Source organism: Sorex fumeus, unplaced genomic scaffold (assembly GCF_029834395.1).
Source record: "Sorex fumeus unplaced genomic scaffold, SorFum_2.1 ptg000017l, whole genome shotgun sequence".
Lineage (NCBI taxonomy): Eukaryota > Metazoa > Chordata > Mammalia > Eulipotyphla > Soricidae > Sorex > Sorex fumeus.
The window spans coordinates 1818397-1956967 of record NW_026606074.1 but is presented as its reverse complement, the minus strand read 5'-3'; the positions used below and the strand labels follow the sequence as shown (position 1 = coordinate 1956967).

General features: G+C 64.4%; 1 protein-coding gene across 2 annotated transcripts; it reads right to left on the bottom strand.

Moving 5' to 3' along the window:
* Positions 1-29598: 29598 nt before the first annotated feature.
* On the bottom strand, positions 29599-108527 carry GRIA1 (glutamate ionotropic receptor AMPA type subunit 1). 2 transcript variants are annotated; one of them, XM_056112250.1, is made up of 16 exons: positions 108437-108527; positions 106627-106764; positions 69190-69429; positions 67099-67283; positions 65735-65788; positions 62965-63126; positions 61510-61677; positions 60827-60931; positions 57394-57504; positions 56363-56569; positions 53630-54000; positions 42268-42466; positions 40993-41240; positions 35240-35354; positions 31349-31483; positions 29599-29805 (listed from the first exon to the last, which is right to left on the bottom strand). In XM_056112250.1, the coding sequence occupies exons 1-16, from the start codon at positions 108513-108515 to the stop codon at positions 29614-29616; spliced, it is 2709 nt and encodes a 902-aa protein (XP_055968225.1). In that variant the 5' UTR covers positions 108516-108527; the 3' UTR covers positions 29599-29613. The 2 variants fall into 2 exon arrangements, with proteins under 2 accessions (XP_055968225.1, XP_055968227.1); XM_056112252.1 differs by lacking the exon at positions 35240-35354 and adding an exon at positions 34724-34838.
* Positions 108528-138571: the final 30044 nt, after the last annotated feature.

The following is a 138571-nucleotide window of genomic DNA, read 5'->3' as shown; positions in this document are numbered from 1 at the left end:
CCCTGAGGCTGGGCTGGGGAGTGGACACTGAGGGGAGGCTGGCCGCAGGCGGGGCTGCGTCTGTGGCCTCAGGCCTGCATGGCCGAGCAGCCCCTCAGCCCACTTGGCCCGGGACTCCTGGCCCTGAGGTCAGCACCTGCTCGGGACCTGCTCCTGTGGCTTCCCCAGGGCCCCCGCACACTGCAGCCCAGGGCTCCCACACCCCAGGGCCCCCGCATGCCCGCACCCAGCCCTCACCCCACCCCACCCCCTGCAGCCTCTCCCGTCCCTGTGACAGCAACCCCAGGCGGCTTCGTTGAGCTTGTCCCCCGCCCATGAGGCTCCGTCCTCTCAGCTTTGGGGCTCACCTTGGGTCGTTTCTCCTTCCGCCCGTGGGTGCCACCAGCCCTGACACATTCAGTGCCAAGTCCGAGTCTCTTTCCTTTCCAGCAGCCCGAGGCCTGGTTGAAGCTGGGAGCTCGCCCTGTCAGAGCTCAGAATTTGCAAGTGTAAATCTCCCGGCAGCCAGGTGTGCGCCCCGAGATAAGGGTGTTAGGGCGCCCCTGCCCACCCTGTTAGCGCCGCTGTCTCCGCCGGCTCTGCCGGCTCAGCCCGCCAACGGGAGGTCTTCAAACCAATTCTCGATTAAAAAATGGGAGAGAGAATTAAGCATTACCACGCCTAAATCACTCCTCAACAAAGAAATGGGACCCTCTGGGCAGCCCTTCCGGGAGATGAAAGGCCCCCGCAGGAGGGCGGGGAAACTGCAGGCAGGAGCTGCGGTTTCTAGAACGTTCTGAGGCTCTCCGGAAGGCGGTCAGAATAGGCCTGTCTGGGCCAGCTTTGATCTGTTTCCTCCGCTGATTTTCGCGAGGGCATTTGGTGCTGTCCAGGGGAGAATGGTTTGCAGGATGAGCCCAGAACATTCCAACCCTCACCTTCCCCTAATGATCAGATTAGCAGAACTGGAAGTGAAATTGTTTAGCGGGGATTACACCTGGCGATGCTCAGGGCTGCCTCCTGGCTCTGTGCTCAGGGAGCACTCTTGTTGCTTGGGGGACCCTTTGGGGTGCTGGGATGAGCCCGGGCGGGTCCGTGTAAGGCCAGCACCCTCCCCGCTGTGCTATCGCTTGGGCCCATTTCCTTAGGGGAAACGCACTCCCCTACGCCCAGACCTCAGGTCACAGCATCATAGGTGAGAAGTGGGCTTCAGGGTCCAGAAAGCGCCAGGGACTTGCCACCCTCCACCCTCCACGGAGACCCCTGAGCCGCGAGCGGTATCCGGAGACCAGTGGCCTGGAACATTCTGTGCAGTTTGGTGATTTCCAGCAAGATGGTCTCTCCCTCTGTGGCTTCCGAGCTGCCCACTGGCCAGGTCCACCATGCGGTCAGGGGTGCCGTGGCCATGGGGGCTGGGTGTAAGCACACGCCTCCCCTGGGGGGCCCAGCTGGCTCGGGCCATGCTGACCTCTGTCCTGCCCTGGGGGAACCACAGGAGCCCCAGGAGGCCTCGACCCCCGAGGGGTCGCCAGGTCACGCTGTGGGCGGCTCTCAGAGCGGGCACTGTCACCTTGGGCAGGAGGTCAGGCAGCTCGGACCCCCCAGGGCTTTGAAAGCCCCGGGTCTCCTGGTGAGAGGTACGAGAAGCATAGTGTCCCCTGCCCAGCCCTGAGCGCTGTCCTGGGCAGGAGGGCACAGCACAGGGTCAGCCCCATCACAGAGAAGGTGAGAAAATCCTGCTTCCTGGGCAGGCAGGAATATTAAATAGAAAAAACCCCAGACCCCTAGCAGGCCGCCCGTGTCCACGCTAATAAGAACAGAATTATAGTTCCTTAACTTGCTTCTGGGAAACGTTCATAATAAAACATCCTGTACTTGAATTATTAAAAACAATGTTGAGTAAAGAATTGCTTAATTTAGTAAATAATTTTAAAGCAAGCCGTTATTTTTTTCCCCTCCGAACTCCAGTTTGCTGAAAGCACTCCAAGAATTTTATTACCAGCTCGACTGCATAATGCAATTGTGTAATTAGTAATACATCTGACACTGTTGGGGAGATTTAGTTTTACTTAGAACAAGAACAAAATGTGGTGCTTTATTATGTGCTAAGGCTGCGTGAGGGACGCTGTCTTGTTTTGCTGGTTGGGGCCCCTTGTTGTCTCGGAAGAACATGGACGTTGCAGGCGAGAGGCGGCTGGCCGGGCCAGTGGGTGGCCGGGTCTGCGGTGGCCGGGCCTGCGGTGGCCAGGCCTGTGGTGGCCGGTGCCCCCAGTCTGCATCGTGGGTTCTGCTTTGTCATGGGGTCACGCCCAGGGATGCTCAGGTCACTCCTGGCCACGCTCAGGGGACTCCAGGGGTGCTGGAATCAGCCTGAGCCCAGCACGCGCAGCGTCTGCGTCCTCCTGCCGTCCGGTGGCTCTGGCCCCTCATCTGCCCTTGCTGTCCCCTCGTTGGTTTCCCTGCTGCTCCTGGACAGGGCCCAGGAACTTCGTCTGCCTCATGCTGGGCTCGGCGGTACAAGGGCCCAGGGGCCTGGCCAGGGCCGGGAGCAGCGCCTGGCCTTCACGCCTCATGCGAGAGCAATGTCTCTGGCTGGTCAGTGGGGAAGGGGAGGGCGAGACCCTCTTAGGGGCCAGAGTGGTGGCCCAGTGGGCAGGGCGTTGGCCTCGCCTGTGGCTGACCCGGGTTCGATTTCCGGCACTCCGTAAGGTCCTCGAGGCAGCAAGGAGTGACCCTGAGCACGTCAGGTGTAGCCCCCATGTCTCTGTCAGTCAGCGTGGGGCAGGGCCCTAAGTGGCCCTCACTTCCCCCCCCCACACCTGGCTGACCTGCCCTCAGGCAGGGCCAGGACCCCGGGTAATCAGGGCTGGTGCTCAGGGCCTCGCTGCAGGCCGTGGGCTCTGCAGGGGTGTGGCGGCCACTGGAAGGGGAGGCCTCCCCCAGCCGGACCCGAGGGAGAGAAGCCCCGAGCCAGTCAGCTGAACACGCGACCGGGCCCAGGGGTGGCTCTGAGCCCTGTGAGTCGGTGTGTTGGTGGGGCTGATTGCAGGGGTGCTCGGGGCTCCCCTGGCTCCGCGTGTCCCGTGGGTCTGTGGCGTGGGTCCTGGGGTCATGGGCGTGGGATGGGGTCCCAGGGGCCTGGAGCAGAGGGATGAGCTGCCGGGGGCCCTGGGTCCCACCGACACATTCTGTGGCAACATCCCCCCGGCTCTGGGCGGTGCCAATGGCCTGCCAGGCTGCGGCTGGGCTGAGAGAGACCCTGAGGGGGGTGGATGGGCATCTCTGTGGGCAATCGGGGAGCCCGTGCCGGCCGGTGGTGTGGGGTGACCACTTGGTGCTGTAACCATGGTGATGACGGTGACGGGGGCCTGGCTCAGTGCCTGTGTGTCACCTCTGCCACCCTGTGCCCACGCTCGCTCGCCCAGGGTCACCAGGACCCCTCGGTTTGGGTGAGGGTCCGAGTCCCCCGTTTCATAGGGTGGATCTGGGGGTCAGAGATCCTATCACGGCCCCCTCAGGCCATGCCCCGGCAGCTTGATCCTCTGGCCATCGGGTCTGCTGGGCCCATGTGCTAAGGCTGTTCACTGCGGGCCATGTGGGCTGTGCCCTGGCGGTGGCCGAGCTGGGCGGGGCAGGGACCCCCGTGGCCGGGGAGGAAGGACGGCTCAGGGACGCTCAGGCTGGCCACAGAGTGAGTGCCGGGGGGGCCGAGCCCCTGGGGAGAGGCGGGTGAAGGGGAGAGAGGAGACCCCAGGCGGACCTGCCCACCTGCTGGGGCGGAGGATGTTCTGTTGCCGGCGCTGTGACGGCTCTGGGCTCCCTGGCAGGGGGCGTGTGGGCATGGGCAGCACGTGCTCTGGGCCTGGGCACAGCCTGTGTCTGCTGGGCACCAGGCTCCCGTCAGCTTCTCTCCGCCAGGCGCATGTGCCAGCCTGCGGCCCTAGGGCCTGGCCCGCCGTGTCAGCCGCCTCTGCGGGGAGAAAGGCTCATCCTAACCCGCCGCACCCAGGCCGTGCACAGCGCCACGCGCTCGGCCGTGCCTGCTGTTCTGAGCGCCCCGGGCCAGGGGGCTGTTGGCAGAGCCGGCGCCAGACAGAGCCTGTTTGGGACACGGGGGTCAGCTCTCAGGAGGGACATGTGAGCTGAGATGTGCTGAGGAGAAGGAACCGGTGTGTGTGCATGTATTTATGTGTCCATGTATGTGTGCATGTGTGCATGCATGTACGTGTGCGCACATGTGTGTGCATGTATGTGTGCACGTGTGCATATGTGTGCATGCATGTGTGTGCTGTGTGAGCCTGTGTGTGCATGTGTGTGTGCGTGTGTGTCCACGCGTGTGTGGCTGTCTTGGCATGTTTGGTCACTGTTCCCATGTTTGTCCAGAGAGAAGCACTGAGCTGGGACCTGGCAGTCACCCCGGCGCTCGCCCCGCATCGGCTGCTGTGGTGTGCTGTTCCCTCTGTGCCGGCCGTGGAAGGAGGCGTGGTGAGGATGCAGTCAGGCCCGGGCTGTGGGCCTGGGGGGTTATGGGCTGGCGTGGTCCTCACGGGCACACAGCAGCGTGACCTTCTTTGGGACTTGGTGGTGGCAGGTGTCGTGAGGGTCAAGCGTGGTCCTGCCGGCTAGGGAGGCTTGCCGTCCAGCGGGGAGGCACACAGGAGAGGCCCTGGTGGCGCCCAGCGGAGATCAGCGTGGCGACGGCAGGCGGGGGCCGAGAAAGGTTCCCCACACACAGCGTGAGTGACCTGGAGGTGAAGCACAAACCTGCGATGTCCAGCTTGGAGAGCTGGTGGGCTTCCCTGCCCAGAGGCCCTGACAGTGGACAGCGACGCTTGGGTGCCAGTGGTGATGGCTGTGGCCGGGCCAGGTGGGGCTGCTGCAGGCGCCGACGCAGCCCAGGTGGTCTTGGCCAGTGCCCCCTGCTGGCCCCTCGGGAGCGGCGAGGCTGGGTGCCTCAGGATGCCAGGGGGCCACTCTGCAAGTCTGGCGGGGGCTGTCCTGGGGAGATGCAGCCGCCTGAGCTGCTGCTGCCCAGCTGGTGTCGGGTGCTGAGGGGCCGGGCCGTCCCCCGCTGCTTGGTGCACGGGGACGTGGCGGAGATGTCTCCAGCTGCCCACACTCCCACGCTGGTCTGTGGGGACGGGCCCAAATGGCACTCAGAGCTCTCACTTGGTTCTACCCACAGGGGCTGCGTGGAGCATCTCGGAGTTCTGGGCCAAGTCTTGTCTCTCTGCAGGCCTCAGTTTCCCCCAGGCCTCAGTTTCCCCAGCAGTGATGTTAGGGGGTGGGTCTAGGTCTGGGCTGTTACACGAGTCCAGGACCAGTGACACCAGCATCATTCAGAAACTTGGCGGATCCCCCAACCCTTGGATCCCTGGATCCCCAGATCCCTGATCCCCAGATCCCCGGATCCTCGGATCCCTGACCCCATCCCCAGACCCCCAGATCCCAACCCCTTGATCCCCCAATCCCCAGGCCCTGCCCCCTGATCCCTGATCCCTGGTTCCCTTGATTCCTCGATCCGCTGACCCCTGATCTCCGACCCCCAGACTTCCTCTGACCCCAGAGCAGAAGCTCCCGGCGGCTCTCGGAGGAGCCGTGCTCTGCAGTGGCGAGCCCCGCGGGTGTCGTGCATGACGTGCGGGCCGCCTGGGTGGGTGGGGATGCGCCTGCCCTCGTCTTTCCGGCTGCCCCCGCCTCTGCCCTCCTTTGTCCCCGTGTCCTCTGCTGACGGGAGCGGGTCGGACGGGGATTTTCCACGGGCCCGGCCGGTCCGGGAGGAGCTTTAATTACCAAGCTTCACACCGCGGCCTTCGCTCTCATTAGAGCCAGCGCCTCCGACTGCCTTTGAACAAGGCTGGGCTGGGCGCACGAGATAACGCGGCCGGGCTCCAGGCAGCTGTGAGGTGCCGCTGGGCTCTCTGCCCAGGCTCGCGGCCAGGCTGGGGGTGGCGGGGCAGAGCGGTGACACAGTGGTGACAGCTCAGGGAAGCCGGCCGGAGGGCCAGGCCGGGGCTGTCTCGCGGGGGCTCTCGCGCCTGGCCCCGCTTCCTAAGGGGCTCAGGGCGGGCGCAGGAGCCGAGAAGCCTGTGCCCCCGTGGTCCTGTCCTGCGCCAGGGTGAGGCGGACACCCCCGCCCTGCAGAGCCTGTGGCAGACAGGCGTGGGGTGGACACATGTGGACAGTGGCCCTCGCTGAGGCCCTCGCACCCCTTCTGACCAAGGTGCAGTGTGAAGGGCTAGCCCCACCCCAGTGCCCGCCTACCACAGGGAATTAATGCTCCCACATACACCCGCACCCGGGGTTCAACACAGCACACACACCCGGAGGATTAACACAGCAGACACACATCCAGAGGATCAACACAGCACACACACAGGGGATTAACTCAGCACACACACACCCAGGGGATCAACACAGCACACACACACACACAGGATTAACACAGCACCCCTCCTTCCCCCAGAGGATTAACACAGCACACACATCAGGGGATTAACACAGCACACACACACCCAGGGGATTAACAGCACACACACACCCAGAGGATTAACACAGCACACACACCCAGGGGATCAACACAGCACACACACACAGGGGATTAACACAGCACACACACAGGATTAACACAGCACACACACACAGGGGATTAACACAGCACCCCCCCCCAGAGGATTAACACAACACACACATCCAGGGGATTAACACAGCAACCCCCCCCAGAGGATCAACACAACACACACACACCCAGAGGATTAACACAGCACCCCCCCAGAGGATTAACACAACACACACACCCAGAGGATCAACACAGTACACACCTCAGGGGATTAACACATCACACACACAGGGGATTAACACAGCACACACACACAGGGGATTAACACAGCACACACACATCCAGGGGATTAACACAGCACACACACAGGGGATTAACACAGCACCCCCCCCAGAGGATTAACACAACACACACATCCAGGGGATTAACACAGCAACCCCCCCCCCCCCCGAGGATCAACACAACACACACACACCCAGAGGATTAACACAGCACACACACACAGGGGATTAACACAGCACCCCCCCAGAGGATTAACACAACACACACACCCAGAGGATCAACACAGTACACACCTCAGGGGATTAACACATCACACACACACAGAGGATTAACACAGCACACATACCCAGGGGATTAATAGCACACACAAACCCAGAGGATTAACACACACACAGAGGATTAACACAGCACACACACAGGGGATTAACACAACACACACATACACACATACACACACACACGCACACCCTTCCGAATGAGTAATGTGGTGAAGGCAGTGTCCACGCACATGCCCCCGACACTGCCCTGGGCCAGGACCACAAGGGAAGGCTCTGGTGGAGACGGTTTCTGGCTCAGCAGGAAAATTCATTTCAATTATTGATGGGGCTTGAATCTGCGCCTTGGATCCGTTTAGGCTCTCGAAAGCCTGAAGGGCCTTTTCCGTGGCGAGGCCCCTAATTTACCACTAGCAGAGGCTCCTGTGTCCAGCAATGCTGGAATCTCATCACCACCGTCCTCTGGAGAAATCAGCATCCTGAGTGCCGACCTGGGATAATCAGCCGGCGGGAGAGGGAGGAGGGGTGTGTGTGTGTGTGTGTGTGTGTGTGTGTGTATGTCTGCATGTGTCTGTCTGTGCCTGTATGTCTGTGTGTCTATGTGTGTCTCTGTGCGTGTCTGTGTGTGTCTGTGCGTGTCTGTGTGTATGTCTGTGTCTGTGTGTCTGTGTGTGTATGTCTGTGTCTGTGTGTCTATGTGTCTGCGTGTGTATGTCTGTGTCTGTGTGTGTATGTCTGTGTCTGTGTGTCTTTGCGTCTGTGTCTGTGCGTGTCTGTGTGTCTGCGTGTGTATGTCTGTGTCTGTGTGTGTCTGTGTGTCTGCGTGTGTATGTCTGTGTCTGCGTGTGTATGTCTGTGTCTGTGTGTGTCTGTGTGTCTGCGTGTGTATGTCTGTGTGTCTTTGCGTCTGTGTCTGTGTGTGTTCGTGTGTCTGTGTGTGTGGGGCCACACTCCCCTGTTCCCTTCCTTCCTGTGCCTGGCACAGGGTTGGGGTTTCCATCCATCCTGCTTGGTTTGGGCTAGAGCTGAAAGACCCGAACTCCCCTGGCGGCGGCTGGCTGGGCCGGGTGACAGGCAGCTCTTCGCGGCGGGTCAGGCCTGGTGTCGTTAGCGATTCCCCCACGCCCAGGTCTCTCTGCTGCCCCACCCGCCCAGCGTCTTGTGGCCAGGCCATTCTCCTGGACAGGCGCCTGTTCACGGGCATTTGTCGGGGGGCGCCTGCCCGGGGCCGTGCCCCTTGCTGTCCCTTGGCCTCGGCATTGGCCCAGCACGCCCAGCTGCCTCCTGGCCCGGCCGCCGTCTGCCCCCAGTGCCATCCGCTCCCCCTCGGCCCAGCCGGCCCCGCTTCGTAGCATTAGCCGCCCGCCGTGCGGCCAGGTGTCGCTCGGGGCTGTGCCGGGCAGGGCGGGCGCGGGAGGCGGGGCGGGGCAGGGAGCCGCGCGCTGCTTTCCCGGGCAGCGGTTTCCAGCTTGGGCTGTGACCCCGCGTGGGTCTGGACACGTGTCTGCTTCCCGGCAGTGCTTGTGCTTCGTGGGGGGCATGTGGGGCTCTGGGCCTCCCTCCTGGCCGAGCCCAGGGCTGTGCCGGCAGGTGGCGCCCACTCTCGACCTGGCCGCGCTTACAGGGGCGCTCCGGGTGTGGGGCTGCCACCCAGGCTGCCGGGGACAGGGATGCCTGTCCCGGGGGTGGACAGTGGTGTCTGAAGTGGGCGTGGTCAGAGGGGTGGGCCCGCTGACCGCTGGGCTCCTGCCCTCAGTTTCCGGGCGTGTGGGTGGCGGCCAGGCCTGGTGCTGGGCCTCTTCGTCAGGCTGTCTGACTGCACCCGCAGGCCTCGGAGGCCGGTTCTCTCCTGTTCAATTAAGCTCACGCTTCCTTGCCGCTTGCTAAATGAAGCCTTTGATCACAATTGAGAATTCACTGTTTCCATTGGTATTACGGCTCTAAATTTGCCCGCTTCCAGCCGCGGCTGATTGTAATTGAAATGGAAGGCTGTGGAGGTTTTCTTTGGGGCCTAATTGTGTCTTTCTCCGTGGGTTCTGCCGACTGCCGGCTCTTCCCAGGAGGACGAGGGAAGGGCCGGGCGCAGAGTGCCCGCCTCCCGTCCCGGGGAGCAGCCGGAGCACCGGATGTCCCCCGCCAGAGGGCTCACCCAGAATCAAGTCACATTTCTTTCTTTTCACTGGTAGGCGTCAGTGGGTTTGAATAGTGGGTCCGCTCGGCTGTGCTCGCTTTTGTTCCTGTGAAATCACAGCATGAGAGCCGGGCAGCGCGGGGGCTGGAGGGGCCACCTGCGGCCCTGTCCTCGGCTTCTGTGGGTGGCCCCGAGTGGCTCAGCGTCAGGAGTGTGTGGGCCGTGGGGCTCGCTGAGGACGAACTTGTGATTCTTTGCCGAGTTTGGGGTCTCCGGAGGCAAGCGTGCAAGCAGGTGTGCGTGGACGGGGCCAGCCATGAGCCGGCCATGTCGGGGCCCTGGACTCTGCCTGGCTGTCCTGCTCCGGTGTGCCCGCTTGCTTGCTGGGTGTCGGGAGCGGGCTGGCCGTCCTCCCCGTGGCCCTTGCCTTCAGTCCTGCCCTCAACCGGGGCTGGGGGCCTGCGCTGCTGTCCCAGGCTCCGGCTGACCTCCGCGGCCCCCAGTGACCGCCCCCCACCCCCAGTGTGTGTTCTCCAGGTCCCTGGCCCAGCCCTGGGAACTTCCTCCTGTAGGAAACAGGACAGGACTTGTTCCGCGCCAGTTTGAGGCTTTGCTAAAGCAAGATTCAGCCTCGTCCTGGGCTCCCGGCACTGCTGGACACAGGGTCTGCCGGCCAGCGGCTCGACCGTGCATGATATGGGGGCAGAGCTCAACCCTCCCACGGAGGCCCCGTGCGCACGCCTGTTTCCCTCCGCTGAGCCCGCGGGCGTGCGTGTGCGTGTCCCTCTCCCGAGTCAGCTCGCGGCCTTGTCCATCCCCTGCGTTAGTTGGCTGGTCCCTGCCTGGTGGCCCTTTTCACTTCCCTCCAGGTGAAGTTCTTGCCGTCCTCTTTCTCTCCTCCTGGGCAGGGGCTGCCTGGCTGGGCCGGTGCTGGGAGACAGCTGATTCCGGCTGAGCCGACCCCCTCTCTGGGCCCCGCCTAGCTCTCCAGGCCGACCTTGCCCCTGCCCATGCATCTCTCGCTCTCCGAGAGGGTCCTTCTCGGCTCCTCCCCAGGCCAAGACTCACCCCCCTGCCCTGCCAGCTGAGTTCGCTCCTGCTGCCAGGATGCCCAGCCCCCGGGTCTTGGCTGAACCTTCCCAAGGGGCTCGTGGTGGACACCAGCCCTTCACCGCACCCGGCTCTGACCAACGGTCCTTGTCTTGTGGACTCAGAGAAGCGGGACATCCGCAGGCGACTCCCTGCCCGCTGGATCGTTTCTGGGTGCTGGATTGGACCGTGACAGTCACGCCTCGGTCCCTGGGCGCGGTGGCCGGCGGGCGGCAGGGGCTGAGTTAGAGAAGTCCGACCTTTCTTCCCCTGCATTTCTTCCTTTTCTGTCCTTCTCTCGGCACTCTGGGGCCCGGGGAGATCTCAGCCCCCTTCACTACATCTCCCCACCCGTGACCCGTATTTCAGAGCCAAGGGGTCGCCCTGTGTCTGTCTTTCGGCCCCTGGCTGGCCCCTCCAGCTGCGGAGAACCTCACCGAGTATCGGGCAGTAACGGGCTGCAGCTGCCCCAGGGGTTCGGGGTGGGGGTCCGCAGTCATACCCCCGACACAGACAACAGAACTGGGACCAGGAGGCCTGGGCTGAAGCTGCTGCTACTTTGTGACATGCCTGTCCGGAAAATGGGAGGGAAGGCTCTGAGACGCTGCAGCCGAAAATTCAACTATGGTAACTCTGTAAATCATGACTCCAACAGAAATAAAGGGAGAAAGTTCACCCTCTGATCTCCGTTTCTGCAGCAGGTCCCAGGAAGGTTGGGCGGTCTGCAAACCGCCCTGCTCTGATGGCCAATAGTTTTACCGGCCCCGGGGAGGGGGGCGCTGGCCGCCACCCAGCAGCGGGGCTTGACCCGCCCCCCTCCCAACTCACAGCGCCCCCAGCCCTGCCAGGAGAGACCCCTGAGTGGTGCAGGGCCAGGAGTGAGCCCTGAGCACCTCCAGGTGTGGCCCCGACGTCACTGATAATAGTAATAAGAACAGCAATTGCACCTGCCTCGAGAGCCTGGCCGGGCCAGCCTGTGAGGGCTCCTGCCGGCTCGTGAGCCCTGCGGTCGGGCCCAGAGGAACCTTCTCGGCGGGAAGCTGAGGCCCAAGGCTCGACCTGCGTGGGGCCCGCGTGGTGGCTCCGTGTCCTGCGTCCCGAGTCGCGTCTAAATCTCCCTGTGTGTGGGGCTGGAGCGATAGCACAGTGGGGAGGGCGTTTGCCTTGCACGCGGCTGACCCGGGTTCGATTCCCAGCATCCCATATGGCCCCCTGAGCACTGCCAGGGGTAATTCCTGAGTGTGGAGCCAGGAGTAACCCCTGAGCATCGCCGGGTGTGACCCAAAAAGCAAAAAAAAAAAATCTCCCTGTGTGTGCTGTTTCTCTTCTGTCCTCTCGAGTCTTCTCAGAGCCCGTCTGCTTTCATTTATCTTCAGCTGCTCTCTAGAATCTAAGTGTTAATTATCCCCTTAACACCTCAGTGCCTCTGTGTCCCAGCTCTGCCCGGCTGCCTGCCAGCCGCTGTCGAGCTGTGTGTCGCCTCTCCTGGAGGGCACGCCCCGATGGCCTTCTCTCGATGGCCTTCTCCCGCGCTACTCCAGGCAGACCCCCCCCCATCAGAGTGATCCTCGGGGGAATGCGGGAAGCCCAGTTGTCCTGACCTGCTGCCGGACAGAGCCGGGACAGACGTGTCCGCTGTTCAGCCCTTTCTGTGAGCCTGCGGAGACGTTTCAGCCTTTGACCACACCGTGAGTTGGGGGTCGAGCTATAAATGACAGACGAGCCTCCTGGAGCTGCCTGTGGGGGAGGGGCTGGGAGGGCGGGAGGGGGTAGGACGAATCGCTTCTGGACGGCCCAGCCTGGAGCTGCTCTGTAGGCAGATGGCTTCTCCTTCAGGCAGGTGGCCACAAGGGTGGGCCCGGCGCCCCCTCCCCTGCCCACATAACCCGGATCTGTCCCCGCGCCCTGCCCTGCCATGTCCCAGTGCCCCGCCTCCCTGTACACTGTGAAAGGAGTCGAACCTCTGGGGAACGACAGTGTGTGGAGCCGGAGGCCCCCGCGGGCTCCGTCAGGTCGGGGCTGAGCTGAAAATGGGCCCGTGATGTCCCAGAGTGTCACGGGGTCTCCCTGCACCCACGAGGGTGGCAGAGCCCACAGGGAGCAGCCAGGCTCAGCCCACTCTCGTGAGGATGCTGCTCGGGTTCTGGGCCCAGCAGAGTCAGGCCACGCGGGCTGTCATCCGAGGTTCCTTCCCACCTCTAAGGGGAGAGAAGGCCACCCGCTTCTTTCTTTCTTTCTTTCTCTCTCTCTTTCTTTCTTTCTTTCTTTCTTTCTCTCTTTCTCTCTTTCTTTCCTTCTTTCTCTTTCTTTCTCTTCCCTTTCTTTCTTCCTTCCTTTCTTTCTTTCTTTCTTTCTTTCTTTCTTTCTTTCTTTCTTTCTTTCTTTCTTTCTGCATCACACCCGGCGATGCACAGGAGTTATTCCTGGTTCATGCACTCAGGAATTACTCCTGGCAGTGCTCGGGGGACCATATGGGATGCTGGGAATCGAACCCGGGTTGGTGCGTGCAAGGCAAACGCCCTCCCCGCTGTGCTATTGCTCCAGCCCCCCCCCCCCACTTCTTTAATGAGATGTTTTAAAAGGAAAGGGATGTGAGGGAAGAGAAAGCACAGTGGAGGGCGCTCTGCCTTTCATCCCTGGACCCCCGCCAGGAGTGACCCCTGAGCATAGTTGGGAGTAAGCCCTGAGCACTGCAGGGGAGAGTCCATCCATTTTTAAATACTAGAATGAAAGAAAAGCGATGCCATTTGGAAAGCAGCTAACACAGTCTGGCCGCTGAGAGGTGCTGTGACTCTAGTGGTACTTCAGTGGTCTCATGGTGCTGTGGTCTTGTGGCTCTTGTGGTCTTGTGGCTTCACGGTTTTGTGGTCTCAAGGCTCTTGTGGCTTCATGGTTTTGTGGTCTCATGGCTCTTGTGGTCTTGTGGCTTCACGGTTTTGTGGTCTCAAGGCTCTTGTGGCCTCGTGGTTTTGTGGTCTCATGGCTCTCGTGGTCTTGTGGTTTCAGGGTTTTGTGGTTCCATGGTCTCATGGCTCCTGTGGTCTTGTGGGTCCTGTGGCCTCCTGGGCTGGAACACGGCTGGTTTGGGAGTCAGGGGCCCAGGTTGAGAGTCAGGGACCCAGCTCTGACATTCACATGCTAGTTACCCCTTGAGCAATTTACCGACTTCCCTGGGCTTCTTCCATTCCTTCACTTAAAGCTGAGATGGAAGACTTCCAGGAGAGTCAACTCAGCCAGTTCCCTGCCAAGCACGGCTGGAGTTTTGTCCTTTGATGCCTGACACCATCAGGAACACCCGGCGTGGGGAGGAGAGGCCCAGACGGGCTGAGAGAGGGTCTGGACAGGACGGTTCATGCTGGACCTTTTCGAGTGCTGGTGAAAGGCCAGGGGAGGGAAGGGCAGCCTCCCTGGGCCGAGTGACCCCAGCAGACCGGGCAGAGACCCTAAGAGGAGCAGGAGCAAGCAGCGGTCTTGGGGTGCTGGCAGCAGACACTGTGGCTCAGGTCTGGTGCCGGTGCTGGCCCTGGGCCTCAGCCCAGGAGCCTCAGGCCCAAGGAGGCTGCGTGGCGCTGGCCAGCCTGGCAGAGCCCTCCACCGAGCCTGTGTACTGCCCGGGCCTGTGGGAGCTGGGAGAAATGGTCACTGCTTGTGGCAAAGGAACTTCGTCCAGAACATCTACAACCTTTTATCCATGTCCATCAGCCCAAAACACAGTTCCGAGGCTAAAAGAATGCGGTGGTGGGAGGGGCGCGTCGTACCATGTGGTGAGAAACCCACGGAGGACAGGGGGCTCGGAAAAACAGGCCCGGGGGAAGGCTTCCGATGTGAACCTTAAATTCAGACAGACAGAGGCTGCAGTGGAGAACAGTGCGGGGGCGCCAGGTTCTATACAGTATCCAGAGGGTCCCTAGGACTGTGCCGCCACCCATAGGGTCCCCGAGGACGAGGCCGGCATCCAGGGTCTCGAGGCTGCCCGCGGTGAGCCTGAGTGCAGAGGCGGGAGTCGCCCCGGCATCACTGGGTGTGGCTAAGATAGACCCTTAAAGTAACCACGAGGGATGCTTGAAACCCTGACTAGAATAATGAGTGCTCACAAAGGCCCGAGTCTATTTTTAAAAACACGTTTCAGAGCTAGGAACCGGTGATTGACGCGGAGAATGTGCTCGTAGAGACGGCGGAGGATCAGGGGGGCATGGGGCAGCAGGGGTGGGGGGATGGGTGACTTCCGGCCTGACAGAGGCAGCGTGGTCTCGGGGTGTTGGCAGGACTGCAGGGGGTGGGGAGGGGGCTGGGGGGGCTGCAGGCTCAGTGATCTGTGGAGACACCACGTAGCAATAACAAGGGTTAATTAAGGAGCTAATGAAGACAGTCAACAGACAATAAAACAATGTAGATTATAAGATCATAAGACAATGCCTAATTAGAATGTAACAGGAAGGTAAACATAATGAAAATAATTGATTAATCCAAACGTGAGGATGCATCGAACGGGAGCTGGGAAGATGGCTGGTCAGGCCCAGCGACCCCAGCGACCCCAGCGGTCAGCAGTGGGGCCGGCCCCAGTGCAAGGCCGGAGAGCAGCTCTGGTGAGGCCCGGAGGAGGACCAGGCTCGGGAGAGGCCGGAGAGCAGGGGGCAGCGGGCCTGGCTCGCGGGGGTCCCTCATGAGCTGGACGGGCTGGCCCAGCACAGGGCTGTGTGCGGCACCCGCAGGAAAGGCCAGGACGGTCCCCAGACAGATGCTGGCCCCTGGGCCCACACCCTCTCGCCTCCCAGCCCGCCAGGGCTAGAGAGGATCCCACTTCCTCCACGCCCGCCCCCCAGTCCCTCCCTCCCTCCCTCCTGGGCAGGAGAGGCACCATTCCCTTCCTGGGAGCCCCAGAGAAGCTTCCAGAACACTCTGTTCTGGGTTCTGTGGGATTTAGGGCTGCCCGCTCCTTGTCCTCTGCAGTGGGTCTGGCTGTGTGAGGGGGGTTGGGTCGGCCCAGAACTGGCCTCTCCTGGCCTGCTGAGTGGGCCCAGCCTGCTCCCCCGCCATGGCCTGAGTTTGCCCGGGGTCCTTTGGCGCCACAGGACACTTAGCACGTGACACTCGTAGCCCAGCAGGAGAGGCCAGTGGGGACCTGACCGTGTCCTGCTGCCCTGGGTAGGAAGGGGCGGCCCCAGCCCACCCCCATCTGGGCTCCCCAGGACGTCACAGGGGCCTCTCCGGGGGTTCTGGGGCATGGGGCGGGGAAGGGACTAAGACCACGCTCGGAGCAGAGGTAGATGAGGAAGTGGACAGGTCCCGGAATCCAGAGGAATCCAACAGAGACCGGGAGATCACGGAGAGGAACTAGCAGGCGGGAATCTTCTAGAAGCTTTTGAAATACTCTAGCTGGGGAAAGGGGAAGGCGGCGGGTGCCTGGGTGTTGCTCCTTCCTCCTGGCCCCAGAGGGACGTTCTTGAGACAAGAGGCACAGCAGGGAGGAGACGCCCAGAAGCCACAGTGACGCAGAGCCGGGGTGGGGGGATTGGGGGGGTTGGTGGGGAGCCCAAGCCAGGCCAAGGGGTGGCCACAGGGAACCAGGCCAGCCGCTGAGAGGGCGCTTGGGTCGGGTGGGCGGGGCCAGGGTCTGTGGCCTGGGACATGGGGTTCTGGCGTGTGTCCCGCAGTCTGGCACCCACACCAGGGGACCCTATTCCCTCCACCCCTGCCCCCCTCCTCCTCCAGCCCAGGTCTGAGACTACCCTCAGGTCTGGCTGCCTTCACACCGGCCCAGGCATCTCTGCAGGCTAACCGGACAGTGGGGACAGTGGGGCGGGGTGTCCGGAGGGTGCTGGCACTGCCAGGCTGCGCCACAGGCCGGGCCTCGTGCTGGGGACTCGCACCAAACCGCAGAGTGGCCGGAAGGGCCCTGCACCCATGGGTGCCTGGGCAGCGAGTCCCAGGAGTTTCCTCCCGAGCACGTTCCCCCCCACGGGCCACAAGGGAGAGAATAGGAACAAAAAACAGATAAATCAAAGGAGAAGCGAAGAATGCTGGCAGTTATATTAATATCACTTATTAAAAACAGATTTTTATTATGTAATGTTATAAGTAATACGAAAATTAAAATTGATCAGGGATAGAGAATTAATCACCCCATAATAAGTCAATTTGCCCAAAGATATAACAATGCAAGTGTAATACAATTATCTCCGGAAAAATTGGTGCAAAAATTGATTGTCCCTCAGAGAAAAATTGATGAATACACACCTCAGGAGATGTTAATCTCCCTCCCGGTTATTGGGGAGGATGGAGGAACAGCAGCCAGGACAGAGCGTCCGAGTGGCTCTGTCTGAGTTTACCATCGGCCGCGTGAGCAGCGGGTGAAGTAAGTGAGTTACAGCGATGGTGGCAGTGGAGACGAAACTTAAAATGCAATTTTAGCCATATCTAAAAGAGGATGTTACTCCGATGGTGGTCAGAACAGTCAAGATAAAACTAAGCACAAACTAACCCGGCATCTACGTGCTTGCTTGGGTGAAGGCGGAGAAGAGCTGACGGTGAAGGGGCAGGGGTCAGAATGGTGGCCCGCGGGAGGCGGTGACAGTCTGCGTCTGTGTCTGGGAGCTGCGCCCACGCCTGCGTCTCTCTGAGGTGAGATGGTGTTTGGTTGGGGGGCCCACTGGGCGGTGCTCAGGGCTCCCGGCTCTGCGTCCAGGGCTCACTCCTGGCAGGGCTCAGGGGACCCTCGGGGACGCCAGGGACCGAGCCAGGTGGGCCGGCCGCGTGCAAGGCAGACAGTCCCTGCCGTCCCTGTCCCCTGGAGGAGGGGAGGCTCCCCTGGGGCCTGGTGCAGAGATGTTGGTGAGCAGAGTGTTTGGCCCAGGGGGCGGCGACTCTCAGGGGGCCTGGCCCTGCCCCACTCAGAGACTCCGAGAGGCCTGGGCATCTTTCCTGGCGACCGTTGTGTGTGGGGGGCACCAGGGAAGGCAGTGTTTGGAGGCGGCCTCACTGCCCACGCTCACCCATGTGGCTCTGCCCAGCTGGGACACGTGTGTCCCCGCAGAGACCCGGTCTGTCCCAAAGGCTGTGGCCAGCTCACACCCCAGGGGGAGCCACCCGGAGAGCATGTCCAGATTGGCGTTGACACACGTGCGTTGCTCCGTAGACTAAGTTCTGCGTTTGTGTTGCTGTCACGTGTGACTGATGTCACCGTCCTCAGCAGACCCAAGACTCGCATTTCAAGGACGGTGACCCAGGGCTGCATCCTGGCTGTGTCCATCAGAGAAGTGGACAAACACCCGGCGACGAAATGAACTACAAGGCCCTGATGTTGACATAATAAACAGACGTTGCCATTTACAAAGAAAATAAGTGAATCAACTGATCACTTCTGGGTTCAATTTTAATGTTAGAAAATGAATCTTGAGCATGCAGGCGGGCGGGCCGGCTGGGCGGCTCTTCCAGAACCACCGCAGGGGCCCAGGCAGTGGCTCTGCAGAGCCCAGGGGCGGCCCAGGGCCAGCAGCTGTTCTGGTGGCGTCTGGTCTTCGGGATGTGAACAGAACACACAGGCAGGGGTGTGCTGGGCACGGGGAAGTGAGTGGGTGTCTGAGGACGGCCAGGACACCCACTGCTGCAGGGACATGGGTGTCCCCGGCTCCGGGCTGAGCCGAGCCCCAGGCGAGGTTTCTTGGCCAATTAGGGAGCTTGTTCAGCTGTTGGGACCACAGATGGGGGCAGCTCTGCCTGGGAGATTCCCACATCAGCCGCTGCTTCCTGCCCAGGGGGTAAGTTGCACGGGCAAACGCGGATGCACTTGCTCTGCTCCAAGGCTCCTTGGGGGCTCCAGGAGGCAGCACAGCGCCCCCTAGTGGTGTTCTGGGCCGGCCACCGGGGAAGGCCCTGATCTGAGCACTTGTAGAGAGAGGCTGGCCGTGAAACAGCACCAGGCCACGGGCTCCCGGGGCCGACACCAGTTCCATCCTGGCACCTCTAAAGCCCCCTGCACACCTCCAGGAGCGACTGCTGAGCACTGAGCCCAGAGTAAGCCCTGAGCACTGAGTCCTGAGTCTCGCGTGGCTCGAGGCGCCCTCCTCCCTCTCTTTGCCTGGTTTTGCCCAGCGACTCTGACCTGGCGCAGACCTTGGTCCCTGCGGCCTGCTGGGTGCAGAGGGTCTGGATGAGCAGGGGGACCCTACCTGGGGAGGCGCCTCTTCCTCCTCGTGACCCTCGGGCCAGACTGCCGGCTGAGGCGCAATGACCACGCAGCAGCCACCCAAGACCGTCCACAGGCTTGTCTCAGGGTCAGCCTGCAGGGGGGGGGGCGTCCGCGTACCCAGGCGCTTGCTCCAGAACCTGCCTCTCAAGGGGAAAGGCCCCGGGACGAGCCGTGGGGAGAGGCCCCGGGTGGTGCCTCCTCCCCTCCCACACAGGCTCGAAATCGGGCGGTCAGTAGCAGACACCACTGACCACGCAGGCGCTGGGAGCCGCGTCTGGGCGGTGGGAGCAGGGAGACAGCCAGGGGGACGCAGCAGGTGGCCTGGAGGGGAATGTTTAGGTGCAAACATACAGCCACGTGGGTCCTGTCTCATCCAGGCCACTCTTTCTGCCGGCCCCTGTCTCCCTGCTCCGGGTCCATCTCCTGACCCTGCCTGCGTCCACCTGTCCTCTGAGTCTGGGCCTGGACACTGGAGGACTCTGCCGCTTCCAGGACGCCTTTGTGGGCGGCTTCTCTTGCGCGATGCAGTGGTTCAAAACAATTTTAAATGGGAGGAAATGTGATGCAGAATACTAGAGGGGGAGGGGCTGGACCGATAGCACAGCGGGGAGGGCGCTGGCCTTGCATGCTGCTGACCAGGGTTCAATTCCCAGCATCCTATATGGTCCCCCAAGCACCACCAGGAGTGATTCCTGAGTGCAGAGCCAGGAAGAACCCCTGAGCATCGCCGGGTGTGACCCAGAAAGCAAAAATAAAACCAAACAAAAACCAAACTAGCAGGGTCGGGTCTCACAGAGCCCCAACTCCACCCCTCCTCCCCAGCACCCACTTCCGTCCACCGTGATCTCAGCACCCCCCGAGCCCCCCCCCCACAAACAGGGTTTGAGATCCTCATCTGTTAGTCCCTAAGGGGCTCCCTGCGGGCACCTGAGCTGGAAAGTGAGATCAACTCCGCTGCGTCTTCATGCCTGTCTGAGGGCCACTCCTGGCCGTGCCCCGGACTTGCTCCTCGCTCTGTGCTCAGGAGTCCCCGGGCAGGCTTGGGGGGACCATACGGGCATGGGAGTGCCACGGGTCGGACCTGGGTTGGCCGTGTGCAAGGCCACCCCTGCCGCCTCACTGCTTTGGAGCCAACCCTCACGCCTTCTCATCGCCCCCCCCCTGGCCTCGGGTGGCCTTCCTGTGGTCAGCTCTGCCGCAACCCTCCGGTTGCTCATGACCGTCATGACCGGGGCAGGGCCTTCTGCTTCCCACCCCTGCGCCTGGTGGGATTTAACCCCTGCCCTGACAGGGGCTGTGTCTGCCTCCCACCTCTGCTACCTCCCTCGTGCGCCGGGGCCTCCGCCGGGCCTCCCCGGCCACCAGAGTGGGCAGGTGCCACCGCGGGCCTGGGCCTCTCCCCGTCCACCACCAACACTCCCAGCGATGTGCACCGGTGGCATGGGGGTTTCTGTCTGCATTCTCTCCACCCAGACCCCGCACAAGAGCCAGAGAATTTCCTTGGGGAAAAGCACAGGTAATCGCCCTCCGAGCCTCACGGCTCTTCTCTCAGGCTCTGAATCCTCTCCAGCTCCTGTGCGCTCAGTCGCTCTCTTGAGTCTTCAAGCAGTTGTTCTAATATAATTTTCTGGAGTTTATAATTATTATGACTGTGGGTTCGTCTCATAAAACTCTTCTGCTATTACTGGGAACCGGAAGCCCCTGGACATCATTTCTGGCGGTGGAGACGTTGCGTGTAATCCCATTATATGAAGAGGCTCAATGAGGGAGTAGCTCCCAGAGCCGCGGGAGGGCTGTTGGTGCGGCAGCGGCGGAAGCGCGGGAGCTCGTGCGGGCTGAGTGGGAGGCTTTCGGGAAGCTCCTGTTTGACTTAGCGCTCGAAGGACGCGCGGCGGTTTCCACTGTGAGGAAGCCAGGCAGAGAGGAGAGCAGGAGTCGGGTCAGAGGCTGAAAAGCGTTGGGCAGATGGTTCCCGTGGCCTCGGATGGGGCGTGACGTGGGCTGTTAAGAGTCCTCTACACCCAAGGACCGTAGAAACAAGGACCAGGAGGCCTGCTCCACGGCTTGGACCCCGGCCTTGCATGCTGGGGGAAAAGGCAGCTCAGATAGGGAAGGGACCACCAAGCAAAGGGTGCTTTGAGGGCCCGCTTGGGATGGGAGATGCGGGCTGAAAGTAGACTATGGACCGAGCAAGATGGCCACTCAATACCTCTACTGCAAACGACAACACCCTAAAGGAGAGAGCAAAAGGGAATGCCCTGCCACAGAGGTGGGGTGGGGTGGGAGGATGGGTGGGGGTGGCGGGCGGGATGCTGGGAACATTGGTGGGGGAGAACGGGCACTGGTGGAGGGATGGGCACTCGACCATCGTATGACTGAAACGCAAGCACAAAAGTTTGTAAGTCTGGAACTGTGCCTCACAGTGATTCATTACAAAATAAAAAATTAAAAAAAAAAGTCCTTCATCCCCGAACGAAGGGAGTCCCGCCCCGGCCTGTCCCCAGCCACGCCTACTGCAGCCTCTGCCTGCGGCCACGTCTCATCCACACGCGCAGTGTGGGGACAGCATGGGCAGTGGGGACGACTGCGGCCTGTTTCCCGCACGCGTCAGCCACTGAAGGCCGTTTCCCCTGAGGGTCTCGTTCAATTGCATCAGCCCGTGGGGACAGTCATGGCCGTCGGGTTACAGTTGATGAGAAGCCCAGCTGCGTCCACCTGCAGCGACTTCACAGTCTGGGCACCGGGAGCGGCCCCACAAGCTCAGGGTATGGCCACCACCTCACAGAGAAGTGTGTGTGTGTATGTGTGCACGTGTGTTTGCGTACATGTGTATATGTGTGTGCGCACATGCATGCATGTGTGCGTATATGTGAGTGTACACGTATGCGCTTGTGTTTGTGTGCATGTGTGCATATATGTAGGATGACATTGCTTTGTCCTTTCTCCCTTTTCCCACAAGGAGCTTAGGTTTATCAGGTTACACCCATCACAGTGCTCCCGAGACGCTTCCATTCCATTGTGTTTATCTGGAAATTCTTCCCTATGCTCTCCTCCCCAACCAGTTAATCAGCTTTCCCCCTACTCAGACTCTGTTAACTTGTAAGGTTAGATTCCTCAGAAATATGATTTTATATGTATGAGTGAAATATTGCCTTTCTCCTCTTATGTCTTCTGAGCAGTTTATTTGATTTTTTTATTTTTGCTTTTTGGGTCACACCTGGCTGTGCACAGGGGTTACTCCTGGATCTGCACTCAGGAATTACTCCTGGCGGTGCTCAGGGGACCATATGGGATGCTGGGAATCGAACCCGGGTCGGCTGCGTGCAAGGCAAATGCCCTACCCGCTGTGCTATTGCTCCAGCCCCTGAACAGTTTACTTTAAAGCAATGCCCTTTTTGTATAGATACAGAAAGACCGTTAACATTATGCTTTGTAACTTCGTATTTAATTGGCTTTGAATATTATTCACTCCCAGGCATCTGCTTTCTCGACTTAAGCCTCAGTTGCCCTTAGTTCCTAACACCCCAAAAGCAGGGTCCCAACGAGGGACTGAGTGGACCCAGGGCAAGCGGTGAGCTACCCTGGCATCGAAATGGGCCAGGCCAAGGTGCCACGATTCTTAACTATAAGAGTTTGATCATAGACAAATGCTGTCATGATCCAAAGGTAACGACGAGACTAGGATCCTGGTAGGGGTGGGAAAGACTATCTGGCCTGAGCACTGTAGTCTGAGATTGAGATAGCCCTAGGAGAGCAATTCTATAAGCTTAAGATATTTCTTACTGTATCCATACAAAGTGGTTTATGTTATATATGCTTCTATGTTTGTTAGACAAGGAGAGGAGAAGCGCACCCAGGGAAATCCGCTCAGGGTGGATTGATCTGACAATGAGGATCTGTCCTAGGAGCGGCTTTCCCTGCGGGAAAGAATTCTACCCCTTTTGATTGTGGTTGCACCCATGTGTAACTGTTATCCCAACCCCTCATGCTTGGGGATTTAACTAGACTGTCAGAGTGGGCTGAGAGGATGAGAATCAGAATCCAGACTCCACAGGAGGAGGATGAAGTAGCCTGGGGGAGGAAGAGGCAGGAGGGAATCAGAGGAGAATGGAGATGGGGTGGAATCAACTGCAACTGACACACCAGCCTGGCCCTCGTGTCCTTCCTTCGCCTGCCCATCGCCATCCACCGGGCGGCGGGAGAGACAGAGCCACCGCCGCCGCAGCTGTGCCCTTTCTAGAGTTTACACACATATATGTGCGCACACACGTGTACATATGTGCATGTTGTCATGTGCATGCCTGTGCCTGTGTGTGCAGACGTGTGCGTGCATGTGCGTGTGCATGTGTGTGTTTAATAACCTCTCGGAGTGTCTCAGTTATGCACAGTGTTACCGAGTCGGTGCCCAGGGAAGCGTGTGCCTGGGCTGCCTTCTCTCGCCCTGCTGTCACCTTCCTGCTCTGTCTCTATGGTTGGACTTACAACGGGCCCCGTGGGGGTGGGGGGGCAGCGCTTGGTGGCCCCGTGGCAGGGTGGCTGCTGTTTCCAGGGTGACCTGCTGTGTTTGCATCTCTGCACCTTTCCCCCATCTCCTGCTGTGTGGATGTGAGCGATGGACTCCTGACCCTCCCTGTGGGGCAGGCAGGGTGGGGTCCGGGGCAGGGCTGCGCCGTGTCCCCTTGAGTCCTGTCCCTGCTCCTGTGCCTTCCATGTCAACTCCGCTGGGCGCCATGCTGTGGGAGGTGGTCACGGCACGCTGGCACATTCGGCCGTTTCTGTCCTGCGTGTGACGGGCACTGTGGCGCTCCCCTGGGTGGGTGGAGGGTCAGCGCATGGCCTGGACTTTCTGGCCTGTGGCTGAAAACCCCGCCACGCTGCAGCCCTAAAAGCACCTGTTTGTGAGATGGGTCAGCCCACATCCTCTGTTCATCTGCCAGTGGACACTGTTGACCATTTCCTTCCTCTGTGGGCAGTGGCCGGGTGGACACGGGCCGGGGCCTCCGTATGGCACACATTGTGACCAGTGTTTGTTGCTCAGGCCCTGCCCACAGCCCTCCAGGGACGCCCAGCCACGGGCAGGCCTTCCCACTCCACGTCCTGGTCAGCTGCGGTGGCTGCCTCCACCGAGAATGGTCAGCAGGAAGAGGGGCAGCCGGGCCTCCTGTCCAGCACTCCTGCATGACTAGCCCGGGACGGGGCTGGCGGGGGCAGCGGTGACAGGGACAGGGGAGGCTGGCTTTAACACGGAAGGACCAAGTGGGTTGGGCCTTATATAATTACGCGCCTGCAGCCGTGCTCCACCAGGCTGGTGCTGCCGGCATAATTAAGCGTAATGGGCTTTTAACGACATCTCTGAACTCACGCCTTCACACACTATTAGCCTCACACGGGGACGGGACGGGTGAGTGCGGGCCGGAGGCTGCTCTGGAAGGCCCAGGCAGGGGAGCGAGTGGGGCCGTCAGCTGGCAGAGGCTGCGTGGGGCAGACATGGTGGGGGGCATCAGACACCAGAACCGCGGCCTTCTCTGCTCTGGCCAGCGCCGGGCTGCAGAGTCTCTGGGCAGTTCCTCCGTGGATTGTTCTGCTTGGGGCTGTCCGGCCTTGTCTGTATTTTATTTTATTTTATTTTTTTGGCTTTTGGGGTCACACCTGGTGATGCACAGGGGTTCCTCCTGGCTCTGCACTCAGGAATTACCCCTGGCGGTCCTCAGGGGACCATATGGGATGCTGGGAATCAAACCCAGGTTGGCCGCGTGCAAGACAAATGCCCTACCCGCTGTGCTATCTCTCCAGCCCCTGTCCGCCTTGTCTTTAACAAGGAGGGGAGTCCCAGATGCTTGCCAGCGCCCCACCAACCTGCTTCTTGCTCTGGGCTGTGAGGGGTGGATCTGGGAGAATCTGGGTGGATCTGGGAGGATCTAGGTGGATCTGGAAGGGTTTGGGAGGATCTGGGTGGGTCTGGGTGGATCTGGGAGGATCTGGAAGTATCTGGGTGGATCTGGGTAGTTCTGGGAGGATCTGGGTGGATCTGGGAGGATCTAGGTGGATCTGGAAGGGTTTGGGAGGATCTGGGTGGGTCTGGGTGGATCTGGGAGGATCTGGGTGGATCTGGGTAGTTCTGGGAGGATCTGGGTGGATTTGGGAGGATCTAGGTGGATCTGGAAGGGTTTGGGAGGATCTGGGTGGGTCTGGGTGGATTTGGGAGGATCTGAGTGGATCTGGGAGGATCTGGGTTAATCTGGGAGGGTCTGGGAGGATCTGGGAGGATTTGGGTAGGTCTGAGAGGATCTGGGGGGGGGCTGGGAGGATCTAGGAGGGTCTGGAAGGGTCTGGAAGGGGGTATGGGGGGTCTGGGAGAGTCTGGGAGTCTCTGGGAGGGTCTGGGTGGCAGCTTCGATTCAGTATTCTGTGTTGCTTCTGCCATTGCTGACACTTGGCTCTTGTCCACCATGCTGACCCCCCAGCTCCCCTCGGCCCTCGTGTCCTGGCAGGACCCTCCTGAGGTGCTCGTTCCTGTCCCCTCGCCTGCCCCGTGGATCCTGGCACTAAACAGGCTCAGGGGAAAAGAGCGTCAGCCACACAGATGGACAGTGAGAGCAGAAGAGCAGACTTGGGCAGTCCTGGGTCCCTTCTGGAACATTCCTATTGCCTTTGCTCACCCAGCAGCCCTCACTGCAAGGCCCTGACACCTGCTGCCCTGTGGCCCCCTGCCCCGTGGCTGCCCCGCCCTCCCTTCCCTGCGCCCTCTGTCCCCCCTCCCCTGCGTCTTCCCGTCTGTGGCGAGCATGAGGGGGCTTTGCCGTGTGAGCTGCTGAGTGTGCCCACGACCCCGACAAGGAGCCTGTGGTGTGGACAGTGGTCATCGGGGCCTAAGCACTGACCGTGAGGTGGCAGGTATGGGCGGGGACTGTGGAGTCTCAGAGGGTCAGGGGTCAGGGGACAGGCTCTGCCCCATGGATGGCCCAGGGGCAGCTGGCTGCCATGCCCGGGCTCTGGTAGTGTCCATCCCCTCTACTCCCCGCCTCTGGGGGACCCTGGAGCTCCGGGCCTGCATCCCCCGGCCTGCCCAAGGAGGTGTCTCTGCCTGCTCCAGCCCGACCCCACGGCTCCCGCTGTCGGAGCGCGGGGGTCTCCTGTGGCTCCACGCGTGTGTTCTAGTGAGCCGGGCCCCGGGTGCTCCGTGCTCCAAAGCCTCCTCAGAGGGGCGTGAGCAACAGGGCTGCCGCAGGTGGGCAGGGGGCTGGCCGGGCAGCCGAGGCTACGTGCCGGGGGTCCTTGCCCAGCCAGTGCCCGGTGGGACTTTTCTGGGGGCAGCCGCGGGAGCTGAACTTCAGGGGGCTGGGGGACTCCAGGCTCTGGCCTGTTTCCTGGGGCTGATGCTTCCACTGGGCTCACCCAGCCCCACCTGACACCGCGCAGAATGTCACTCACTCCACGCTGTGTCCACGGTCATCAGACCCATGCTGTGTCCACGGTCATCAGGGACCCCACACTGTGTCCATGGTCATCAGACCCCATGCTGTGTCCATGGCTGGTCCTTCTTGGACAGTTTCACAACACTGAGAGAGGGATGGTGTGTGCGGTGCCACTGGGCACTGCTCAGGACTATGGCTGCCTCTGAGCTGCTGGGTGCCCTCGGTGCAGTGTCCTGTGTGCGTCCCCCTCTGAGCGGCCAGGCGCCCTCGGCGCAGAATCCTTTGCTCATCCCCCTTGGTGCAGTGTCCTGTGCACATCCCCCTCGGTGCAGCATCCTGTGCATCCCCCTCGTTAGCCTTTCCTTGTGTATGCATCCCAGCAAGGGCTGCCAGGAGAGCTCTGGGGGCCCTGGAACCTCTGTGTAGCCCCCCTGCCAACATTGGGCCTTGCTAGCCCCCATGTGCCAGGCACTGGGGCCACCAGGGACAGCCGTTAGGGCCCCACCCCGGCTGTGGGGCTTCAGGCCATGTTCCGGCTGCTCTCCCTGCTCAGGGGGACGTGCTCAGGGCCCCGTCCCCCGCCTCAGCCGTGCTGACTCCCCCCAGAGCGACTTGGACTCTGGCCACTGCCCAGAGGGGCTCCGGGGAGGACTGACCCCGTGTGCAGAGCTGGGCAGCGGCCAGGACCCGCGGGCTCATCTCGCGGCTGTGGGGAGCCTCCCTGGTTCCAGGGCTTCTGTGGTGCCAAGTCAGAGGGCGGGACACAGGCGGCGTCGAGCTGTCCCCGGGGAGGTTGGGGGGGGGGTGGACTCGAGCAGTCAGACCCTCCCTCACGGCTCTTTCCGCCACGGGCAAAGGAAACCAAATCCCAGGGCTGGTGGCCCCCAGAGGCCTCTCGCGGCGCCACCCGCTGAGCCTCGGACAGCGTACCTCGTGCCTGCCCAGTGCTCTGGCACAACCACCGTGAGGAGGGGTGGCACTGGGCGCCGGGCGCCGTCTGGGGAGGGTCGGATTTCACGGGCAGGCAGCTGAGTGCGGGTGGAGCAGTTTCTCAGCCGCAGGGACTCAGGACTCAGGACGGCCTGGGCTCCAGCACCTCGAGCCTCTCCGTGTGAAACTAGAAAGGACCCTTGGCCTCCGACAGGGGTGGCTCAGCCCCCCTCCCCGCAGGCCAGCCCCAAGCCCACAGCTGCTGCGGCCTGATTGCGCCCAACCTCCCCCGCCCCCCACTGTGGCTTTGCGGCTGAGGAATGAGCTTTCCTTTCACCGCTAAACGGTTTCTGAGCAGCTCATTACGCTGATTACTCAATCAAATTAGCAACTGCGCCTTCTTTCCCGCTAAATGAGCGGGTGTGTGGAGACAGGACCTCTAGGTCAGAACAGCTTTTTTTTTCCCTGAAACTAAAACCAAAATGATCTCACGCCCCCGGTGCCCCCCTTCCCGTCGTGGCCTCCAAGGCAGGATGAAGTGAATGAGTGATGAAGTTCTGTCTGAAATAACTAGCTGACCAAGTGGTTTCGGCTTCAACCACTCCCTCCTCGCCTCAGCTCTGCATCTCGGCTTCCCGGCGGGCCCTGGCCCTGCCTGTGGTCTCTCTCTCGTTCCACTCGTCCAGGCCTGCGTCCCCTCCCCTAGCTGTCCTCCCGGAAGCTCTGGCCAGGAGGTTGCTGGTGCCGGGCACTGGTGCCTTGTGTCTCTGCCAGGGGCTGAGATGTGCTGACAAGGAAACTCTGCCCAGGCAGACACCCACACTCGAGACAACTCTGCATTGCTTCGGGCTGCCTGCGTCCACGGCCTCCCCCAGGGCCCGGCCACTTGGATTGGGGGCTAGAAGGCAGGGCCGGGCCTGGTGGGGGTCCCTGCAGGTCCCTAAGGAGGAGCCAAGGTCTTCCTCACCCCAGGCTGTGTTTGGAAAGTGCCCGCCCAGAGGTGCCCTGGACACAGGGGCCCGGGAGCTCTGCATTGTCCCAGGGCTTGGTGGCCGGGTGTCCCCTGGGCCCCGCAGGGTGCCCTCTGCCTGTGTTCTACAGAGCCCCCGGCCCGGCCTGCACCTCGGGAGCTGGCGGCGACTGTGCCCACCTCAGGTGGCCCCTCTCTTGCTGCTCCTGCCTCTGTCCCCGGGACGGGCGGCAGGGCCCTCCTGGTGCCCTCTGGACCCCTGGATGAAAGATAGCTCAGCTGGGGGCACGCCCGGTGCCCTCCTGAGGGGGACGCTCAGAAAGGGTGGCCCCTCCCGAGCCCAGCGCCTCTGTGGGAGACATGGTGGGGTGTCGGGAGAGACGGTCACAGGGGCCATCTCCGGAAGTGCCCCGAGCCCTCAGCCGGGGCCCACAAGGTCCTTGCCTGGCCCTGGGGTCCCTGCTGGTGCCCGCCGAGTGGAGAGGGGTCTCTGTGTCTGTGCGGGGCCCCTAAGCCTCGAGCCTGCCCTGAGTGATGGCACGATGGGATGAACAGCAATGAAGAGAGATTATGGACCCACAGTGATTTAATTCTCGGTGACATTTTTGTTTTATGCAAATACCAAAAGGGGGGAAAAAAATAAACAGCTGGCTATCTGAAAGAGAAACAGGGACCGAAAATATATTTAGTGTTTGATCAAGCAAACTCCTTTCACACAGGTGCCGAGAGTCAGAACAAGTCAGGAGGCCAGAGAGAAGACGGGCACCGAGAGCAAGCGGCCGTCGCCCACTGCTCAGCGTTTAAGAAAAGTAGTAGAAATACAGAATCAAGTCAGCTTGTCTCTCGCGTGTGCCAGACCCTCCCGAGTCGGGGCGTCCGGCCGGGCATTGCGGCTCCCAGGGTGGGTCGCGGGGGGTGGCAGGGCTGGGCGGGCATTGGGGATGGTGGCCCCACGTGCCGCCTCCTCGGGTCGGGTCCCCGCCCGCTGTGAGGGTCTGGGCTCTGGCCTGGGACAGGGAGATTGACAGGGATGGTTCTCGAGGGGGGTGGGGGCAGGGGGAAGGAGAGAGGGAGGGAGAGGGAAGGAGAGGGGGAGAGAGAGAGAGGGAGGGGTGATGGGTGGTCGCCATGTCCAGCGCTGAGGGCCGGCAGGCTGCTCCTCGGTGGGTCCCCCTGACTGTGTGTGTCTACTGCCGCTGCTGCCCACCGAGGGCCAGGGGGCGTGAGGAGCCGTGGTCACTGGTCGGAGGCCTGGGGGAGGCGGGGTCCCTGCCCTGGCGGTCACTGCAGCCCTAGTGCCCCCTTCTGTCGCGGGTGACGGGGAGGCTCCGGGGGGTTGGGGTCAGTGGTGGGACCCCCGGCTGTGCCTGTGATTCTGGCGTCTACTTGGGGTGGGGGTTGTGGCCTCTCGCTTCCGGGAACCCCTTTCCATGGACATAAAACCCCGAGTTGTCCGTGCACGTGTGGCCGGGCAAGACCCTCTGGCCAGACCCGCGTCCTCTCCTTGGCCCCCGGCTGTGCCCGCGCGGCCCCCGGAGGCCGGCAGGAGTGGACGGTCCCCTGAGCCACGCGGGCTGGTGAGGGTGGGCCGGCGTGGGGGTGGGGCGGAGGACGCTGCACGCCTGGCGCAGGGGGAAGGACGGACGTACAAAGACAGTCAGAGAAAACAGTTTCTTCATGGCGCGGGGTTGGCCGCGGGGACGCGCTGCCCCTGCCGCCGGGCACCCCCGGCATCCCGGCAGCCGGCTTCCTTCCTGGTCGTTGTTTTTGGCACTGGCGGGTGTGGTGGGCTCGGCTACAGCCCCGTGGCCCCCAAGGGCATCCCTGAAGTGTGGCTCATGCAGGGCACGGAGGGCACGGACTTGGGGAAGTCGTGGCTGCCCACGCGGCCGTTCTCGCCGCCGCCGGCCCCTGAGCCGCTGTTCCGCGGGAGCGTGGACGTCCGGATGGTCTCGCTGAGGGGCTGCTGCGGGATCAAGCAGAAGCCCTTCAGGAGCACGGGGGCTCGCCCCGGGCCAGGGCTCGCCCCGTGCTCGATTCCCAGCTCTTCCCCAGTGCTCGCTGACCCGGCTCCTCCCCAGTGCTCCTCTAACCTGACTCCTCCCAGTGCTCCTCTAATCTGAACTCCTCCCCCAGTGTTCCTCTAACCCGGCTCCTCCCCAGTGCTCCTCTAACCCGGCTCCTCCCCAGTGCTCCAATAACCCGGACTCCTCCCCCAGTGCTCCTTTAACCTGGCTCCTCCCCAGTGCTCCTCTAACCCAGCTGCTCCCCCAGTGCTCACTGATCCTGCTCTCTTGCCCTGGGCCGTGCCTGCCTGACCGGCTCTTGGGGCTGTTCCCAGGCTGGGCTGAGCCCCTGCTCCAAGCTCCCCGGGCCTGATAATCTACAGGGGGCTGTGCGGGAAAGCACATGGGCAGGAAGGGAGGACCCGCCCGATTGGGAGCAGCTTGGTGCTCCTCTAGTCCTAGGGTGGTTCTGGCGTGGTCCACCTGGACGTGCCGCGAGGGCCTGCTGGGCCGAGGTCGTGGGCTTGGACGCTTGCCCTGGCCGCACCTGGGCTGGGCCCCGACTCCGGCTTCTCAGTGCTCCAGGCCTGGTGCTCCAGGCGCCCCCGAGCCTCCTCCCCCACCTGCCCTCGGGAGGCCGAAGTGGAGCCATGACAGGCCCCACCTTGAGCCTGAGACTCGGTTTCCCCATCAGAAAGTCCCAACTTCTCAGAAAACAGTGTTACCCTGGGCAGAGACCACCCCTGGGCACAGCCTCTCGGAGTAGGGGGCCTGGGCAGTGGGCCTAGCCAAGCTGAGGCAGGGAGGGAGGGGGTTGGCTCCATGTGCCAGAATTGGAAACATTGTGTCTGTCCAGGGAGTCTTGGGAAGAACCAGCCTGAATTGGAAACATTGTGTTTGTCCAGGGGGTCTTGGGAAGAACCAGCCTGAATTGGAAACATTGTGTCTGTCCAGGGAGTCTTAGGAATGACCAGCCTGAACTGGAAACATTGTGTCAGTTTCTAGGGAACTGCTGTCACTTGACCAACCCCGTGTAAGCTGCTTGGGGGGGTCGCTGTCGGGGTCCTTGCCGGGACTCCTCTGCGATGCATGAGACTTGGACCCCAGCTCCAGCTAAGCAGTCCAGGGTCCTTGCACTTAGAGCCTCGCGTCTGCTCTGACGCGCTTGGGGACTGGAGGGTCAGTGTGGGGCCCAACCCAGACCCGTACAGAAGGTCCGGGTGGCCCAGGTCCGCCCTCCTTCTTGCCCCGGCTGACCTGCTAGTCTGCCTGCCCTGCCCACCCTGCTCAGCCGGGTTTGTCAACCCCCACGATGCGGTGGCTCCCAGGGCAAGGGTGGAGATCTCCTCCCTACTTCAGGAACTAGACCTTAGTTTATGTGGTCACAGCAGCTGCCCTCTCCCCCTCCTGCCTGGCTCTGGGGGGCGTAGCCGTTCTCCCACACTCCCCTTTGAACTCCCTTCCGCCCTCCACCTGTCGCTCCCCCTGGGGCCGGCATGCAGGGCGGGCGGGGCACGACACCACCTTCATGCGCTTGGACTCGCTGCGGGATTTGTAGCAGAACTCCACCAGGGCGACCAGCATGGCCAGGCCGAGGCCCCCGATGAGGATGTAGAAGACGCCGGCCACGTTGCTGAGGCTCAGGGCGCTGGTCTTGTCCTGGCGGAGGAAGGGGGCATCAGCGGGTGCCGGGCGCTCGCGTCAGCACCCACACACAGACACTCACCCCTTCACCCGCTCCGCGCCGCCCAGAGGCAAGACTCAGGCGCACGTCCCCGGGAGTTGTGTGTGTGCGTGTGCGTGTGCGTGGTGTGTGTCTGTGTGTGCGAGACTCTCCCGCCTGAGTCCTGCCTCTCTTTCCCTCCCGCCGCTGCCTCGCCGGGCATGGAGACCCCGTCAGCACAGCGGCCCGCCCCCGCCTGGCCCTGGGCTCCCTGGCTCCTCCTGCCGTCCCCGAGAGCCGCGTCCCCCCTGCCCTGCCCTTCCCGGCAGGCTCTGGCCCAGCCAGGAGCTGGGACTGGCCATGACGTGCCCTAGATACAAACTTCATCCCAGGTTCCTAGAAGTTATTCTGTTTGCTTTGGGACTCCTGGCTCTGTGCTCACTCCTGGCGGGACTCGGGGACTCTGGGGGTGCCAGGGATGGAACCTGGGGTGGCCGCGTCCATCAGCCTGCTGTGCCCTCTGGCCCCCGAGAGAGTTCTCTCCGGACGGATGGTGAAGAGCACCCGACTCGCGGCCCTGAGTTCTGGGGGAGAAGTGGACGGGGACCGGGCGGTGGCAGAGCTGCGGGGAGAGGCTGGGGTGGGGTGGCCACCTCAGGACGTTGGGCAGTGGGGGCAGAGCTGGATCCCAGGCGCTTCCACACAGGGAGTGGACCCAGCGCCGGTGTCCTGGAAAGCCATCAGCTGGTGTGGCTGCGTCACCTGCGGGAGAAGCTGCCTTGGGTCAGGGCTGGGGTGGGGTCTGGCTGGGTGGCGGCCGCGGGCCGTGTGCTCCCGCAGGGCTGCTGCTGGCCTCGGCCATCAGAGTCGGGGTCCTGGGCTCTCCGTGCTCCCAGCCTGTGCTGGCTGTGCTCCCCGGGGCCAGGCAGCTTGTAGGGGGAGAGAACAGTTGCAGCATGCCTGGGGGGTGGGCGGGCAGTGCTGACAAGCTTCCTACGGCTGCCCGGCCCATGTGCCCATCACCACCTTCTGTTCGTGTTGGGAGGGGTCTTCCTTCCTTTCCATATTTCTCTTCCCACGCGCCAGGCAGGCTGGGGGGTCCCGCTCTGTCTTTGGACCAAGGTCCCTCCCAGGAATCAGGGTGGCTCCCGGCACCGGCGGCTTCTCTGTGGCACTAGAGGGGCTCTGGGGGGCGGGTGAGATGCCAGGACACAGGTGCTGGCCCCTCGTGGGATCGGCTCGGGTCCTGTCTTCTGGTGGCCTCTGGAACTGGACAAGCCAAGGCCGTTCGACTGTCCCTGGGGAGGTCTCTTCCGGGGGCCACGGGCGGCCGGGCTGGGCCTGTGCCAGTGCTTCCCTCCTGCTCCGGCACCCATGAGCCCCTCACTGCGCGTGGCCCCCGTCCTCTCCTGGGGACGTCTCTCGCTCCCTGTGTGTCCTGAGCTTTGGGCCCCAGGAGTGTTTTCTGAGGCAGCTGGTGTGTCTCAGGGAAGTGAGCGGCCAGGTGGGGGCCCTCGGGACGGGCGGCTGGGCAGGGTTGGGCGGAGAACGCTGGGGGGGGGGAGGGTCGGGCGGCCTGCACACCCTTGCCAGTAGCTGGGTCTTCAGGGATGGGGGAGGAGCCACTGCTCCGGGTCTGAGCGAGGCCAGCACTGGGCAGCGGGGCCCCTGGAGTGCTCTGGACGGGACGGACCCGCCGGGCAGAGCCGGGGACGCGGCAGGTGCGTGAGGCCTCAGGGCTGCCTGGGGGAGTTTTCCGAGGCCTGAGGGGGCAAGGGGCGCGTGGGGGCCAGTCCCTGGGTTCTGGCCTGGCTTGGGACACCCCTGTCCCCTGGTGCCATCCCTGGGCCCACCCGGCTGCCCCCACGTCGATCTCCTGACCCTGCCCAGGCTCGCAGCCCACGCACTGCCTGCCTCAGAGAAGTCTCCCCGTGTCGTGGCTTTCAAGATTGTGCAGGAAATAGTGAGTGTACCCTGCGGTGCTGCGGCCTCCGGTGTGGGCTGGTCTGAGCTTCAGCAGCCGTGGTGGGTCAAGGCCCGTGTACGCACGCCAGCACGAGGGAGTGTGTGAGTGTGTGTGTGACTGTGTGAACGTGCGTGAATGTGTGAATGTGTGTGAGCATATGCGAGTAAGAATGTGTGTGAGAATGTGAGTGTGAGCATGAGTGTGTGAGTGTATGTGTCTGAGTGTGAGCACAAGCATGTGTGTGAGTGTGTATGAATGTGAATGTGAGAGTGTGTGAGCGTGCCTGAGTGTGACTTCAAGTGAGTATGTTTGAGCATGGGTTGTATAAATGTGTGCTAATGTGACTGGGAGCACGTGTATGAGTGTGAAAGTGAATACGTGTGAGAGTGAGTGTGTGAAAGAGCAAGTGTGTGTGTGTGAATATGCCTGAGTGTGTGCATGCACCTGAGTGTGATTGTGTTAGTGTGTGTGAGCAAGTGCGAGTGATCGTGTGTGAATGTGTGGGTCTGTGTGAGCATGTGAGTGTGTGGACGTGTGAATGTGTATGAGTGTGTGTGAATGTGGTGAGTGTGCAGCTGTGAGTGATAGTGTGAATGTGTGAGTGTATGAATGTGTGTATGAGTGATCGTATGATCGAATGAGTGGATATGTTCATGTGTGTGAGCGAGTGTGTGACTGTGTGAGTGTGAATGTGTGTGAGCGAGTGTGTGACTGTGTGAATGCGTGTGTGAGTGTGTGTGAATGTGTGTGAGCAAGTGTGTGACTGTGAGTGAATGCGTGTGTGAGTGTGTGTGAATGTGTGTGAGCAAGTGTGTGACTGTGAGTGTGAATGTGCGTGTGAGTGTGTGTGAATGTGCGTGAGCGAGTGTGCGACTATGAGCGCGAATGTGCGTGCGCGAGTGTGTGACTGTGAGTGCGACTGTGCGAGCGAGTGTGCGACTGAGCGTGAATGTGCGTGCGCGCGCGAGTGCGCCTGGGCGCATGCAGTGCGTCCTGGAGGCCGGGGTGCTCTCGAGTCCCGCGTGACCCCGTGAGAGGCCGGGCCTGGCGCCCGTCCGGGCGTGACCCCCGCCTGGCCTGGGAGGGGCCGGGCCTGCGGCCGCCTGGGCAGCGCCTGGGGGCGGCGGGGCGGGGCGGGGCGGGGCGCGTGGCCGCGCGCGTCCAGGCCCGGCTCCCCGCGGCCCTCCTGCCCGCGCCGCGCGCTCCTGCGCCCCCCCGGCCGGCGGTCCACCCCTGCGTCTAGGGCGGCGGCCCCTGCGGCGTGACTGACCTTACTTCCGGAGTCCTTGCTTCCACACTCCCCTTTATCGTACCACCATTTGCTTTTCAGCTTGTCTAAGACGCCTTGCTCACTCAGTTTCAAAACCGCTAGGTTTACGGGGCCTCTTCAGCCAGGGGAAATAACATAAATAACATCACCAATGTTATCTTATGTTATTCGCAGACAGCACCATCCGCAGCACCGCAGCGCCCGCCGCGCTGCCCGCCCCCCGCGCCCGCCGCGCCCCCTCCCGCTCCTGCGCACGCGCGGCGGCCCCGCCCAGCGGGAGTGACCAGCAACGCGGCCTCTGCGCGCGGCCCGGCGACCGGGGCTCCGGGGCGGCCGCTGGCCCCGGGTCCTGGTGGCCGCCGCCGCCTGCCGGGTCCGGGCCGGCCCCTGGGCGGGGCCGCCGTCACGGGCTCGGGAGGCCGGGGGTCCCTCGGAGGGGGCCGCAGGGGCCTGGCCGTTGCTGGTCCCGCCGCGCTGGCCGCGCCCGCTAGACCGCGTGCTCGCGCTGGGGCTGACCTTGGAATCACCGCCCCCGCTGCCGCACTCGCCCTTGTCGTACCACCATTTGTTTTTCAATTTGTCCAGTAGCCCCTGCTCGTTCAGTTTTAACACTGCCAGGTTTACTGGGTTTCTTTAAAAACGAATAGATAACACGCGATGAGTTACAGCGGAGGACACGCGGCAAGTCACGTGACCCGGGGCGGCGCGCCGCGGCCTGGGCCAGCCTGCCAGGTTGCCCTTTGACCCCAGGGACGGACCCCCGTGCCACGGCACTGGCACCGCGGGACGGGGCCTGCGCCCAGAGCACAAGCCCTCGCCGCCTCCCTCCCCACCCGCCTTCCCGGTGCCCCCCGGGGAGTTCTGCCCTTTCGGACCCAGGGGCCCAGGCGGCCAGTGACTGGTCGGGGTCAAAGGAATTACAACGTGGCAGCCGCAGGCCAGGCACCGGCTCGCCGGTCCCCTGAGTGTCTGTCACATCACAACACACAGAGAGGAGGAGAGGGAGAAAGGGAGGAAGAGAGAGGGACAGAGGGAGGGAGAGAAGGAACAAGGTGGAGGGGGAGAGAGAGAGAGAGGGAGAGGGAGAGGGAGGAAGGAGGAGGAGGGAAGAGGAGGAGGAGGAGGGAGGGGAGAGTGAGCAGCAGGTCAGGTCAGCGGCTAATATTCCGTTAACTCAGTCACAGCAGGGTGGGCTGGAGCCTGAGGGAGGAAGCGGTTAGGAGCCTGGCCAGGCAGGAGACCCGCGGGCAGAGGGACGCTCGCTCGTCCTTTCCAGAGGCTGTGGGAGCTCCTCTCCTGGCGCTGTGTGAGGGGAGAGAGGCGGGAGAGGTTAGGGGGTCCTGGCTGGCACCAGCGTGCTCAGCAGGGGCGGCTCCGAGGCCCCGCCAGCTCCTCCTGGAAGGGAATGAGTGTCAGCAGCCACATGGCATGGGGTCCCGGCACGAACTTGGGTGGACACGGGTAGACACGGGTGGACACGTGGTGACACGGGGCAGACACTGACGGACACGGGCAGACACGCTCAGGGCTGTAGTGGAGCAGGCCCCCCCCCCGCCCCCTGAGCTGAGATGGGGGCCGGGCAGGGCTGCTGGTGGACAGCACGTGTCCCTGGGGCCTGCCTGGTCCCCCTGATTCTCGCCTGCTCCGGCCAAGGGTGGCCCCACACGTGACACCCTGGGCGAGGCCCAGAGCTTCTGGGAGTGGGTGACAGGCGCACAGGCTGGAGCAGGGTCCGCAGGGGGTCTACAGGTGTCTGCAGGGTCCCTGCCCTTTGTGGGGAGCCCCTGGAACCATCCAGACGAGTGACCCTACCTCAGCTTCCCTGAGTGCTGCGTGGACACCCAGGGCAGTGCTGGCACTGACCACCACCCCACACTGCCCCTCCTGTGGGAGACTCCCAGCAGCCCTGCCTGCCACCCGTCCCACCCTGAAGCACAGCTGTCGCTGGGCCGCTGACCATAGCAGGGCACACGGGTGCCGACAGTGACCAGAGCAGGGCACACAGCACCCCTGGTGCTGGCACACTGCGTGGCTCCTCCCTCCTCCCTCCTCCTTCCCTCCCTCCCTCCCTCCCTCCCTCCCTCCCTCCCTCCCTCCCTCCATCCCAGGAGTGGCCGGGCCATTCCCTGGCCCGCCGGCTCACAATCACTGGCAGCCTCTCCCGCAAGCCTGGGCAGGGGCCCGGCCCAGCTCTGGGGCTCTGTGAGGTGGGCAGATGGCAGCAAGGAACAGTGGGGACAGTCTGTCTGGACACCTGCACTCCAGGGTCCGTTCCCAGAGCTGGGGCATCTGTGTCCCAGGAGCTGTTTTTTCGTGTGCCCTGGGGCGCACCGTCATTCCTCCTGCTGGCCGTGCCAGGGCAGGGCAGTGCTGGGGCCTCCCGGGCAGGTGTTGCCCGCTCTCGGGCGACAGGCTGTGCGGGGCGGGCAGAGCAGGGCAGCCGGGCAGCGCTGTCCGAGGGCTCGGGGGACTTGAACAGTGCCAGGGGGCCGGGCCCTCTGTGGGGGACGTGTGGCTTAGCCCCAACGCACAAGGATATTTATACTCTTATAAGTCGCGCTAGCCCGTGAGATGCTAAGGACTGGGGGCCGGGAGGGCATCTCTGGGCTGCAGCACTTGCTGTGGCTGTGTGAGATGCTGACTTGATGCCTGGAACACGCACGCACACGTGCACATATGCAAACACACGCACACACATGCACATACACACATACACACATACATGCACACATGCACACACACGCGCACACACACGTTTACATGCACACATATACACATGCGCACACATGCACACACATGTATGCACACATGCACACACACGCACATGCACACATATGCACACATGCACACACATACACACATGCATACACACATATGCACACACATACGTATATGCATACACATGCACATACATACACACATGCATACATGTGCACACACATACACACATGCTCACACACATGCACACACATGCTCACACACATGCGCACACATGCACACACACATGCATGCTCGTGTGGAAGGCTGGGCAGGAAGAGCGCCGAGGGCTGGGAGGTGCTTTGCCCTCAGCCCTGAGTGCAGCCTGGCACCACGCAACCGATTCGGGAGCCGGCTCGGAAAGCCCCTGGGCACCCGGAGAAGGCAGGGGGCACCTGGGGGCACTGGGGGGCGGGCACGTCTCTGTCCTGGAGGCCGGGCGTGTGCGGGGCGTGGCTGCAGGCGTGCAGCCCTGGGTGGCCGGAGCCCTGCTTGCCTTCTGGGAGAGCGGAGACTTGCTCGGACCACTGGCCTCGGGCCCCTCTGCCCCCTCCAGCTGCTGAAGGAGCCCAGCTGCCCGCCTGCCCCTTCGACTGTTGCGGCCAGTGGCCCTCCCGCCATCTGGAGCGGGACACAGGCCAGGTCCCCTCTAGGTTCTCAGCCTGCAGGTGGGCAGGAGCCGTGGACAGTCCTGCCCGGGAGCCAGGGGCTGGGTCAAGAACACCGGCTGCTGCTGAGCTGCTGCAGGGCTGCCAAGCCCCTGGCCCTGGGTGGACGGCGGCAGCCGCCAGAGGCAGCCGGGTGCTGCCAGGCTGCGCGTGGGGGCGAGGCTGCAGGACGGACACTGGTCTGGGGTGCCTGGCCCTGGCCGGCAGGTGTGGGGTTCACGCCCAGCCCCGGCTTGGGGCCCAGCGTCCTGGGGCCGGCATGCCCTTCCCAAGGTCACGCGGGGGCCTTTGAGCTCCACAGCGCCAGACCCCTCCCCCGCCCCCTGCCCGCCACAGCAGCTGCCGCCAAGGGGCCGGAAATAAAGTTGCTGATGAGGGAGCAGAGAGGAGGAGGAGGAAGGCTATTTTTGACAGCTACAACCTCTGAAAGAAAGCGACAGGCCGCCTGCCTGCCGGCGGGTGCCCCAGCTGCTCCCACCGTCCCCGCTGCCCCCCGCCTCACGCGGGCCGCTGTCTGAGCCTCTGCGTTCTCCAGACCCTCCGGGGGCCTGGCAAGGACCCCCTCTCGCACGAGAAACCATGCACGGGCCCCACTGGGCCTGCCCAGCCCCCGAGAGGGGCTTCAGCCGAGGGAGAGGCCGTGCGTGCCCTCTGACCCTCACAGGGAGGGCAGGCACAGGGGGGGTCCCCTAAGGGGCCCACAACCCCCACAGCGGGTGCTGCCGGCAGCAGTGCCAGCCCGTCTCGTGGAACCCACGGGGTCCTCTGGGATTGACCAGGAGCCATCGCGGCAGACACCAAGGGGCTCATGGGCCCCAGGGCCCTGTCACATGGCCTGTGGCTGCCACCTCCCCCCGCCCCCACCAATGGGGCCCAGGAACGCAGCCGGGCCCTCTCTGCTCTCGACCAGGCTCTCAGCATGTGCACACGCATGGACACATGTGTACACACGCACATATGTGCACACACATACACACGTGTGTACTCACATGCATGCAGTATACTCTTACATGTGCACACACATATATTCACACATGCGTACTCATATGCACACAGTGCACTCACATGTGTATTCACACACGTGTGCTCTCATGCACACAGTGCACTCACGTTATGCATGCACACATGTACTCACATGCACACAGTACACTCACATACATACACACATGTGTACTCACGCACACGCATGTGTTCATGTACACAGTGCACTCACGTGTACTCACATGTACACCCTTCGTGCACGTACACACACAGGTACGCATACATGTGTGCACATGTGCACACAGCCTCTGTCCTGCCGGCCCAGCCCTCCCCAGGCCTCGGAGCACCACTTCCTCCTTCCCAGGGCTCTTAGTCTCCACCGGGCTGCTGAGTTTCTGAGGTTGCCATGACAACCGGCTCCCTGGCTGCCGTCAGCCGCGAGGCCTGTGGAAGGGGCCGGCATTCGCCTGGCAGCCTGGATTGATGCTGCGGCCCGAGAGCAGGGCCTGGGCTGGTTTCCCGGGTTCCTTGGGGGCCACACGTGTCCTTCCTGCTGGCCGTGGGGGCGGGCAGTGTGTTTCTGCAGGGCAGAGGGGGGTGGCCCCGTGGGGACTAGCCAAACCTGGTCAGGGGTGGGGCCAGGGCTGGGGGATCCTGTGGGGGTGTTGCTGGGGGCAGTGCTGGGCGCCTTCCCGGTGGAGGTGTCGCTGCCTGCCCACGGCCGCCGTGGGCCCTTGGGGAGGCCCTGCCCGCTTCCCGCCTCCCTTGGTCACCAGGTGCCGCCCGACAGCCTGTGGTCGGGCAGACAGGTACCAGCACTGACCTGGGACCTGCGTGGACACGCAGCCCCACTACAGGCCAGCTGGCCAGTCCCTCCTACCAGAGCCAGTGGCTGGCAGGGGCAGTGTGAGACCTCCCCGTGCTGTCTCGGCCAGACGCCCTGGCCCTGCCAGAGCGTGTGAGGGGCCACCGGTCACTAGGGGGTGATGGCCCAGTGGCCTTGTCCAGGCCCAGTCCCATGGTGCGGCAGAGATGCTGTCCCAGGAGCAGCAGAGCTGTGGGCAGGGGCCGGCTGCCCACTCCGTCCCAAGGCCTCCAGCATGCCCACGGACAGCGGCTACCAGGAGCCCGGCACGTCCACGACGTGGGCCTCAGCGCATTCCGGGCCAGGGCAGAGACAGGCCCCCGTGGACGCTTCGGCTGGGACAGGCTGGGCTGTGGGTGTCCAGGGACCCTCCGAACTGGAGCCCTTGCCCTGCCTGCAGCTCTGCGCTTCCTCCCTCCCCTGCCTGCCGGGACTCACCGTGTCCACCCACGGGGCGCCCTGGGCTTTTGGGCTGTCCCCCCCGGCACTGCCCCTGAGCACCGTGGGACAGCCCCCTCAGCAGCTCCTCCCCTGGATGTGTGCAGTGCTGTTAAGGCCACCCCGGCCAGTGCTGGTGACTGCCCCGGTGCGGTGCCCAGGGCCTGGAGGGTGCAGGCAGTTCTCTGGCCCCTGCTGTCCACCCTGTGGCCGTCCCCACCCCTCCCCTGGCCATCTCCCAGGAGGAACTGACTTCCCGGGTGGTCTCACAGTGGCTGGGATGGGGCAGGGTACTGGGGTCCCAAACCGCCTCCCCCCCCCCCCTTCAGCCCTGTGCTCAGGGAAGGCGCCGCTGTCCCTTGCTCAGGTTTGGACCCAAGTCACCTCGGGCCACCTCGGGCAAGGCATTGGAGTCCCGGGGGTCCTGCTGGCAGGGGCGGGGCGGGATGTCTGACGAGGGAGTCACAGAGCACAGCACGGGAACACGAGGTCACACGCACGTGGGGGTGGGGACCCGCGGCCACCGCGGCTCCGGCCTCGGGCGGGCGCTGGACACGTACCTGAGGGCCGAGCCCTTGGGCGTGGCGATGCCGTAGCCCTTGGAGTCCAGGTTGCCGCCCACCTTCATGGTGTCGCAGGGCCGGCGCTGCTCGATGTACTCGTTCATGGTGGACTCCAGCAGGTACGCGTACTTGCCCTTGGACTTGCGCACCCGGATCATGCCCTCCTCTGTGGTGCGCACGAACACGGACGGCTCGGCCGACTTCATGTACGTCCACATCTTCTCGAACACGGCGATCTTGGACCTCTGCGGGGGCAGCGTGTGAGCGGGGAGAGGGCCGGGCCCCTGCTAAGCTGTCCACGCGGGGGCGGACACGCGCCGGAGCCCCACTGCCGGGTCTCTCCCCGTCGCCGACCCCGGCTAGCACATGGCCCCTTCCTGCGGGGGCCAGGGACACGCGTGCCGACCCCCAGGGCAGCTCTTTCCTCCGAGCCCCTTGCCAGGCGGGGGTGCAGCTGCCCCCGGCACGTGCCATCTGCTATGGGGAGCAGCAGCCTGGGGGGCAGAGCCCAGGCCCCTGACGAGGCCCCGAGTATCTGCCTGTGCGTGTGTGTGTTTCTGTGTGTGCGCATGTGTGTCTACGTGTGCGTGTGGTGTGTGTGCACACATGTCTGTGTGCATGTGTGTATGCGTGTGTCTCTGTGCATGCACATTTGTGCGTGTGTGCTGTGTATGTGTATGCATGCATTTGTGTGTGTACATGTGTCTGCATGTGCACGTGTGTGTACATGTGTGCATGCTCATGTGTGTATATGTATTGTGTGTATATGTGTGCTTGTGTGCGTTGTGTGCATGTATGCTTGTGTGTATTGTGTGTATGTGTGCACATGTGTGTCTGTGTGCATATGCACATATGTGTATGTGTGTGCATGTATGTGTGCACGTGTATTGTGTGCATGTGTGTGCATGTGCTTTTGTGTATTGTGTGCATGTGTGTGCGCGTGTGCACATGTGTGTATGTGTGTGCGTGTGTGCACATGTGTGTATGTGTGTGTGTTTGTGTGTGTGTGCCCATGCCCTCCCCAACAGACCCAGCCCAGCTCTGGCCCATGGCAGCCCACAGTTCAACACGGTTCCCTGGGACTGCCCTTTCCCATGTGCGGATATGCTGTGACTGGCCTTGAAAACGCCGTGCGCGTGCATATGTGTGAGCACACGTGTGTGTGTGCATATGTACGTGTGTGCTCTCAGCATGTGACTAGGCTCTGGTGTGAAGGCTCCTTGGCACAGGGGCGGGGCCGGCAGGGCAGGGCTGACGGGAGGAGGGCCGTACCCGGAAGAACTCCTTGGTGGAGCCGGCCTCCAGCGTGCCGTAGGCGATCTCCGTCTGCTTGGCCAGGTCCTCGGCGCTCTCGATGGGGGACACCATGCGCTCCACTGTCAGGAAGGCCGCCAGGTTGGCCGTGTACGAGCTGATGATGATGAGGGTGAAGAACCACCAGACGCCGCCCACGATGCGACCAGACAGGGACCTGTGGGCAGGCAGGCAGTTAGCTGGGTGGTCAGCACGGGGTGGTCAGCACTGAGTGGTCAGCATTGGGCAGTCAGCACTGGGTGGTCAGCTGGGCTGTCATGGCCCCAGCCCCACAAGCCTTTGGTGGTCTTAGCCCACACTCCCTTGTGCCCTACGAGGGGCTGGCCTGGTGCCCCCAGCTGCCAGGTGTGAGTCTGCCCAGCCTGGGCCCGCAGGTGGTCACTGCAGCTCCCCATCTGGGCATCCGCCCCCTCGTCCAACCCGCTCACCGGCTTCCTCGACACCACGGGGTGTTGGCACCACGTGGGTTAAAAGTGGCACTTCCCCCGCGTGGGTCTCGGCTGAGTTCTTGGACGCAGATCCCGCTTTTTATAGCTCTGCCTGCTGGCCAGCCCGAGAACCCAGATGGGTACCGGTAGCCGCCTGGCCCAGCCTAGCTTCAGCTGCCCCAGGAGGGCTGAGAAGCGGGGTGCCGCCCCGGGGCGGGACAGCGGAGCCCCGGCTGGCCCTGGACACAGAGCCTGGCGGGCCAACGGCTTCCCAGGTCTTTGCTCAGGCTGCCTTGTCCAGCAGACACACGCAGGGTCACCTTGTCCTTAAGACACGCAATGTGAGGTCCCGGCTCCGTCCCGGGCCGGCCCCCTGGAGGCAGAGGCTGCGCCCTGCTGGGTCAGCCCAGTCCCTCCCTGCTGTCAACTGCTTCAAAGCCTCAAGGAGGGTCCCTGGCGGTCCCCTGGTGCCCTGATGCGCCCTTGGTCCCGTGTCACTGAAGGGTGGCACAGTGGACGCAGGCAGGGGAGGGCATGGGCAGGCGGGTCAGAGGCTCCGTCCTCCTGCTGCTCTCCCCGAGGACCAGGCAGGGGGCTCATGAAGTGGGGGTCACGGCCCAGCCCCTCCTGGGTACAGCCTGCAGGGTTGAGGGGGAGCGGAGCCCCCTGGAGAGGCCCCAGACCAGGCCGGGAGTGAGAAAAGGCTCTTGGTGTGGGGGGAGCAGGTGCCTGCGACTATCAAGGAACATTCTAGAATGTTTCTGAGGCAGGGGAAGGCCTCAGATGTCCAGGCCAGCGGTGGCATTGGGGGACTGTGGACGGTGAGGCAGGCTCCATCAAGCCAAGCTTCTGAGGCTGTGTTCAGGGATGAAAAGCTGAAGCAGACATGCCACCTCCTCCAGGAAGCCTGCCTGGTGCTGCCCCTGACTCCCCAATGCCGTGGCCCGCGGCCCATCTGTCTCGCTCCTCACCGTGCTCCTCTCTGCTGTTGCCTAAACCCTGACTTTTATCACGCACGGGGTGCTCACCGTCTCCTCCCCTAGGTCCCACCGAGCAGTGTGGCCCAGAGACTGCCAGGCCGCGCTCGGCCCCTGGAGAGAAGATGGGACCTGCAGACCAGTGACACCCCAGTGCCGGGGGAGTTCCTGCGGCCACCCAGGCCATTGCGCAGAATGGCCTCGCTGGAAACACCCGTCCTTAGAACTGTCCGTCGGACTGCCCCTGTGACCCGCTCTCCTGGGGTCCCTCTGCCTGCAGTCCAGGGGCTCCTGCGCCCGAGGCCTGGCACCTGGAGTGGGGACGTGCTCTGGGCATCGGCAGCAGCCAGCTCAGACGTCAGCTGTGCGTGTCCTGCCTGCCCTCCCAGGCTCACCTGGGCTCGTCTCCTCCCTTAAGGCCTGACCCTTCCTGGCCGTCATGCCCCCAGGACCTCCCTGCCTGCGCCTGGGCTCTGGGGACAGCATCCGGCTCAGGCCCTGCCCCTGGCCCTGCCGCCTTCGTCCTGCCATTACTCCAGGGCTGGTGGGCCTGAGCTGTTTCCCACGTTCCCCAGGACACCGGGTGCCCCCTGAGGCCCCCCACTGCCCCTCCCTGCCAGCCCCAGCACAGCCCCTGCCCCAGGTCCCAGGGAGCGGGTTGGGGCTCCTGCCTTGCCCTGCTCTGGGCCAGGAGTAAGGCAGTGCCATAGGCCCCCGCAGGGCTTGGGCCACCCTGTGTCCTGTCCCCACTCACTGCTCCTTCCCAGCCAACGCAGAGATAGTCCCTCATGTGAGTGGGAGCAAGACAGACATGCCCCGTGTGCATGCTGTGCGTACATCCGTGTGTGCTTGCTTGAGTGTGTCTGCATGTGTGTGTATCTACCAGCAGGTGTGCATCCACGTGTGTGCATGCGTGCCTGCATGTGTGCATGCGTGTCTGCATGTGTATGCCTGTATGTGTGCATTCATGTGTGTGCATATGTGTGCCTGCATGTGTGCATCCATGTGTACATGTGTGTCCATGCATGCGTGTCCATGTGTGAATGCATGCGTGCATCTGTGTGTACACATGTGTGCATGTGTCTGCCTCCATGTGTGCATCCATGTGTTTGCACATGTTTGCCTGTATGTGCATCCATGCGTGCATATACACCCGTGTGTGCATGTGTGTGCTTGCATGTGTGTACATGCATGTGTGTTCGTGTGCATGTTCATGCCTGCATGTGCACCCATGTGTGCATGTGTGTACATGCACATCATCTGTGCACATGTGTACGTGCATGTGTGCATCCATGTGTGTGTGCACGTGTTTGCCTGCATGTGCATCCGTGTGTGCATGTGTGTACCACAGCAGGAGTGGGGTACACAGCAAGCACAGCCCATAGCCCTCTGTTCATGGAACTTTCCACACACTCGCCTCTCCCAGAGGTGGGTGATGATCATGTTTTCTAAGTGCCGGCTTGACACAAAGCCCCGCTGTCCTCCTGGCCCGCTCCCCCAGCTGCGGCCCCCCCAGGCCCTGCCTTCGGCCTGTCCCCCTCGCCCCAGCATGGAGGGCACAGGCTGCCACGGGCCGGGCGCGTCTGTGCCAGCCTGGGTCCCCGGGTGCGTGTGCTGAGGTTGGAGAGCCAAGGCGAGCCTGGTCTGCTCTGGGCGCACACCCTGCCCCTGCCCCTGCCTCCTGCCCCGCGTGCCCCCAGACGAGGGTATTAACAGGCGCTTGCGTGAGCCCGCGAGTTTATTACAGACGACACGAACTCTCTGTCAGCGGCCCTTTGACAAAGAGATTAATAAATCCATCCATGGCAGACCTCATAAATCACGCTGGAAGCTGCCAAAGTCATTTCTTCGTCTCTCCTCATGCCTTCCGAGAGGCTCCTGTTCTCCGGGTGACTGAGAGGCAGTTGACAGTTCTAATTAGCAGCCATGGCGACGGGGTTTAAATGCTCGGCGGATCAGCCTGGCGGGTGTGGGGGAGTTGGGCGGGCCGGGCCACAGAGCCTCGGCCCTCTGCCCCCTCCTTGACCCTGCGCGCCTGGGCCCTTCGCTCTGTCTTTGGGAGAGTGGCCGAACAGGACCACGTGAGGCCGCCTGCCCGTGGGGACACTGCAGGTTGACTGTGGCCCCCCGAGCCCGAGGTCGGCCTGTGACCCCTTGGCGCCGACGCCCTCGGGGGTTCTGCTGCAGCCCCCGGGGCTCTCCCACCAGGCCACTGGTGGCTGCTCTGGCAGGAGCCGTCCCTTCCAGGCCTGCCCGCCAGCCTCGCCTGTGCCCGGCCTCACCTGCTTCTCGCACCTTCCTTCCCGTCCTCCTCACAGGAGCCTCCAGCACCACGTCCACTCCTGGTGCTCCACGTTCTCGGTCACTCAACTGGCCCCGGGCTGGTCACTGACCAGTCCAGCGTCAGAGCTGCACCCTGGCTGGCCGATGGTCACTGGGTGCCTGACTTCTGCGGAGAGTCCCAGGGGCAGATGAGGGACCGGGCAGGGTGACCCTGGCACACAGGTCAGCAGAGGCCTGAGCCCTGTTTCCCCCACGGCCCCCCACAGCCCACCGGGAAGAACGGGGAGCCAAGGGCGGGTCCTGGGTGGCCCAGGGGACACTGAGTCGTGGGCTGGGCCTCTTTGTCCCCCCCCGAGTCCCAGTCCTGTTCTCTGAAGTGGGGGTGACCCTCCTGCTCAGACATGCACAGTGGGCACATCAGGCAGAGCACTGGAGCTCGGGGCCCTGAGACCCGCCGTCCTCCAGCCGCACCTGCTGGTGATGGGTCACGCCCTCCAGGCTTCCCCAGCCCTCCCGCCCCGGGTCTGCTCACTCCCCTGGAACATTCTGGAAAGTGCTGGCATGTCTCACACTGCACCTGGCCTGGGCCTCTGGGAGCTGCTGGTGGTCGCTACTGGAGGGCCTTTGCACGTCCATTCCCTGCAGGTCCTCAGGGCCACACCTGGCACTCAGGAGCCTCTTGTTTCTGTGCTCCAGTGGCCCCGAGTGCTCTGAGGATCCCCTACATGCCAGGGCGGTGCAGGGGTGTGGGGCTGACCATGTGCGGGGGTGTGGGGCTGGCTGTGTGCAGGGATTATGGGGCTGGCCACATGTGGGGTGTGGGCTGGCTGTGTGCGGGGGTGGGGTGGGGCTGGCCTATACCGGGCATGTGCCGACCCCCAGAAGGCCTCCTGTTCACCCATTTTGTCCTGGGCCACCCCTGGGTGTGCAGGGCTGACTCCCTCTGCCTGGCCCGGGGAACCGTGTGTAGTGCCGGGGCTGAAACCCATGTCAGTGTGCCGGGAAGGCCTGCCCTGGCCTTCATGCTGCCCACTTCAGAGTGGCCTCCTATAGCTTGGGTGGGGCTGGGCAGACTCTGTGATGCCCGTGATGACAGGGGCCCTGGCCATTGGGAGACTCTGAGGACGGCCCCCTCCGCCCTCAGAGAGGCCAGCGAGATGGCAGGGGATGGGGAGATGAAGGCAAGGGGGCCCTGGAGAGGGGCAGGTGGCCAGGCAGCAGGGGAGCATTGGGGGCAGAAGCAGGCTGGCCAGAGTGGGCCCTGACTCTGGGCCCCATACAGGCTCTGGCTGGGCAGCTGTGACCCCTCTGCCCTGTCCCGCTGCCCGGCCATTCCTGGCCAGGGTGATGACCCCCACTTGGTCCCCATGCTCTGCCGAGAGCCTTTCCCGTGGCTGGGCAGGAGGACACCATGAAATGCCAGCTGGGCAGTGCCGCCCGCTGTCCAGTCTCCATGGCAGTCAGGGGATCTTTAGCAGATCACCCCCACCCCCGCCCCTGCTCTGATCGGCAGTTTCCTTCTGGGCAGTTTTGGAGGGCAGCAGGGCCCAGGGGAAGAGTCCAGGGGCAGGATCTGGACAGGGCGAGCTGACCCTGGTGCTGAGGCTTCCCTGCGCAGATGGCCAGGCGGCCGGGGCTCCCCACGGCACTGACCGCAGCCCTCCCCCAGACCCCAGTGGCCAGGGCTCCCCACAGCTCTGACCCCTCACCCTCGCACAGTAGCTGGAACGGTAGAGCTGTCCGCGGTGCTGACCCATCACCCTTGCACAATAGCCCGCAAGGCCAGAGCTGTCCGCGGTGCTGACCCCTCATCCACTCACAATAGCCCACATGCTGGCTGGAGCTGTCCACGGTACTGACCTTGCCCCTCACACAATAGCCGGCATGACCAGAGCTGTCCGTGGTGCTGACCCATGCGCCCTCTCACAATAGCCCACACGGCCGGAGCTGTCCGCGGTGCTGACTGCTGCCCTCTGCTCAGACGGACCTGGCCGTGACGTTCCCTGGGCTCCTGGGCGCTTGCTTCAGACTAGTGCCAGTCTGTGTGGTCCTGCCACACTCAGACGGTGTTGGCTTTCCACCGTCCCCGTGCAGAGAGGGCGCATTCCGGAAAGGTTCCATGCGCAGAGTGAGCACTTGGCCGGCCCTGCCTGCCTCAGTCCCAGGCTCCTACGTCTCGCACCCAGCTCCTCACAAGGCTCTGGGTAGATCGTTCACTCTGAGCTCAGACCCCTCAGTGCTGGTTTTCCCTGTCCTGAGGTATAAGGTTACCCTCAGGGACTGAGAGATAGCACAGAAGGGAGGGCGCAGACCAGCCCCACCCCCGGCACCCAGAGTGTCTCCAAGCCCAGCTAGGAGGGACCTCTGGGCGCAGAGCCAAGAACCAGCTCCCAGTGCCTCCAGGTGTGGCCCCCAAACCAAACCACCATGACAAAAGGACTCCCAGCTCAGCGGAATCCAGACCTCATTCCAGCAAGACCCTCAGTGATGCTTTTGTGTGTGAAAAGTCTAAGCTATCCAGGGCCTGGAGGGGCTGCCGGGAGCCCTTGGCAGGGCGGGGGTGAGTGCATCTGTCACCTGGAGGTCCTGCTGTCTCCAGGGTCCTTTGGGGGTGAAGGAAACGGCCGTGGGGGGTTTGCCAGAGCCCGGGGTCCCGCTGGAGGGCTGCCCCTCTCCAGCCTGCCCTGGGCCCGCTGCCGGGCCGCCGCCACCTCCCTGGCTCCCCGATGCGCCGGCTCTGATTACAGAAGCGCCCAGCCGAGTTTCAGGGTTTCAGCGTTGCCAGCCAACGATGGGCTTGTTCGATTTCTGCCGGTGCAGTCCTGATCCGTGGAGTGCGGGGGCTGTGTTTTGCAGCCAGAGAGAGAGAATGCTGTTCACCCTCCTCACAGCCGCCGTGGCTGAGATCAACAGGCACAGAACATTCACAGGGTGAAGGAGAACACAGCTTTGCACGGCAGAGCGTGTGCTCGGAGCCCGGGGCTGCGGGTGAGTTTGCTTTTCCCAGAGCTATTTTTACTCCCGTCCCGGGCAGGCGGGAGCGGGGTGATTCACGACGCAGTCCATACCCGTGTTCCACGCCCCCCGCGCGGCCGTTACTCAGCAGAACCCTTGCAGGCGACGGGCCCAACACGCCACCTGAAGGGGCCCACAGGCCCCCCCGACCCCCCTCCCTCTGCGCGCCAGGCCTGCCGTGGCTTTCCTCACACATCGAGTCAGTCGAAGCGTCAACAACAGCCAGCGTGTTCGGAATGCACAACAACGCCCTCCGCGTCGCTGCCTCTGCCCCCGCCCGCGGCCCCGCTCCCTCCAGACCAGCTCGGGGAGGAAGCAGCCTCCCGCCTCTCCTCTGGCCACTGCGGAGGCTGCACAGCCTGTGCTGCGATTCCCTGAGGTGTCCTGAGACACTGGCCAGGAAACTCAGAGTCTCAGAGGTTGATTTGCTCCACCTTAGCGGGGGGAGGGGGAGGGGAGGAACGCCATCCGGGAGAACCACCCCCGCGGCTGGGCCTGCATCACGAGTGTCTGTGTGCGGTAGAGGCCCTGACTGGCCCGCGGGCGTCCACGTCTGTGTCAGCACCTCTGAGCACGCCCGTCCAGGGCTCGGGCATCCGTGGGCACCAGGGCGGGTAGCACGAACAGCCCCGAGCGGCCGAGAGCCCAGGCCGGGGCTCCTGAGGGCTCCTGGGACAGCACGTGCGAGGGAAGAGATGCCGACCAGCCTGTCCCCACGGCCACCGTCCCCGCCCCTCCACCGCTCCTCTCTGCGCGCAGGGCACAGGGTGGCCGCACAGGACAGCACCTTCCCGACAGGACGGCCGCGAGAAAACCAGGCGTCCCCTGACCGACTCCCGGCGAGACGGCCCCACTCGGGAGCACAGAAGCAGAGGTGGGACGAGACCTGCGGGCCGCTCCCGGGGAGGTGGACAGACGCCCGGGCGGCTCGCCGGGCCGGTGGCGGCCGTGCCAGCAGGAGCGACGTCTTCCAGCTGCTTCCGAAAACAGTTTGGCAAGATCTGCCACAGGAAATTGTACGTAACGGGCCTGGGAATCCCGCGCCCAGAGAGACGGCCAACGGGAACCTGCGCGCTTGCCGGAGCCCCCGGGACTATCTATGGAAGCGCTATTTATAGTGGCCGCACGCGGGGAGGACGCAGATGTTTGTCTCAAAGAAAGTGGCACTCCTGGATTTATTTATGGGTGACTGGGGGGTGGGGAGGCACGGCAAGGAGCCACAGCGTGATGGCGTGGGTCTCAGCGCCGGGAGAGTGGACGCCGCGTCAGAGAAGGCTGGCGGGGGCGGCCCACGCCCCTGCAGCTCACGGGGTTGAGTGGAGGGGCGGCCGGCCGCCAGGCAGCGTCCAAGCGGCCAGCACTCTGTGACATTATTTTTGCCACTGAATAGCCTAATTTTTTTTCTCAGGCAAGTTCTGCCCACGTGGGGGCCGCTGTCAGGAGCTGGCCTGCATCTGGCTTCTTTGAGTCTCTGTCCGTCTGTCGTTCAGCCGTCGTGGCTACTGGGCGGATGGGGCAAGCTCCCGTCTCTCTGACCGCGCTGTCCCCGATCCGAGGCTGGTGTGGCCGTCTGTGCTGTGCCCTGCATGAGTGTGGCTGGGTACCAAGGACCCAGCGTCCAGCGGCTCCCAGGGGACTCGAGATGCAGTGTCCAGTGGCTCTCGGGGGAAGCACCCAGCATCCAGCTGCTGTTGTCCAGGGCAGCCTGGGCAGGGACCCGCTTCTGGTGTCCGCCCTCTCTCTCTCTCTGGGGACAGCTGGCCTCGACTTACTCCATCCCTGCGTGGTTGCCAGCTGCCCCGGGCCCGGGCCCCCTGAGCTGTCTCCCGGGCGCTCGCTCTCAATCCCTCTTCCCTGGGTGGTGGGAGCAGGTGTCCACTCTGCCCGTGTACCTGCCATGCTCCAGCTCCCGCTCCTGCCCCAGAGTGGACATCAGAGGTGCTGACGGAGACTTGGGATGGAAGGCTGGGGCTAGGGAGACACTCGGCCGTCCACTCGTCCTCCCGAGGCCCCGTCCGGCCCCCTCCTGGGCACGAGCTTGGTCCTTACCTTCGCTGGCCGGGGCTGTGCAGTGAGGTGTGGACCGGGCCCAGCACAGCCTTCCCAGGGCCACAGGGTGGGCGGCACTTGGGGCTCCTGCCTCCATTGGTTCCACGATCGGGATCCTTCAGGCCTCATGAGACCTCAGGGTGCAGGATTTTGGTGGCAGACAGCTGCAACGCTGCCTCCTGCTGTGAAGGGTCAGCAGGGGGCATCCGGCAAGCACCAGCCAAGGCCGGAGCACGAAAGGCTCCAGGCAGACGGGCAGTGGACGGACGAACCCTCCGCGGGGAGCAAGGGTCTGGGCTGGAACGACCTGCTTCAGGGTTCTGGTGGAGTTGCCACGGTTCCTAACCCAGGGATGCTGGCCGAGGAGAAGCCACATCTGCAGGGGACACGAACTGGACGCAGAGCTGGACGTGAAGCTGGACATGAAGCGTGGATGCAAAGTGTAGAGGTGAAGCAAGGCAGCGTGGGCTGCAGCAGGACGGGCCCGTCTGTGGCTGGCGCTCAGGAGGTCGGGGTGGAGGCCAGGGTGGAGGCGGGGTGGAGAGTGGCCAGAGGGCTGGACAGGCCCGTGTCTCCCACTGACCGGGTCCTGCGAGTGCCCAGCGACCTCAGGCCATCTCTCTCTTCCCCATGTCCCCAGGCCACCTGTGTGTGTCGTGTGGGGCAGGGCAAGGGTCTTTCCCAGACTACGGCCCCTGGCTACCACCCACGGCATCCTGCTGGGTGGGGTGCCAGCCTGTCCGCTCATTCTCGCCACCCTCTTTGGCCCCTGCATGAGGGCCACCCTGGCCCCTGCCTCCTACCCTTGTATCTGGGCCCCAGACGGCCATGTCTGCAGGGTGACCCTGGTGGGCTCTGTGCCGTGGGCCCACCCACGTGCCGACGGGCAGTTTGAGGTCAGCTCTCGGCTCTGGGGCAGGCCGAGAGGTGGAGCCGCTGCCGGTGGTCAGTGAGAGCCTGGACAGGGCCCTGCGGCCACCCTGCGCCCTCACTGCCGGGGGGGTGGGGCGAGGCAGGGTCTGTGTCATGCTGCGAGTGGCCCCTGCCCTGCACTCACTCAGACCGGGGTCCCAGGGCCCACACAGACACGGATGTGCTGCCCACTGGCCCCTGCTCAAGTGCCCGGGCCAGACGCTGGCGACTCTCGGCCACCCGGGGCTCAGGCAGGGGCCAGCTGCCTCTGCCTTGCCGAGAGCCCCCCATGTCCACTGCCCACCACCAGCACACCCCTCCCTGCTCCTGGCCTTGCACCCGTGCGAGACCCCCCCCACCCTCGTTCCTCTCACGGCTCCTGGGCACCTGCAGCATCATCCAGCCACCCTCATGAGGGCTCCCTGCAATGCCGCTAATTTCAGAGCGAGTCGCCGTGCAGCAAGCGTGGGGGCCTCCAGCCAGGTGAGCTCCCGCCAGCCCCCCGACACTGCACGCTCGCCGCTCTCCAGAGACGGTTTTCGAGGCCGGACTCTCCCCAGGGCCCACCAGGCCCCGCTCACTGGGCCGCACCACCCTGCCTGAGCTGGCTCATGCCCTGAGCTTTGTCATTTGCACTGTAGTGCACCCGTGGGCCCTGACCCCAACCCCCAGAAGCGTCCATGCAGGAAAGAGGCCACACAGGTGGGAGCATGGGACAGCGGCCTGAGCTGGGACCGTCCTGTCCCCACCTGGCTGTCTCCTTCCTCTGCGTCCTCCCAGGGAACCCAGCCCAGCCGCAGCGCCCAGCCCTTCCCCAAAACCACGGGCCCCGGGGCCTTAGCACAGCTGTTTCCTGGGGACACCCCGGACGTAGAGCAGAGGCCAGTCTGCCTGGAATGCGGGTCTGCAGGCCGGGCCCTGCCTGTGTGTCCCGGATCGCTGCCCCGGGTGTGTCTGTCGCTCGCACCCCCGCCCGCCCCGCCCCTGCTCCCTTCTCTCCCGCAGTGCCAGCCAGCAGCCCCGCCCGTCTCACACCCGCTCCCCACGCCCACCCGTGTCTGTCTCCCACAGAGAAAGAAGAACAAGGCATGGGGGGGTGGCAGGAGGCAGCTGCTCCCGGGCTCTGGGGGACGTGGGTCCACGCCAGCCCCCGGCCCTCTGTGTGTCCCCCGGGGCCCGGAGACTGTGGCATCCACCGTGGCTCCACCCCCAGGGCCCCAGAAACAAGCCTGCTTGCCCCCTGCCTGACCCCCTGACACCTCCAGGAAGCGGCTGCCGGGCACCTTGACCCACGACCCGCCACTTCCGGCCACCCTGCAGGCGTGGCCTGGGGACTGGGCAAGGGGCCAGGCCCAGGAGGGAGAGGCAGGCGGTGCCCGACTCGGCCTGGCACCGAGGGCAGGACCCCAAACGGCAGGGCGGCTGCTGAGAGGAGACCGTTCCCCTGGAGGGACGCGCGTGCCCACAGCTCAGCCCCGGGGCCGTGGCCACCTCCCACCCGGCAGCCTGGGGCCGGGTTCCCCCGGGCTGAGAAACGGCTCTGTGCTCTTGAGGTCGGGGGGCTGGGCTGGAGTGGGGGCTCCGCGGTGCCCCCAGCCCCCAGGAGCCAGGCCCACGCTGGCCGCGCCCCCCACGCCGCCCGGCGCCCGCGCTGACCTGGGGGAGATGTCGCAGCCCTGCTGCATGAAGGCGCCCAGCGAGAACCACAGGCTGTTGAAGATCCCGAACTCGTTGGACTGGTCGCCGGCCGCGGGCTCCCGGCCCTCCTCCAGCTCCTCGTTGTGCCACTCGTAGGGGCTGAAGCGGCTGACCAGGAAGAGGACCACGCTCACGCCGATGTAGGCGAAGACGATGCACATCCAGATCTCGTAGGCCAGCGGGTCCAGGAAGGAGAAGACGCCGGGCTTGGACTTCTGCGGCTTCTTGATCATGATGGAGATGCCCAAGCTCATGAAGGGCTTGGAGAAGTCGATCACCTCCTCGCGCACCAGCGTGATGGTCAGCGGGGCCACCGCCACGTCCGCCCTCTGCGGCCAGAGACACGGGTCAGCGCAGCTCTCCAGAGGTTCCGGGCCCCGGGTCCCGGTGGGCGCCCGGGGGCAGGAGCACACGCTTCCTCTTTGGGGGAGAGTCTGAGGTCGTGGCCGGCCGGGCGGAGGGACCCCCGGGCTGTCAGGGCGGGGACTCGGGCTGGACACGTGCAGGGCAGAGGCCTCGGCCCCCACAACGCTTCCTCGTGGGCTCTCGTGTGTTTCCCTAGGACGGTGCTGGGGGCAGGCTGGGGGTGGTGGTGAATCCTGGCGGGGGCGGGTGGCTCTGTGGCTGGCACTGGGCGTGGCAGTGGGCTGGGTGGCACCCAGGATGTGCCTGGGGTGGGCTGGGGGGAGAAAGCCCCGAGGGGCCATGGACCCGCCATCCCTGGAAGGAGCCTGGCACCTGCCTCGGGGCCTTGCTCCGTGCCAGCCCGTTTCCAACTCACTAGCCTCAGACCCGCACCCAGGAGGCTCAGGGACAGGCGGGGGTGTGTGCCCAAGCCCGAGTGCCCAAGCTGCAGTTGGGCCAGTCTCCCAGGGAAGCTGGACCTGGGGTTGGTCAGTCCCCCTGGAGCCCCGCGGCTCTGAGCTCTGCGGGCGGGCAGGACACCGCGTTTTCTCCCATCCTGGCTCAGCCTGGCCACTCTGACTGGGGCCCAGGATGGGGGATTCCAGGGACCTGAGGGAGAGGGCAGTGAGTCCAGCCCACAAGCACTTGCTTCTTCCCTTCCAGAAGGTTCTCTCTGGAGGGAGGGCCGAGAGGCCTTGAGGTGGCGGGGGCGGGGGGGCTTAGCGTGCGCGTCCCGAGGGGCCTGGGGGTGCTCAGCACGTCCAGCTCCTTCCAAAGGGCCATTTGGTGCCGGGGCTGGACCCAGCTCTGCCCCAATCTCTCCCCGACCCGGGTGCTGAGGGGAGGGCGTGGGGTGCCCCTGCCCCACCCCTGCCCCAGGCCCCACTGCCCATGGGGGCGGCCTACTCTTACCCAGCCCCGTGCTCGGGGGACGGGAGGAGCCCACGGAGGTGGAAAGTTCATGGCAGTTGCCATGGGGACGACCTGAGTGGAGTTGCCATGGCAACCGCCTCCACACAGCAGCCGCCTCCGTCCTGCCCCGCTCAGCTGCCAGAGGCTCCCGCCGCCCCCCACCCCGCTTTGTGGCCCCCCCAGCATGCTCGGCTGCTCCTCTGTGGCCCCCGGGCCGGGAGCCGGGCACTGGGCCCGCGGGGGCCCCTCACCCCTGCGCCCGTCCAGGCCTCTCAAGCCCGTGTGAGGCTGCAGTGGCCGGTGCGCGGTGGGGGCAGGTGTCCCCACATCCTGCCCCAGAAAACAAGGCCCCAGTGCTGGCTTGGCCCTGCCGGGAGTCACAGCGGGCAGGGGGCAGGTGGGAGGGTGGACGGTAGAGGCGGTGCCTGCACCATGACCTGAACCCGCACGGCTTCCCCTGCATCTGCCCTTGTCCAACACCCTGCAGCCACCCACCCACCCAGCCCCCCGCCCCACTCACCCCTACACCAGCCCCTGCTCCACTCACCCCTACACCTGCTCCCCCTGCCCCACTCACCCCACCTCAAACCCCTGCCCCACTCATTCCATACACCAACTCGCCCACCATGCCCCACTCACCCCTACACCAGCCCCTGCCCCACTCACCCCTACACCTGCTCCCCCTGCCCCACTCACCCCTACACCAGCCCCTGCCCCACTCACCCCTACACCAGCTCGCCCACCCTGCCCCACTCACCCCTACACCAGCCCCTGCCCCACTCACCCCGTACACCAGCCCCTGCTCCACTCACCCCTACACCTGCTCCCCCTGCCCCACTCACCCCACCTCAAACCCCTGCCCCACTCATTCCATACACCAACTCGCCCACCATGCCCCACTCACCCCTACACCAGCCCCTGCTCCACTCACCCCTACACCTGCTCCCCCTGCCCCACTCACCCCTACACCAGCCCCTGCCCCACTCACCCCTACACCAACTCGCCCACCATGCCCCCCTCACCCCTACACCAGCCCCTGCTCCACTCACCCCTCCACCTGCTCCCCCTGCCCCACTCACCCCACCACAAAACCCTGCCCCACTCACCCCTACACCAGCCCCTGCCCCACTCACCCCTACACCAGCCCCTGCCCCACTCACCCCTACACCTGCTCCCCCTGCCCCACTCACCCCTACACCAGCCCCTGCCCCACTCACCCCTACACCAGCTCGCCCACCCTGCCCCACTCACCCCTACACCAGCTCGCCCACCCTGCCCCACTCACCCCTACACCAGCCCCTGCCCCACTCACCCCGTACACCAGCTCGCCCACCATGCCCCACTCACCCCTACACCAGCCCCTGCCCCACTCACCCCGTACACCAGCTCGCCCACCATGCCGTTCCAGGCCTTGGTGTCCGGGTCGCGGGCGCCGTACTTGCCGTCGCTGACGATCTCCAGCCGGTAGGAGTAGCCCACGTGCTTGGCGATCTCGGCCGCCAGCTCCACGCAGTAGCCCTCGTAGCGGTCGTTGCCCTCGAACTGGTTGGCGTTCTTCTTGAGCATGACGTAAGGGTCCTCCTGCGGGGAGGGGGCAGAGTGGGGCACCCCAGCGGGGTCACCGGCGCCCCGTCCTGCTCCCGGCCACACGGGGCCCCCGCAGTGAGGGCAGCCGGGGCTGTGGGGGCAGGAGCTGGCACGTCTCCTCACGGGTGGGCTCGGGGCTCCCTCAAGGCCTTGCTGTTCTAGACTGTTCTGCTGGAGCCCTGGAGTCAGTAGCTGCCCCTCAGGCATGGTCTGGAGCCTCTGGGGAGGGTGGACAGGGCAGCGGCTCTGCAGACACTCAGCCCGTGTTTGCACCTGGGGGCCGGGGGTCCCCAAGGGAAGTGGTGTTTCTCCCGTACACAGGGAAACCGCGAGGGCAGCACGGAAACGGGACCGCGTCTGTAGGGCGAGGGGTGCTCGCACGCACTAGGATGGTGGTCATGCTGTGGACCGGGGTGTGTGTGTGTATGTGCGTGCATGTGCAGGTGCATACGTGAGTGTGCATGTGTGTGCGTGTGTGCACGTGTGTCTCTGTGGGGGGTGTGCATAGAGTGCGAGTGTGCGAATGTGTACATACGTGTGCATATGTGTGTACACATGTGTGTGCATGTGTCCGTGTGTGTGCATATGTGTATGTACATGTGTGCACATGCGTGTGTGTGTGTTCTGTGTGTGCGTGTGTGTACATGTGTGCGTGTCTGTGTATGTCTGTGTGTGCATGTGTGCGCGTGTCTGTGTGTGCACGCGCATGTGTATGTATGTGTGTGCGTGTGTGTGCACGTGTGTGTGTATGTATGTGTGTGTGCGCGCATGTGTGTGTACGTGTGTGTATGAATGTGTGTGTGTGTGCTGGCACTCACTAGGATGGTGGTCACGATGTACGTCCTGTTCTGGACGCTCGAGTTGTCCCCGCCGGCCTGGGCATCGGTGGCTGCAGGGACGAACTTGTCGTCCTCGTTCCAGTAGCCGATCTGTGGGCGAGGTGCAGAGAGGACGGGTCAGCTGGGGAGAGGCCTGCATGGACGCCAGGCTGGGCTGTGGCTAAGGGACATTGCCGTGGAAGCCACATGGTCACATGCTGTCCGGGTGCCAGTGGCATTGCAGGGGTGAGGTGAAGCGGCCTGGAGACCCCCCCAGGCTGAGCCCTGGCCACTGTCCTTCCCTCCTTGGGCGCCCTCTCTGCCATGGCGGGAGCCTGCGCGTCGGTGGTGATTTGTCCCCTTGCTTCCTGGACCTCAGTGGTACTGTGGGTCTCCAGTTGCAGCCAGTGGGGCCGCTGGCAGGGACAGTGGGTCTGTGAGGGACCAGGGCCACCCCAGCCCGAGCTGCCTTGCCAGCCTGGGCCTGTGGTCTCAGCCTCGCCTCCACTCTTGGCTGCCTCAGTGGTGGCTGCTCTGGCCTGGGCCTCTGGGCTCCCGCCGGGCCGTCGTGGGGCAGGTCCAACTACCCGGGTCCTCTCTCGGTGTGCATTTAATCGACCCGATCCTCTCGTGTGGGTTTAATGGGTGCCCACGCAGGCTGCCTGGCCACTGAGCTCTCTTACGAGGGTGGAGCTGTCCAGGCACACGTGTCTCAGCCCAGGATCTCATAGGGTCCTGCTCACGGGGACAGGTGGCCAGGCTGGACACCAGCTGGTCATCTCCCTGGCCCTGCGTGTGGAAGGACACGCCCGGAGGCAGGACACGGGTGAGCCAGCAGCTGGGGGCAGGGCTGTTGGGCTGGAGACAGGGGGGTTGCGAGGCCTCAGGGCTGTCAGACGGGCAGTCGCCACCCTCTGGGAGAGCTGCAGGGACAGGCCAATGTGGAGGGCCAGAGACGAATGCAGTGTAGACGAGCCTCAGCCCCTATGTGGGGAATGTGGTGTAGACGGGCCCCAGCCCCTGTGGGGGTTTCCCCTGATGCCCCATCTCCTGGCGCTGTGTCCACCCAGACCCCGCCTGCCTGCCCATGTCTGGGGGAGCTGCACCTCCCGCCGTACCGACTGCCCAGGCGCGTGGCCCGAACTCCACGCGAGTGTGGTTCAGTGTGCTCACAGAACGTGTCAGACGACTGCGGGGGCCACCCCTGAAGGCTGTGGGCGGCATGAGGACACAGCTCGAGCAGGCCTGGGTGGCAGCCACGTGCTCGCTGGCTCTCTATGGGGTCGTCAGCATCGTCCGGGGAGCCACGCGGAGCTGCCAGCCCCGTGAGCCCGGGCAGCCGGACACTGGAGGTTGCAGGCGGCCGGTCCTGACGCCTCTGCCCACAGCAGGGTCCCGCCCTGTCCTCACGCCACACAGACCCTCCTGGGACTGCTGCCGTCTGAGCGGGCGACACCTCGGCCAGAGACGGCCTGGCCTGAGCGGCGGCCCTGTCATCGGTAATAAGCCACAGAGGGGAGGAAAGAAGCATGGCCGGACACAGCATGCGGTGGGGAGGCCTACCGGGGCCTGGGGGGAGGGGGCGGGCTGTCTCAGCCTCGGCAGAGACCCGGCCTGGGGGTACAGGCAAGGGGCGAGGGGTGGTGAGGTGAGGGACAGAGATGGCAGCACGGCCTGCATGGGGCGGGGGTGAGCACTGGGGCCCGATGGCCACGGCAGAGTCACGTCGCCCTGCGCTGGGTCCGTGGGAGGCAGGAGCCGGCCGAGAGCATCCTCAAGGGGTGGTGTGGGCTGAGGGGTCCTTGGGCCCCTCCCCCTGGCCCTCGTGCCGGGGAGCCCCCCCACGCCCACCCTGCTTGGCCTCGCCGGAGGCGGATGGAGTAAGCCCTGCAGCCACAGACGTGCGGGATTGATTTTCTGAAAGCCGGATTCCTGTAAACAGAGGCGCTAAGCCCACTCCTGAGGAAGGATTTAGTCACCGAGAGGAAGCCTGAAAAATGGTCTGAAAAGGCAGCGCGCTGCTCGTGGATTTTAAGGTCACCACGTTATTTCTGTTTGTGATTTATCTTTTCCACGGGCTGCCACAGCCTGACTCACTGAACCAGTGCTGAGGTTAAAAATTCCTGCGGCCTGAGAAGGGAGTTTAAAGCAGGCGAACTACCAAGGGAACACAACTAAATGCCCTGTCAGCCCAACAGCTGGCTATTAGCGGACTGTCCAACCAACCAAGCACCAGTCAACTCTCCAGTCAACCAATTACCCAGCCAGCCATCCAAGCAAACAACTAACCATCCAACCAACCAACCAACCAACCAACCGTCCAATCAACCGACCAACTAACTAGCCATCCAACCAACCAACCATCCAACCAACTAACCAACCATCCAGTCAACCAACCATCCAAGCAACCACCAAGCAACCAACCAACTAAGCATCCAACCAACCAACCATCAAACCATCCAACTATCTAACCAACCAATCATCCAACCAATTCACCATCCAAGCAACCACCCACCCACCCACACATCCATCTAGCCAAGCAATCATCTATCCAGCCAACCTAGCATCCAGTCAGCCAACCATTCACCATCCAGAGGCTGGAACGATAGCACAGCAGGAAGGGCATTTGCCCTGCACATGGCTGACCCAGGTTCGATCCCCGGCATCTAATATGGTCCCCCGAGCACCACCAGGAGTGACTCCTGAGTACAGAGCCAGGAGTAACCCCTGAGCATCGCTGGGTGTGGCCCCCAAACAAAAACAAAGCAAAAACAACAGGTCATCCACCTGTCCATCTGCCCGTCTAACCAATCAGCCAGCCAGATAACGGGCCGACCCGCCAGCCCACTCACCAGCCAAACAACCGAGGCACCACCTGATAGGCTGACGGTGGTGCCAGTCACATGCCAGGCGCCACGTTCCCGCCGTGGGCAGATCTGCTTCCTTTGGTTCTGACGGTGACCCTGCGGGGGCCCATGGGGCTCACCCGCCCCCTGGAGAGGACCCAGCTGAGCCCAGGGTAGCTCAGGGATATGCCCGAGCCCCGGTGCCCAGGGAGGGCTCAGGTGGAGACCGACCGGTTTGCTCCTGTCCCGGCCCCAAATGTGCGTCTGAGATAAGGCCCCGGGGGGCCAGTTCCCTCTCGGGGCTGTGACACTCGCCCCCAGGGTCCTCTGCTGCAGGCAGATCCCAGCTGGTGTCCGAGTACCCGCCTCTGCCACGCCCAGTGGACAGCCGGGAGACTCAGGTCCCGGAAGTAGGGGTGCAGCCTGGGGACGGCCCCCGCAGGGATGAGGGCATGAGGTGGCCGCCGAGGCCATGCTGGGGAAGCAGCTCTGGCATCCGCCTGTCCTTGTGCAGAGACATGGGACGCACACTGGTGGGCCCCCTGCCACCCTCCCCCCCCGTCCTCCCCCCACCGCCCGTTTCCCACCTTCCGGACCCCGTCGTGCCGCATCTCGATGACATGCAGGGTGTAGTTGGTGCGCCGGCCCTTCTCATTGAACTGCACGTTCCCCGTCAGCCCCTCGAACCGCACCTGCAGGGGAGTCGGGCACTGAGCGCCTCGGGCCACAGCCCTGGGGGCTGGGTAGACCCTGGGAGCACAGGCGGCGCTTGGCAGGGAGCTCTCCCTGCCTCTGCTCAGACACGGGTGCTCCTAGCCACGTGCAAAGACTGATGCACGCCTGGGAGAGCAGGGAAGGTCCAGAACCTTCTGAGATGGGAGCAGAGACACAGGCGGGCGCGTGCTCCCAGGGCTGACAGACAGGACTCCCCCTCCAGTGTTCTGGCCCGTCACGCAGGGCCCTTGGGGTGCAGCCCTCTCTTGCCCTGCTCTCTAAGCGCTCAGAAGTGCAGGTGAAGTGGGTGTGTGCGGCCACACCCACTGTGGTGGGACAGGCCCTGGGGCTGTGCAGCACCTGGCCCCGAGGGGTCCCCACCCCTGAGTCTGAGACGTGGCTGCCCTGTGGCTGTGCGGCTGAGCCTTCCCGGTGAGCCACAGGGGCGGCCTCAGTTACTCTCTGCAGGGCCCCCCCCCACCGGGGCTCACCCCTGCAGGACCCCTCCCCCTGCCACCCTCCCCCTCCCCCCACCCGCTGCCGCCCCTCCCCCTACCTGCTGCAGTGCCCTCTGGATGTCGATGCCCTGGCCCCAGGGCACGGCGGGGTTGGCCAGGCAGTCCCCTGCGTTGCCCCTCCGGGAGATGTCTATCCGCTGCCGGCGCAGGCTCTGGAAGGCCTCGGCCATCACCTTCACCCCGTCGTAGGTCAGCGCGGACGTATACTGCAGAGCGGACCTGGGCGTGAGGGGCGGGCGGGCGGCTCTGCGGAGCCCGGGCAGAGCTGCTCGGACCCTCTCGGGGCTGCCCTGCCGCTCCCTCCCGCCTGTCTGAACAGCCCCGCCTCCCGCCCCTCCCCCCCAGGCTGGGCCGTTCTCAGTTTCCCGACTGAGTCGGGAAGCAGGATCTGCATGAGTTCCTGGGTTCGACTTGCTCTCCCTGCCGAGCAGGTGGCCGGCTGTTGGCCACAGGCCAAGTCGTCCTTAGCCGGCAGAGTGGGGGGGGGGGCGGGGCGACACGGCCAGGCCGCTGACTCAGCACGCAGACTTGCTCTAGTCAGGCGAGGACCACCCAGTCTCCAGGGGTCTGGAGACGTTAAGAATAATGACCACACACACAGACACAGACATCCACACATCCACACACAGAGATACACACACACACTCACACACTTGCACTCACACACACAATCACACACATGCACAGACACACATTCATACACATACTCACACACTCACACGCAAAACCACACTCACTTGCACTCACACATGGAGTCACACACGTGCAGTCACACACTTGCACTCACACACAGACACACGTAGTCACACACTCACTCACACTCACATTCACACACACACTCACACACTGGCACTCACACTCACACCCCCTCACCCACTCGCAGCCCCCTCCCTGCCCCCCCCCCCCGTCTGGACGCTGCCGCCATCCCTGCTGCAATGTCCCCCCCAGAGTCTGTGGGCATCACCAGCACCTCATGGACAGACCCAGCCTGAGCACGTCCTCGGCCGCACACAGCCCTGCCGCCTGGCCTGCCAGGGGAAGACGGGCCACTGTGCAGGCCCGGGTGGCAGCAGGTGGACCCTGGCCCTGCCCAGCTGGTGGCTGGGCGGGGCAGACGGGCGCTGGAGGGAGCAGGTGTGGAGCCCAGGCCAGCATGAGAGACAGTCGCACCACCCGCGGGCCTAGTGGGAGCAGGCTCGCCCCCTGACCGCACGCTGTCTTCCTGAAACCCTGCAGCTGTGGTCGGGGCCACCCGGGTGGGGCCTCTGTCAGCTCCTGCTGCCTTTCCGCCTTCCCTCTGGGCAGAGTTGTGAGGCGAGGGCTGGCACCCTGCAGCCATCCTGGGCCACGAGGCAGCTGCCAGCAGTGGAGAGCAGCAGAGCCAGGCTGAGGCCCCGGGTGTGCGGGGACTGTGGGGTCCTGGGGCGGCGGCCCCCCACCTTCACAGACACAGCCCCTCGGCTCGTTCCGAGGGCTGCCGCAGCCCCCCTCACCTTGGGCCTCTTCCAGTCCACACGCGTGTGGTCGCGGGCATCACTGCTCTTCCATTGCTGCATGATGCGGGCAGGCACCGTGTCCGTGTAGTTGACCAGCTGGAAGCCCGTCACGTTGGCCCCACTTTCCTTGAACCTGCTCAGGTCCATGTCCATGAAGCCCTGGGCAAGAGGGGTAGCGGTCAGTGCTCGGGTCACCCGCCGCGTGCGTTCCCCGGGGCTGAGTGCCCCACCCCGAGGGTCCTGGCCCCCATGACCTGCAGTGCTCCCTGCATGCCCCCGACCCCGGCCAGCACGGGACCTCGGTTGGTGCCCTACCACGTCCTGGACCCAGTGCCTGGGGCGTGTGGCTGCCAGCGGGCGGGAGAGGGCTTAGTAAGAGCTGCCCTCCCCAGGCACAGAGCGAGCAGGGCCGGCCGGTCAGCGGCGGCTCTGAATCACAGAGCGCGATGCTCTCGTGGGAGGGCTCTGGGCCCGGCTGGCCCTGAGCCGCTGATCACAGCCGTCGGCGTGGAGGATGCCAGGTCCCTCACCTCTCCCCTTCCCGACACGCCCGAGGACACGGGGGTCACATGTGGAGACTGGGGGGGCGGTGCCGACTGTCTCCAAGGGCGTCCTGGGTCTGAGGCAGCAGAGTGTCCCTGAGGACAGAGGGGCAGCTGGCCACGCCAGCTCCCGTGTCCCTCGGCCCCTCTGGGGTGGGGCCAGTGGCGGTCTCCCCAGCCGTCTCCCGTGTGAAGGGCCAGCCCCCCTGGCCAGCAGCCATGCGCCCTGCCTGAGCACACTCACGCAACCACGGTTAATTAGTGGGATGATTTTTATTAAAAATGAGCCGAAACCTCCGGGCGGTGCTGGGGACCTTCCTCCTGCTGTTGGGGACCTTCCTGCTTCCCGCCCGAGTGGTTCTTTCCGGCCCCCGTTGCCGGGCGAGATGCCCCGTCGCAGGCTGGGTTCCCTAGGTCACCTTTGGCCCCTCATGACCCCCGAAGAGAGGCGGGTGGGTAGTGCCCTCGCGCCTGTTTATTCTCCGGCTCGAGTCTCCTCACCACCTGGTGCTCTGCCCTCGCCTCATGCAAAGACAGAGGCGCGTTTCCCCCCCTCTAGAACCTTCCAGAGCCTTCCGGGGGCTCTGAGTCTCCGCACACCTGGCCACACACATGCCGGAGGGGCGGGGGTCCCCGCCATGCTCGGCTAACCACATGGTGGGATGTCTGGATGACGATCACCGTAACGGGGCGGGCGAGGGGTCAGCAGAGGGCTTGGGCGGAACCGGAAACTGAGGCCAATCACCAGCTGGTCTGGGAAGCAGGAAGTGCTGTGCTCTGGGCATGCCCACGCCTGCCCCCGACGCCCTGGACATCACCGCTGTCTGCACGGGCCCAGCCCCATGGCGCGTGACCCCCACCGTCCCAGCAGGTGGGAGGAGGTGCCCGCTCCAGGCTTCACCCAGGGCCCCACCCAGGGGCGGCAAAGAGCTTCAGAAACTCCACCCTGAGCCAGACAGCGGAGGGTGGGGAGGGCGGGGAGGGGTGGGAGGGTTTGCGGCGAAAGCACAAGGCCATGAGCCGGACGCCAGGTGCCCCCTCATGGCTCCCAGCTGCCTTGCTGTCTGTGTTCCTGAGCTGAGGAAGGGGCTAGAGCACTGTGTGCAAGGAGCACCCAACACCCCATGAGCACTGTGTGCAGGGAGCACCCCAAACCCCATGAGCACTGTGTGCAGGGAGCACTCGACATCCCATGAACACTGTGTACAGGGAGCACCTGAAACCCCATCAGCACTGTGTCCAGCGAGCACCCAACACCCCGTGAGCACTGCAGCCAGCCATGTGACTCGGGACGCAGGGCTGCAGGCTTCTTGCTGCCGTGTCACCCTCGAATGCGCCCCATGGGGAGCCCAGAACCCTGCGGTGCCACACGGCCAACACAGCCCTCAAACGCGCACCGAGAGTGATAGTAGGTTTCTGTCGGCTTTGGATGGCAACACGGCTGGGAAGTCCAGCATCAGGGTAAGGGGCATGGAGGGCGGCCTGGAAACTCCGCGAGAAGTAACGTGAGAAGCCGGGGGGTGCGGAGACAGCGCCTGGGCAGAGACCCTGGGCAGCCGGGGACGCGGGGGCAGTGGCCCTGGGCAGGTTCTTGGCAATTGTCTCAGGCAGGGGAAGGAGCGCCCGGTGCATTAACCGTGGGGAGTTTTCAGAGGCAAGATCCCTGCACACAGCCAACACAGAGAGGGGAACTGACGGGGCTCTGCTGGTGCCGGAAAGCTCCGGTTAAAGATTCGTCAGATGGGGCTGGAGCGATAGCTCAGCGGGGAGGGCGTTTGCCTTGCACGTGGCCGACCCCGGTTCGATCCCCAGCATCCCATAGGGTCCCCCGAGCACTGCCAGGAGTAATTCCTGAGTGCAGAGCCAGGAGGAACCCCTGAGCATCGCCGGGTGGGACCCAAAAAGAAAAGAAAAAATTGATCAGAAGTCACCAAACCACAGCTTGCCCGCCTCTAGTTGAGCACTGAGACTTTGCTGGACATGAGGAGCGGATGGGAACCGTGGCCCGAGCACGGCAGGTGGTCACACGGCAGACTCAGGTGTGTCCCGAGGGTGACGCCTGACTGCAGGGCCAGCCTGAGCACCCCAGGGCAGCCCCAGAGAGAACAAAGCAAGTGTCCGTGTCCACTCAGGGCCCAGAGCCCACCAGCGCAGCCCGGGGCAGACTGGCCAGGGAGGTGGGCCCGGGGGGGGGGTCTGGCCGCCCGCCCTGCAGGCCCACTCACCAGGTTGGCGAGGATGTAGTGGTAGCCGATACCGTTCTTCTCCATCTTCACGATCTGCAAGACAGCAGGTGGGGACGGTCAGTCGGCCCGGCCCCGGCCCAGCTGTTGCCCAGAAGCTGGTCTCCACGGGGTCCTCAGTGCCTAGCCCAGAGCAGGTGCTGTCACTGTAAGGGCCCAGCAGGAGCAGGGACCCCGGGGTCAGTTATTGTGACCCTTGGGTGGGGCTGAGGAGTTGTCCCAGGGCGGGACCTGGTCCTGGCGGAACAAGCCTCCCTGCAGCTGCTGGCCAGTCGTGTGGACGACTCTGCAGCTGGGGAGGGGGCGTGGGGGTAGAATTAGATGGCGGTGGATGTCTGGTTGCATGGTGACGGTGGGCGGGGGACAGATGGACGGAGAGGACATCTGGTTCTGCCCTCATTCTGGGCCCCGGATCCGTGCTCAGGAACGGCTCTTCCTCCCCTGAACCCCGCAGCTTCTTGAACTAGTCGAGTGTTCAGACGCTGATTAAGGACGGCTGGGAGCTCAGAGCCTGCCCCTAATCATCGCAGGCAGGAAGACGTTTGCAGAAATAGCGGCCAGAGACTCGCCAGGGGCCACGTCAGCCCGGGGCCTCACTGCTCAGGCTCAGCCTGAAACTAGATGTGATCTATCTTTTTTTTTTTAATCAACAAATTGGGGTGAGGCGGGCATGCTGGAGTCGTGAGACAGAGGAGCTCCGGGCCGCTCCCCTGACTGAATAAACGGTCCAGGTTATTAAAACCCACACTCCGACACCCACTTAATGGGATGTATGTGCATAGTGCCGCCGATTTTCCGAGGTAGGAAATGATTAAATGCAGGCGCACACGGCTGCCCGCACAGTGAGGCCCGGGGGGCAGCTTGGGGCTCTCAGCCGTCCTCCCCGACACTCAGCCTCTCACCAGACGCCTTCCCGCAACAGCACAGTCTGGCCACGGGCAAACACCCAGGTGCCAGCGGGCTCTGCGGATGCGTTACCCTCAGGCCGGAGGGGCCGGCTGGCTGGCCAGGTGAAGGGCCTGTGGCCGGCGGTCCAGAAGCCGCGTGGCTCTGCCCGGCACCCGCCCGGTGCTCTCCTGCCATCCCACCAGCCTGACACGAGCCCAGCGGGCGCTGGGGACAGTCCTAGCTGTGCCCCAGGTGACAGTCTTGGGGTCAGTTGAGCAGACGACAAGGCAGGTGCACACCGGGCACTGCTGACGAGGAAGGCCCCTTGGCCCGTGAGAATGAGCCCAGAGCCCCCCTGGCTCCTACCCGGCCCTCGGCCCACCCTCCCGGTGTCCCCCAGCCCCTGCCCAGCTCCCTCTCCTCACCCCGCCCTGTTGCCCGCCCCTCCCTGCCCCTACCTGGCCCAGGATGGCACTGAGGCGCTCGGACTCGCAGTCGACCACCACCAGCCGCTCCTTCTTCTTCTCCAGGTCCTGGAAGAGCGTCCGGTAGCCCTCCTCCGTGGTCGTCAGGACGTTCACGGCCGTCACCTGCCAGTTCTTCTCGGCGGCCGTGTCCAGGACCTTCTGCAGGACGGAGAGGCCTGGACGGGGTGAGTGGGACAGAGCGTGACCGGCTGGACCTCATGGCCCCCGGCCCGCGTGCCTCCTCCCAAGGGTTCCCCCAGCCCCGCGTGGGGCCTGCCCCCGACCTGGAGCAGGTATCAGGAGCTGACCGGGCCAGTCATGCTCCAGCCTGGCCCCCCACCCCGACCTGGCTGGACCCCCGCCCCCCTGCAGACGATGTGTCACTCTGCAGTGCCCCCCGAGGCTGGGATGGGACTAGGGGGTGGGCGTGGGGCTGTAGGAATGTCCGCTGTCTGCGCCAGTGGGCATGGGTGACCTTGAGGTCCGGCATCGGGTGGCATCCAGCCCTGACACCCCCACGGGTGGAGTCCATCTCCTGTGACTCGCTGAGCAGGGCGTGGGGCGATTCCTCCGTGTGGTTGGGGACACTGCCTGCCCACGGCGGCTTCAGGCAGAGGCGTCTGTCCTGGTTGTGACCAGCTGCGGGGCCCGGGCTTGGGGTGCTGGCGGGGAGGTCGGAGGGATGAGGGTCACTGGGTGCCCTGCTCTTGGGTATGCTTTCCTCTCCTGGATGTTCAGGTAGGCCTCATGTGACGGGCACCTGCTGGCCTGTACCCTTGGCCGACCTTGCTACAGGCTTCAGGACAGGCCATGGACGTCGGGGCGGGGGCACGTCCTGTTGACCCCGGCATTGGCCGCTCGGCTCTGAATTTGCGTCCGGGTCATTTCTGTCCTGGTCACGGGACTTGCGCTGACCAGGCACCCAGGGTCGGGGTGGCCACAGCGGGTGTACCGGACCCACGGGTCTGGCGCCATCTGTCGGGGTGTGCTCAAAGGAGGGTCCTGGACCGTGGTCCCTTGGCTCCTGCCCAGGGTGCCTGAGACTCCTGTGCCCAGGCCCTGCTGTGGCGCTTCCCGGAGGCTCCGCGAGGCTCCTGCCGCCTGGTCCCGCAGGGTGCCGGCCCCTACTTGTCTACATCCTCCCCACAGAGTCCTCAGGGGCTTTGCTCTGATGGGAAGGGGGATCCACACAGGACAGCGATGCCACTGCCAGGAAGTTCTTCAGACGAGGCCTCTTGGGGGCCAGAGGGATGGTGCAGTGGTTAGGGTGCTCGCCTTGCATCTGGCTGACCGAGGGTCTGTGTGTTTAATCCCCGGCCCCCCATACGACTGCAAGTCCTGCCAAGCATAATCCCTGAGTATAGAGCCAGGAGCAAGCCAGGAGCACTGTGTGTGAGTGTGGGGGGGGCAGCCCCCAAAGCAGAAGAGCAGAGAGCTAACACTCCAAGACACGAGGAGAAGTCTGAGGTTTCCCTGCCGTGCCCGTCTGAGGGGCCTGCGACCACTGATGAGGGTCTGGAGGAACTCTGCGGGGCAGATGCCTGGAGGGCACTGCATCCCGCACTGCGGAGGTGGCCCCTCGCGCCGCAGGGGACTGGGAGGTCCTTCCTAAAGTCTCCAGCCGTGGAATGCCACGTCCTGCTCAGCAAAAGCAGGACAGGCGGGAGGGCTCCGGCTGAGGGTTTGAGTGGGGAAAGTGTGTGAGCGCGAGGTCGGGGCTGTGGGGAGCGGCGGGGATAAAAGTGGGCGAGGAAATAGCAGGAAGTCTGGGCGGAGGAGATGGGACATCCAAGGGCGTCCGCGGACGGTGTTCAGTGGATGCGGCTGGTGTGGGTCACGGCACCAGTGACAGTGGCGGCAGGTGTGGTGGGGACGTTGCGAGGGGACGACGGTGGGTCGGGCACGGGCAGCGCGTGTCCTTCTGGATGATAACCGCCCCCTCCCCAGGCCACTTGCCCCGGACGGCAGGACCTGGGGATGCGTTGGGGCCGAGGGGCCGGGGTGCGGGGGGCGTGGCGTGTGGAGAGGGGGACCCCGGGAAGTCGGCCCGGGAAGGGGCCGCGGGGGCGCGTTCCCGCTCACCTCGGTCGGCGTCGTAGATGTAGACGAACTTCTGCCACTTGTAGTGGTCCAGGGTGCTGATGAGGGCCCCGTGCAGCTCCGGGCGCAGCTGCAGCACAAACTGGTTGGACGTGTCCACGGGGAAGCTGGGCGTGATGAAGCACACGTGCAGGGCCCCGCAGAAGGACGTCAGCATGTTCACCGTGCGGCGCTCGTAGAAGCCGAAGATGGCGTACACGCCCTTGGAGAACTGCGAGCAGACTGCGGGGAGGGGGCGCTGGGACGGCCGCCGGCACCGTGGCCTGGCCCCGCCCCGTGCCCGCCCGGCCCCTGCCCCCACCCCGCTGCCCCCCAGTGCCGCCTGGGCTTGTTGCAAAGGGGCGGGCGGCGACCCCTGCCCGTGGGCACTCCGGTCCCCCGAGGAAGGTGTGAGCCCCGTCCTGCAGCCCCATGTCCCCCGGGAGCTCAGAGCCAGGCCCCAGGGTGGCGTCTGGGGCGAGGGGGCTCTCGGGCAGTGGGTCGGGGCCCAGAAAGCCCCTGAGGGTCTCTGCCCACTGGACGCTGAAGGGCCTGGAGTGGGCGCTGGGGGGGGTCCCTCTGTGAGTGTCCCTGGGACAAGGCAGCTGCTTGTTCTGCAACAGAGTGGGCGGGGCGTGGGGCTGGGGGGCCCTGCTGCCCGGGTGCCGTCCCCCGGCCTGTGAGGCCCCAGCCCAGCTCTCTTCCTGGGAGGCGCCTCGGGCAGCTGCCTCCCCTCCTCCTGGCCCAGGTCCCGGCCGGGCTAACGAGGTGCCGGGAGGGGGGGTGTGTGCGGGGCTCGGTCAGGCTCCCCGTGCCCGGCTGGCTCCTGCCGCCTGCTGACTGTGTGGGCGAGGGGCTTTGTCCTTGCAGCCCGGGATGGGGGCGCGACACGCCCTGCCCTCGGTCCCGGCCCCCGCCTGGCAGCCGCCCTTGGCGCCCGGCTGTGGCTCTCCTTGGCCCCGGCCCAGCTCCCGGCAAGTGGGCGGCAGCGCCTGTCCTCACCCCTTCCCGAGACAGTCATGCATTAAAGATGGGCTCCCGGGGAGCACTGCAGCACTCTTGACGGGCACCTGCCTGTCACGGCGCTCTGGGCCCGCAGACGCCAGCCTGAGCCGCCCCCGGCCTGGAACCCGCGCTGCAGCTGGGCACCGGGAACTAGCGGCTCTGGGCCTCAGACCCCAGGCCTGGCCTGCCTGCCGCATGCCCACCCCCCTGAGCTGAGCCCAGGGCCCTGGGCCTGCCTGCCTCAGCCACGTTCCCGCCTGTCCCCTCCGGCCGGCCACGTGGACCCCACCCTGCCTCCATCCCACCTGCTCTCACCCGCGCCCCGCAGGCCCTGGAGTCCCACCACGAGGCCCCCAGACCCGTTCGGGCAAGGCAGCAGCCGTGTGGGCGCCTCCGAAGAACCAGCACGGAGGGGAGAGGCGGCTCGGCCCCAGCCCTGGTGCGGTTCATGGCCTCGTGACATCCTGGGAACCGCAGGACATGCCTGGGCCACAGGCAGTGCAGAATCTGGGGTGTTTTTCCACAAATCCCTGATTTCTGCCTCCCCTGCCCCTAAGAACACTGGGGCTTATTTATTTATTTTTCGATTCATCCAAGAGACTTTGAAAAGTGTTCAGCCCTGCTTGCAAAGAAACAGCTTCACTTGTCTTTGTTTGCGTGTCAGCCTCAGCCGCGTCCCGCCGCGTGAACACCCACGAGCAGGAACAGTCCGGAACAAACAAGGCCAGGGGACAGCGCCTCCGGCCGAGAGGACCCCCGCTGCCCAGCCCACCCACTGCCGGAACCCCACCGCAGAGAGGCCTTTGTCCCGGCCGCGGGGGCTGCCACGTGCCTGGCCTGGCCACGCTGGGGGGCCACACGGGGGGGGGGTACAGACAGGCTCACAGCCGCCCTCCACATGCTCGGGCAGGCCTCACCCACGAGTGGACGTGTTCCCGACACTGCATGGGACACACCCTGCCTGTACCCCGGTACCCCAGGAGCACCGGCCGCAATTGCTGGGACTCGCAGCAAGAGGGAACCGACCTTAGAGGGAAATACGTTTTTACAGATTTATATACAAAGCACACAAGGTTCGACCTTGAACAACACCCTAGCGATCTCCTATAGAAGGTCGTAATGGCCCCTGTCGGGAGAGAACAACCTTCACACCCTTCCCTCTAGGAATACATTTTTGTAGCAACTTCAGCGGTTTTTCATAACCAACAATACAAGATACATTATTTCAGTTCTGCTTCCGGACGGAGGTTGGGGGTGGGGATGGAAACATCTGAAATCCTGCAGTGGGAAGCTGTTAGGTGGCGGGATTGGCGTTTGCATCTTAAATGTCATCAAATATTGTGAACTACCTGACGGCGTTTGAAGATTCAAGAGGGTCAGCTGCGTGCAAGGCAAGACCTTGCCTGCTCTGCCTTTGCTCTGGTGCCCTCAAATCCAGTTTTCTAGTTCAAGTAATTTTCTTTTTCTTTCTTTTTTTTTTTTCTTCGCTGTTTGGGTCACACCCAGCAATGCTCAGGGGTTACTCCTGGCTTTGCACTCAGGAATTACTCCTGGCTGTGCTTGGGGAACCATATGGGATGCCGGGGATTGAACCCAGGTCTGCCACGTGCAAGGCAAATGCCCTATCCGCTGTGCTATTGCTCCGGCCCCCTAGTTCAAGTAATTTTCATATCTGATATTTTCTGATATTGCTGGAGCAATAGCACAGCGGTAGGGCGTTTGCCTTGCACGCAGCCAACATGGCCGACCCGAGTTCGATTCCTCAGCCCCTCTCGGAGAGCCCGGCAAGCTACCGAGAGTATTCGATATGCCAGACACAGTAACAACAAAGTCTCCAATGGAGACGTTACTGGGCCCGCTCGAGCAAATCGATGAACAATGGGAAGACAGTGACAGTGACAATATTTTCAAAGGGCTGGAGCGATAGCACAGCGGTAGGGCATTTGCCTTGCACGTGGCTGACCCGGGTTCGATTCCGCCATCCCTCTTGGAGAGCCCGGCAAGCTATTGAGAGTATCCCGCCCGCACGGCAGAGCCTGGCAAGCTCCCTGTGGCATTTTCGATATGCCAAAAACAGTAACAAGTCTCTTACTGGTGCCCGCCCGAGCAAATCGATGAACAACACAGTGCTACAGTGCTACCTTATAAAGTAAAAAATAATTTAAAGAAAAGGGGGGAGGGCGTGATCTGATTGGCTCTCCCCGGTACCGGAAGGGGCGGAGACTGTGATTTGATGGGCTCTTCCTGGTACCCATGCTGGAAGGGGCGGGGAGAGCGTGATCTGATTGGTTCTTCCTCTTCCTCTGCAGGACTCTGAGGGCAGTGCTCGGGAGAGCATTGTCGGGCAGGGGTCGTCCACGTGGACGAGTCCTCTGTCCTTTCGCTGCTGGAGATGGTGTCTCCGGCTTCCTGCGAGGCTCCTGCCTGCCGCCTGCTACTTGTGGGAGCCCTGGGTGGGGAGCAAGTCCCACCGCTGTCTCTGAAGGCCGGACGGGCGGCTGGCGCTGGGATTTGAACTCAGGCTCAGGGCTCAGTCCCCTTGCAGGGATTCGGCCCTGATGACCACCCAGTAGTCAGCTCCTGGGCCCCAGCACAAGGTGTGGGGCAGCCTGTCCTGGGAGGGACACTGGGCAGGTGGGAAGGGCTGGCAGGGAGGACGGGTCCCCCGACACCCAGGCCCAGCTGGGAATGTGGCCCCCGCCCTGCCCGGCCAAGCATTGTGCCAGCCCGGCTGTAAGGCCTCTGGGTGAAAACAGGCTGGCGGGGAGGGTGCACCAAGCCTCCGGGAGGGAAGTTCCCCTGGGCCGCTGGGCCCTGGTCCCTTGGGTGCCCGGTGGGTGGCCAGGGCCAGGCGAGGGCTGGCAGCTCCCTCGGGCCCTTCCCTGCCTGAGGCGTAAGGGCTGGCGACCCCTGTGTCCACTCCTTCCTCCCCTCTGCAGACCCGCGAGGCGGCTGCCCGGCTGCCCCCGCCTGTGCCAAAAGCCACCTCAACTGCTGCTCAGCCGAGCCCTTAGCGTGTGGACCTGACGCAAGCTTGAGCGTGTTGCCCTGCTCCAGGCGCTCAGAGGCCGACTCAGGCCCCATGAAGCGGGGCTGGTGGGTTTCTGCCCCCAGGTCGGGCCTGGGGGGGTGAGCAGACCACCCGGCCTGTGCCACCGCCCAGGTGCCCGGGCCAGCACGGCTGGAGGTGACGCCGACATGGCCCTTCTTGGAGCTCAGCAGACCCAGGAGGTTCCCCCGTGCTGTTCTTTCACAGGTCGGTGACTGCACCTTCAAAGGAAGCTCCACTCCCCCCTTCTCCAGCCGCTCAGCGCCTGCTGAGCGGCCGCTGCTCCCCCAGGAGCACTAATGAGCCTCTGACGGTGGGAAGGCAGGACACGGAGGAAAGGCACAGCCCCGCGCGCTCCCCTGTCGGCAGCTCCCGCGGTGCAGGGCCACTGGGTGACACCCCACGCCGCAGCACGCAGCCACCACGCCTCCACCGGCCCTGAGACCACGTGGCCGCCACGCCTCCGCCCTGCCCCTTAGACCACGTGGCCGCCACGCCTCCACCCTGGCCCTTAGACCACGTGGCCGCCACGCCTCCGCCCTGCCCCTTAGACCATGTGGATGCCACGCCTCCACCGGGCCCTGAGACCACGTGGCCACCACGCCTCCACCCTGCCCCTTACACCACGTGGCCGCCACGCCTCCACCCTGGCCCTTAGACCAGACGCACACCCGGTGTCCCCTCTTCCTACGAGCGCTGTCCGCCTGCCACGTCCTGCTCAGGCTTGTGCCCCAGGGCAGGGTCTTCAGAGTGGCCCCGAGTTCAGGCTCGGTCCCACCCTGTCCTCTGTGCGGCGGGCAGGGCTCTGTTCCTGCAGGGGTCTGGCCGTGGCCGTCGGCTCTCCCCGCTCTGAGTAGCCCCTACTGGCCCGGGACAGGGCGGGGGGAACGGAGGGTTTTGGACCCCGCAATGAGGGCTCCCAAGGGCAATTTCACTTCCATGGTCCAAGGTCTGCGGATACAGCTGCGGAGCCCAGCAAGGGTTGGTACAGTAGATAGCTAAAAATAGGGGCCCCATTAGCACAGAAAAGCCACTTAGCACGGCGCTAAGAATATGGTGAGTGCTCAATAAACATTAGTTATTTCCGTGAGCACTGCTGCGTTCCGAGACTTCCAGGGGCCGCGGGAGCGGCTTCTGCGGCCCCTGGTGACCCGTGTGGGCTGGGCTGGGTTTGCCGCCTCCCGCCGGCATCCGTGTTTGGGGCAACCCTCCTGTTAGTGGACAGGGACCAACTACCCTGGGCGTGGCCGTCTTTACACTCGGGGGCTGTCGGGAGGGAGCCCCAAGCCCCCTGGGCACTGACCCTCAGGTCACAGCCCTCACTTTGCCCCTGAAGGCGCCAATTCACGCCGGGGCTCTGCCTGGGCGGGGGCGGCTGCACCCTGACTGTCCTGGACATGGAGATCCTGAGGCCAGGCAGGGGGTGGGGCCCAGCGTCCCTGCCAGTCTCAGGAATGCTCTGGCGAGCTCCAGAAGAGTCTGGAGTCAGAGCCCCGGCAGAGGCCTCGGGCCCGGGGACCCTGTGGTTCTAGGGATGCGGGTGTGCGGCCCTGGGCTCCTCCCTGGCCCTTGCCTGACCCACACACAGGGCCAGGACAGCTGGGCAAGAGCCTGTGGCCACGGGTGCACTGGGTGACCATGAGCCAACATAAGCTCTGCCAGGGCCCAGGCTCTGGGGGCCCTGCCTGCTGTCATGGTGAGAAGGACAGGGTTAGGGTGCAGGTAAAGGCCAGGGCCAGGGCACGGGTAGCTGTGCGGGCACAGGCGGGAAGCCCCCCAGGCCCGGCCTCATCCCCCCACCTGCCCGCGGCCTCGCCTGCATGCCCCTCTGGAGGCTGAGTTTCCGCCTCCCTGTCTCCTGCTGACGCCATGGTGGTCCCTGTCCCAAGCCCCGCGAGGCAGCCGGGCCCGCGTGTCTCACACTCCTGCCCACATGTCCCCCTGCCTGCCAGGCCTCGGCTTCCATCGCCCAAACTGTCAGCACAGACACAGGCCCAACTGCGGCCCGGCAGACGCGAACCCCGGAGTCGTTACCGTCTCCCTGTCTCTGCCCGCCCACCTCGGCCTCCCTGGGGGCCCGCCCTGCCCACTGTGCTGTCTCCAGAGCCCGAGCCCTGGGCAAGTCATTCAAGTCCCAACCTCAGCTGAAGCCGGCGCTCCCTGGGGCAGTCGGGGCAGTCGGGGCGGTCGGGCAGGGCCCCTTCCAGCTGGCCGCGGGCCCGAACGGGGCCGTGAAGGGTGTCTCTGAGGGCCCAGTTGGGGCTGCGGGGGTCGGGAGGCAGAGAGTGAGCTCAGCCCCTCACGTGGGCGTGGGTGCAGGCGCGGGGAAGACACACACGGTGGGTACAGGGTTCCGGCCCGCGGGGGGCCACCCTGCCCCTTAGCACCCACCCCAGCCGCTCGTCACGGGGCCCAGACAGGGCTCATAGGGCTGCAGACGGAGCCGGCCCCGTGTCCAGTGGGGAGGAGACCCCACAGCCCAGCCCTGACCCGGGGCCTCGTCACGACTCTGCTCATAGCTGGGAAGGACCCGTGCGGGGAGGGGACTGGGTCCCCGCGACAGCCCCCTACGGCTGGGCCCTGCCACCCCCTCCGGCTTCCCAGAACTAGAAGCGAGAAGATTCTCTGAAGCCTGCAAGCCCCCAAGCTCTGAGGAGCCATTTCCCCGGTGACTCAGGCGGGGGCTGTTTCTGGGAAGGCAGGAAGGGGGCCGGCGGGGGTGAGGCAGCACCAAGGCCGGGGGGGCGGGTCTGGAGAGAGGACGCAGGCCACGCGCAGCACACACACACAGGGCCTTGACATGCTGGGGTGGGGGGGGGTTGGCGTCTGCTGTACCTGTGCGCTTTGACATGTGTCTCTGTCTTTGTGCATGTTTGCACATGTCTGTACGTGTCCGTGCGTGTTCATGTGTCTCGCTGTGCCTGTGCATGTTTGCACATGTGTGTATTTTCACAGGCCTGTATGTGTTTGCACGTGTCTGTGCGTGTTGCATTGTCTGTGCGTGTCTGTGTGTCTGCGTGGGTCTCCACGTGCCTGTCTGTCTCTGCCGTGTCTATGCGTGTCTGCCTGTTTCTGTGGGTCCCAGGTGAGGCCAGGGGACATGCGTGAGGCTGCAGCCCTGGGGGCCCGAGGCGTCTGGGAGATGGGGGTCGCTGTGGGGGGGGGGGTCGAGGCCACGTTGGGGGAGGGGCAAGTCGTGTGAGGGGACAGGGGGCAGGGCCAGGCCAGGAACGTGAATGCTGAGCTTGGGGTGGGGGCAGCCCTAGATGAGCCACTGTGCTGGCGGTCAGGCCCGAGGCCGCTCTCCCTGCGGAGCTGTGCGGGGCAGTGGGGCCCACGGGGGTTGGGCCTCTGTGCCGAGGCAGGCAGGGCCCCGGCAGGGACTCTTTCTGCCAGGCAGACGCGGGATGAGTGTCCCGCGCCCACAGACGCTCATGGCCTGTTTCAGGTTCTGGAAGTGTGTGAGCAACACCCCCCCCCCCCCCGCCCTGGCTGGTACGAGGGGCCTCTTGCCCCTGCCTGGCACGAGGGTGCAGGGTGCGAGGCCAAGCGGGCACTGTGGCTGGCGGGAGGGTCCCGCGTCGAGTGTTTGCTGCTCAAGGGGATACAGCAGAGGCGGCCGGCGTGTGGGTGGTGGACGCGGCCTGCAGAGCCCCAGTGGCCGGGGCTCCTTGGCGGGATGCCGACTCAGCAAGCTCCTCTCCCTCTCTCTCGTTCTCTCGCTCTATCCCTCTCTCTCTCCCTCCCCCTCCCTCTCCCTCGCTCTCGTTCTCTCCCTCTCTCTTACTCCCGAGCAGGCCTTGGGGCTGAGACACCGCCCAGAGGACACGTCCATTCGTCCGTCTGTCCGTCCGTCCCCAGGGAAGCTTCCAGGTGGCCGCCCAGCTGGGCGCGCAGAGAGCAGGGAGCCCCACCCCTGCCCCTGCCTCTTTATTTATTTATTTATTTTCCCCCTGGCCATGCACAGGGGTTCCTCCTGGCTCTGCACTCAGGAATCACTCCAGGTGGTGCTCAGAGGACCATGTGGGATGCCGAGGATTGAACCCGGGCCAACACCCTCCCCACTGTGCTGTCGCTCCAGCCCCACCTCTTAAAGAGAAGTTGAGAATCCAGGTCCCACAGTCAGATGTGGCCTTCAGACCCCGAGATCCAGCGCCCGCACCCCGGTCCTCGAGGCTCACATGGCAGAGGGGCCTTGAGACCCCGGTGCCCACCGTGGAGGGGCTGGGGCCAAGCACGGCTCAGGCAGGCCAGCCCCGGGGTGGGCAGCAGGAGGACCTTGTGCCCATGGGGGAGGAGCCTCAGGCAGCATGTGCAAGGTCCCTGTGGCATGGACGAGCTTGTGCCACCCCCTCTGACCATGACGGTGCCTTCCTGTGGCCACCCCGGTCCCACTGCTGCCCCGTCCTGGTCACAGACATGTGGGTGAGACTCTCCCCTGTGGCCCGGGCACCCCAGGGCCTGCAGCTGAGAACGTCTCTGCGGCTATTGGTGGCTTTGGCCGTGGGACAGTGACCAGCTGGCAGTCGGCTCCAGGCTTTGGGGCCCCCACAGCTCAGGCGCCAGGCAGGTGCTAGCCGCCATGGACGGTCACTGTGAGGACAGTTCTGCGAGGCGAGTCTCAGGTCTGCTCCCAAACCAGCCGAGTGGCAGTCGTGAGGGTCCCGGGGGAGCCCCCAAGAGTTGTGGGGTCACGGCGGGCGCAGGGGGGACTCACAGCGGCAGGGCTGGGGTCTCTCCATGCCCGGCCGCCCCCTCCTGGGCACTGAGTTCTCACAGCACCCTGTCACAGAGGGACGGCCACGGACCTGGGCACCACCCTGCCCCACCCACGCCAGCCTGGGGGTAGGGAGGACGGGGCACGAGGCAGGGACGGTGGGACTGAGAGGTGGGTACGCAGCACCACAGGCATCGTCACACGCAGTTACAGGCGTAGACATGCACACACACACAGGCATCGTCACACGCACACACACACACGCACAGGCTCATACGTGCACATATGCACACAGGACCCATTCACACATACAGGCAGATGCACACAGATACAACAGCAGAGTCATACACATACACATATATACAGGCGTATACATGATGTGCACAGTCATATACACGTGTGCATATACACACATACACACTTGTGCACACAGGCTTAGGCATACACAGACATACACATATGTACATACAGGCATATACACAAACACATATGTACATGCACATACAGGCATAAACATGCACACCAGGCATGCGCACACACACATGGGCACACACAGGCATACACACATGTAAACATATACAGCAGGCACACACACACACACACACACAGAGGCACATACGTGCCACCTACCCCCCTCCCACTCACCCCGCCTCCTCGCCTGCAGAACTAGACTTAGAGGAAACCTGCCGGACAGTCCGGCAGCCCCTCCCAGAGTATCCTCCCCTTCAGACAGGGCGAGGACGGCCGGTAGGGGTGGGGCGGGCCCCGTGGGCCCCTGCAGGTGGGAACATGGTGGGCTCGGCCCTCTGGGGGTCAGCGTGAACCCCGCGGAACGGGGAGTCCAGCTTCCTATGACCGGGCTCTCCGGTTCTGGACGTCTGCCCAGGCTTGGGCCCCGCTAGAATCAATCTGCCCCGTGTCCTCTGCAGGGCCATCACGGGGCCAGAACTGGGGACAGCCCAGGTCAGGTGCGGGGGCAGGGAAATGGAGGCACGTCTCCGGGGTCGGGGGGACTCTCCTCGGCTCCGGGAGACCCAGGGTCCCCGTCTGCCCCACTGGGTCGAGCGAGTGCAGTTGGAAGGAAGGAGTGGGGGCGACCCGGGATGCCCTCTCCTGTGGGGGCAGGGTGGGGTCCGAGCACTGTGCTGCCCAAGCTGAAGGCGCCTGAGGGGTGGGCGTGGCTGACTCCAGGTGCCTGGGGCTAGATGGGCACTGCCTGCACCCGTCAGCCTTCCCGGGTCAGCACCAGCGCTGTTAGACTCGACAGTGACCGCGGGTGCCAGGGCAGGCCGGGAAGCGTAGACAGAGAATGGGGGCAGTGGCAGGCCCATCCCGGGGACAGTCCCGCGGGCGACAGGGGTGGGGATCTGGGCCCCAGACTGGGGGGTCACCCGGGGTGTCCACGGGTAAAGACAACTGGACACTCGTGACTTGGGGTGAGTTGCTGCCAGGGCACAGGGACCAGGCATGGGCGCTGCAGACCCTCAGGGGAAAACGGCGCCGAGGGGTATGAATTTCCCCCTGTAGGAGGGTCAGCAGGACACGGGGCTCCTGGCCAGGTGCCGTGTCAGCCGCGGCGAGCCCAGCTGGTGAGGCGCAGACGGGAGGGTCCCCCCACGGCCCCAGGAGAGGCTTCAGCGTCCAGGCTAAGAGGCAGCTCAGGGCAGGCGGGAGGCGAAGGCCGGGGAGAGAGGGAGAAGCGGTCAAGGCATGGGGGACCCCGTGCTGGGCGCAGAGCGTCAGGGCAGGGAAGCGCCAGGTGGAGTTTCCTGCGCTGACCGCCGGTTGCTGGCCGCTGACCGCTGAGCACTGACCGAGGCGCGGGACACAGCCTGCCCCAGCCCAGTCCAGCCGCCGCTGGCTGGCAGAGAAGCCGCCCGCGGGACACGCAGGCAGACACTTCTGCGCAACACAAACGGATTTTTTTTCCCAGCCAGGGAATGTGAAGCAAAGACACTTTCCCGACAAATAACAAAAGTATTTGTCAACAACAGGCCTACGGATGGAAGCGCGAACAGGATCTTACTCATGGCAGAGGAAAACTGATCCAGATGGGAGCTTGGGGGCGAAGGTGGAACAGAGAGGCAGGAGCGTTATAAATAAGCGGGAACATGGCCACAGATGGGGGACGGCGGCAGGAACAGCACCCTCCCGGGTGGGGAGACGCAGATAACAAGGCGGCAGCCCAGGAGGAAGGCTGGGGTGGTGGGGGCTCCTGGCACGGCCTGGGGCGCAGGTGTGAGCGCCGAGTTGCCCCCTTCCCTGCCCCCCAACCCCCCCCCCCGCCCGCCCGCGGCCAGGGAGAGAGGCCCAGGGCGGGGGCTCGGATACGTTGACCGGGTGCATGAAGCCTGCTCGGGCGGGAACGTGGAGTCCGAGTAGCCAACCTGGGCTCCGTTCCTGGCACCCCCTGGGGTCCCCGGGGCCTGCCAGGAGCAGCCCCTGAGCACAGAGACAGGAGTCAGCCCCGCCAGGTGTGGCCCACCCCCCAAAATCAACCAAAACTGCGTGGCTCCCACGAGAAGAGCCCCTTGCAAGAATCTAGAAAGACGAGCAAACAAGACTGAGGGGACTCGGCCGTAGGCAGGACGGGATGGACAGGGCCCCGGTGCGGCTCTGCCTGAGCACTGCGGGTGTGACCCCCAAACAGCAGCAGGAAGGAGCCCAGCCAAGTCTCCCCCAAAGAGTCGTCGGGAGAGTGTAAGGCCCCAGCAGGGGCCGGGGCGATTGGACGGCAGGGAGGGCGCTGGCCTTGCACGCGGCTGCCGCAGGACCAATCCCCGGCACCCCGAGTGGTCCCTGAGCCCTGTAGGAGTGACCCCTGAGCACAGAACCGGGAGTAACCCTCGAGCACCGCCAGGCGACCCCAAAAGCAAAAGCAAAACATCCTAACAACAGACCCACTGTGCCATCACCCATGTGGCGGGGACACTGTCGTCACGGCGGGAGGGGACAGGAAGCGCTCTCGGAAGTAGCAGGACATGGACACGTCTCAGGGTCCATCTGCCCTTGATCAGTTTCATGGAACCAGAGGACTGACGGTCTGAGAACCCCCAGAGGGTGCGTGTGGGGAAGCCGGGCGCTGGACGTCCCAGTGGGCGCCGGAGGGAGTAAGAGCTGCCCACCCCAAGGACGGAACCCCACCTCCTGGGTCCCCTGAAGTTGGCATAACCCCCACCCGGCTCAGGAGTACCCACCCTGCAGTGCTTTATTCCTAGAGAACCCACAGCAGGAGAAACCCGTTACCACGCTCAGTACCTGGGCCACGGCAGTGCAGGTAAGAGCCGTGTCAAAAACATTTTTGCTTCTGGGTCACACCTGGCGTTGCCCAGGGCTGACTCCTGGCTCTGTACTCAGGAATCACTCCTGGCGGTGCTCATGGAATGCCGGGGATTGAACCCGGGTCAGCCGCATGCAAGGCAAACGCCCTCCCCGCCGCGCTATCGCTCCAGCTACCCAAATCATAACATTTAAAAATATTGTTTGCAATAACATCAGAAAACATAAAATACCTAGAAAGTAAATCTAGACCACGTGTGAATGCTCTCTACACCAAAAAACTCTAAAACGTTGCGGAGAGAAGAAGCGAGAGCTCATCACAGAGGGAGGGGAGAGGTTCTGGCTGGAATCGAGAGGCTGCGACTTAGGGATGCCGCATCGCCCACAATCATCCGGGGAGACGCCTCGTTGGCCCGAACAGGGTTTGGACAAGCTGGTTCTAAAACCCGTGTGAGGCGTGACGGCCTAAGGCAGCTCCAGCAGCATCTTGAAAAGCAAATTGGAACAACTTGCTGGCCCCGTGCGTGCCAAGACGGAGCGTGTGCCTGAGATCTGGGCTCTAAGAGCGGCAGGCTAGAAAGGCGGGCCAGGACAGACACACAAGTGCTCCCTCACTCGGGCTGACAGGACGCACCAGTGCTGTGAGGGGACGGCGGCTCCCCCGGCCGACGCGCCTCTTGGACGGGCCCAAAGGCCTCCGCCACACTCCGCCATACACGCAGCTCAGGCTCCAGGAGAGGGTGGACGCACACAGGAAGACCCCGCCGGCAGGGGGGGGGGAGGGGTGCCTCCCTGATCTCGGAGTGGGAAGAATCTCCCAGCTGAGCCGACAAACTGCCCGTTAAGATTCACGGCCACAGCTCACTGCCGGGCGGCGCCGAGACGGAGCTTTATCCACAAGAGTGAAAAGGGAAGATGTTCAGCCCCTCCACGCACATGCACACACGCACACACACACGTACATGCACACACATGCATGCACACACGTGCACACACATGCACACGCGATGCACACCCGCACATGCCAAGGGCTCCCATGCAGCCGTGAGGCTTGTCAGCGTCTCGTCAGCACGCGCGAGGCAGGAGAAACCCAAACGGGATCAGCGGGACTCATGGCTCCCCGGCAGCAGGAGGCTAAAATTAAAGTGAGTGACAGTCCCCGCGCCGGGGGGCCGGGCCCCACCGCAGGCTGCTGGGGGTTGCGGCTGGAGGCTCCGCAGTATCTGCCCGAGCCCACAGCCCCTCCTGCCCCGGGGGTCTGTCCCGTGGGTGCGCCGGCAGCCTGGGGGAGTATTTATAGGCTCATTATTGCAGCGTGAACAGCCCCAACGCCCGTCACTTGGGTGGATGGTGGCGGGTCCCAGCCTTCCCCAGGCTTCCCGTTTCATGAGCGCCAGCGTGCGCGCTCAGCCCTGACCCGGGGGCTGCATCCCCCTGAGTCTGTGGGTCTGTGGGGACGGGGTGGGGTGGGGCAGGGGGCTTCCGATGACCCCGGGGCCGTCCACTCGGCAGCGAATGTGCGTTTCACTTTCCAAAGGAACGAAGTCAAACGCGAGGGAGAGGCCAGATTTTCAAGTGCCGTTGCCGGGTTTCAGAGTGGCAGCGACTCGTCTTGAATAAGCACGCCCAGATCTGACCCGGGAGTTGCTGTTTTCGGGAGGAAGTTCGGGCTTTTAATTCTCTGCTGGCTCGAGAGCCGAGAAAGTTAAGGGCCAACTGAACTTGCAGCCCTGCGCAGATGGCCCCCTCCCCCTCCCTCCCCTCCCTCTCCCTCTCTCTTCCTCTCTTCCTCCCTCCTCTCTCCCTCCTCTCGCTCTCCCTCCCTCCCCCTTTCTCTCTCTTCCCTTTTCTCTCTTCCTCCCTCTCTCCTCTCCCTCTCTCCTCCCTAGGGAGGCAGGGCAGGGGCGGGGGCTACTGCAGGGGCCGTGCAGAGGAGAAGCTTCCGGGTCCTGGCCCACCCCACAGCCCGCGTGCCCTGGCCCCGCTCCAGGAAGTGTCTCCTGGGGTCCCGGCGGCCTCTGTCTTCCGCCACCGCACCCGCAGGCTCCACGCCCTTGGTCTGCACTGAGCCGGCCTAGTTTCCGCCTGCCGGGATTCCCGGGCAGCACCTGCCTCCCCGGCCGCCCACTCCCTGTCCTCATTCATCCAGCCTGGGCCTTCCTGCGGGATGTGTCCTGCACGGGAGGGTGTGTGCCTGTGTGTGTGTGTGCCTGTGTGTGTGTGTGCCTGTGTGCGCGCAGGCATGCATCTCCGTGTGCATCTGTGTATATGAGTGTGAGTGTGCACGTGTGTGCCTGTCTGTGTGTGCATGTGTGCGTATGGGTTTGCTCTGTGCGCACACACGTGCCTGTGTGTGTTTGCGTGTGCGTTCCCGGGGGCTCTGGGAGTCGGGGCCGGTGTGGGCGCCCACAGGTCAGCGAAGCCCTGAGCAGGTGAGGGCCGCCTCCTCGGTCACTCCTCAGAGCCTGGGGCTGGGTGGGATGAGCCGAGTCTCGACAGGGAGCTGCCGAAAGGAGCAATTCGCACCCGCACTTCTTCCACTTGACACTGTGCCCGCTCGGAGGCGCGACCCGACCTTTCACACCCGCGAAGGGGAGACAAAAACACAGACGCGCGGCGAGGTGTCCCGACAAGTCCGCACACCCTAAATGGGACAAGCATTTATAGACGCGGCGCGCCCCGACTCGAGAAGCCCGTGGGCTCGCGGCTCGCGGGGGAACCGGGGCACCCTTGCTCGGTGAGGCTGGCCCAGAAAAGGGAGCAGGAGCGGGACTGCGGACGGAGCGGCTCCCGCGGGGAGAGCGGGGCCACGGAGCGAGAGGCAAGTCCTGCGTGTGACACACGGGCGCACTCACACACACGGCATATGCACACATGGGCTCACGCAGGCCGGAATACTCACACACACGCAGGGACACTCATGCAGGCACACATGCTCATACGTGCCCCGATATGCACACACACACACACACTCAGGTACACTCACATACACACGCAGGTGCTCACACGTCCATGGATATGCACAAACACACTCAGGTACACTCACATACACACACGCAGGTGCTCACACGTCCATGGATATGCACACACACACACACTCAGGTATACTCACATACACACGCAGGTGCTCACATGTCCATGGATATGCACACACACACACTCAGGTACACTCACATACACACACGCAGGTGCTCACACGTCCATGGATATGCACACACACACACTCAGGTACACTCACATACACACGCAGGTGCTCACACGTCCATGGATATGCACACACACACACACTCAGGTACACTCACATACACACACGCAGGTGCTCACACGTCCATGGATATGCACACACACACACTCAGGTACACTCACATACACACGCAGGTGCTCACACGTCCATGGATATGCACACACACACACTCAGGTACACTCACATACACACACGCAGGTGCTCACACGTCCATGGATATGCACACACAGATCCACTCACATGCACACATATACACACATGCACTGATACATACAAGCAAGATTATTCCCCAATACAAACAGATACACTCGGACACACGTGTGCTCATGCGTACACACTCAGATACGCTCACACACAAACATACATGTGGTTAGGCACAGACAGACACACAGACACATCGGCACAGACTCCTATGCAGACACATGAATGCAAACGTGCACACATGCTCGCACACACACCTGCATGTACTCACAAAGCTGCATAGACACCAGCATGAATATGAACACATGCTTGTAGACACACACACACACACACACACACACACACACACCCCGCAGCCTTCGGAGGAGGTGTCAGGGCCCGGAGGCGGGGCGTGGGGGAAGCTGCTTCCCGGGTCTGTCCCAGACGCGTCACGCGTGCAAGGCGCAGTGTCGGCCGCCTACCCGCAGTCTCGGCCTTCCCTGTCCTGTGGGCTCAGCCCTGGGTTGCTCTGGCCTGGACCCTGGGCGGCCGCGGTCACCTCCAGGGACGCTCCCCCGGCCGGGCCTGGGGTCACCGCTGCCCCGTACAGCCTCGGGAATGGGGCGTCAAGGCAGGTCAGCTCCCCCGGGCTCTAGGGCCAGGAGGCGAGCATGGTCTGCCCACGATGGCTGGGCACTGTGTGGTCTGGTGGGTCTGCTGGCCGTGCCTGGCCCCTGCCGCCCCTGGCGCCCCACGGCTGTGACCGCATCCCCGAGTCCTCACCCCCAGGCCCACACGCCCGAATCTCACAGCTGCTTCTCCGGGACGATCCCAGACTCACTGACCGGCGTCCCCGCCCCAGAACCGACCTGGGCCCCACCACGCCCACACAAGGGGCAGACGGATGGACGGACCCGACTTGGTCTACGGGAGGGGTCGGGAGGCTGCCGGGTGGGGCTGCCAGGAAGTAACGATGGCTGCGCCTCGGGGGCATCTGGCGAGGGGTGGGGGGGAGAAGCATCCTCGCCCTGCCTGCCTGTGGGCGCGTCCTCAGTGTCCCTCCCCCAGGGTCACCCCAACTCAGGCGACACCCCAGACCTCTCAGGCCCCAACCCCCACCCCCAGGCCTCAGTCCCCGTGCCTCTGACCCGGCTGGGTTCCAAGGAGCACAGAGGCAGGAGTAGCCCTGAGCACTGCGGGAGGAGTCACGTGTCCTGCAGCTCTCCAAGTCCCCGTCCCTCCTCCACCACGCCCACTGCCTCCCGTTGGCCGGGCTCCTCCTGCCACTCGTGGTCCCATCCTGCAGCAAGGAGGGCGGGGGGGGGGGCGGCACCTGGGAGTGGCCACTGTCCCGGGAGGCTTGGAGGGCAGCAGAGGCCCTTGGGGGCTCACCCAACTCACCCCTGTCCTCTCGACTCGCCCCCACTCGCCCCTACTCACCCAACTCACCCCCACTCACCCCTGCCCTCCTGACTCACCCCCACTCACCCCTGCCCTCCCGACTCACCTCCACTCACCCCTGCTCACCCCACTCACCCTGACTCACCTCTGTGCTCCCGACTCACCCCCACTCACCCCTGCTCACCTGACTCACCCCCACTGACCCCTGCCCTCCCGACTCACCTCCATTCACCCCTGCTCACCCCACTCACCCTGACTCACCCCTGTGTGCCCAACTCACCCCCATTCACCCCTGCCCTCCCACTCACCTCCACTCACCCCTGCTCACCGACTCACCCCCACTCACCCCTGTTCACTCAACTCATCTCCACTCACCCCTGTCCTCCCAAATCACCTCCACTCACCCCTGCTCACCCCACTCACCCTGACTCACCCCTGCTCTTTCAACTCACCTCCACTTACCCTGCTCACCTGACTCATCCCCACTCATCCCCACTCACCCTATCACCCCCACTCACTGCTGCTCTCCTTACTCACTTCCACTCACCCCTGCTCACCTCTCACCTGACTCACCTCCCACTCACCCCTGCTCACCCTCTCTCCCCTGTTCACCCATGCTCAACCTGACTTACCCTCATTCACCCCCACACCCGACTCACCCCTACTCACCGCCACCCACCCCACTCACCTCACTCACCCCTGCTCAACCTGACTCACCCACACTCACCCCCACTCACCCCTGCTCCCCCTGACTCCCCCTGGCTAACTCCAGTTCACCCTGCTGGCTGTGCCTCAGTTCCCGCCCCACCCTGAGAGGGACTCTTCACCCCCCAGCCCTGCCCAATCCAGGTACTTGGAGGGGCACGTGGTGAGGCAGGTCTGGGAAGGGCTGGTGGCGACGTGGGGGCAGGGCTGTGGGGCAAGGCCCCTCCTCCAGGCTGAGCAAGATTGGGGCACTGACAGGGTGAGGCAGAGGCCCCCGGTGGGCGCGTGTGGGCGGGGCCCGTCCACCACAGAGCAGGGCTGGCGCTGCGTGCGGGGAGCTCGGTCCCAGGACACACGGTGCAGCCAGGACTCCGGCAGGACTCGCCTGCCTGGTGATGGGGGGTGGGGGGGGCGGCTCCCTGCTCCCGCTCTGGCCTGGGGTGGGGAGTCATCTGCGCCCGCTAACGAGGCCATAAATATTGATGCCTCCCCCGGCCCCCAGAGCGCCGGCGTTTGGCAACCGCTGATTAATAATAGATTAAACACTTCGGGTCGCCTGGGTCCGGGATCCGGGCAGGCGGGAGCAGGCGAGGACAGCTGTGGAGGGGGGACAGTGGTCAGGCCTGACTGCCGTGTCCCCACTGACCTCCCTGTGGGTGGGCTGGCCACGGGGCCTGGCCCGTGTTTGCCCAGCGGCCCTGGACAGGCCACCTAGCGCCCTGCAGGTGCGGGTGTCGGGGACGGGCCCTTCCCTGGAGCACATGGGATGCCTCAGTGGGGAGGAGCTAGAGGCGACTTCCTGAGGGCCAAACCGGGAGACTCAGCCCTCCTGGGAGAGTCCCGGCAGGGGACAGGCACAGCCGGGCGTGAAAGCGCCCACCGCCGCCCCCGGGGTGCCGGCCCCCTGAAGGAGCTTGTCTGGGGAGCCCAGTGCCCACTTCCTGGTCACCCTGGGACCTGCATGACTCCAGCCCGCCCGGGCCCCTCCTGACTACAGGGGCAACTCTTGCAGTATCTCAGATGCATGTTCCTGAGTCTCTGAAGACCCCGGGACCCTGACCCCTGCCCAGGCTGCGTGGGCATGAGCGCTCATTCTCCGTCACGCCTGGGGCCCACCGGCCAGCAGGCGTTCATGGCCACTGGCTGCGCATGAGCAAGGCAGGAAGGGTCCCTTGGTGCCGCAACACGGCGTGTGTGTGGCCGCCCAGGGCTGGACACGCAGAGGCTCTGCCTGCCCGCATAGTCGACCCGAGGATGGCCCGCAGCCCCCTTGTTCCTGAGTTCCCGCGAGCTAACGGGTCTCTCTCCGGTCCTTGCAGGCCGTGGGGAGCAGAGAGTGCCTGCCACGACCATGACCGCTGCCGAGGGACATGGGGACGCGGTGGGCAGCACCAGCCACGGTAAGGAGGGCGCGGCCCGTGCTGCTGTGCCGGTGCTGGTGACGGGCATGGTATTGGCGGTTCTAATGCTGGTATTGGCGATGGGGATGGTATTGGCGGTGCTGATGCTGGTATTGGCGATACCGACAACGCTGACACTTATGGTATCGGTGATGTTGGGGATATTGATGACGCCAATGGTGAGATTGGCGCGGCACTTACAGTGATAACAATGATGGTGATCCTGATGATGATGATGATCTGACAGTGAGGGTATTGAGGAGATTGCTGATATTGATCCTATTGATGGTGCTGAACCCGATGAGGGTATTGATGATTGCTGAGGATGGTATTGCCATGGGAGGGGAGGCAGGGGAGATTAGCAGGGACAAGTACTGCCCCTCCCCAGCCTGGTGGTCATTCCCAGGTGCCCCCGTCTGAGGCACAGGGGCCCCTGCTGACACTGGCCTTGCTGACCGTTAAACTTATTCTCGTATCAGGAGCAGCTTTGTAAGGATCTATCGCATAGTGATTCGATAAAACATTGTTAAAAAAAAAAACAGAAAACCTTGTTCTTGTAGACTAGACCCTGGCAGATGGACAGAGTCCTTTAGTTTATTTAGTTGCTGGAGGTGACAGTTGGCGCGGGGGGTCCGACTGCCTCCAAGGGCAGAGGAGGGTCGCCTGGCACTTCCCCTGAAGGGCCGTGTCTGAGAGTGAGGCAACAGCTTCGCCCCTGGGTCAGAGATAAAAGCCTTTTCCATTGCAAATGATGCCACTGGGTCACCCCCACGACCAACACACGAGCTCAAGCCCACGCACCGGGGAGACTCACTGGGGCCGGAAGGACTCGGAAATCCCCTTTGGCTGAGCCACTGGGGGCACGAAAGGGGAACAGACATGAGCACAGAGGCAGGGGCTGGAGGCGGCGGGTGCTGGCGGGAGCCCACGCCCTCCCCGGGGTAGGGGAGCTGCCCTGAGCCCAGAGCCAAATCCCAGCGATACCCGGAAGGGAGCGCCAGGCGGGCGACACACACCCACCTGCGTGTTAGCGCGTGTTACTCGCCAGTCCGGGCTCTGGTGCCGGACACCCTGGGGCCCACAGCCCCGCTGACATGCACCCCCACACCTCCTGCTGGTTCTTTGACCCGTGGGCCCTTCTGGGGCCCTGGGCCGGGTCCACCCCACAGCTCTGAGGATGGGCTGTCTCACGGCCACCGCAGATCCCGGGGGAGGGCAGAGCCCTGAGCCCCTGGGTCTGGCTCAGGCTCTGAGTAGCCCCCCAGGAGAGCGAGGCAGTGAGGGCAGGGCCGCCTCCTGGGTGGCTGTGGGCCCCGGGGCATGCCCAGGCCTCACCTGCCCCTCCACCCCGTGCCGGTCCCCTCCTGGCCCCATGCGATCGTCTAGCCAGCACTGGCCACCGGCCACCCCCCAATAGCCCATCCACCTACTGACTACGCTGCCCATCCGTCAGGCCGCTCTATCAGCTGACCCGAGTCTCCTGCCTGACTGCGGCCACCAGCTGTCCGTGCGTCCACCCATCTGCTGGTCATCTACCCGGCATCACCAGCCGCTGGCCATTAGCCATCGCCCAGCACTGGCCCCCTCCCCCCACCACCCACCCGCCCATCCGCCCACCCCCAGTAGTGCTCACTGAGAGGGGCAGCGAGTCAGACAGACGCCGGCGGACACTCCCCTTCCTCCCTCCCTTGCTGCCGGCCCAGCACCCAGGCCCCAGGAGAGACACGTGGGGTGTGAGGAAGGGGCAGCATGGAGGCCTGACCGGCTCTGCAGGCCCCTCGCTGCAGCCGGGCGAGGGTGGACAGGCATCGCGTGACCCCAGGGGGTCTCCCTCATAGCAGCCTCTCTGCCACCTGGGCTCTTCTCTCCCTCTCCTCCTCTCTCCTCCTCTCCATCCCTCTCCCCCCACCGTCTCTCCCCCTCCTCTCTCTCTCTCTCTCTCTCTCTCTGTCTCTCCCCCTCTGCCTCTTCGTCTCTGTCTCCGGCCTCCGAGGAGCGCTTGGCGTGCGCCGTGAGTGGCGGAGGAGGCCCAGGAGACCGTTCTGGGATTAATCGCGGCTCCTGGTGGTTTGCCGACCTGAGCCTGCAGCTCTAAATCAGCACAACCTCCTCATTTCACTGGGATTGGGGTGACCTCGCCCTGTGTTGGGGAGCGGGCTCAGGGCTGCCGGGTCTCCCTCCCGGGGCTGAGGCCGAGCTGGGCTCCACTCCGCGCCCTGGGGACCCTCCCCCATTCTCTGTGCGCCCCCTCCCCTCCCCCCGGGCACCGTGGCCAGCGCTGGAGAACGGGGCGGGGTCCCTGTCCCCTTCCCGCTCCGCCCCGGCCTCTGGTTCTGCTCCTCTGCCTCTGCCTCTCCCTCCCGGGAGCCGGTCGGTGCCCACGCAGGTGCCCCTTGCCACTGGCGGCCCGGGCTGCCCCGCACCCCTCCTGCTAGAGACACACACTCTTTGTCTCCTGAGAAGTCGTTGCTGCGGGACGAGGGACCATCCCCCCCCCCCCCCCCCAGCTGTCTGCTCTGATGGGCAACAACCGCACTGAGCCATCAGGCAAAGCCGGGCTCACTGTGGCCTCCACAGGACGGCCATGGCCACTCTCCCCCATGCCTCTGCCCGTACCCGCACTGTCCTGGGGCTCACGTCCGGCCTCATGCCCGTCCAGCTGCGTCAGCTGCCCACGTAGGTTTGCTCCGAGCTGGTGGGCGACTTTGGCCCTGCACCTCCCCCCCACCACAGCCGCTCACTGCACCCCAGCCGTCCACACAGTGGCCCCGTGTGGTCCCTCTGGCTCTGGTCTGGCTGGTTCCGGCATGTGCCCACGCTGCCCTCCCCAAGTGGGCTGTGCCATGGCCGGGCTGGAGCCTGGGGCCTTTGGGCACCCTGGGAGGAAGAAGGAGCCGGGGGCAGGGCCAGCGGCCAAGCAGGAGGGGGTCTGGGCACTTCAGACACGTCCTGGGACTCAGACACAGGAGGAAATACCTCTGAGAATGTCCCAGAAAGACGCAGGTGGGTGGGGAAGCCCCATGCCCCGACTTCCCCATACCCTGCAACCCCATGCCCCATGCCCACGCCCCATGCCACCTGCCTTGCCAGTGCTCCCCCTTGGGCCGTGCCAGGGGCCAGAGTGATGTGCCAAGGTGGTTCCGAGGGGCATCTGTGCGCCGTGTTCACCCGCGTGCCCTCCTGCCACACCCCTCGCCCCTGCACTTCCTGTCTGGGCCTAGAGACGGCCCCCACGGTGCCCAACTCAGCATCCCCTGGGCCAGAGGCTCAGCCGCACCCTGCAACTCCTTGGGCAGTGCGTGCAGGGGGTCAGGGCAGGGCCGGGTGGCCAGGGAGGACCCACAGGGCGAGCTCATGCCCCGGGCCACTGTGAAGAGACGGGAAGGTGCCCACTCTGGGGGCTGTTGGCCGGACCCCCAACCCCACACAAGTGGCCACGTCCATCCTGTCCAACGAGGCCACGTCCGGGCCCAGCTCCCCAGCGCGGCTGCCCACCCGGCGTCTGGGCCTGCCCTGCAGAGGCCCCGCGGCACGGCCCACCCGCACAGGTGGCCACACTGCCCACGGCCCTAAGGCCTCATCGATCAGCACGCAGTGGCCTGGAGGTGGTATTTATAGTATATCTGCTTAAAACAACACTTTCCCCAGGAGCCAGACGGTGGCGGGGAGGGGCCAGTTTGGGATGGAAGGTCCCTCTGGGCCCGGCCAGTTTGCTCCCATGAAGGGCACGGCAAGGGCAGATGTGCGGGCGGCCGCAGGCCTCTGATGCCCACTGCCTCCCTCTCCAAGGCCACGGCCCGGCCCTGCGCCTGCTCCCTCGCACGGCGTGGGCCGAGGCGCGTCTGTGCCCCCCACTCCCTCGAGACCTGGCCCGCGGGGAGGCCCAGGGACACAGCAGCTGCGGCCTGCTAGGAGCAGAGACACATGGGGACCCGCAAGGGGTCTCCGGGGCACCAGGCCTGCGCCCACCACAGTGTCCAGAGAAAGAGCAACAGCCAGTCACTGAGTCCTCAGCCCCTCAGGGAGTGAGCGGGGCTGCGCCCCCTGCCCCCGCCCGCCTGGCCGGACAGCGCACAATCTCACACACACTCACACTCACACACTCACACACACACTCACACACTCACAAATTCACATACTCCCACAGACACTCACATACTCACACACACCCACTCCAACTCACACACAGACACTCACACTCCCACACACTCCCACACACTCCCACTCTCCCACAGACACACACACGCTCACGCTCCCACACATACACTCACACACTCACACGTTCATGCGCACGTCCCTGCCCAGATTCATACCCACACTCACTCATGGCCGTCCACTTACTCCACACTCACACTCACACACTCTCGCCCCCTCACACTCACACGCGCACTCACGCCCACACTTCACATTCTCCCGCGGACACCCACACAGTCCTGCTCTCACGCCTTTGTTCACGCATTCACCCCCCCCCCCCACACCACACACTCACACTCATGCACTCACACTCATTCATTCAGGCACTCGCTGCTCCACACCATGCACATATGCACACACTCACACACTCACTTTTCTCGGCTGCCTCAGACCGGCCCGTGTGCGCACAGCCGCATGTGCTCACGTGCTTCCTCACGCCGAGCCTCTCCTGCACACACTCACCCAGGGGCTCGCACGCGCCCTCAGACCCCCACACACGCGCCCCCACCGTCACGTACTCACTCCCACCTGTGTGTCCAGGCGCCACGCCGCCTCCCCACCCGCACGCCCACTCAGCCTGCCTGTGCTCACTGCACACCCCGGCACCAGCACACGGACACGGCCCCCGAGCCCTGCACCACGCTCCCGCACGCCTCCCTCAAGCTCGGCCCTCACACGTGTTGGCCGGCAGCGAGCCGCGTGCCCCGTCCCCACGGGCCTCCTCGGGGGCCCCACTCCTCCCTCACTGCCCTCCTGGGCCTGCCACCGACCCTCTAGACCGTCTTCCTGGACCAAGGCAGGGACGAATCACACACCTGCCCAGCCGGCCACAGTCCTGCCAGCCAAGCTGTCACCCACCTCGTGCCTCTGAGCCACTCCCCGGCCCTGCGCTTCCTCGTTCCAACGTGCCCCAGAGCCTGCCTGGCCCGTGGGAAGGAGTTGGGAACACACACCTCTGGGAAGAGACAGGGCCTCATTGGCCAAGGGCGTGAGAGGCGCCGGCACGTGCTCACTCTCTCCTTCCCTCCCCCCTCCTTCCTCTCCCTTTCTCTCTCCCTCTCTCCCTGTGTCTCTGTCTCTCTCTCTCTCTCTGTCTCTCTCTCTCTCCCCGTGCTCCTGCAGGACTCCTTCCTTCCTATCTTTACTCCTTGAATCTCGTGTCCAGTTGCCACTTTCCATCGGTCGTGGACGCGTCTGGGGCTGCTGGACACAGTGCCCAGTGTGGAGGGGACTCGCTCCAGCCCCACTGTCTCCCTGACTCCCTATGAGCTCGGAGGGAGCTTCTGCGCGGGACGGGCCCCCGGGTGACGCACCATGAGGGCTGGTGTCCCAGTTCTGACGGTTGAGGCCGCGCCTCTGACACGGTCACAGACTCTGTCCCACCCGAAGCCAAACAGCGGCTACGGCTCGCCTCGGCCGGGCGTGCTCTGACCTCCCCGGGCCCCTCGTGTCATCAAGCCTGGCTCTGCTGTCGCTCTCTGCCCACGAGCACTGTTTCCTCTCTGCCCGTGACGAGCACCCGCGAGTCCCCAGCTGCTTCTCAGCTGCTGCGCCGGATCCCGGGCGTGTAATTCAGAGCAAGAAACCCAGACAGAGAAGGTTCTGGAGGGAGATGGTGGCTGTCACGGTCCCCGACTTTAAAGCTGTGGAGGGTGGTGAGAACTGGGACAGGGGGCGGGCACGGCTGGCTGGGATCGATCCCGACACCCCATATGGTCCCCCGGCCCCGGGGGACCCATTCCTGAGTGCAGAGCCGGGAGTCAGCCCTGAGCGTCCCCATGTGCTGCCCCCGAAGGCCGGGTGGAGTTTGCGCCTGACGTCTCTGGGCCCCTAGCTCGCCCTCCCCACTCCCCGTGTGTGCGTGCAAACACACACATGCACGCACATGCACGCACACGCATGCACACATGCATGTGAACATACATGCACATCCACATCCACACGCATGCACACATGCACACACGAATAAACACGCAGGCACATATACCTACACATGCACATACAAATGCACACACATGCACACTTATGCACATGCACACACATACGCACACTCACACACACGCACAGTCACTCCCGATCACGCAGGAGTAGGAGCCCTGAGCACAGCCCGGGAGACCACGTGGATCAGTGGGCAGGACCCCTCCCTTCTGGCCGTGGCCTGGGACGTGGAGCCTCCACACACGGCTCTTTCGGGTCCTGTGCTCAGTCTAATGCTGTGGCCAGGGCGTCCTCGCGCCCAGTGGCCGGCGCCCAGCCCGACACTGCAGAGACACAGCCGGGAGCCCCAGGCCCCTCCCGGAGCCCTGGAGTCGGGGAGTCTCACGGGGTCCCCGTCGGGCTCTGGGGTCTGCTGAGGGCCCGGGTCTCCCCCGGGCTCTGAAAAGCTGCTGGGCGCTAAGCCAGGAGAAAGGTGGGTCCCGTGGGGGGCAGCTGGGCGCAAGGCAGGCCACCTGGTCCTGTGTCACGGCCTCCCACGCCCACGGCCGCAGGCACAGGGACACGCCCACGAGGGCCAGCAGGGACGGCAGAGCAGGGTTGGGCACAGGCCCAGCCGCAGCCCTGGCCTGGCCCCGGGAACAGGAGCAGTGGGAAGCCACGGAGGAGCGCTGGCCGCCCCCGCAGACACACTCCAGACCGACCCCAATGCCCGTCGGTGCGAAGGGACAGGCAAACAGCCGCATTGCCCCGCGAGAAGGCGCAGGCCGCATACCCACACGCCTCGAACCAGGCCCCGCGGAGGGAGCATTCACAGCAGCGCCGGGAGCACCTCTGGAAGGCCCAGGAAGGCAGGGCAGGCCTGTGCTGGCCAGCTCGGGCTGGGGTACCTGCTGTCCACATGTCCGGGTGGACCCTCACAGTCACTCCCCAGAGCTCCTCCGCCCGGCACGTGGGCTACTGGACGCAGATTGTATCAGCGGCCAACTCACATGAGAGGTTGAGGCAGAGGCCAGAGACAGGATGGGGGGAGGCGCAGGCCTTGCACATGGCTGACCTGGGTTCCATCTCCTGCACCATGTAGGGTCCCCTGAGCTCCACCAAGAGGGGTCCCTGAGCAGAGCGCCAGGAGTCAGCTCTGAGCACGGATCCGGGAGTCAGCCCTGAGCACAGAGCCAGGAATCATCCCTGAGCACAGAGCCGGGAGTCATCCCTGAGCACGGAGCCAGGAGTCAGCCCTGAGCACAGAGCCGGGAGTCAGACCTGAGCTCCACCAGTATAGCCCCAAGTCTAAAACCAAACAAAGCTCAGGGCAGGGTGGTCCCTGCAGCTCCGTCCTGGTCCCCTCCAGGCCTCCTGGCCAGCGCCGTGGCTGTGGGGTCCAGCAACCCTCTCTCGCCGCCTTCCAGCTCATCCTAAACAGACCCTGCCTGCACCCTCGGGGTGGGAGGGCGGGGCGAGGGCTCCCAGCTGCCCGGCTCTGTCCCTGTGGGGACGGGGCGTCACTCCGCATCCCCCAGGCCAGACACCATCTAAATTCCCCGGAGTCGTTGCATCCCACCCGGGGCCCCAGCCGGACACTGTCCCTCCCACCCGGCACGCGGTGGCCGTCAGGAGGAATTGGAGACTTTCCCCGGTCACTTAGCGACTGGGCAGCTGCAGCCCCGCTCTCTTCGGTGGCGTGCCCCCGCCTCCACGGTTCCTTTCATCATCCTCTCGCCGTGGGCCGCGGCCCCCACCCCGCCAGCAAGGACATCCAGGCACTCAATTGCCGGATCTCGCCGGTGCTGGTGCTGCAGCTGTGTTTGCACGCGGGCAGCTCTGCCGGCACCGGCCCCTCCCCCACACCTGCGCCCGGCCTCACGCTGGGACCCGGAAGGAACAAAGAGAGTCAGGGATGGGCACCCCGCAGGCCAGGCACAGCCCAGAAACCCGGGGAGAGGGTCTGGGCGGCCCACTCGGGTGCAGGACGCAGGCGGGGACCACGTCATTCCCGATACCCTGGGGTGCCCCACCCCGAGCAGCCTCACGGTGGTGGACGCAGGCGACGGGGGTGGCCTGGCTCCGTGGGGCTGGGACATGTGTCTTCGCTTGTCTGCCTCTCGGCCCGAGCCTGCCCGCCTTCCACCCCTCTGAGCTCCCGGGACCCTGTGGGTGGGCTCAGGGCCTCCTCCTGCCTCTGTACCCAGAGCTCACTCCCGGCGGGCATGGGGGTCGGCTGCATGAAGGCCAACGCTGTCCCTGGTGACCTGGGCCCTGGGCTCTGGGCCGGTTCTGACGGGCTTTTGTCGCCTCTATGGGCTCGGTGGCGAGCAAGTTCCTGCCCTCATGAAGGTCAGCGGGGGACACTCCCCTCGTCTGCTCCAGGCAGCGCAGAAGCCCCCAGACCCACCGTAAATCTCCCCAGGAGTCCGGGCTGACCCAAGCAGCCATGCACCCCTGCAGACTCTCAGCTGGGGCCTAGAAACGGGTGCAAATCTGCCGGGCACTGTGGGCAGAGCGTGCGGTCACGGACGCGCTTGTCCACGGAGAGTGACCGTTGAGGGACTAGCCAGGGTCTGGCTTATTGGTCCCTGCGGCCAAGTGAGGCTGTGAACAGGGCCAGAGTGACCCCCACGGCACACACCTCCCCTGGGCGTCGTCTGGAGACTCATCAAACAGAACTGAAACTAGCTTTCAGATCCCACAAGCAGGTGGGGCAGCCAAAGAGCCCCCCAGGCCGGGAGCAGAGGCCCAGGCCCACCCCACCACGCACGGCCTCAGAGTGGGCCAGGAGCGAGCCCTGAGCACTGAGAATGGAGCGTATCGAGGGCCACCAGCCATGCCCCCGACAGTAAAAATAGGATGAAGCCCGTGACAGCGCGTGTCTGTCCTCTGGCCATGTGCCGGGAAGGTCCCCCCCAGCCTATGTCCCCTGACAGGCCGCTGTCAGATGGCTCAGGACACGCATGTAGCACAGCATGGCCAGCCTGGATGGGGGCCTACCGGGACCCCTCCTGGGCACTGGGGGTGAAAGCAGCTGCCCGGGCAGGTCCCCACCTGGACCGATGATAACCCGTCGAACCCCAGCCTGTGTGTGGACGCAGCCGCCATGACCCATGGCGTGGACCGTATCCTCCACGCTGCCAGACGACTCCTCCCTCTAGTCCCGTGGCCCACGGAGCCTGGTCCCCTCTGGGTGGCCTCAGCCCCTCCCGCCGCGCTCCCCAGACTGGCTGCCCGTGAGCCCTGCTGTGCGATGCCCAGGCCGCCTGGCCACCCTCAGCCCCCAGCCTGCCTCCCTGGAACCTGCTGGCTCTGGCATTCTCCTGGCCTCGGTCCTGACGTGGCCCTGACCCTCTGCTCTGCGTGTCCTCCCGGCCTGGCCGGAGGCCCTGGGCTCTAGGACCGGTGCCCCCGCCCCCGCCAGCCTCCCCCACTCAGGTTCTCACCCATCCTCGGGGCCCGGGTGCTGGATGATCCGGCACCGCCGGCATCTGGGTCCTGTCCCACCGCCCGCCCAGATGGTCTCGGCTCTTAGCAAACACCCGTGTCGGTGCGAGCGCGTGGCTCCGTCCCTCCTGCCAGCCTCGAGCTCCCTGCACCGTGACCGGCTGCCCTCTGGGGTCCACTCAGAGAGGCGCTCTCCTCGACCTGCAGCCTCGACCTTGCCACCCCCACATCCCTGGCCTGGCCGCCCTCATTTCCTTGGGCCCCCGCTGCACCCCCGCCGTCCCGCGGGCAGCCCGGCCCCCTTCCCTCTGGCCCTCAGCTCGGGGCTTGTCTTTACTCGTCTCCTGGCATCCTGGGGGCCCTGCCACGCTGCGCCCGTGACTGTCTCGTCCCTGCAGACACAGGCAACCCCCGGCCCCGTACTAGCTCCTGCCGCCTGGCCTGCGCGGCGAGTGCTGGCCTTTCTCCCCTGCGTCACCTAATTGGGATTCTTCTGTGGCGGGAGCAGTTATCAGCCGGTCTCTTAGCAACTCGGGAGCCGACGACGACGGTGGCAGTGGGGGCTGGCGGCAGATGCCCGCGTGTTTGCTGCCGGGCAGGTACCTGTGGAACGCGGGCTCGAGGCTGGCTGGCTCTCGCCTCTCCCGGAGAGGAAGCTGAAGAGGAAGCTGAGGGTCGGAAGTGCCCCCGCCGGCCCCCCGCCTCGCCCGGGCCCGGAGAGCCGAGCGCTCTCCACTCTCCTGGGTGACGTCAGCACTGTGACACATCCCGGCTGCTCTTGCTCCTCAAAGCAGAGGGGCACCAGCGTTTCATTCCCTCCCTGAAAACTCCGTTTCTTCACACGGAGCCGGGGTTCGTTTCAGGAAGGGGAAGAAACCGAGAGGCCAGGGGAGTCTCCCCGTGGGTGCCGCGTGCCCTGGCCGCAGCCACTCCAGATTCCAGCCACTGACTCGCGCATCCTCCCCGGCCGCTCCCACCCTGCCACTGTCAGACCATGCCACCGACCAGCCCCCACCATCAGGGACCACCACTGTCATCGACCACCATCCTACACCACCACCATCACCGTCTGCCATAATCACCGACACCACCGTCACCCCATTACCGTTGTCGACCACAGCCTCGCCGTTAACTCCAACACGTTCCCCCCATCCCTGTCGCCATGGCGAGGCCAGGCCCTGGCTCCCCGCCGTCCCAGTTACTGGTCCCTCCACAGCGGTACGGCGAACCCGGAGGCCAGCAGGGGTGGCCAAGGCTGGGCCAAGACCTTGCGTGTGGTGCTGGGCTGGGATCTCATCGGGAGGGAAAAGCTGGCCTGGCCACTGGTGCGGCTCCCAGGGGCTGCCTGAGGGCCGGCCGGGTGGGGGGATGGGGTGGAGGCAGGCGTGGGGGGGGGGACTGTGCAGAGCAGGGAGTGCGGGCTGGGCTGGGTCCACCCAGGGACAGCCACAGACCAGCTAGGGTGAGGGAAGGCTGCATTGGGGCATGCAGGGCCTCCAGGTCAGACGGGGTGGTGAGGAACGGGGTTACAGCCGGGCCGGGCAGACGCCGCGACCACCTGACAGCCTCACTCCCGAGGGTCCCTGCACCTGGTCGGGCCCAAAGGCAACGCCGTACCTGGCCCCCAGCACGTGCAAGAACTAAGTTTGCTTCTGCCCCTGCCCCCCACCCCGTGCCCCTGGATGGGCCCAGCTGGGCAGGTCATCGTCTCTGGGGGTCCCCAAAGGCTCTGGAGAGTGGGCTGGTCCTGGAGCGGGTTGGGCAGGCGGCCTGGGGAGTCCTGGCCTGCCCCCTCCCAGGACCCTCTTTCCTGCTGACTCGCCTCAGCCCCTGCCCCGCCTACCAGCCCTTCAGAGACCCCGTGCAGGAGGCCAGCGGGCGATGGGCTCAGCTGGGCACTGCAAGTGGGCACTGAGGCTGGCTTCCGCCTTGGCAGCCCGGCAGCCCAGGCGGGTGGAGCTGTGCGTCCCTCTAGCTGCCGGGAGTTCCCGCCTGCCAGATCACGGGAGCCGCGGGCCGGACATGGGAGGCAATTTATCCCTGGGAAGCACCTTCGACCCCAGAGACGGCAGCGACTGGGCAGAGCTGCGGGGGTGGGCACAGTGCCAGCATCTCCACATGCAGCCGGCAGGAGCTGGGGGCACAGACCCCCGCCAGCCCATGGCCCTCAGTCCTCCCCAGGATGGGGGCCGGTATAGGCCCCCCCCACTCTGGACCTGAGGCAGAGTCAGCCCCAAGCAGTCCAGCTCTGGCGCCTCTTTGGAGCCAGTGAATAGACTCTGACCCGCCCTGGGGGCCGCTCAGGGCTGGCAGGGACCCCCCACGGCTCCCCAGTAGGTGGGGGCTGCCGCAGGGGCTTTGGGGAATCCTCCGTGGAGGGACGGGGTGGGGGGATCAGAACAGGCGTGGGTGATGTGTGGGGCCTTGCCGGGCCTGGGACCACGGGCAGAGGGGGACAGTGAGGGGCCCGGGACTAGCCCAAGGGGCTGGACACGCAGGGGGAAGTCTAGGGACGAGGGTCTGTGACCGGCCAGGGACACCCCGGGGGCTGGGCCAGTGACCGTCCACCTCCCTCGACCTGCCAGCTCGCCCACATGCACAGACACACAGACACATGTGCACACACGCATAGCCCCCCGCACACATGCATGCACACAGACACACACGTGCGCACACACGCTGCCCCCTATGCACACATGCATGCCTGCCCACACACTCTCGGCACACAGACACAGCGAGACACAAGCGCGCACACCCACACACACCCTGTGCCGTGGGCCTTGCCAAGCCCGTCTGGGCCGGCTCCAGGCGGATTGTTCTGGGAGCCACAGAGGGGCCGGGGGAGCCGGCGGGCGCCACAGCCGGCCATGCCACGCAGCCCGGTGCCCGCATCGTCTGGCAGGACCGGGGTCCGGGCCCTGCAGAGCCGGAGCAGACGTGGTCGTCTGCCGGGACGCAGCTCTGCGCCTTCCAGAACCTGCCCCCAAGACGCCCGTTCCCTGCACCCGCAGGCCCTAGGGAGTTCGAGCCGGCAGGCGCCCCTGTGCCCAGTCCCTGCCCGCGGCCTGGCCCCGACCACCTTCACTCTCCGGGGCTCCCCGTGCACCTGGGGCTGGACAGGCCCGAGTTCAAGTCCCGCCCCCACTTCCTGAGGGGGGCCTGGGTGTTTCAGGGCCTCCACGGGCTGGGGGGAGGGTCAGCAGACTGACTGCTCCTGGCCCAAGCCTGGAGGCTGGGAACAGCGGTAGCCATTGCCCAAGCGCCCGCTGCTGGCCCCCAGAGCCCCCTGGGCACCCTGGGGCATGTCCGGCCTGATGCTGGCGCTGGCGGGCGACTGGAGTCCCACAGGCCTTCCTGGGCCCCTGCGGAGGGACAGGAGTTGCCCGAGGGGTGCTGGCCTGGGGCTACTGAGCCGTGTGGGCCATGCTCATGGTAGGACAATCAGGAGAGAGTGTGCCCCCTCCCCCAGGGCCGCGCCCCTGTGTCCACATGCGCTCTGTGTCCTGCCCACAGCCGCCCGGTACTGCCGCTGCGTCCCCGGCACCCAGTGCTGCCTCCTTGCTGAAGCCCAGACATGCCCGATCCCGGGCACCATAACAGCAATGGGAGATGCATCCACGGCACATGGGACGGCATGTGGCCACCATGAGACAGTCAGGGACCGCGTTGGGGGACGGCTGGAAGCAGGGACAGGCGGCCACTGACACGCTGGGCCAGAGCTGCCCCTTCCTTCCCACAGGCTCCGAGATGCGGTGTGGCCGGCCGGGCAGGCGGCCTCAGTGGACAGAGGGAAGGGGCAGCCCTCCCCCACCCCTCCTGCCCCCGTCATGCCCACCCACCCGCTCCCGCAGGAGCTGGGGGTCTGGGGCAGAGCAGCGGGCAGTGGGCAGCGGGAGGCAGGACACAGCAGCGGGCGGGCACCGGGAGCGTGGCCGCCAACAGGAAGCGGGCAGACTTCCCGTGGAACCTCAGAGAGGGAGGTCGGACGCGGGCCGGACACCGAGCCTTCCGGCTGGGCCGCCCACGGAGGAGAGGGGAGCAGCGTGTCCTCAGATGGACTGTCCCCGCCAGCCCCTCCAGCACAGCCCGGTGGCTCCAGAGCCCGCGGCCAAGTGTAGCCTGCAGGACGGGGTGGTCAAGGCTGCTCCCGACTCCATTTGCGTCTGAGTTCATTTTCCAGAAGGTTCCGCTGGATCGCTCCCTTGCCCTGCGGTAACCCCCGAGCCCAGGCAGGTTGGGCAGCCTCGTGCCAGGAGGCCCTGTGGGTGCCTGGAATGGGGACAAGCCCACCCAGGCAGCGCTGGTGGCCGGCCGTGTGTGGGACCGTGGTCCAGGCGCTCCCTTGACCCATCTTGCCCTCAGTTCGCGCCAGCCTGACCCACAGTCATAGAAGCTATGAGGCAGGGAGGGGCATTGAGGGGCGGGTGCGACCCTGAGCCCTGACGGGGCTGGACAGCGGCCTTCCCGCTGGCCACCTGGCGGGCAGTTGGGCATGTGTGGGAAGCAGGGTACCCGAGTTCCCATCTGAGGTCGTGGACAGAGGATGGTGGCCAGTCCCACTGGCCCCTCACCAGACCTCCAGAGCCGCTCGCTGCCCACCGCCCTGCCGCGCCGGTCAGCGTGGCCCCCGCCACCGTCTCCGTGGACTGGCTCCGGCTCCCCGCCTGCCTCGAGTGCGCGCTCACCGCTGCTCTCATGTGCCCACGTGGGTGCCACACGTCCGGTCCCTTGGGTGCTGCACCCACAATCCCGTCTCTGGGCACCTTCTCATCCTGTCCAGAAAGTTCCATGCTGCCCGCCCTAGCAGGAGCCCGCGTGGCCCCACACAGAAGTCCAGCGGGACCCCTCCCTCGGCCGTCCTGCACACCCCATGGGCAGCGCGGAGGCAGGGCCCGGCTGACCCCAGCCACACGCAATCAGGCTGCATTTGTGCCAACAGAGAAGTTGCTTGCGCCCGCCTGGCCTGCCGAGGCCCCCAGGGTCTTCCGTAAGTGCCAGCACTGCCCAGTGGGGTCCCCAAAGCCGGGAGCAGGTCTCTCCCCAACGGGGGCCGCGGGGGGCCGCAGGGGGGCAGGAAAGGGCTGTTGGTGGTGCTGTGAACGGAGGACCCCCTGCCACGCATGCTCCCCTACAGTTTGGGCAGGACTCGGCGCTGGTCCAAAACGCCCCTCACACAGACCGACGGGTGTGAGCGCGCACGTGGTGACGGGGCCTGGAGTCCCCCCAGTCCCCCCGGAAACCCGCCTCATCGCCGGCACACAGGAAGTGGCCACGTCCACCAAGGCGACCCCCATCCCCGCACCCCCGGGAAGCTCTGCCTTCACGAAAGGCGACAGCTTCGATAAACCAAGGCACAGATGCCCAATGGGTTCTTCGGAAGCAATTAGGGATGAATGCGTAATATTCCAAGGAGCATATGTGCGCCTCAGCTGAGAAGTCATGGCAGCAGACATTAATATAAATCTGTTCTTAATTTTTAAGTTGACATTTCGGGGGAAAGACGGGAAGTTTCTCCCCGGTGCTGTGATGACAGGCACGTCGCTTGGTTGGGCGCCTAGCAAGGGGCGTCCGGGACGCTGAGGATCCCGCGGCCCTCGGGGCTCCGCCGAGCGAGCGACCGGCCGACGTAGCCCACTCGCCCCAGCCCTGCCGGATCCCTGCAGGCACCTCGGGGACCTCGGCCTCTCCCGGGCCCGGCGCGGGCACAGGAATCACCAGAGAAGGGGGGGCAGCTTTCTGGTACCCTCAGCCCACAGAGCCCACGGAAGGAGCCAGGCACACACCTGTGCGCACACGCACACCAAGGCATGCAGCCCACAGACACTCTATCACATGCATGCACCCGCACACTCCACACACATTCCGTGTACATACCCTGTGTACACACGTGTGTGCATCCACACATACACATGTACAACCCATGCACGCAAGTGCATATATGCACGTGCATACACTCACGCACGTGTGCACAGCCCATGTACATATTCCCACCTCCATGTACACACGTGAACATTGTCATAGCACCCCCATGCACACACTCATGCCCGTGTATGTACATGCGCACACGTGACTCATGACTCACACCCGGGTACAGACGCACACGCATGTCCACACACATGAACACACATGTACAGCCCACACACACCCGTGTGAACGCCTGTGTACACACCCATGTGCACACTTGCACACACCTGAGCACACATACACACTCACACAAACCCATGTGCACACTCCAGAGAGTGCCGCAGCCCCTCGGCCCCGCGCCCAGGCGTCCACGGCCCCCACTGGCCCCTTCTGAGTTGGAGGCCGGCAGGAAGGGGCAGAGGCTCCCGTGGGCCTGGGAGAAAACGGAACCCGGACACAGAAGCTCTCAGCTGACGTCCCAGCGGCGCCAAAGACCAGGCCACACCACAGGGCCTTGGCGCCTGCTCCCTGCCAGGCTGTGTCCCCGGAAGCATCTAGAACAGCCGTCCCGTTCCACTCACCAGAGTTACCCGCCGTGCCCCCCAAAAGCCCGCTCCCCCAAGTAGCCCGCGGGGGGCCCAGGGCGGCTCTCTGCTCGCCCATAGCTCAGTACCCAGAGCACATGCCGCCCCGGACGGGCTGGCCCCTTCAGCATCGCGCCCTCTCCAGCCCGGGGTCCAGGCCATCCCTGCTGCCTCCTCATCCTAGAGTGCTCCCCTGCAGTCTGACACATGAGACAGTGCTCCCTCCTCGTCCCAGGGTGCTCCCCCTGCTCTCTGACAGTGCTCCCTCATTGTCCCAGGGTGCTCCCGCTGCTCTCTGACAGTGCTCCCTCATTGTCCCAGGGTGCTCCCCCGGCCCCCAGGGCGCGCCCTATCCCCGAGTCAGCCCATGCTCTGCCTTTCTCTACCCCCTGAGCGGCCCGTGGCCTCGTCTCCTGCACCCACTTGGTGCCCCTGGCCGCTGCCCAGCGGACGTTCTGCGGAGCCGTGGGAGGGGGGAGTTTGGCGGGAACCGTCGTGGTGGGGAGGGGCACAGAGCGGTGGAGCGTGACCCACGGCCATAGCGGCAGTGCCTGGAACTGGTGAACGAACAGTGAAGAAATGAATGAGTCAACAGATGAATGAGTGAACAAATGAATGCAATAACAAACAATGGAACGGACGACTGCGATGGATAATGGATGAATGAATGAATGGGGTCATGAATGGGTGAGCCAGCACACGGAAGAAGGAATGAATGAAAGGAGAGGAGAGGCAGTGAGCAGCGCGAATGAGTTAATGCCTGAGGACCCAGCCCACGCGGGTCCAGCCCAGCAGGGCAGCGCGGCCGCAGGCCCACCCCCACAGCCCGCGGCCCGGCCCGGCCCGGCCCAGCCCGGTGTGGACGCGTCAAGCCTGACCCGGGTCTGGAGGCGCCGTAATCCCGCCAGGGAGCCCGAGACTTTCCCGGGATTAAAGAGTCAGTGTGATCTGGCCGGCCCGCCTGCCCGCCCGCCCGCGGCCACCCTGGACGGCTCCTGCCCGCTCCGGCCTCCCGCCGGCCGCCTCCACCCTGCAACGGGCAGGCCAGCCCTCTGCGAATAGGCAAGCGAGCGAGGTTGGACAGGAAGGGCCACAGGCAGCTGTGCCCGGCCACAGGCCACCCCGGCACCAGGAGAGACCAAGCCCAGCCCCAGGGCAGGTGCCGGGTGACCCTGAGGAGCCAGAAAGGAAGCAGAGGCCACCCAGGGCTTATCCTGCTGCCCCCCGCACCCTGCCCACCCCTTCTGCGGGAGTGGTTCCTGCTGCCCCACTGGGTGGACAGTGCCACAAGGGCCCTCCCAGCAGGGAAAGTGCAGGGATTTGGGCTCGGGGTGAGTGACCGCAGGCCGGCCCCGGAGGCGGCCTGGCGTCTGCCCTTGTGGCGGGTCCCCCCGAGCCTGCCAGACCCTTGCCCTGCTCCCTACCCAGCAGGCAGGGCGAGCTGACACTCCATGGGGCCGTGGGCTGAGTGTTCTCTCACCTCCCGGGCTGCCGGAGACGGGAATGGGCACCCGCATCCTGCCCCAGAGCCGGGAGTCCCTCTGACCTCGGGGTTCTCGGCCGGGAGCCGGGGTTCGGCCCAGCTCCAACCCCCCCATGCCGCCACGGCACAGCCCAAGGGCCTGTCAGGAGCCGCGTCTGCTCAGCCCCTCTCCCGGCCTCTCACTGACCCTGACCGTCAGAGCCAGGCACGGGGGCACTGTTGAACCTGCCCACACCGGCCGCTAGCCTCCCTGAGTCGCGGAGGGAAGGGTCCCGACCGTCCCACGTCCCCGCTCCCGCCCAGAGCAACCGAAGGGCCGCGGGCTGAGCTCTGAGCCTGCGTCCACTCAACAGGGCCCTTGCAGGCCAGGCCAGGCCTTCCCAAGGCAGCGAGGGGCCAAGCCATCCCCCAGCGTGCCGGAGCCCCTGTACAGAGCCCCCACCTCACGGCTGGGTGCCCCTGACAGCTGCTGGGTCCCCCAGACAAACCAAGCAGATTCCCAGAGGGGGCCTGGGCACTGGGGGCTGTGGGGGGGGTTAACCCACCGGCTCTGATGGGCAGGGGATGGGGGGCTCCTTCCCCGCTCGGCCTGAGCCCACAGAGGCAGCGGGGGGCTGGGCTCTGCTCCAGTCTTGGGGGGCTGCGAGGGAGGGACCCTCCCCCCACCGCCAGCACCCTCAGGCACCCTTGCCGTCCCCGAGCTCGGGTTTCCTCTCAGCACCCTCCCACCCGACACGCCTGGTGCCCACCAGCTGCCTGGCCGCGTGCTCGTCCCGTCCACATTCTCACAAAGCCAATGGGCATCTCCGGGCCGGACAGGGAAAAGCCACCGAAACCCCCTACCCACACTGTCCGCGTCTCGGAGCTGTCCGGGTGAGGCCCCCCGGCACGACGCCCACCCGCACGCCTGGCCCGCGGCTCCACTCACATCTGTAGGTCATCTCGAAGCTGTCGCTGATGTTCACGATGTCGATCTGGGGGAGCAGCTTGGGGGGCTCGGAGAGCTGCGAGAGGGCGAATCTGAAGGCCGCATGCTCCTGGGACTGCTGGCTGGGGAACAGCCCCCCTGCGAGAGAGCGCCGTGAGCCGGGCCCGCCCGCCGCCCACACTCACCCGACAGGGCCAGCAGCCCCAGACCCTGTCCCTTCTGCTGACCACACCAGGCAGGACCAGAGGCCCCGGGCCCGTCCCCTGTGCTGACCACTGTCCCTGCAGGCCCTGACCCCCGACACGTGGCTGTGTGAGGTGGGCAGCGTCCCTGCCCGCACGCGGGGCTGCGTCCTTGGGGGCTGGCTGGGGTCAGCTTCTCCTTGCGAGCCGGGCCGGGCCGGACCCCGCCTGGAACCTCCGTTGCAGTAAGGGGCCGGCCGGGCCTCTGGGCCCCTGGGAGACCCCAGCCCCTCGTGCGTCTCGGCCGTGCTCCTGGCACGGCCGTGTCCGGCCCCTGCGTCCACCACCCGGCTCCGGGCAGGAGTGACCGTTATGTAAGGGTTCGCCTGGGGAACCCGACCCGGCCTGGGCCGCAGGACCCGGGGCTTTGGTGCCTCTCCAGACGCCCGGGCAGGGACACTGCCCCCAGGGGCCTCGGGAACCGACAACAGCTCCGGCCCTGGGTCAAGACTCGCGGGCAGCCAGTCCCTAGCAGTCCATGAGCGAGGGGCCCTTTCCTCATCCGAGGCACCAAGTGTGTCTGCTGGGGGCCGTGACTCGGCCGTGTACACCCACAGCGTGGCACTCGTGGGAGACAGACCGGCGGGTCGGGCGGCCAGGCAGGGGACACACAGAGCACTGACCGGACACCCTGGTCCCTGCTCCCCGTGAGGACACCAGCCCGGGGGCAGCCTGACAGTCTTGGGCTGGGGAGAGTCTTCCTGCATGAGGCACGCGCACACACGCGTGCACACACGCGTGCACACGCATGCACGCATGGACACAGCACCTAGTGTGTGCACACCCGCTCCAGGAGGTCCTAACAGGTGTCAGGAGACAAGTTTCTCCAGGGCTCTTCTCAGCCCCCGGGAGCTGGGGGAGCCGGGCTGGAGCACGTGGCGACCGCCCCCCCAGCCCCCAGGCTGCCTGCTGGAGCTTCGTCTGCTCACAAGGAGGGCGGGCGGGCGGGGGACCACTGGGGGTGGGCAGAGCGGGAGCTGGGGGGGTCCCCGGGCCCGCGCCTCCTCATCCCACAGCTGCAGCTCCACGGCCTTGCAGCCTGTCCCTCCCTGGCCCGTGGCCACAGGAGGCAGCGTGTGTGCATGTGTGTGTGTGTGTGTGCGCGCGTGCGTGTCTGTGTGTATGAGAAGCCCTCGGAGCCAGGAGCCGGGGCAGGCGCAGGACCCCGTGGGCACCAGGCAGAGACCCCAGACCAGGCCCGATGTGTGGGGGTCGGGGTGCAGAGCCGGCGAGGGGGAGCCACCTGTGTGTCCAGCCCCGCGCTCAGCACACCCGGGGACGGACTTGGCCCCGCCGCCCTCCCCTCCGGCCTCACCCGAGAGTCTCCCCGGCAGCGAGCGTGGCCGCCCGTGTCACAGGTCCCTGCCTTGCGTGTGGGTGCGCGTGCGTGTGCGTGTGTGCGTGTGTGTGTGTGTGTGTGAGAGAGAGAGAGAGAGAGAGGGAGCGAGAGCCCTCCGGTGCTCCGCGCCTCCGCCCGCTTGGGGGGCGCCCCCTCCCCACGCGCCCCTGCACAGCCCCCGTGGGTGGGGGTGGGGAGCCCGGCGCAGACCCGTCCCGGAGCCACTCACCGATCTGGATGTTGTTGGGGAAATTGGCCCCCACCACGGCGCCCAGCAAGCCCGTGCAGAAGGCCAGCAGGCACTGCATGTTCCCGCTGGCATCGGCGAGCGCGGAGCCGGGCGCAGCGGCCGTCCCTGCCCGTCCGTCCTGCCTCCTTCCTCTTCCTCGCTCGCCTGCAGCCTCCCGGGGCTGGCGGTGGCAGAGCCGGCAGACACAGAGACACAGGCGGGCGCCCTCCTCCGAGCTGGGCGGGCGGCGGGCGGCGCTTCCCTCGCCCCTCCCCGCACCCCACTCACACAGGCTGCCGCTCCCGCGTGCGTGCAGGGGCGGGGCGGGCCGAGCTCCCCGCCTTCCCCCGGGCGCTCCCCGGCGGCCTGGGGGTCCCCGCCACCGCCCGGTGCCCCCCCCCCCGCCCCCGGCTCCATCTAGGCCACCAGGAATCACGGCCGAGTGGGCGCGTGTGCAGCGCTGGCCCAATTATCCCTACAACTGATTTCTCTGGGGGACCCGGGCTCGCGCGCCCGGAACTTAAAGGGAAAGAAAGGTAACTGGGGGCGGGGGGGGGGACCGGCTGTGAGCGAGACCCTGTGCCCAGGCAGCCCCCTGCCCGGCAGGGCTGCTGCTGGGGGCAGGTTCCCCTCAAACCTGTGCCCTGCTCCCACCCGCTGGGACAGGGCGTCCCCCCCTCGACTCCTGAGCAGGTGACACTCCCCCTCCTGGACACACACGGGGACCCAAGACCGGGACCCACCCAGGACACATACCCAGGACACACTGTGGCCGGCCCCCCACACCCCAGCCTCCAGCCCTCGGACGCCCAGCCCTCGATACTCCAACCCCCAGCCCCCGATACCCTGATACCTCGACACCCCGACCCCAACCCCGGGCACTGCAGGGGTGCAGGGCCTGGGAGAGCCTGAGCTTCTCCGAGTCCCACAGCCGAGGACGCGCTCACCCCTCGGAGGCTGCAGCGGAATCGGTCCCGAGAAGTTGGGGAGCAGGGCAGGGATCCCTGGGGAGTTGGGGCTGTCGGGGCTGTCACGGGGCAGAGAGCAGGGGCCAGGCCCTGCAGTCACTCGGCTGCCCACAGGGGTGCTCCCCCAGGGCCCGAGGGCACGGCTGGTCCCCGCGGCTCCTGCCCCATCGGTGTGGCAAGTCCCCGGGCAGCTGTAGCCCCCAAATGTGCCTGCTCCTGGCCCTGTACCCCTGGGGCCTTTGCTGGCCCGAGCCAAGCCGAGGACTTGGTCCAGCACCCTCTAGGGACAGGGGACCGTGAAGCCCATGTCCCACTCCTTGAAGCTGGCAGAACTTCAGCCTGGAGCCCTTCAGCTCCCCAGGTTAAAGGTGAGAGTTGTTGGGGGATGGACGCTAGCCGGGGCCTGGGTGTGAACATGGCCGGGTGTGGGGGGGAGGCAGTGGGCGTCTGAATGGACGTGGGCCCCTCAGGGGCCCAGACCCCCACCCCCAACCCCCGGTCAGCTGCCCCGGCCGGCCCAGAGTCTGTCTCTGTGGGGTCTTCCTGCTGACCAGAGGTGCAGTGCCCGGCTCAGTGGCGCCCCCTGCTGTGTGGCCAGGGCACGGGCGGGGGGGTCTCGGTTTCCCTCCCACTGGTCACTTTATCCCTCAGGGAAACCCTGAGGCTGGGTAGGCGGGACGTGAAGCCCCTGCTGCCGGACACAGACGGGCAGGGCTGACTGGCCGGGTCCCGGGACACTTGGCTTTCAGGGAAAGTGGCCACCGTGGAGGCGAAGGGGCAGCATGGTGCGGAGTGAGGCAGGACGGGCCGTGTGTGTGCGTGTGCGTGTGTGTGCATGTGTGCCTGGGCCGGCATGTGTACGCGTACGTATGCACCGGTGCTCACATCCATGCGTGCGTGCGTGTGTGCGCCTGTGCGTGCTCACTGGCCCGTGGATGTGCGTGCACGCAGGCAGGAGTGTACGTGCATTGGTGGGTGTCCACATGTGCGCCCTGGGGGCTGAGCGGGGGCACAGGCTGTCCTGGTGTCCTGGGGACCGAGCCCGGGCCGAGTCCTATCCTCCGCTCGCTGACAGAGGCAGGCCCAGGGCTTGTGGGGCTGCATCAGGGAAGGCTTCCTGGAGAAGGAGGCACCAGACCCCTCGCTGTGGCCCCCGGGGTGAGGGTTGGTGAAAAGGAGACGGGTCCTGGCCCCACACATGGGCAGGAACCGTGGACACCACAGTTAGTCTCCACGGGGCAGCCAGGGCTACGGATGGGCAAGCGTGGCCTCCCGGTCTCAGGCTGGACAGTCTGCTGGGGGGCGGGGCAGGGTAGGAGGGAAGGGGGAGGGGAGCTGGACCTGAATAAGGGGCCCGAGGTGAGGAGTGGGGCACCACAGCCCAGGTCAGCAGGGTGGGACTCCTGCAGGTCACTCTGGCCAGGCACCCCGACCCCCGACCCCCAACCCCTGACCCCGCTGTGCCCTGAGCTGCAGCTTCCTACAGGCTCTGGGGGGGGGGGGGGGTCCTGGCCGACTCTTTCCCAGGTGGATCCCTGGTCTCCGATGCTTCCTCAGTGCCACAGTGGACCTCACTTCCGTGGCCCTCGCTTTCGTGGCCCTCGCCCCCGTGGCTCTCGCTCCCGCCCTCGGTGTGGAGCAGCCTGGAGACCAGCTGTGTCCTCGGGCTTGACAAGATGCACAGGGCAGTGCCGTGGGCGTGGCTGAGGCGCCCGGTCTGTGCCGGCTTCCCGGGATGCCGGAGGCACCTGTGGGGCAGGGCCGAGATGCCATGAGGCGAGACGGACAGAGGGACGGACGGACGACAGACGCGGCATAAGGGGCAGCTTCCTGCCGTGCCCGCGCCCGGCCCTCGGTCCTCTCCGAGCTCCCTGCTTGGTGTCCCGCGTCCCTTCCACAAATGCTACAAAGGTCGAGTGTCAGGAGGTGCCAAGCGTCTGCCGCGGCAGCAAATGAGGCGGACAATCCGCGTCTTCCGGGACTGACAGTTTGGCGGGGAGAGGGCGTTCGATTAATTCACAGCTGGGGCGAGCGCTCACCGGCACACCCCCCGCCCCCTGGGAGGCTGGCCACGTCCCCCTGCGCGTGGACATGGGGCCAGGGAAAAGGCTGGAGAGAGGGTCCAGGCAGCCTGGACGCCGAGGGACGCGGCCGCGGGTCGGGCGAGCAGACAGGGCTCAGCCTGAGGGCAGTGTCCTTGGCAGTGTCCTCGGGCTGGGCGTCTGCGTTCTTGAGTCCAGGGTGCGTTAAAAGCCGCAGGGTCGCAGGTGCTGGTGGGCAGGTGAGCGCGACGTGGAGGGACCGGCAGGGTGGCAGCCATGGCACGGTGGAGAAGGAAGTCAGCTTAGCAGGTGGCCCCCGCGGCTGTGGGGGCGGGCGAGGGAGACGGGTGCCCAGGTACCAGGGCGGGGGGCCCAGCGGGCGGGGGCCGGAGCGGCCGAGTGTCAGGGCACACACGTCCTTCCCGAGGGTGCATCTGGCCGCTTCCCACACCCCCACCCAGCCGGCGGGAGCTCAGGGCCCCCCACCGGGGCCCCCAGGTACCCCTTCACTCCCTGGCGTCCAGATGGCCCCCGCCGCGTCCCTCTGTCGGAAGCGCTGTGGCCGCTGTGACACGTGGGCTGTGTGGGCTCGGGACACCCCCAGGAGCCGGCTGACCGTCAGGACGGAGAGCACTTCTCACCTCCCCCGGGACGCCAGCTGGCGGCTCCTTAGCAAGCGGGTGACCGCCACCGGCAGTCCCCGCCAAGTCCATCCAAGTGCCCTCAGAGCCGCGGCCCCACCCGCCGTATCCCAGCTGTCCATCCTTCTCGCCGCCGCCAGAGAGCCTGGGGTCTCCTGGCGGGCAGGCGGGCGTCAGGAGCCGACTGGGGTCCTCGGGGACGGGAGGTTTGTAGCCCCTTTCGGAGCCCCTGAGTGGCCTCTGGCGTCCAGCCGAGCCCAGGCTGGACCCATGGGAGTCACGGCGGCGTCCTGCCAGCCGCTGTCTCCGCTGCAGGTCCCGGAGGAGGCAGCCCATCCCCCCAGCAGGGGTCCCCAGAAACCCACCCCACGGGAGAGAGGGGGCCAGGGGGGCACACCCAGGCCCCCAGCTTGCTCCGGCCCACCCTGGGGTCCGCGCATCCCTGCCCCGGGCTCCGACAGGGCCCTCCCCAAGCTCCACAGACATGCGGGGGCCTGAGTTCCAGGACCACCAGCTCAGTCCCCTGCACGTCAGGGAGGGGTGCCCAGGGCTGACCCCCTGCCGGGTCCCAGACGCTGCTCTCAGGCTGGACCCCATGCTAGGGGCCTCCAGAGGCCACAGTTCAAGCTTTGCTCCTCCTGTTGGCCTTGGGGTCACACCCAGGCTGCTCAGGGCCAGTCCTGGCTGGGCCGGGGGTCACTAGGGGCCTGTGGGGCTGGTGTCCCTCCATACTCCCAGCTCTGCGGGCACAGCTCAGCCCAGGCGCCAAGTGCCAGGGCTGGGGCCTCCCCAGAGCGGTCAGTGGGGGCTGCACTGGCCAGCCCGGAGCCCGAGGGCCTCTCTCCCGGGAGCAGACGCCCCCCAATCCCGGTGGCCCCCAGGGGCCTGGGCTCCAGCTGGCCCTTTGCTGTTCCCCTCCCCCGACGCTGTGGTTACAAAATGTCTCCGTGGAAACGGTTCAAACGCTCTTAAAAATACAAAAGCGGCTGTCGTGGAGGGCCCCCGAGCCCGGCTCTTCGCGGCCCAGACTCCTGGCGGACGCTGCGGATCCATGAGCCAGAGCTGCTATGAGCATGCGGGTCCCCAGACCACCTTTCAGCCAGACGCCGGAGGCCCAGTTCGGGGAGGCGTGCAGGAGGGCCGGCCCGCTGCACCCCCTTCCAGTTCTGCCAGGACCCCCGTGGGCACTTGTGGAGCCAAGGGACCGCCCCGGGCCTGTGCAGGCCGTAGCCACTCACTCCCTTTGGCGGCTGGGTGGTGCTTCTCGGGCCTGGGCCAGGCCAGACCGCGGCGTCCCTCTCCGCTGTCCCATACGGACCCCGTGGGGTCTGTGCAGCCCCCGGCAGCCTCCGGGCTCGATGAGGGTCTCAGCCCCACCGCCCCCGGGGGTCCGTGCCCCGTCCTTCCCACAGGGGCTCTGTCCTTCCACTCTGGTTCATGCCCACCTGGAGCGTCCCTGTGATGACTGGTGCTTGGGCAGCCAGAAAGGGCCATGAGGCTCCTCAGGGGCGGGGGTGGGGGCAGGGTGGCAGCCACTCAGGGAAGGGGAGGGACAGGACATGGTGACCGGACGTCCCCTCCCCGCTGCCACACGTGTGGGGAGGCGCCTGTGTGTCCGGGCTGCGTTCTGTTCCGTGTCTGTCTCAGAATTCCTGCCGGCCGGGCGGTCTGCACAAAGCGTCCGTCTGGTCCAGGAGCCCCCGCCAAGGGAGACGCTTTGATCGGCCGCTTTATTCTTGAGATTGGAGACCAATTGCTGGTTCATTTAAAAAGAAAAAAAAAAAGCAGTTGTCAAGCAGGGCAGAGGTAACAGAGCCCAGAAGTGGGAATGAAACGAGACCCCCGCCAGAACCTGCCAGAACCCTCTGGAACCCTCTAGAACTCGCCAGAACCTGCTGGAAACTGCCTGTCCCAAGTCTTGCAGACAGAGCTGGGAGCAGTGGGCAGCAGCAGGGAGGAGCGGGCTGGGACCGGCTGGACACTGTAGGGATGGAGACGCAGCTGGCCTCGGCCAGCTCTGCGAGCACCAAGAGAAGTTTCTAGCAGGAAGGAGCTGGGACTCTTGTCTGGGAGAGGTGGAGAGCCTGTGGCCAGTGCCCGTGCACTCGGGCCTGCGCGTCCACTGCTGACCCTGTCCTGACCCCAGCTGACAGGCCACCCTGGGCAGAAGCTGAAAGAAGTGTCCACCAAAAAAAAAGATATATATTTTTTAATCCAAAATGAGTGATTTTTTAAAATTTCACAAAGTCCACGTGCTGTAGAGGGAGACGTCACTGACATTCGGAGGGGCTGCCCCAAGTCCACCCTCCGGGTGAGGAAGCGTCTGCTCGGGGTCACTAACCCGAGTGCTTGGGGAAGGCTGTGCTGGCCGCCTCCGGACAGCTGCACTGACCGCCACACGGGGGCCTGGGCAAGGTCACGCCAAGGTCAGGCCTGCTGGGACAGGGGTCTGTGCTCTCTGACAGAGCCGCGAGTCCCCCAGCCCCACCGGCGCTGCCGTCTACTCACTCTGCCTGGCCGGGGGCTGACCCCACATTGGAGCTGACCCCCCCAGGGGGCTGACCCCAGCAGAGGAAAGTGGGTCCCAGGTCCTGCCCAGGCCTTCCTCAGGAGGGAACTTCAGGAGGAGGATCTATCCGGAAGCTCTGAGGAGGGGAGGGGGTGGGCGTGACCCCAGCCTTGGGGTGAACGCCTGAAGCCACCTCAAGAGGGCAGATGCTAGCCCGTGTCCCTGGGCACGGCAGCCCATGGCAGCACACGTGTGCACTACCCTATGCAGGCTGCCTCAGTCTCCCCACCGGCACGCTGGGCTCTCCCTGGGCAGAGCTGGGGGTGGTCGATGGCCCCTCGAAAGGGCCTCCCGTGGCTCTCAGTGCTGCGGGAGCCTCCCTGGAGGCCAGTAATGGCTCAGGGGGGTCTCAGCCAGCCCTGGAGAGTCTCGGCTGGCCCAGTGGGGTCTCGACCGGGCAGGGGGGGTATCAGCCGGCCCAGGGGGGTCTCGGCTGGCCCAGGAGGGTCTCAGTCAGCCCAGGGGGGTCTCAGCTGGCCCAGGGGGTCTCGGCTGGCCCAGGGGGGGTCTCTGCTGGTCCGCGGGGGGGGTCTCTGCTGGCCCAGGGGTGTCTCGGCTGGCCTCAGCCCCTGCGTCCATCTGTGGGTGGACCCTGGCAGTCTCGGGGCTCTTTGGTCTTTACTTTCCGGGAACTCCTTTGCCAGGGGTGTGCGGGGCGGGGGGAGGGGTCCCTCCCTGTCCCCTGCAGGAAGCTGTGTACCCCCATGGCCATGCCCCTGGGTGTGGGCAGGGCTGGGGCTGGCCTGCAGGTTGCTTCCAGGTCTGGCCACTTGAAGCTGCTGGCCTGAGGCTGATGCAGGAGGGTGGTCACTGCCCTGGACACCCCATGTTGGCCACTGCTGTCTCTGCCCTCCTGCGTGAACCCAGGGCAGGACCAGCTGAGGCCAAAACACACCCCACCGCGGTGACCCCTCACCTCCTCCCCTGGGAGCCCCTCCTACACCCCTCGCGGGGACCCAGGGCCATGCGGATCCTTCCGGAACAGGGCTGAGTCCTGGCGCCCCTCGGTCCTGGGCAGCCGCCCCTGCCCCGTCCACCCTCCATCCTTCCGCACAGCAGGCCTGTGGGAGGGACCCGGGGACGGCCTGGAGGACAGCAGGGGGGGGGGGGCGGGCACCCCACGCCCCAGGCCGGGAGCCGGTTCCGGAGCTCGAGCTCAGGGGTGGGCAGGAGTGCGGCCCCTCCTCCCGCGCACACCAGGCGGGTGGGATCCTCCGAGCCTTTATTCATTCTCCTGTTTTTCACCCCGACTCCGGCCCTCCCCGCCCTGAAGCGCTTACAGAACCGTTTCCCGACCATTCAGGCCCGAGAGGCAGGATGTGGGGAGGGGCCGCTCGGCCCACAAAGCCTTTTGATTTGAATGTCAATGCCGGAGTGTGATTCAAGGCAGGATTCGCTTTCCCAGTCCCAGCTGTGAAGCCCCCGCCCCGGGACGCCCGCGTTGCCAGGGCGACGCCGCCAAGCCGGGCTGGGGCTGCCGGGCGGGAGGTGGCCCGCGCCGGGACCACGCGGGGAGGCCTGGCCACGGGCCCCAAGCCCCATCCCTGCCTGTCGACCGAGTGAGTGGTCCGCACGCGGGTCTCGCTGGACCTCCTGCTCCTTCTGGGCTCTGCCCACCCTGGGGTGAGAGCCAGGACTGAGAGGCAGGGCCACCTCCAGGGAGGAGGCCACAGTCAGGCGTCCCCCGCAGGGCTCACACCTCTCTGCTCTGGGCAGGGCAGGGCAGCCCCAGAGTCTGCACACAGGAGGGCGCGATGTCACGGAATCTGTACCTTGGAGCACGCGGGTGTCTTAGAGTCTGTACACAGGAGTGTGCGGGGCGTCCAGGACAGTCTGCCCGGGACACTCAGCTGCTCGGTCACCCGCTAGGCCCCTCCTCACCCACCGGATCCCGGGGCATGGGGCGGGCTCTGGGCTGGCAGGGGCTGCTCTGTGGGACCCCCACCCGGCCCCCGCAGTTCCCCTCTGGCCCCCTCTCAGCTCTTCACACCCCAAGGCCCAGGCCTGTGAGCACCTGCCTGGGACATGGAAAGTTCCAGAAGGTGGCTGGCCGCATCGGGGCCAGGCCCTGAGAGTTGCTGCTGGTGGCCAGTTGGAGGCCGGGCCCGGGAAGGAGGAGAGGAGCTTCCTAACAGCCCAGTTCTGGGGGCTGCCCCCCGCCTGGCCAGCTAAGGAAGGGAGAGAGGAAGAGGGAGAGAGAGGGAGAGAGAGAGACCACCACCCCACCCGTGCAGACCCCTCCATGCCTGTTTGTGTTGGTTTCACCACACTCAGAGGCCAGGTCAGTGAGGCAGGGGTCAGTGAGTGTGAGTGACTCATCCCGGTGCAGTGCTCCTAAGTGGGAGAGGACGAGCGGACCCCACCCCAGGGAGCCTGGGACAGGCAGCCCAGGGCCCAGGTGGGGACTGTTTCTCCCTGGCCTACCCTGGGTGATGCTCCGAGTCGGCCAGCACTGTGGGTGGCCCCTGGGTGTCCTGGGCCGAGGTGGCAGCCCGGGAGGGCGGGACGGGGGAGGCGGGCTGTGCCCACAGGCCCCTCTGCCCTTGAGGCCGGGACCCGAGAGGCCGGCTGAGGCAGCCACACCGGGACTTGATGGCTGTGCCTTTTCTCGGAGTTGGGGGCGGAGGGGGTCCTCTCTGATGGTGTGGGCGGGGGCCCGGCCTCCTGGGCCCGTCCAGCTCTGCTGTGTGCCTGACCCGGCCCCTCGGGGGCGACTGGGTTGGCGCCTGCTCCAGAGTTGGCTTCCAAGGGATTTTCACCCCTTTTGTGTGAAAGCCCTTACGTAACCATCCTCCCTTTGTGCAAAATCCTCCTCTCCCCAAGGTGAGCCGGGAGGGTAGCATGGCCGCTCCCACCCCCGAGCCAGCACATTCCGGGCAGCGAAATGGTCCGTCCCTCCCCCCCCAAAGGCCCCGAGTCGACCAGCGCTGTGGGTGGCCCCTGGGTGGCCCCGGCCCTCCCCCGAAGGCCCCACTTTCCCTTCCCAAGGCCCCATCCTCCCCAAAGGCCCCGCCCCCGCCTCATCCCCCTCGAAGGCCCCGTCCACCCCTGAAGGCCCTGCCCACCCCCAAGGCCCCGTCCCTGTCCTACCCATCTGCCTGGAAGGGCCCGTGTGGGCTCCGCATCCCCCTCGAGAGCCCGGGAGAGATGACCCCTCACAAGGGATTCGGGGCCTCTGTTGTGGCTCTCCGCCCCCCGCCCCGGGACCCCCGTCCGCCTGTGCAGCTGGCCCATCCCTGAGACCTGGGCCTGAGGCCAGCAGCCCCAGGGGTTTGGACTGGGCCCGACTTTGAGGGCTGGCGCCTGGCTGGGCATCTCTGCCTCGAGTCGGCTCTGGCTAACGGCGCCCTGATCCCGAAGGCCCCCAGAGCTGGGCCCCGGGCTCTCAGCGTCCCGGCCTCCCGCCAGCATGTCCTCGGCTCAGCTGTGGCCCCTCTGCGCCCCCCGGGCGTCCAGCCCGCCACTTCCGCTCGCCCCCCTCACGGTGCAGCTCTGAGACCCATCCCGCTGCCGTGGGGTCTCGAGTTCTGCTCCGGCCCTGACGAGGGGCAGAGACCCCAGCTGCGGCCAGGAGGCGGCTCCTGCCGGCCGAGGCGCCGTCGCCCCACAGAGCCTCTTGGTTGCTGCAGCCAGTTATTCGCTTTTGCTTCTCCTGTCTTGGCTCCTGGAGCCGGATCCAAAAACGTAATTGCCGAGTCGTGTGCCAGGAAGCTGGTGGCATCGTTCTTGGAAAGCCGGGCCGGCTTCTAGGAGGCGGGGGCTTCCGGGTCCTGTGGGGCCGGGGCTGAGGCGAGGAGGCGTCCCTCAGCCCGGGCCTTCGCTCCGCCCGCCCGTCATTCCCGGGTCTGCCCGGGCTCGGTCCCGTGGCGGGAACCTGTGTCCTCCCTCTTCCCTGCCAAAGCTGCGCTGGCCTCGCTGTAGTTTCGCGACAGTTCGAAGTCAGGAACTAGGACCCCAGCTTTGCTCTTCCCGAGATTTCTCTGACTCTTGTGTGGCTCCCTCCGGGCTTCGGGACGCTTGGTTCTGGTTCTCTGAGCACATCGTCGGGGGGACGGGTCCCTAGACACAGGATAGTTTGGGAGTTTCCAGTAACAGCAATATCTTGAATCCCGGGCTTTGCTTTTATTTATCTGTGAATTCTTTGCTTGCCTTCCGTTTTTCTCTTCAATTTTTATTCCTTTCCCTTCCTTCCTTCCTCCCTTCCCTTCTTCCTTCCTTCCCTCCTTCTTTTCTTCCTTCCCTCCCTCCCTCCTTCCTTCCTTCCGTCCTTCCTTCCTTCCTTCCTTCCTTCCTTCCTCCTTCCTTCCCTTCTCCCTTCCCTCCTCCCTTCCTTCCTCCTCCCTTCCTTCCTCCTCCCTCCCTCCCTTCCTTCCTTCCTTCCTTTCTTCCTTCCTCCTTCCTTCCCTCCTCCCTTCCCTCCTCCTTCCTCCCTCTATCCTTCCTTCCTTCCTCCCTCTATCCTTCCTTCCTTCCTTTCTTCCTTCCTTCCTTCCTTCCTTCTTCCTTCCTTCCCTCCTCCCTTCCCTCCTCCTTCCTTCCCTCCTCCCTTCCCTCCTCCTTCCTTCCTTCCTTCTCCTTCCTTCCTTTCTCCTTCCTTCCTTCCTCCTTCCTTCCTTTCTCCTTCCTTCCTTCCTTCCTTCCTTCCTTCCTTCTCCTTTCTTCCTTCCTTCTCCTTCCTTCCTTTCTCCTTCCTTCCTTCCTCCTTCCTTCCCTCCTCCCTTCCCTCCTCCTTCCTTCCTTCCTTCCTTCTCCTTCCTTCCTTCCTCCTTCCTTCCTTCCTCCCTCCGTTCCTCCCTCCCTTCCCAACACTTCCTTCCCCTTCTTGGTAATTCACCCTCGGTATTTTATTCTTCTGCCCACGTGAGTGGGGTCGCCTTCGTTGCTCTTCAGTGTGTGGACACGGAGCAGAGCATTGGCTGTGGCTTCCCGCGGTCATCCTGGCCGAGTCTGTTTGCTCTAACCGTCCTCCGGGGAGTCTCTAGGTTTCTTGGACGGAGCCTGTCACTTGCAAACAGTGACCCTTCTATTCCTCTGTTCAGCGGGGTCCTCTGCGAGGAGGCGGGCGAGAGCTGCTGGCCAGGGCACAGTTCCCGCCGGCCCGTCCCCTCCCCCGCCGGCCCATTCAGAGCCTCGGCCACAGAAACCGCTCCCAGGAAGCGCCTGGCCCGGTCGGCCCCAGCCTGCGCCGCGGTTTGGAATACAATGGGCGCCCGGCACGTCAGCTAACGAGCGTGTTTCATGCCTTCCTGCCGCAGACCTCGGCACGGCCCTCGCCGAGAGCATTAAAGCTCCGTTGCTGACGCGGGAAGTCGCGGGCTTAAGTGGTGCCCTGGCGTGTCCACGAGAGCAAAGCGGTGGGCAGGCGTCAGTCAGCACACTCCGCACTCCCCACTAATTGCGGGCACAGCGGGGGGCGGGGGGGCTAGGCCTGGGAGCTCCTGGCTCTGAGCTCGTGCCAGCCCAGGAGAGAGAAGGTGGAGGGGCGGCGGGAAGGAGACTTGCTGGGTGCAGGAGGGGGGCTTGCACCCAGACCCACAGCTGTCTCCTGGAGCCTGGGCGCCTCTCCCAGTGCCCTGCCCAGGGGACCAGGGCCCCTGGCCCAGAGCTGGACCCAGAGGCCTGAAGGCACCTTGCTTTGCTCCTGCCCTCGGGGGACGGGGTCAGGAAGGGGGCCATGATCAGTCAGATCCCTGGGGGCCACTTCTCCAGGCGCGGGGACCTGCCCTGGGAGGGGACCTGACCCTCTGGGGACGGCAGGCAGCCACTTCCCAGCACCAGTGGGCATCAGAGGCAGGATGAGGAAGCGGAAAGTCAGACACAGGTGCCAGGCAGGGCTCTGGGTCCCCTGGGGGTGAGGTGATGCATCCTGGGGGGCTCTGTGTCCTGTGGGAGGTTCTGCTCCTATGGGAAGTTCTGCTCCTGTGGAAGGTTCTATATTCTCTGTGGAAGGTTCTGAGTCCTCTGTGGAAGGTTCTGTGTCCTCTGTGGAAGGCTCTGCTCCTGTGGAAGGTTCTGTGTCCTCTGTGGAAGGTTCTGCTCCTGTGTAAGGTTCTGTGTACTCTGTGAAAAGTTCTGCTCCTGTGTAAGGTTCTGTGTACTCTGTGAAAGGTTCTGTGTCCTTTGTGGAAGATTCTATATTCTCTGTTGAAGGTTCTGTGTCCTGTGGAAGATTCTGTGTCCTCTGTGGAAGGTTCTATATTCTCTGTGGAAGGTTCTGTGTCCTCTGCGGAAGGTTCTATATTCTCTGTGGAAGGTTCTGTGTCCTGTGGAAAGTTCTGGTCCTGTGGAAGGTTCTATATTCTCTGTGGAAGGTTCTGTGTCCTGTGGAAGGTTCTGTATCCTCTGTGGAAGGTTTTGTGTCCTGTGAAAGGTTCTATATTCTCTGTGGAAGGTTCTGTGTCCTGTGGAAGGTTCTGGTCCCGTGGAAGATTCTGTTCCTATGGAAGGTTCTGTGACCTCTATGGGGATTTTGTGTGCTCTCTTGAAGGTTCTATATTCTCTGTGTAAGTTTCTGTTCCTGTGGAAGGATCTCTTCCTTTGGAAAGTTCTGTTCCTCTGTCAGGTTCTGTGTCCTGTGGAAGGTTCTGAGTCCTATGGAAGTTCTGTTCCTGTGGAAGATTCTGTGTCCAGTGGGAGGTTCTACTCCTGTGGAAGGTTCTGTGTCCTCTGTGGGTGTTCTGTGTCCATAGAAGTTTCTGTGTCCCCTGTGGGGGGGTTCTGTGTCCACTGTGGAAAGGTGTTTCTGGGTGTCAGCCATCAGGACACAGACTGTGTCCCCAGCATGAGGGCTGTGGTCAAGAGTGCAGGTCATTGAGTATGGGTGGAGAGAGCCAGAGTGTTGCTGAGTCAAGGTAGATGCAGAGCTCCCCAAGGAGGAGTTTGCAGGGCCCCCGCATGGCAGGAGCCAGGTAACGCCCAAGAGATCAGAAGAATCTACCATCAAAAAAGGAAAGAGCTTGATCCTTACCAACCAGAAGTGAGACGTTTCAATGTTCCTCACGGGCTGAATGGAGGGAGCATTGCGCACCCATGAAAAGGGCGGGCGTGCGTGTGTGTGTGTGTGTGTGTGTGTGTGTGTGTGTGTCTGCACAGACAAACACATGGCTGCACATGGACACCACGTGAGGGATGACATTGGGCACTTTGGAACCAACGCACAACCTTAACCTCTTGTTCCGAGGGCAGGACTTGCTCCCAGAAGCAGAGGAGTGTTCCAGAGCTGGAGCGGCTGCCAAGGGCGGGAGACCTGCCGGAGGGGGCGTCGGGACACGGTGGTGACCTTGCTCCCGTGTAGCATGTTTCCTGGTGTCCAAAGTTTGTCTCGTGGCTCAGGGAGCGATGGACGCCAGGGCTGTGCAGAGAAGGGTCTCTGACTTGTTGGTGGAGGGGGAGCACGGTGATGGGCGGGGCCTGGGGGGGCGTCCCTTCACCGGGCGGCCCGGCTGTGGCTGTGGCACGGCCTGGGGGGGCGGGGCGGCACGCGGCCCCTGACGTCACTGCTTCCGCAGAGCTTCGGGGGTGCCGGGGGCAGCACGGGGGCTTCGGTGCTGGTTGGTGATCAGGCGAGATAACGGTGGTCACTTTCTTCTTCAAACTCGGATTTCCAGGGGGAGGAGGGACGTGGCAGCCGGCGGTGTCGGTGCGGCGTGGGCCTGGCATCCTGGCGTGGGCAGATATATATAGCCGCGGCCAGTGATCTTGGCGGGCTCTTTTCTAAATGCAGAGCTTCTCAGAGCGGGTTTAATTATGCACACGCGGGTGGGGACGGGACAGGGCTCTGATGGACGGCGGGGCCGTCCCCGACGTGCGAGACCGCAGCCCCCTCCCCCGACGAGACACCGGGTGGGTGAGTGTGTTGGCGCCCAGAGCCCCGCCCCAGCAGTGTTCCTGACCGCTGCCCACCTGTGCCCACCGCCGTGCTGCAGAATCACCCCCCAGGCACGCGGCCACATGGCGCCAGGATGGACCTCGCTGGGGCCACGGGGACGCTGTGGAGAGCCCCAGACCTGGCCCCCGCAGGCTCTGGACACGCGCTCACCCTCCGGGACACCTCCCCCCAGGCCGCCCGTGTCCCTCTGGGTCCTGGCACAGAGGTGGGAGCGTGGAGGAAGGTGCCCCCCATCCCACTGACCCGGCTGGAGCCCCGTGCCTGCCCACCCCATCTCTGTTTCCTCAGGGCCCCATGTGCTGCCTCCGGCCCAGCCCTGCCCAGGCTCACCAGCCCCAACTCTGGCACAGGGCGCGGGGGGCAGGGAAGCCTGGTGGGTGGGCCGGGGCCACGGGCAGGGCCATCACTGCTCACCCTGCTGCTCCAGCCCCTTCAGACTTGTGCGTGGCTGCTGCAAACAGGAGGTGGCCAGGCCTCGGGGTGAGGAAGAGTGTGTGAATGAGACCACAGCTTCTCCCAGAACCAGGCGGCCACAGCGCCTTGCCCTGTCTGCAGCCCAGCACAGCCATGCCCACTGCCCGCTGCCCGCCATGGTCCTCAGCATGCTTAAGGGAAGGTCATTCCCAGGAGGGCGCCAGTGCAGTGAGGGGAAGATCACCCCTGCAGTGAGGGAAGGTCACAGTGCAGTGAGGGGAGGTCATCTCTGCAATGATGGAAGGTCGTATGTGCAGTGAAGGGAGGTCGTCTGTGCAGTGAGGGGAGGTCGTCTGTGCAGTGAAGGGAGGTCGTCTGTGCAGTGAGGGGATGTCGTCTATGCAGTGAAGGGAGGTCGTCTGTGCAGTGAGGGGATGTCGTCTGTGCAGTGAAGGGAGGTCGTCTGTGCAGTGAGGGGAGGTCATCTGTGCAGTGAGGGGAGGTCGTCTGTCAGTGAGGGGAGGTCGTCTGTGCAGTGAAGGGAGTTTGTCTCTGCAATGATGGAAGGTCGTCTGTGCAGTGAGGGGATGTCATCTGTGCAGTGAAGGGAGGTCGTCTGTGCAGTGAGGGGAGGTCATCTGTGCAGTGAGGGGAGGTCGTCTGTCAGTGAGGGGAGGTCGTCTGTGCAGTGAAGGGAGTTTGTCTCTGCAATGATGGAAGGTCGTCTGTGCAGTGAGGGGAGGTCGTCTGTACGGTAAGGGGAGGTTGTCTGTGCAGTGAGGGGAGGTCATCTGTGCAGTGAAGGGAGTTTGTCTCTGCAATGATGGAAGGTCATCTGTGCAGTGAGGGGATGTCGTCTGTGCAGTGAGGGGAGGTTGTCTGTGCAGTGAAGGGAGGTCGTCTGTGCAGTGAGGGGATGTCGTCTATGCAGTGAGGGGAGGTCGTCTGTGCAGTGAAGGGAGGTCGTCTGTGCAGTGAGGGGATGTCGTCTGTGCAGTGAAGGGAGGTCGTCTGTGCAGTGAAGGGAGGTCGTCTGTGTAGTGAGGGGAGGTCGTCTCTGCAGTGAAGGGAAGTCGTCTGTGCAGTGAGGGGAGGTCGTCTGTGCAGTGAGGGGAGGTCGTCTGTCAGTGAGGGGAGGTCGTCTGTGCAGTGAGGGGATGTTGTCTGTGCAGTGAGGGGAGGTCGTCTGTGCAGTGAGGGGAGGTCATCTGTGCAGTGAGGGGAGGTCGTCTGTGCAGTGAGGGGAGGTCATCTGTGCAGTGAGGGGATGTCGTCTGTGCAGTGAAGGGAGGTCATCTGTGCAGTGAGGGGATGTCGTCTGTGCAGTGAAGGGAGGTCGTCTGTGCAGTGAGGGGATGTCGTCTGTGCAGTGAAGGGAGGTCGTCTGTGCAGTGAAGGGAGGTCGTCTGTGTAGTGAGGGGAGGTCGTCTCTGCAGTGAAGGGAAGTCGTCTGTGCAGTGAGGGGAGGTCGTCTGTGCAGTGAGGGGAGGTCGTCTGTCAGTGAGGGGAGGTCGTCTGTGCAGTGAGGGGAGGTCGTCTGTGCAGTGAGGGGAGGTCGTCTGTGCTGTGAGGGGAGGTCGTCTGTGCAGTGAGGGGAGGTCGTCTGTGCAGTGAGGGGAGGTCGTCTGTGCAGTGAAGGGAAGTCGTCTGTGCAGTGAGGGGAGGTCGTCTGTGCAGTGAAGGGAGGTCGTCTGTGCAGTGAGGGGAGGTCGTCTGTGCAGTGAGGGGAAGTCGTCTGTGCAGTGAGGGGAGGTCGTCTGTGCAGTGAGGGGAGGTCGTCTGTCAGTGAGGGGAGGTCGTCTGTGCAGTGAGGGGAGGTCGTCTGTGCTGTGAGGGGAGGTCGTCTGTGCAGTGAGGGGAGGTCGTCTGTGCAGTGAGGGGAGGTCGTCTGTGCAGTGAGGGGAGGTCGTCTGTGCTGTGAGGGGAGGTCGTCTGTGCAGTGAGGGGAGGTCGTCTGTGCAGTGAGGGGAGGTCGTCTGTGCAGTGAAGGGAAGTCGTCTGTGCAGTGAGGGGAGGTCGTCTGTGCAGTGAAGGGAGGTCGTCTGTGCAGTGAGGGGAGGTCGTCTGTGCAGTGAGGGGAGGTCGTCTGTGCAGTGAGGGGAGGTCGTCTGTGCAGTGAGGGGAGGTCGTCTGTGCTGTGAGGGGAGGTCGTCTGTGCAGTGAGGGGAGGTCGTCTGTGCAGTGAGGGGAGGTCATCTGTGCAGTGAAGGGAAGTCGTCTGTGCAGTGAGGGGAGGTCGTCTGTGCAGTGAAGGGAGGTCGTCTGTGCAGTGAGGGAAGGTCGTCTGTGCAGTGAGGGGAGGTCGTCTGTGCAGTGAGGGGAGGTCGTCTGTGCAGTGAGGGGAGATTGTCTATGCAGTGAGGGGAGGTCACAGTGCAGTGAGGAGAGTCGCCCCTGCCTGCGGTGAGGGGTGGGGTCCCTGCGTTGTGAGTTCCGTGGCGGTTCTGCTTCTCGTCGGTCCAGACCCTGGCCCAGCCCAGAGCAGGCTACCCGATGGTCCGGCAGATGCTTTGCCTGTGGCTGATGCTGTATCACCCCCCGGCCCCACACAGGCCCTGAGCTCGGCGGGAGCAGCCGTGGGGTCTTGGCGCCTGCCAGGGTGACCCGAGGTGAGGCTGCCTGAAGAAACAGCCGCCCGGGCAGGATGAGCAGGTAGGCGGGCACCCTTGGGCCGCGGGGGTCTCAGCATGCCAGCATGCAGGTGTGCAGGGAGTCCGCGAGGGCCTTCGCCCGGGGCCCAGGGACAGAGCAGTTCTCCAGGCAGGCCTGGGGCTCCCGGGCACCCCGCCACATGGAGCGGGTTCAGATGTGCTCCCCACCCCACCCCGTCTCCTCTCCTGCCTCCCCGACTTTGCCCCCTCCCACCTCTCTCCTCATTCCTCCCCCACTCTCTCATCTCCTGAGACGTCTGTCAGCCTCTGCTGCGTGACGAGCGGTGTGTCACCATCCTCTAGGGGAGACAATCCCAGGACACCCCTCGGCAGGATTTAGGGAACGAGTGGCGCCCCCGGAGCCACAGGACCAGAAGTCTTTGGGTCCAACCGGGGAGGACTTCCTGAAGGAGGCGCCCTTCGTTGACCCGTCGGAATCGGGCCGGCTTTGCCTCCCGCCCGCCTGTTCTGTTCTCACTTGGTCGCAGCCGTGTGCCACAGCTCTCCTGGGAGAGGAGCTGCCTGACGCTTCCTGCTCGGGGGCGGAGAGGTGGTGCTGTGCTCAGCCTCAGAGTTTTGGAATGGTTTGAGGAAAGGTAGCGATGACATTTGCATTAGTGGGGGCTAATGCACGCTGATGGGGATAAGACGCCACGTTAGATCAAAGTGTCTGCGGGAGAGGAGATGCCGCCGCTTCCGGGAGGGCAGGCACGGCGCCGCCTCGGTGCTCGGGGCCGGCCGGGTCGCTGACTCCAGCTCGCTCCGAGAAGGCGTCATAAGGCACAGGCTGGAGGCAGAGACTCCGCTGGGGACCCCCAGAATGGGCTGCTTGTTTGTGGGTAACGATGCCGCAGCCAGCCCCCACCCGTCAGCTTTCAAAGTGCAGTTTCTATGCAAAACAGTTTATCTATTTGTACTGCACAACTGAAAAATGTCTGCTTGTTTGAACAAGGCGCAGTGCTCTGTGGATCGCTGCAGGTCATAGTGACAGTCACTGTCACTTCCCCGGCCCTGGGGCTCAGGGCCTGGGGCTGGCCAAAGAACCCAAGGCGTTCCGGGCCGTGTGCTTTGGGTGTGGGGGGGGGGGGGGGCGCACCACGCGGAAGCCGCGGAATTTTGGCTTTCCAACTCCAAAAGAAAATAAACTCCCTGCATCGGAGTCCTGCTAGCTCTCGGGTGAAAGATACTTATGCTCTTTGCAATAAGTAAACATTTCCCTGAGCCCGGCGTCAGATAAACAGAACCGTTCAAAAGGACGGCTGCTTGGATGTTCTTCTTCCTAATTATGTAAATATGTATTACTGGCTTCCTCTTTCTTCCTGGCTGCTGGCAGCTCCTAAACTTGAGAAGGTATGTTTTATTCAGGAGAACAAAGCAGGCAGGGCCCGAGACTTGGTGAATAATAAATTGATTTTGACTTGGCCTTTTAGCTCATTACGAATCTTTAAGATGGAGAAATGGGCTTCTTCTTCTTCTCAGCTGGACTCGCAGCCATGAGCCGGGACGGTGGGGCCGGGGCTCAGGGGATGGTGAGTGTCTTTGGAGTTTGGGCTTAAGGGTGCAGGGGCTGTGCTTCTGCCGTCCACCCGCCCGTCCACACACTCATTCCCCCATCAGCCATCCAGGGATTCTCCCTCTCACCATCCAGCCATGTATCTCTCAGTCACTTCTACCTAGCCATTAGCATCATTCATCCGTTGGCCCATCCAACTATTCGTCTGTCCATCCATCCATCTGTCCACTCATCCATTCATCCAATTCACACACACACCCGTCCATCTTCCCATCTACTCATCCATCTGTCCATTCCTCTATCCACCCATCCAGTCGTCCATTCACCCACATCCACCCATCCATCTGTCTGTCCATCCATCCATCTACTATCCATCCACCATCCATCCACCCATCCATCCTTCCTTCCCTCCCTCCCTCCATCCATCCATTCCTCCCTCCATCCACCATCCATCCACCTACCCATCCTTCCATCCCTCCCTCCCTCCATCCATCCATCCCTCCATCCATCATCCATGCCCCCATCCACCCACCCATCCACCCATCCATCCATCCATCCACCCACCACCCACCAGGACTCCCAGCCGCCATCCACCCTCCACTTACGTCCCTCATGCATCCATCTGCCATTCTTCCGTATCCATCCATCCTCCAGCCCATCAGCGCACCCTCCCGTCCATCCATCCATCTTTCCTTTCCCACTTCCCATTGCCCATAAATCCATCCACCACCCGTCTGTCATCACGTGCCCTGTTTCTCCTCCGTCACCTACCCTTCATTACCCGTCATCCGTCCGTTTTTCCACCCACCACCTTTTGTTTGTTAAGATCACGGGTTTTGGGGCCCAACCAGCCAGAATCCCAACCCTAGCCTGCCGCTCCTGGCCAGTGTGGTTTGGGGTTTCCTGCCTCCATCTGTAACTGCTTTCAAGGTGAGGGGTGAGTTTGCTATGTGGCCTACGTGCCCCGGTGCAGTGCCGTGAGGGAGAGTGCCAACCTCTGTGCCATGCCTGTGCCCCGGGAACTGTAAGGTTCACACAGAACCGTCACTCGGGACCACTGCTCCAGTGTGTGTAGTTGTGCATGTGTGTGTGAATGTGTGTGAGTGTATGTGTATGCGTGTGTGCACACACATGTGTGTGCATGTATGCACACATGCATGTGTGAGAGTGTGTGTGCGTGCATGTATGAGTGCATGTGTGTGCATGCGTGTGTGTATGTGTGAGCGCATGTGTGTGCATGTGAGTGTGTGTGCGTGTGTGTGTGTGTGTGTGTGCAGGAGCATCCGTGGCAGCAGCCTGTGCTGGGGACAGCTTCAGTGGATGGTCGGTTTGTCATGGCTCACAGGGGCTGAGTTCTGGTATCAACCCAGTGTGACTCGCCGCTGTGCCGGAACATTCTGTGTGAGACTTGCCTTCATTCTCGAACTCTTCCTCATGAGGGTTTCTATGGCGATCGCCCCTTCCCTGAAGCTGCTCTGTTCTTCCATGTAGCAGTTCCACACGAAGTCTGAGTGGGGGAGGGGGGGTCCCGGCAATTGTTTGGCTGCTCCGGGCCTCTGTCCATTCGCTGCTGTCTCCGGCCCCGTGCCCACCCCCAGCACCTCTGCCCGTGGAGCAGCGTCAGGTCCCAGAACCGCCTTCTACGTGAGGCCCCTTGCCAGGCCCCCTGCTCCAGGCCTGTGCCGATGTGGGTGCAGCTCTGACCGGTCCCCACCACCCCGCCCCCAGCAGCTCCGGGTGCTGCTCGGGGATTCCTGAGAATAGACGTGGAGACAATGACCAATGGAAGGCGGAGACCTTGGGAGCACTGTTGGCCTCAGCACCTTGGGGCGGGCTCCTTCCCCCCCATCCCCCGGCCGCTCTCCCCTGGCCCAGTGTGGGCTGGCCACTGGCCTCGCCGGCCCACAGAAGGTGCTGAAGTCCCGCCCGGGTGCCCACCTGCCCGTGTCGCCCGCATGATCTCTGCCTCGCTGGCCCGGGTGTCTGGAGAGGAGCCACACGTCACAGGGCCAGGGGGGCCACGCAGTAGCATCTCTGGCTGGAGCGGGAGGGAGGGGGAAGGGCCTCAGAGTTTCCTCTGCTCCTTCGGGAACACCCCGCGTGTCCGGGGAGGCGAGCGAGAGACGCCCTACAGATACCCGCGCGGCCTTGGCCCGGCCCCTGGAAAATGTACGTGTGAACCGATGGCTTCTCCCGCTCTTCAGAGCCGGCTGCCAGCGGGACCCGAGCTGCTGTTCCTTCCCCAGGCGAGCGATTTGCCGCAGGCTGCCCGGCACCGAATTAGCGCGGGAGGGACAAGGCGGGCAGAGGCTTCTGGAAACCTCCTGGGGTAATTGCAACCTTCGCTCCGGCTCCAGCTGTCACAGGTGCCACCACCCCCTCGCGGGCCGGGTGGTGCCTCCGGGCTCCGTCCAGCCACAGGCCTGCCTCCAGGAAGTGGCCCTGCCAGCGGCTGCCCCCGGCCAGCAGCCTCTGACTGCTGCACAGGCCCCCGCCCACCAGGGCAGGGACCCCCACCCTTGGGCGATGCCCCGCCCACCTGCCCAGGCCTGGTTCTGACTCCCTGAGCCAGCCGGAAGCCCCCCACAGGGGCTGCTCCCCACTCCCTCGACCCGCCACGAGACCCCACTCCCGGTCTGCCTGGCCGACGGGGGCTCGGCTGGACCCCCAAAAGCCGGGCTCTGTTGGGGCACCCGTGCCCTCAGAGAGTGTGAACTTCTGTGGCCGTGGGGAGCACTGTGCCGGGGACACGCAGCTCAGGAGCCCCCAGCACTCGAGCCAGGGACCCGGAGGAAGGAGGAGTGAGCGACGCCTTTCCCGGCTGCCGGGGAGGAGACAGGACCCCGGGGCCCTGTGCCGAGGACGGGCTCTCCGTGTCGCCGAGCCTGTTGGGTCCACGTGCCACAGGACCCTGTTCTCTGCTGCATACAGCGGCAGCGGGTCTTGGGAAGGGCCTCGGGGACGCCCTCCTGGGGAGGTCGGCTCGGGTGGCCCCTGCAGAGGAGACCGAGGGGCCGTGCCCGCCCCGGCAGTTCTCGTGGGGGCTCCTTGCCCCTGCCTGCTCCACGGAACCCTCCGGGCCTCCCTGCTGGCAGCCCCCCCACAGACCCCCGGGCCCCCAGGCACTCCCGTGCTGCCCTCGATGACCAGCCTGCCCACGCCCACGCCCAGCCGTGCACCCTTGTTGCAGGGGCGGGGGAGGCGCGGCCACACGGGCCTGGCCGCACTGAGGATTCTCTTTCCCTGAGAGTGTCTGCAGCCACCTGTGCGGGTCGGAACAGCCAGGGGGACGCACTTCCCGTCCCCGACACTGGGCACCACACAGGGACCCACCCGGTCCCCTCGTCCACCCGAGGACGTGGCAGCCGCGTTTCAGGGAACCCGCCCTGCGCCAGACGCCCCAGCTGTGGTTCCCGGGGCAGAGGTTTTGCAAAAAGCAAACAGGGAGGATAGAATGAGGGTGAAGGTGCAGCTGCCCGAGGCGTCCCCTGGGCCCCACCAGGGGTGACCCTGAGTGCAGAGCTGGGAGTGAATCCCCGGTGCACCAGGATGGCCCAAAAGACCCAAACCGAACAACGCAAAACCGTCCCGGGGTCCTGAGAGTCCTCGGCAGAGGCCGTGCTGGGCCGTGTGTCCCCTGCAGGACGCGCGTTTCCGCTGTTGGAAAAACTCGGCCCCCGGGCTCTGCGCTGGGTTCCCTGTGCACACACACATGCGTGTCTCTGCCCCACCCTCTCTCGTGACCCCTCCCCGTCACCCCCCTCCTGGCATAGCCCCCCAGCTCCTCTGTGAGGTTCCCCCCCGCCCGGGGTCCCGCTGGGCCTTGCCGAGCCCTGAGGACCCAGGTGACCCCACCTCAGTGGCCTGCTTCCCCCAGGGCTGGGCCGTCCCTGCGGTTCCCCTTCTGCTCCTGTGTTCCCAGGGTGTTCATCAGGGTGACGGGCAGCTCTCCTGGCTTCAGCGGGGGTCTCCATCCGTGGCTTCAACTGCTGAGCAGCTCTGAGGGTCTCAGGTCCCAGCTCAGAGCACAAAGCCCAGACGTGGGGAAGGGGCCCAGCTTCCCACGGGCTCCAGACGCCCCGTGGCTGAACCGGTAACACCACTCGAGTTGGGAAGGAGAAGAAAAGACTTCTCTCTTCCTCTTCCTCCCTCTCTCTCCCTCTCTCTCCCTCCTTCCCTCTTTCTCTCCTCTCTCTTTCCCTCCCTCCTCTCCTCTTCCTCCCTCTGTCCCTTTCTTTCTCTCCCTCTGCCTCCCTCCCTCCGACCCTCTCTCTCCCCCTCTCTCCTCTCCTCTCTCTTTCCCTCCCTCTGTCCCTCTCTCTCCCTCTCTCTCCCTCTCTCCATCCCTCTCTCTGTCCCTCTCTCTCCCTCTCTCTCTCCCTCTCTCCATCCCTCTCTCTCTCCCTCTCCCCCCTCCCTTTGGACTCTAAGGTTGTTCCTGATCACACTGTGGCCATTCCAGCCACCCCGGGAATGGGCTCCCCAGCTGGGCATGTACCTGCCGTGACGCCTGAGGCCAGGGCCTGCTCTGTAGCCCAGACCCCACCTCTCTGGCCGGTGAAGGCTAAGGTTGCTGTCACCCCCCCGGGGACAGGGCAGAGCCAGCGACACCCCGGGCCTTGGCACCGCGTCCCACAGTAAGGAGTGTTTGTGGCCCCGACTTGAGCTGGCGCGTCGGGAGGGGCACAAGGTGCAGTGGTGAGCAGAGTGGCTGGTGGTGGCCGTGGCCCCCCCAGCTGGACGCTCGAGCGCGTGGGCAAGCTGCCCAGCAGGGTCCATCCAGAGCTGGGGCTGGGACTTGGCTGAAGGGAGCCCAGGCCGACTGAGAGACGAAGGTGGCCAGAGATGCAGCTGGGAGGTGACGGGAAGTGAGCCCCCCCCCCACGGGGCCTCGGCCTGTTCCCGGGCCCCAGGCGGAGGGTGCTAATCGCCACCGCCCACCCGCAGATCGCGTGCAGGCTTTATTTGTGATCAGATTTGATTTAGACAAACGATGACAAATGAGGCAAGCTTGTAAATTGCCGGCTGATAAGCTGCGTTGCTAGGCGACGGGCAACACGGCTGCAGCCGAATCAAAGCGGGAGAGTGGGGGACAGCGTGTTTCCTGGAACGCCTTTCTTCTCCGCTCGCAGGGACGCTCACGTGCCCGGCGCTCGGGATGTTCACATCTCACTCCAAGTGAGCTGCGCGCTCGGGCTTGTCCCACGAGGGACACTTGCTCAGAGAACACGGGCGGCGAGAATGGAGGGGCAGGGCCAGCAGGCCGACCCCTCGGTGTGCCTCCCCCAGGGACCAGGCAGCATGGACACGCTGCTGCCCGGAGCACGTCCCCGGGCTGGCCCGGAGGGGTCGGGGCTGATGGGCACCCGCTCCCGTGGCTGCGTGGCTCAGCATCTTCCGCGCCTGGGCCTCGACCATGGGCAGGCAGGGCAGCGGGTCGGGTCCTCGTGCCTGGCGTGTGAGACCTCCTGGCCCAGGTGTCTTCAGTGGCACGCCTGTTCCTTTAGGCTGATTGCCATCATGCCATGGCCACGGCCACAGCGGCTGCTTTAGACCTTCTGTGTTCCCGCCCCTCAGTGTTTCTGATACCTGGTTGGTTAAACCCGCCGAGAGCATCCTATAGGAAGGACCAATCAGATTGCAAACGTAAATGTGGGCATGGGCCGGCGTCCTGAGCTCGGTCCCAGGAAATTGAATTTGCTCTTATAAGGGTTGGTAACACGCTCAGGGAAGCCCTTATGCAAATAAGGTCTGTAGGGACCAATCGGATGGCATATGTAAATGAGGGCATCAAATTGCTTACGCCCTAATAAGGTTTGTCAGCCAGTCATGGAGGCCCTTATGCAAATAAGACTTGTAGGGACCAATGAGACTGCATATGTAAATGAGAGCACAGGGCAGTGGGCCGTGGTACCCAGTTCATGTGCTAAGGGTCTGTCAGGTGATGGCGGGTGTCCATGTAAATGAGGTTTGTGGGGTGACCAATCGGATTGCATGTGCTCTGACTAAGGGCCGGATCCATCCCCGGCCTTAATTACTAGCTGCTGCCCTCATTTCCTTCCCTCGGGAACCAGCCCCGCACCCCCCACCGGCCTGAGTGACTCAGTGGCCGGACAGCGGGGACCGGGGGACGTGTCTCATGGTTGACATTTCTGAAGTGTCCAGCACAGATGCTGGAATGACTGTGAACTGCACAATGACGGCAGGAACGTGCTGGTCACTCACCCAGGACTTAGTCTGGGCCCTGTGCTTCCCCTGGGGTCAGTGATGACTCCCAGGGGACCAGTTTCTTGACTCTGCCCGTGCTCAGGACCCCCTTTCCCTCACCTCCTCCTGGGTCTCCTCTCCAGAGCTGGGTGACCAGGAGATGAGTGAGGCTGCAGTGTGGCCACAGTTTGTGGAGGGGGCCCGAGGGGGCCGGGAGGGGGCTGTCTGGGGCGCCTAGAGGTGCCAGGCCAGGACTGGGCCAGCGCAGGAGCTGGCAGGGAGGTCTGTGGCAGCCACGTCAGGAGAGAAGCCCAGTAGAGACAGCAGGCGCTTCCCTGGGCCTGGGGTCGCATCGACTTCCCTCTGGGTCACCTCCAGACTGTCTGTCTCTGCTGATGGAGGGAACGAAGGGGTGGATGAATGAGCAGGTGAATAAATGAGTAAGGGAATGAATGTGTAAGTGGACTCATGGACGAATGAGAGGATGAATCAATGAATGAGTACAGGCATGAATGAATGATTGAGGGAGTGAATGAATGAATGAGGGAGTGAATGAATGAATGAGCGCATGAATGAATGAGGAGTGACTAGACCAGGCTCCCTGGGCCTTGTATGGCGCCTAGGCTGTGGTGTGTGGTGGTCTCTTTAGGGGTCAGAGACCAGCCAGGACTCCCACAGAGTTCCCACGTTGGGGAGGATCAGCAGCGCCCTCTGCTCGAGGGTCTCAGCCTAGGGGTCCGTTGGGGCATCGGTTCTGTATGATGTAAATCGTCTCCTCCTGGAATCTCATTCAAAGGCGGCCCCGGGTCCGACCAGCCCAGCATCGCGCGTGCAGAGGACACAGCTGCCGTGGTCACCGGGTCAGCGTGCGGCGCCAGAGAGCTTCCTGCCGTGCCAGTGGGTGGGCACCTGGAGCTGGGGGCGGGGGGGGCGGAGGGACGGGCGGGCGGGGGGCTCTGCGCCTGCTCTGCCAGACGCTCGCCCGATGCCGCCTTCTTCACGGCTCGAGCAGCGCGGCTGATGTTCCCGGTGCTGCCGCGACGCTGTCTGACAAGCGGGGTGTCAGCACCTCCAGCCTGGTGCCAAGGCCTGCACGGCCCCGCGCCCCGCGAGACGGAGCTGCACGCGGCTGGCTCTGCGCCCTCCTCCCCTGGCTGCCAGCCGCCTTCCCCCCTCCCGAAGGCAGCACGCGGCACCCGGTGGGTTAATTGAGAGCTTGTTCCCCTCGACCCCGGGCCCAGGCAGGGGGGCAGCTGCCGGAGTGCCCGTCAGGGGTGCCGCGTCCCGGGCACCAGAACTGCCCCGGGGTTCCGGTGCCCACGACAGGAAGTCGCTCCTGTCACTCCCAGACGGAGGGCCGCGCACACAGCGCCCTCGCCTTGAAGGGGTGTCAGGAACACTTTCGATCCTTTATCTTCCCGCAAACAGCGGGAGGGGCGCCGCTGGAACCAGCCCTGTAATCTCTCCTCAGTAATTATACCTGTCACCACTTCCGACAGCGCCGATATAAATAGCCGGGCGCTCGCCGCGCTCTGCTTTGTCTCTCCCTCTCCCCACGCCTGGCGCGGCCCCAGACCCCAACCAAGCCCCTGGCTCACGGAGGCCCAGCGCTAGGTGGGGGCCCCGATGGCCCCGGTGGGCGCCACTGGCCCAGCGGCAGAGGGACGGGAGGGGCCGCCCGCCGTGGTGCTGCCCCCTCCGGGGTGGGGCCCTGTCACCTGAGTGACTGAGGCCCGCAGTGACTCCTGCCGCCCTCACAGGCGCTTGTGCCTGTCCAGGAGCCCGATACCCCGAGAGGGGTCTCCCACAGAAGGGAGAGGCTGCTAGGACTAGGGCATGTGTGTGCGTGCGTGTACCATGCTTGCATGTAACTTTTTGTGTGTGTATGTATATGTGCGTATCTGTGGTGGTTGCGTGTACATGTGTGTGCATGTATGTGTTCGTTGCATGGTTGTGTGTATATGTGTGCATGTAAGTCTATTGTGCATAGCTGTGCATGTGTTTATATGTGCGCATGTTCATGTGTGTATGTGAGTGTATCTGTATCTGTGCACTGTGTGCATGCATGTGAGTGTATCCGTGTATGTGTGCATGTGTGAGCATATCTGTGTATGCGTTTGTGCACATATCTGTGTATGTGTGTGCATGTGAGTGCCTGTATGTGTGCATATAAATGCCTATGAGCACATCTGCGTGTGCACATATCTGTGTGCATGTGCACATGTTTGTATGTGTGTGCATGTGTGCATATCTGTGCATATGTGTGCATATATCTGTATCTGCATGTGAGCATATCTGTGTGTGCATATCTGTGTGCGCATGGTTTAGGGGTCCCACCCAGATTTCAAGTGTCCAAGGCAGGTGCTTTACCTCTGAGACAGATTTGGAAGGCAGGCGCTGTAGCACTGAGTCCCAGAGAGCAGAAATAACCAAGGGCGGAGATTCGCGAGTGTCTGAACATACGCCATGCTGACGTGGGCTGCTGCCGGCCACACGGAGCAGGAAGACAGTGGCACGGTGATGCGGTGTGTGGTTGGCGTAGATGGTGTGGATGACGTGGTTGGTGTGGTGGGTGTGTCTGATGTGGTTGGTGTGGTTAGTGTGGTTAATGTGGTTAGTGTGGTTAGTCTAGTGGGTGTGGCCGGTATGGTTAGTGTGGTGGCTGTGGTAGCTGTGGTTAGTGTGGTTAGTGTGGTGGCTGTGGTTAAGGTGGTTAGTGTGGTTAGTCTGGTGGGTGTGGGTGGTGTGGTTAGTGTGGTGGCTGTGGCTGGTTTGGAGGAAGACAGCAGCATGCGTATAAGTGGCAGAGTGACCAGCGTGGTGAGGAGGAGGAATGTGACCAGGGACACTGCCCAGGACACGAGTGAGGGTGGCCTGTGATCAGGTGGGGAGGGGTGGCCTTTGGGGACACTGCCTGTGGTGGCAGCAGTGCACCCATGACCTGTGTCCCCGAGGCCGGCTGGCTCAGCCCACGGGCCCTGGGCAGCCCATGCGTTTCCTGCTCCCTGCTCACACCGTGGGTCAGCTGACACCTCCCGTGCTCCCCTGTCTCACCCCCGTCCCCTTTGCCAGCCATCGAGTGAGCAGGGCTGCGTGCTGAGTGACTCCCCGCCCGGGGTGGCCCTGCTTTTCCGCAGGAGGCGGTGCTAAGGGCTCTGAGGTCAGTGCTCAGCGCCCAACCAGCACCGGGAGCCCGTGGGGCCCTGACTGAGGTACGTGGGACGCTAGGCATGACGAGCTTGTCCTTCAGGTGTTCCTTCTAGACAGGAACGTGGGGATGGTGGCGAGGCTGCCCAGAAGGATGGAGCAAGCCGGACTGGTGCCTGGAGCTGACAGTCACACACCATGTGCTGACGGCATGGCTCATGGGAGGTGACAGGTCACCAGGAAGGATCCCTGAGCAAGAGCCATGAGCAATGTAAGAAAGAAAGAAAGAAAGAAAGAAAGAAAGAAAGAAAGAAAGAAAAGAAAGAGAAAGAAAGAGAGAGAAAAAGAAAGAAAGAGAGAGAAAGAAAGAAAGAAAGAAAGAAAGAAAGGAGGAAGGGAGGAAGGGAGGGGGAGGGAGAGAGAGAGAGAGAGAGAATACATAGCTAACTTGCTGTCCAGAACTGATGGCCAAATCAGTCATGCTGTGCCTGAGCTCGTCACACCCTGGGAAGGACAAGGTGGTTCCAAATGGCCCCTCGGTGCTAGAAGGTAGAGTCCGGAATGTTCCAGAATGACAGCACAGACCTCTGAAAGACAGGCTGGGTTTCTGGACGCAGGAGTGGCACTGGGATGTGTGTGCAGAGGGGACACGCTCCTCCCGGCTCTGCATTCGGTAACTGACGTCCAGCTGGAAATTTATACCTAGGCGATGGACCAAGAATGGCATGGATGGAGGTGACCAGTGGGCGGGAGCGTGACGTGGAGGAAAGCGGAGTGGAAGGCACGGGCGAGTGGCTGGCAGAGGGTCGGGGAGAGGGCAGGGTGGGCAGGCGGGAATGAGAGAGGCACAGGCAGGTGGGGACGGCAGGGGTGGGCCGGACGGGCTGAGCATGGGGGCAGAGAGCGGAGGGACGGGGTGGGGGGGACTCGGGCAGGGAGGCTGGAGGTCAGTGACATGCCATGGTGAGAGAGAGTGAGTGGACAGAGGCTGGGCGGGCAGCAGTGTGTGCCGTGGGAGGAGTGAGTGGACAGTGACCAGCTGTCCCTGGAGACGGGCAGGGGATTCGGGGATGAGCTGGCTGAGATGAACTTAGCTGACAGGGTGGGTGTAGCCCTGGGGGACAGCTGGGCCCCCCCAGGATGCAGACTTTGGGGAGTTCATGACGGGGGACAGGGGTGCAGGGGCCAGGGATGGAGGTGGCACCACGCTGAGGGGCTGCCCGTCCACCGTGCCACCCGCTCAGCAAACGTCCAGGAGTGCTGCTGGCCACGTGACTCCCGCCGGGCACCACCACGGCCAGTGCTTTCGTGCCTCGATAACTCTAGGCAACAACCTCTTCTGCCCTCCAGAAAGCCCCGATTTGGACAATGAATCACAAATGGGGCTGATGCGCCGGAACTTACCAAACTTGGGGCCTCTGCTGGGCTCTGCTCTGCCGGCCACTGTGCCGCGGCCGCCCACACTGCCCTTCTCACCACACTGGCCGTTCGCCGCTGCCCTCTGCCCCCGTGAGGCCGTGTTCCTGCCGGCTGGGGTCTGCAGTTCCCTCAGACCATGTGCCGAGCATGTGTCCATGGGCTGCGCCATCTGGGCACCTCCTCTGCCGCCCAGGCTTGTCTGTTCTCACGGGGTGGACAGGGCTGGCGGCAGAGCTGGACGCTCCCACCGCCCAGGCACTGAGCTGGGCTATTAGGTGGGTCAGGGCTGCGTTCACCTCTGCGCATGACGCATGCATATGCGCGCCTTCAGCACACGGACATGCCCACGCGTGCTCACACGTGTAAAATTGCACCTGTAGACACACATGTGCAGGCATGCAACCTGGGTGCGGCTATTGCCCTGCCCTCTGCCTTGAGCTCGAGGGACGTGGCCAGCCCTGCTCCCTCATGGCGCTGTGGAGGCAGGGTCAGTGGACAGAACTTCCTGGGCGTCACTCTTGGTGCTGTCTTCTGCCTCATAGTTTTGACAAATAATTCGTGCTTGGTGGGGATAAAGCACCTTGCCACATAAGCCACGGCGGCCGCCCCACCCGCCTGTCCCTGGCGCCTCCCGTGCGGTCCAGCTGTCGGCTGACCTTGGCTGACTTCCCTGCCC

Excerpts from the sequence above, each read along its gene's own strand:
- GRIA1 (XM_056112250.1), bottom strand. The coding sequence starts at position 108,515 with ATGCAGTGCCTGCTGGCCTTCTGCACGGGCTTGCTGGGCGCCGTGGTG. Across the intron at positions 106,765-108,436 it reads CCCCAACAACATCCAGATCG|GGGGGCTGTTCCCCAGCCAG; the intron begins GTGAGTGGCTCC and ends GCTCTCTCGCAG. Across the intron at positions 65,789-67,098 it reads TCAGTGCCATCCTGGGCCAG|ATCGTGAAGATGGAGAAGAA; the intron begins GTAGGGGCAGGG and ends GCTGTCTTGCAG.